Source organism: Oncorhynchus clarkii, chromosome 12, assembly GCF_045791955.1.
Source record: "Oncorhynchus clarkii lewisi isolate Uvic-CL-2024 chromosome 12, UVic_Ocla_1.0, whole genome shotgun sequence".
NCBI classification, from domain to species: domain Eukaryota; kingdom Metazoa; phylum Chordata; class Actinopteri; order Salmoniformes; family Salmonidae; genus Oncorhynchus; species Oncorhynchus clarkii.
The window spans coordinates 54976065-55120243 of record NC_092158.1 but is presented as its reverse complement, the minus strand read 5'-3'; the positions used below and the strand labels follow the sequence as shown (position 1 = coordinate 55120243).

Sequence of the window (144179 nt, the reverse complement as noted above, 5' to 3'; positions counted from 1 at the left end):
AGTACCACCACAGACCATGGCAACTAATCTCCAAAGAAACACACTTCCTGTAGCTCCCCCTGTTCCTCGCTGGCCTTTGATTGTGATAAAGGCAGGCAGAAGGATACGTCTGACCCCTCCCCAGCTATGTTGGGGACCAGAAGTCCACACAAGGATAGTAAAACAACGACAATTCGTAAAGTGGGGACATTTTGCCGGAAAAGGCTATTTTAGGCTTAGGGATTAGGTTTAGGGCTACAATTAGGGTTAGAGTTAGGGTTTTGGGTTAAGGTTATGGGTTTGGGGTTAGGGGAAATATGTTTTTTATTCTTTGGTCCCCACAAGGATAGTAAAACAAAGGTGTGGGTGTGTGTGGGTGTGTGCATTTGTTTGTTCGTGGAAATAACAAATGGTTCAAGAATAAGGTTAAAGAGAGTGGACTTACCCCTTCTTCTCTTTTCCTTTGTCCCTGTAAAATCTCTGTCTCTTTCAGGCTAAAACTCTCATGCTATATCACATTCATCTTTCACATGACTGATTCATTAATACAGTTCCTCTACAGAGGTTTCCCATGGTCAATTATAGAGGATTTATGTGAAAAGCTAATCTAGCCAGCAATGATGAGGTAACACTGTGTCACACAGAGAGGAGCTGGAGAAACCCACGGTGATGGTCTAAATGACATAAAAACAGTAGAGGATCAGGATGTGGTTTGTATATCAGCTTCTACATGGGAACTAACAATGTTCCAGTACAGGATATCCTCAATATGGCAGATCTAATGATCTATGAACAAGACAGAAACAGGGAGAGAATATTATGAAGAGGGTAGCTCGCTCGCTTGCTCACTCTCTCTCTCTCTCTCTCCCTCTCTCTCTCTCTCTCTCTCTCTCTCTCTCTCTCTCTCTCTCTCTCTCTCTCTCTCTCTCTCTCTCAGCAGGTGTAATCTTGGGCCGCTTGGCTGGGATCTGAGATCTGCAGCTCTGTGCCTCTATTTATGGCTCTCACATGCATCCTGTCTGATAACTGTGCCAAACCGGGCTGGGATAGGATGGGGTGGGTTAGATGAGATGGGGCGCGGTTGACCTGGGCTGGTCCTGGACTGGTCTTGGACTTTGAAAGGGTCGGATGGGGTGGGGTTGGTTGGGGTGGGCGCTAGCCCCCTGCACCACACCCTATGCACATCAAAGTCTCCACAGCACAATCCATTTAGCCTATAGCAGACCTTCCCTGTCCCTGTGCTACTTTATGTGTAAATACGCTTTGACAGGGTCTTCCTGGCTGGCACTTTCCTGTAGAAGGTTTTGCTTTCTGAACTAGCTCCCGTGCATTCTGCTTTTGTTTGTTCAGATAGCAATTTATGGATGTTTGATCATTAAGTTTAAGACCAAAGTGAATCCCGGTGAGGTAGCACCATTTGTTCCCACATTTTTAACAGACATGCCACTATGCAAATCTTATGCCATTAGTAATCCTAACATGTAATACATGTTGCTTTAAAAAAACATACAGCGCTCTGCCTATGATACAATTAACAGACACTCACCTCTATTCCTCAACCCCAATATCTATATACCTCAGCCCACTTACCCACACACCTAAACCCAATTACCCACACACCCCAGCCCTGTTACTCCCATGTCCTAACCCTACACCCACATGTCAATACCCTAAAACGGATACAATACCGATACACCCATATCCTAGCCCTAAATGCCCTATTTGTTACTCATAGACACCAGTTATTTTGCCAATACATGTTACTTTTCATTTGAATTGCCTGTCTCAGCCCTGTTACCCACTTTCCTTTGTCCTGTATTCCAAGTAACCAACAGTAACCTATATCCAGCTATTTGCTGCACATCCAAACCCTGTTATTTACATATCTTAGTCATCAAATCAGATGTATTTATAAAGCCCTTTTTACATCAGCAGATGTCACAAAGTGCTTGTTCAGAAACCCTGCCTAAAACCCCAAAGAGCAAGCAATGCAGATGGAGAAGCACGGTGTCTAGGAAAAACTCCCTAGAAAGGCATGAACCTAGAGAGGAACCAGGATCTGACGGGTGACCAGTCCTCTTCTGGCTGTGCTGATAGAGATTATAAGAGTACATGGCCATTAAGGCTAGATTGTTCTTCAAGATGTTCAAACAATCATAGATGACCAGCAGGGTCAAATACTAATCACAGTGGTTGTAGAGGGTGCAACAAGTCAGTACCTCAGGAGTAAATGTCAGTTGGCTTTTCATAGCCGAGTATTCAGAGGTCGAGACAGCAGGTGCGGTAGAGAGGGGGAGGGGGGGAAGAGAGTGAGAGCGAGAGAGAGAGAGCGGGTTGAAAACTGCAGGTCTGTGACAAGGTAGCACGTCCGGTGAACAGGTCAGAGTTGTCAGAGTTGATTTGAATGGGTAATAGACGTTCATCCAGACCCATTACCTGTATGAGCCTTGTGTATCCCTAAACCCCATTACTCATACTGTTTAAACCAGGTAAATCCATGGGCACACTCATATAGAAGAGGTTTACCCCAGTGCCGTAGCTTCCAGGTCGAGCTGCAACATTCATACAAACCAGGTCTACACTTGTACTTTAGCCCCAATATTCTTACAGACCAGGTGTCCACCTGCACGTCAAACTCAATATGGATTCAAACAAAGCAGGTCTACTGCTACAGGTCTGTCCGCACCAATTGTCATAAAAATAGGAGTACTCCTGCATTTCAGCCCCAAGATTCATACAAATCAGGTCGACACCTGTACTTCAGCTCCAAGTCACTTACCTACGAAGTCTGCACCTGTGCTTGAACCCAATTAGTCAACAAAGCCAGGTCTTAATGTGTCAAAGCCTGAATACTCATAAACTGTATACCAGGTCTATCCCTGCACCTCAGCTCTGTATACCAGGTCTACTCCTTTGACTGAGTCCCAAAACTAATATAAACCAGATCTACCCGAGTGACTATTCAGCAACTCACATAAACCAGTTATACCATTGTGTAAGAGACACTAAACAAACTTTTTGACCTTCAATATTTGTTAAGTTATTACACTAATTCATGGCCAATTCTCCCCTTGAAATAACAAAATTACATTTTACAATACCTCTGTTTTAAAGATATTTAAAGGCTAATGGATAATGGTAAAATCATCTGAAAGATCGTCTTGAATCCTTGAATCCAATATCCATATCCCGACTAAACTTCAATCTACTGAAAAAATGTATAATCTGCTATGATTAAATATACTGTATACAATAAATTAGACTCACTGCATTTTCCCATCGGTCACAAATGTGACCGTTAAGATATTTTCGTATACAACAGGCATCATGGATTCAATGTATTGAAAATGAAGGCACATATATAAACTAGACCCTTTAAACATTATATTTACAAAGAAAATATTTCAACATTTCAACAATTTGTTTTTTAAGTTGTTGAATACAGACTTCTGGTGTCAAATCGTCTGTAAAAGTACACCTTGGAGATTTATGCTTGTGGTCTTGACCATTTTGAGAAATCATATGAAACTTGCCTGAATCATACTAGACACCTTAACAATGCAGAATATGGGACTTATTTGTTAATTATGTACAACTTTAACTTCTGTAGAGGCTGTAAAGTACAAACATTTTTCTTCTTCACTGTTGTGACCGCTGGGATGAAACGGGTTATTAATGGACTCTTTTAACTACTTTCATCAAAGGTAGCATGGGTAGATTGACTGGAAACCTTCAACATGGCAGCTAGCAGCTGGAGGGTTGGGTGGAACTGAACTGCCACATAGTTTCATGTCTCCGCTCAACCATGTGCTCTACGATGGAATGTGAAAAGCAAGTATCAGCACTATCTGCTCTAGAAAAAAAAGGCCCAAACAAAACAGTAGGCATCTCTACCCCTCAGGCTGTTCCTGGCTGGCCAATGACCTCCCGCCCCGCTAGGTTGTTAATCTCTTGCCAGCCTTGAGAGTGAAAGGATTAATCAGCTGAATTACTGGAAGTTATCGGTCTCAATCAATTAGGTCTTACAGGGAGAGCCGTGTGACCTCCTCCCAATGCAGCTCTGACCAATCCCAACAGCAGTAGGGAGGGAGGGGATTCCTATCAGTCACACAGCACAGAACCTGCTCCCCTGCCTTACAGGGTAGAGGCAGTCAGGCGAACACATAGGCTATGCCCTCAGACTCTGTCAAACAGATACAACCCACACACTCCTACTCCTACTAACACAAACAGTGCTGTGTACATACTGTAACTGGCTGCACAAACAGACTGATTGACGGGGGGGATGTACAAACACACAGGCTCCTATGACCTACACACACACACAGACTGATTGACGGGGGGGATGTACAAACACACAGGCTCCTATGACCTACACACACACACAGACTGATTGACGGGGGGGATGTACAAACACACAGGCTCCTATGACCTACACACACACACAGACTGATTGACGGGGGGGGATGTACAAACACACAGGCTCCTATGACCTACACACACACACAGACTGATTGACGGGGGGGGGAATGTACAAACACACAGGCTCCTATGACCTACACACACACACAGACTGATTGACGGGGGGGGGGATGTACAAACACACAGGCTCCTATGACCTACACACACACACAGACTGATTGACGGGGGGGGGGATGTACAAACACACAGGCTCCTATGACCTACACACACAAACAGACTGAAAGCAAGACACGTGCCCAAGAACAATGTGCAAAAAAACAGTGCGGAACTCAAGAATATCCTCTGAAAATGCATATGTTCAATGCATGGGGACTGTATATTTTCAGTACATTCAGATTCTCCCTAACAGTATTGCAGACAGTGCTATAAAATGATAGCTACGGACTTTCACCACAGATCAGAGAAGTTGGTTAAAAACACATTGACAGAGCTCATGTGGAGGTCTCTGTTTATGGCAGGGGAGAGAGGGGGTGGGGGTGGGGGTGGGGGGGGGGGTAGATAAGGGTGTGCCCTCCCTTCTCATTCCACAGAAGTGTGTGAGGCCTTTATCAATCTGCCCTATCAGCTCCACTGTTGTCATGCAGGAAAGATACTCCGCTGAGTTGAATGTCTAGCCTCTTCAACCTTTGAAACATGCTGGCTCGCCCTTACCTCCCTCTCTGATCAAGGTGCGTGATTAATGGATCTAGCCGGGGGGAAATCTGAAGAATGTTCAGCAATTTCACGGAAGTTTGACTAGCAAAAATGCATCTATTACTATCAAGACCAACGATTGGTCACATTTCTAGTGTTTCCTACCCCACTGTACTGTACATGACCAGGTCACATGTGTTGTTGTTCTGTTTGGCCAAGTGCTTAGCATGGGTTGGTTATGTAAACGCTGGAACAGAACCGAGTAAGAGGTGCATTTGTTAACTGGTGAGAATGAAGGAAAACAGCCCTGCAGATTAGATTAACAGTGGACTATGACTGACACTCACACAGCAGAGCTATAGCCCCCCCCCCCCCCCCCCCCCCCCCAAGCCTTGTGTTGTTCCTCACATGACTATCTCTCCTCTGCACACTGCACTAGCCCTCTGTCCTTGTGTTGTATCTCTGCCCTGCACTCTGTTTGGGCAGTCAGCATGGTGACGTACTGTATGTGCAGGGCTGGGTGTCTCTGGGTGGCTAATTAGGCCACAAATGATCTATTTAGTCCGCCCAAAACTAAAAAGTGAGAGATTCTGAGTCGGCTTGTGAACAAAGCTGCCATACAGTGCCTGCTGAAGGGCCGTCCCCTTGCTGTGTTTGACATGCGGATGTGACAGAGGCTGTGACGTTCCTTATCACATTTAATGGACTTTTTCCAGGCTCTTTAGATGGCACGTCCTCTAATTGTGTATGAGCATGACTAACTTGTGTATGTATGTAAATCATAATGGAATTTCTTTGCTTGTATACTGTTAGAGTGGACGCGTTTATGACTAAGATTGCCTTATGGTATATGATCTACAGTATTGTTGTTTAACTGGCTGAACTAATGATTTTGATAATGAGTTTGACTTACTCTCATAGACATACACTCATGAAGACTGATATTGACATACTGTACACTCATATATACATACTGTAGACTCATATATACATACTGTACACTCATATATACATACTGTATACTCATATAGACATACTGTACACTCATATAGACATACTGTATACTCATATAGACATACTGTACACTCAGATATACATACTGTACACTCATATATACATACTGTACACTCATGTATACATACTGTATACTCATATATACATACTGTATACTCATATAGACATATTGAACACTCATATATACATACTGTACACTCATATAGATTTATAAAGACTCAAAGACGAGACGAAGTGTGACAATGATGCAGTCTAGTTATTCAGGCGCTCCAGATCCCTCCAAAGTCATGTGTCTGGTGAGAGGTTAGGCATGGCTGTGTGTCACATTGTCACCTGACCCAAACTCTTCTGTATTGCTGAATGAATTACAGAACAAGATTTGTGCAGAGGTGTCCAAATTTCTCTCAACTGGCTACCACGTGTGTTTCTGTTAGCAAAAAGCTAGTATGTTTGTGTGGGTGAGTGTAAAGTACAGCATAATCCGCTTGTGACTATGTGCCTGTAATCAGCTGTGTGTGTGTGTGTGTATTTCATTGCGCATGTGTATTTGTGTGTGTGTCTGTTATTGCGCATGTGTTTACAGTATGTGTGTGTGTGTTTGTTTGTGTGTGTGGGTGTCAGTGAGCGCTCTGAGTGTTGGGGGAAGGGTAGCTAGCTAGCTAACTAAGTGAGTGAAAATTCGGAACAGTGCTAGCTATTATGCATTTGCATGTGTATATAGATACAGTCCACACAGTAGGGGGTGGATAACATAGAATTACACGAGAAGTAAACCGATAACCGTGCTTCTACACCTGCATTGCTTGCTGTTTGGGGTTTTAGGCTGGGTTTCTGTACAGCACTTTGAGATATCAGCTGATGTACGAAGGGCTATATAAATAAATTTGATTTGATTTGATTTGATCTTTTATAAGCCATGGAGGGATGAGAGACTGGGGCAGCTGGGTGGTACGTGTTTCTCTTACACAATCCCCAAATTTCCATTGAGTGAAGAGTGCCGTAATCAGCGCATGGAGTTCCTCCTGGGGGTCACCAGCCCCCAGAGAACAGTGTTTCTCCATCTGCAGTAACGTAACCTTTTGTACACATGCCTACATAATCATAGAACTGCGGTGTATTCACCAATAGAACTAGGATAACTATGTGGTCAATTTGCCATGTAACGAGATAATGGTTGACAATGCACCCAACAGACAGGGCCAAATAAATAGTTAGGTTTCCATCCAGTTGGTGACAGATTTTCACGCGAATATTCTCAAATCTGTACCCCAGAGTTCTGAACCCTTCAAAACGGACTTGTTGAGGATAACATGCTGTGCGTGATGACATAGTGTACATAAATAACACTGACGTTTCCATGTACCGAATAAAAAGCAGAAGTTCAATGGGTTGGGATAAATAGCAAACTTTCTCAATCTGGTTTTGGTGCGTGCTGTCTAAACAACAGTTCGCTGATCAAGTGGACAGGGTAGGTTATACGATGAGATATGGCACCCTCAATATTTATTGGAAATTTGCGTCAAACTCATCAACGTCCATCACTTAACCACCATGAAGGCCATCATAAATTATTATTTCATCGGCCTATAAACTCTCGAAGCTTTCCAAGGTCGTAATGGTAGTACAATTTAGCATGTCATTGAGTTTCCACCGCAATTGTGGCATAATTAATTTGTTTCCATCACACTTGTCGGGATTTTTTTTATTTTTATACGGTATGACTTTACTCGCATTAAAACTGTGGATGGAAACATAGTTAATGTCATGGAAACATCTGTATTGTAGAGCTGGTGAAACATAGAGAGACATAACTGTAGATTAAGTGACATAATCCAGCAGGAAGGAATCCCACAACACTGTGGATTTCCGTGAGCACCGGCTTGTCACACTGCAGGCTTCTGAGAGAGAGAGACTCACATGGCCGAAAGTAAGTCACATGGGCTCACCATGTGCAGCTGCTCTGTGTCGGGTGGACTGGGTCGGCTGCACTGGAGCTCAGCCTCTGGGCTCCACACAACAATCCCCTGTTTGTGTGTGTCTCTCTCTCTCTCTCTCTCTCTCTCTCTCTCTCTGTGTCTGAGTGAGAGCCTTTGTGCTTGTGTCGTTTGAATGTGTGCATGTCTGTGTGTGTCTGTGTGAATGTGTCGTTGTGTCTGTACTTGTGTCTGTCTGTGTCTCTCTGTGCATCTGTTTATGTTCCTGTGCACCCACCAGGACCTGAGAGACTGTAGGGAGACAGAGAGAGCAATAAAGAGACAGCGGGAAAGAGAGAGGCGATAGGATGGTGGATGTAGACAAGGTTCAGCATCAGTGACCGTCTAATTCCTGAGCACTGCATGCTGGCTCTCCCCGCTGCTCTAGAGTGTCTGGGTACCTAATGGAGTCTGAAGAAAACAAACCACTGGAGCACCATAAACAACAGCTGTTCCTACGGCCACCTCTGTGAAGGTATGCCACACAGACCGACACACTGCTGTCCCCATAGTTCTGTGAGGTATGCCACACAGACAGACTGCTGTCCCCATAGTTCTGTGAGGTATCTATTTATTTTACCAGGCAAGTCAGTTAAGAACAAATTCTTATTTTCAATGACGGCCTAGGAACAGTGGGTTAACTGCCTGTTCAGGGGCAGAATGACAGATTTGTACCTTGTCAGCTCGGGGGTTTGAACTTGCAACCTTCCGGTTACTAGTCCAATGCTCTAACCACTAGGCCACCCTGCCGCATGCCACACAGACAGACACACTGCTGACCACATAGTTCTGTGTGGACCGCCACACAGACAGACACACTGCTGTCCCAATAGTTCTGTGAGGTATGCCACACAGACAGACACACTGCTGTCCCCATACTTCTGTGAGGTACGCCACACAGACAGACAAACTGCTGTCCCAATAGTTCTGTGAGGTATGCCACACAGACAGACACACTGCTGTCCCCATACTTCTGTGAGGTACGCCACACAGACAGACAAACTGCTGTCCCAATAGTTCTGTGAGGTATGCCACACAGACAGACACACTGCTGTCCCCATAGTTCTGTGAGGTATGCCACACAGACAGACACACTACTGTCCCCATAGTTCTGTGAAGGTACGCAGCACAGGCGGACACACCGCTGTCCCAATAGTTCTGTGAAGGTACGCCACACGGATAGAGTGGCATGAAGGCAGACCACCCCAGCAAAGCCACCCCTATATCCCATAGCTAAACATGACACACTTACCTTCTAAACAGACAACTACCCTACAGAGGTGGAGGAGGAGGAGGGGGGGGGGGCGGGGGGGGGGTGTTAGATGAGGAGGATGAGGGGTCAGTTGGGCGGCAGTAGGATTAGCTAGGTACGGCATTCGATGACAAGGAGCAGGTCATGGCTTAACCTTGAGATCCTTGTTGTCTCCGCGATAACGGTAACTGGAGACCAGCCAGGTCTCCTCTCTCTCTCTCCAGTCAAACAGGGCTGAGGTCACTCAGCGCCGTTGTATGGCCAGTTCTGAGTAAAGTAAAGGGAGAAATGTGTTCAAAACAAAACATTGCTGTCCTAGATTTTAACAGGGTTAAGTCGGTATTGTTCTTTAGAATCCAAACATCCTATTATTCATTGTGATCATGGCAGCTACAGATGTAGGATCTTAATTTGGATCTTAATTTGATCATTCTTTTGTTGCTGAGAATTTTTCTGCACGGCAGGAAATGCAAACGTGTAGTGTATTTGATGTTTAAAAAGGCTTCTAAAGTTTAATTTCCACTTGAAAATGTCAGACTTGATTTGCCCTAACGTAAAATGTATCAACCCCTACAAAAATATTCCATTAATTATAATCCACATAATTCACATTTCCTGTTGCTGCAGGATTATTTAACTGCTGTAGCAAACCTGCTCAAATTAAGATCCTATATCTGTAGCTACTATTGTGGGGAGTAAACAGACACTGGCCTGGAAATGGAGAGGGGGCTCATCAAAATCAAGCCAGCTTCAAACAGGAGCCTGGGGTGGAGGGATGTGGGTATGGAAAAGTGGGGCATGATGATGCGGGGGAAATGGAGGGGTTGGATGAGTTCCGATATGGGGCATACAAGGGTTGATGTGGGCATTTGATTTGGGTAGGGTAGTGAAAGTAGTGAGAGTGAGATGGAGGGGGGGGGGGGGGGGGGGGGGTCCACTGAGGAATGTGGTAGTGTGTAGGGGGACATGGAGGCCGGGAAGGGGGCACAGAGGGATGGTGTGTGGGGGGAAAATGGAGGGGTTGGCATTGAAATGGGATAGGTCATGTGTTGCAAGAGGTGCGAGGGCCCTGGCGATAACGCAGGGCAGGCTGGGCAGTGGATGGTGGAGGTGCTGGAGCACCCATTCCTGGGGCTGTGCTGCCTCTCCAGCCTCTGTATGGAGCTCATTGTTCCTAATCCGGTCATGAGAGAAGCCAGATCACATGCAACAGCTACACACCCACAGATACCAACCAACGCAGATCAACCGTCGCACAGATCCACAGGGTTGTTGGTTGTCACGCGCACACACACACACACACACACACCACACACACACACACACACACACACACACACACACACACACACACACACACACACACACACACACACACACACACACACACACAGCAACACCTTCCTAATATTGAGTTACCCCCCACCCCGTTTGCTCTCAGAACAGCCTCAATTCGTCAGGGTATGGACTCTCCGAGGTGTCAAGCGTCCCACAGGGATGCTGGCCCATGTTGACCCCAATGCTTCCCACAGTTGTGTCAAGTTGGCTGGATGTCCTTTGAGTAGTGGACCCTTTTTGATACACACGGGAAACGGTTGAGCGTGAAAAACCCAGCAGCTAAGCAGCTCTTCAAATCAAATCAAATTTGTCACCTGCGCCGAACAGGGGAATACAGTGAAATGCTTACTTACAAGCCCTTAACCAACAATGCAGTTTTAAGGAAATATCCCCCCAAAATGATGAGTTAAGAATAACAAATAATAAGAGAGCAGCAATAAATAACAATAGCGGGGTTATATACTGGGGGTACCGGTACAGAGTCAATGTGCGGGGCACCGATGGCGAGGTAATTCAGGTAATATGTACATGTAGGTAGAGTTATTAAAGTGACTATGCATAGATAATAACAGAGAGTGGCAGCCGCGTAGAAGGGGGGGAGGGGGGTTAATTCAAATAGTCTGGGTAGCCATTTGATTAGATGTTCAGGAGTTTTATGACTTGGGGTAGAAGCTGTTTAGAAGCCTCTTGGACCTAGCCTTGGCGCTCTGGTACTGCTTCCCTTGCGGTAGCAAAGAGCAGTCTCGGTAGCCATTTGATTAGATGTTCAGGAGTCTTATGGCTTGGGGGTAGAAGCTGTTTAGAAGCCTTTTGGACCTAGACTTGGCGCTCCGGTACCGCTTCCCGTGCAGTAGCAAAGAGAACAGTCTATGACTAGGGTGGCTGGAGTCTTTGACAATTTTTAGGCCCTTCCTCTGACACCGCCTGGTATAGAGGTCCTGGATGGCAGGAAGCTTGGCCCTGGTGATGTACTGGGCTGTACGCACTACCCTCTGTAGTGCCTTGCAGTCGGAGGCCGAGCAGTTGCCATACCAGGCAGTGATGCAACCCGTCACGATGCTCTTGATGGTGCGACTGTAAAACCTTTTGAGAATCTGAGGACCCATGCCAAATCTTTTCAGTCTCCTGAGGGGGAATAGGTTTGTCGTGCCCTCTTCGTCACAGTCTTGGTGTGCTTGGACCATGTTAGTTTGTTGGTGATGTGGACGCCAAGGAACTTGAAGCTCTCAACCTGTTCCACAACAGCCCCGTCGATGAGAATGGGGCCATGCTCGGTCCTCCTTTTCCTGTTGTCCACAATCATCTCCTTTGTTTTGATCAAGTTGAGGGAGAGATTGTTGTCCTTGCACCACACGGTCAGGTCTCTGACCTCCTCCCTATAGGCTGTCTCATCGTTGTTGATGATCAGAATCCAGTTGCAGAGGGAGGTGTTTAGTCCCAGGGTCCTTAGCTTAGTGATGAGCTTTGAGAGCACCATGGTTTTGAACACTGAGCTGTAGTTAATGAATAGCATTCTTACATAGGTGTTCCTTTTGTCCAGGTGTGAAAGGGCAGTGTGGAGTGCAATAGAGATTGCATCATCTGCGGATCTGTTGGGGCGGTATGCAAATTGGAGTGGGTCTAGGGTTTCTGGGATAATGGTGTTGATGGGAGCCATGACCAACCAGCCTTTCAAAGCATTTAATGGATACAGATGTGAGTGCTACGGGTCGGCAGTCATTAGTTAGGCAGGTTACCTTAGGTTTCTTGGGCACAGGGACTATGGTGGTCTGCTTGAAACATGTTGGTATTACAGACTCAGATAGGGAGAGGTTGAAAATGTCAGTGAAAACACTTGCCAGTTGGTCAGCGCATGCTCGGAGTACACGTCCTGGTAATCCGTCTGGCCCTGCGGCCTTGTGAACGTTGGTTGACCTGTTTAAAGGAACAGCTGATGCTCTCATGCATGTTTCATTGTTACTTGCCTCAAAGCGAGCATAGAAGTAATAGTTGGCTCTTGTCACTGGGCAGCTCTTGACTGTGCTTCCCTTTGTAGTCTGTAATAGTTTGCAAGAAAAATACAGGTGAAAACAATCTAGGTAGTTAGTGTGGTCTACAGCTTATCATGAGATACTCTACCTCAGGCGAGCAAAACCTTGCAACTTCCTTAGATATCGTGCACCAGCTGTTGTTTACAAATATGCATAGGCCCCCACCCCGTGTCTTACCAGAGGCTGCTGTTCTATCCTGTCGATAGAGTTTATAACCCGCCAGCTGTATGTTATTAATGTCGTAGTTCAGCCATGACTCGGTGAAACGTAAGACATTACAGTTTTTAATGTCCCATTGGTAGGATATACGTGCTTTCCGTTCGTCCCATTTATTTTCTAGCGATTGAACATTAGCTAGCAGTACGGATGGCAAAGGCAGATTAGCCACTTGTCGTCTGATCCTCACAAGGCACCTCAATCTCTTTCTGCGAAATCTCAGTTTCTTTCTCGAGCGAATGACGGGGATGAGGGCCTGTTTGGGAGCTTGGAGTATATCCTTCCCATATGAATCATTAAAGAAAAATTATTTGTCCATTTCATGGTGAGTATTCGATGTCCAGAAGCTCTTTCCGGTCATAAGAGTCGATAGCAGCAACACTGTACACAAAATAAGTTAAACACTGCGAAAAAACGAACAAAACAGCAAGGTTGGTTAAGAGTCAATTAAATTGTAGCCATCACCTCCAGCGCCAGTTTTTTCTTAACACACTTAAATCAGTGTGCCTGGCACCTGCACTCTTAGAAAAGAGGGTTCCAAAAGGGTTCTTCGGCTGTTCTCATAGGAAAACCTCTTTTGAGTTTCATGTAGAACTCTCTGTGTAAAGGGTTCTACCTGGAGCTGAAAGGGTTCTATCTGGAACCAAACAGGGTTCTTCAAAGGGTTTTCCTATGGGGACAGCCAAATAACTCTTTTAGGTTCTGGATAGCACCTTTTTTTCTAAGAGTGTACCACCATATCCTGTTCAAAGGCACTAAAATATTTTGTCTGCCCACTCACCCTCCATGTCTCAATTGTCTCAAAGCTTAAACATCCTTATTTTTAACCTGTTTTTATTCTCTTTTCACCTGGATTCACCTGGTCAGTCTGTCATTAGGTGTTCCTAATGTTTTGTATACTCGGTGTATACTGTAATCACACACACTGACCAATGCGTGTGAATAAAATAGAAAGTATTCCTACTTTCCTATCTAATCTTTTTTATATCCCAGTTTTTAACCTAGATTCTCTACTTGAGTACTCTTACCTTGTAAATGACTATAAAGACTCTCTCCACTCCTCCCCCACCGCCAGATGTGACCTATCACAAGCTCCATCTGTCTAACGCATCTCAGAGCACCAGCAGTGCCATTTCTATGACAGGGTCCAGGATACCTCTGACACACACACACACACACACACACACACACACACACACACACACACACACACACACACACACACACACACACACACACACACACACACACACACACACACACACACACACACACACTCACTCACTCACAAACAGACCCACAGACCCACTTAAACACACTGTCACGCCAAATGGATGCTGTAGGCTCTAAAGGAACTAGAGTGCTTGGCAACCATTTTAGACTATCCACTGCATGAGATGCATAGGATTTATATCGTATGCTTTTTCTCCATCTCGATCGTGTCTGTGTTGCAGTCTGTTGGGTGATTTTGGGGAGCTGTTTTTGAGCCTAAATGTCGATCATTCATTGTAATACTAAAGAATAAGTAATCATTCATCTGATTAAACCACCCATATATTCTGGCATGTTGTAGAGACTAATGTTTGGTGCCTTCATGTAGATAACCCACTCACCTCGCCTTGCCAGCTGTGTTCCCAATCCTTTCCACAGCACAAGATGGTGTCCCTCACTCCCACTAGCGCATGGAGATGCCTGTCTTCCCTCTGTATGAATGTGCTCTCCATTGCTTCTACCCCACAGCCTTCACGTGTAGGCTGCAATGCAATCATCGCTGTTGCCATGGAGAGGGAGTACAGGCACCATTGGCGGTGGCGGTGGCTTTTGGGTATACATGGACACACGCTTGCATGACCTCGTGAGGAATAGCTTGGCGAAGGAGCAGCACACTGCCTGAGTATGATTCTGCAATGAGTCACCATGAGAAGCCGTGCACAGAACACTGCACTGCCACGTTGCTCCATCACGTTGTCATGGTAATTAGTGTTTTCTTCGTCACCCACAGAGCCATAATGCATTGTTTATGTGGCACGGCAAGGGACAGCAAGAGAGGGCTCTGGGTATAGGGACGGACAGTTTTGAGCGCTTCAGTGGCATCAGTGATTTCTCTATCCGTAAATCAGCTTTACAGAGCGAACTGTACTGTAGCCTATATGCACTCAGCTAAATCTGCTGCATGTCAGGCAGCACACCACACCATAGAACCCTGCTGCATTCAACCTTCACTTTAAGTCTGACCTTGTGCTGATGCATTGACTGAGAGAGAAAAGAAGGGAAAAAAGCTTTTTGACTGTCAGCTGAATCCAGCCCTGGGAAAAAGCCAGACTTCTTCCTGTATGGGTAATTCAGTTCTGGGCTTGATACACTACACCGGCAGGCCACGGCACCTGAAACAAAATGGCCCCGTTGTTGAGAGTGACTGTGCAGTTTCTTCTCAACAGTGTGGTCTATGAGGCGTTGCCCTGAAACCGGGCCCGTGAGGTTAACAGTGGTCAGGGTGTGAGACAGGAGCCCCACTCCATGCCAGGACAGAGGGCTGGTCTGTGCTGGGCTAAGCAGCTCTGTCCAGCCTGGTCTCATACACTAAACGTAACATCCGGGACACTCAAATTAGTATAATATGTTATGTTTGGTATAGTTACATAAGACAGAAGGTTACTTCAGGCAATAACGAAATTAGGGTGCTTGGTCGAGGTTAATGGGTGGGCGGGCGTATAACGTGAACGTCTAGAAACCCAAAGGTTGTGTGTTTGAATCTCATCACGGACAACTTTAGCATTTTAGCTCATTTGCAACTACTTACAAATTATTTTCTACTTTGCAACTACTTAGCATGTTAGCTAACCCTTGTACCCTAACTCCTAACCCTAACCTTAACCCCTAGCGTAGCTAATGTTATCCACCTAGCTCAGGTTAACATTAGCCACCTAACGTTTGCCACAACAAATTGGAATTCGTAACATACACTGTAATACTTTTTGCAAAATTGCAATTCATTACGTATCGTACGAATTGTAATTCATAACATATCACTCAAAATGAATGATGGACAAATTAATACATACCACACGAAATGTAACATATCATATCAATTACCTTTATTATGTTATGTCTAACCCGGAGTCCAGGTTGCTCGGTCGGGGGCTGGAGGAGCAGACTAGAACCGGTTTTCAGGGCAGAGCTGGAGGGTAAACATCCCCAGCTCAAGTAGCCCTTAGCCTCCTCTCTACTTCTAGAAAGAGTAGAGTAACAGACTAAAGGAAAGAGAGAGAACCTGAGCACGGCACTCTATGACACACAAAATATATTTCCTCATTTGCGGACAATAAATGACACCTGAGCGTGAGATGGGAACCTGGACCTGAATGTAACAAAGTTAATCGTTAAGAGGCTGAGGCTAGGTAACACCGTCACCACCGATAAATCCATGATAATTGAGAATTTCAATAAGCATTTCTCTACGGCTGGCCATGCTATCCTCCTGGCTACCCCAACCCCGGCCAACAGCTCCGCACCCCCGCAGCTACTTGCCCAAGCCTCCCCAGCTTCTCCGTCTTCATAGACCTGGCCAAGGCTTTCGACTCTTTCAGTCACCGTATTCTTATCGGCAGACTCAATAGCCTTGGTTTCTCAAATGACTGCCTCGCCTGGTTCACCAACTACTTCTCAGACAGAGTTCAGTGTGTCCCTGATCCACCTTTACACAGACGATACCATTCTGTATACATCTGGCCCTTCCTTGGATACTGTGTTAACAAACCTCCAAACGAGCTTCACTGCCATACAACACTCCACTCCTTGGCCTCCGACTGCTCTCAAACGCTATTAAAACTAAATGCATGCTTTTCAACCGTTTGCTGCCTGCACCCACCCGCCCATCTAGCTTCACTACTCTGGACGGTTCCGACTTAGAATAAGTGGACAACTACAAATACCTAGGTGTCTGGCTAGACTGTAAAGTCTCCTTCCAGAGTCATATTAAGCATCTCCAATCCAAAATTAAATCTAGAATCGGCTTCCTATTTCGCAACAAAGCCTTCCTTAACTCACGCCACCAAACAAAGCCTTGTAAAACTGACTATCCTACCGATCCTCGACTTCAGCGATGTCATCTACAAAATAGCCTCCAACACTCTACTCTGCACACTGGATGCAGTCTATCACAGTGCCATCCGTTTTGTCACCAAAGCCCCATACACCACCCACCACTGCGACCTGTATGCTCTAGTCGGCTGGCCCTCGCTACATATTCTTCGCCAGACCCACTTGCTCCAGGTCATCTATAAGACTTTGCTAGGTAAAGCCCCGCCTTATCTCAGCTCACTGGTCTCGATAACAACACCCAACCGTAACACGCGCTCCAGCAGGTATATCTCACTGGTCATCCTCAAAGCCAATACTTCCTTTGGCCACCTTTCCTTCCAGTTCTCTGCTGCCAATGACTGGAACGAATTGCAAAAATCGCTGAAACTGGAGACTTATATTTCCCTCACTAACTTTAAACATCAGCTATCTGAGCAGCTAACTGATCGCTGCAGCTGTACATAGCCCATCTGTAAATAGCCAATCCAATCTACCTACCTCATCCCCATATTGTTTTTATTTACTTTTCTGCTCTTTTCCACACCAGTATTTCTACTCTCACATCATCATCTGCACATCTATCACTCCAGTGTTAATTTGCTAAATTGTAATTACATCGCTATTATGGCCTATTTTTTGCTTACCTCCATTTGCACACACTGTATATAGACTTTCTTTTTTTCTATTGTGTTATTGACTGTACGTTTGTTTATTCCATGTGTAACTCTGTGTTGTTGTTTTTGTCGCACTGCTTTGTTTTATCTTGGCCAGGTCACAGTTGTAAATGAGAACTTGTTCTCAACTAGCTTACCTGGTTAAATAAAGGTGAAAAAAAAAAAATGAAAGATGGGAGTGCATTGGGTCTTGTGTTATCACCAGGGCTATGACACGTTCCTGTTGGGTGGCTATCTGGGGCTGCTTGCTGTTAATGATTCAGGTAGAGGGGGTATCCCACCCCCACTGAGACGAGGGGTGCAGCGGCGACCGAAGTGGAGCAGAACGACGGGGTCACCGCATCTTGGGGTGCCATGGCACTAAAAGATCAATGGCATTCAGGCAAGGGAGAAGGCTGTCTTTATAATGATGATTCCTGGCGCCAATTACAGCATCTGAATTAGACTCCTTATCTGTAGCAGCTATATGGGGCGGCAGGTGGCCTAGTGGTTAGAGCGTTGGGCCAGTAACCGAAAGGTTGCTAGATTGAATTCCCCAGCTGACAGAGTAAAAATCTATTGTTCTGCCCCTGAACAAGGCAGTTAACCCACTGTTCCTAGGCCGTCATTGTAAATTAGAATTTGTTCTTAACTGACTTACCCAGTTAAATTTAAAAAGTATATAAATAAATATCTAGTCTGGTAAATCTTAAAGAGTAAACTGAAAAAAAAGAGCAAGCAGCTAACAGAGGAGTTTTCTTGTCTCTCTACTCCTCCTCCTCAATGCCAGTGCTGCTGAGCCAAAGAGCAGACTAGCTTTGTGATTTAATTGCACACTAGAGCAACCTCAGAGAATCCTGTAGGGTGCACTTGCCAAAACAGTTTGTGTTCTTTCTTTTTCTGCATTTGGAGAGAAAAAAACGTAGCTGCTCTAGAAGCGGTAGTGGTGCTTGTTCAAGGCTGAGTAGGACTGCTATACACCAGCCCTTTTCACCCTGCTCTGGTCTGACCTTTGTGCTCTTAAACCCTTTGGCATACCTACCCCCGGGGAGGGGGGGGGGGGGGGGGGGGGCAAGTTACTAATGTGGAAGAGTAACTCCTCTCACAAGGGGTGGGATGAACTAACTGGAAATCCTTGACAGAGAAACCGTTGGGCCTTCAAACACCAACTTGAGCTGCAACTGTATCGTAAGGGGCTTGGGAGTGTGTGTTTGTGCAGGGCCCGTTCAGCCAGGCAGGCAGCGATGTGATGTTATTTTTTTTAACCTTTAGTTAACTAGATAAGACAGTCAAATAACTAGGCAAGACATACAACAAAATCTTATTTACAATGAGAGCCTACCGGGGAACAATGAGTTAACTGCCATGTTCAGGGGCAGAACAACAGATTTTTACCTTGTCAGCTCGGGGATTCAATCCAGCAACCTTTCAGTTACTGACCAAAAGCTCTAACCACTAGGCTACCTGCCACTCCAATGTGATGTCCTGGCTGTTCATTATCCCCACTGGCAGAGTGCCTCCTGCCTCCTCGCTTCTGTGGGCAGCTGAACAAATGACCTTCCAGCAGGAATTCTCTCCCCCACTGGGTAGGCAGGTAAACAGTCAGAAGGTGCTCTGACCTGGCCTCTCCTAAGGAAGGGTGAGCTGGCTTAAACCCTGATCAATGGTAATGTTTTGGCTTGTAATAGAACCGGACAGAGATTAAAGTGGACTTTGTATTGAGAGATGTTGCAGCACTCCTATTGGATGTGAAGGAAGAAGATAACTTAAAGGATAATGGGGCAATGGTTGACTTGGCAACCAGCACAGAGAGTTGTCGTTTACATAAAAAGACATACATAAAAGTTGCGCCTGGGAGATGACTTACTAGTGCCATCTAGACTAGCATGCCTCTGGTATACAGCGTCTATGTCTGCCTCTGTGTAGTATATTAGCTGATATCCCCTATCAAGTCAAGATTAATTGGTCACGTGCACATACAATACAGCTTTGTCTCAGGGTGTGCTGCTGCGCTGGCCTTGCTATGGGGAATGGGCCGTGGCCTTGCACAAGATGGCCCGGAGGAGCGCCTGGTCTGACAGTGATGTGTGCTGTCGTCCACACCTTTCAATGCTCACACACTGCAAGATGCAACACACTCGGGCTCAGCCGTTGCCATGAGCACAAGGACAGAGGACCCCTTCTCAATGCCTGGCTGAATCAAAATCAGGTAACAGAAAAATAAATACTATGCTTAACCAGGATTCCTTAGAACATGTCTTACCTTTTCCATAAAATTATGTTTTCTTAGATTTGCTCTTAATTGTTTAAGCGATAAAATACAGTACCATAACAGATATTTATGGGAAAAAAGCTAAATAATACACAACAAAGATTGGTCCATGCCAGAGACTGTCATCATTCAATGGACAAACGCTAATGTTTGTGTTGTTGCAATGTTTGTGGGACGGTTGTTCGATAATGGCTGTGAGTTACTGTGAAGGTTAGAGCCTGAAAGTGCTATACATTGCATAGCAATTGTTTATGTGTCAATAAAGATTTATAGACAGCGAATGACAGAAATCAATCTAATCAGCTCCCATGTTGGCCTGTAGCAGAATGGCCTGCCAGTGACCCAGCCAGACCTGGTGAGTGGAAGCTGAAAGAACATGTTTCCCAAAAAAACTGTGCCACATCCCTTCACCCCCTCCCCCAATCAGCTCTCCTATCCCCAAAAAAGGAGGAGCTCAATGAATGCAGATGAAAGAGAAGTTCAATGGAGGGTAGTATTGATCATAGCTAGCTACACAGGTTTAAACTGAATTCATAAAGGTTTAGAATGGTCTCAGAGTATTGATGACCGGTAAACGTGTGCGTGTATAAGTCTATGGCTTCAAAGGTTAGAGGCACACATAAACAGATGCATCAAACTCATCCAAAATAGAGCAAATATATAAACCAAGACCTCAAAGCCTTTTCTCTCACACAAGTACCTATTCGCTCCATTCCATTCCTTTCCTCCAACACCATCATGTTGCTCCGTGGCGTCTCTAAGAGGACAGACAGTATGGGAGTCGACACATGCAGGGATGTCCTGTACGTAGTGTTTCTGTGAAGGTAACTGGTAATGGGAGACTAGCAGGGCGTGTTGTCCCAGGCAGGCAGCACAGGGCTGGGTCTGTCATGCTAGCCTTGGAGGGGGGTGGAGTGGTGGTGTAAATGTTTTGTGCGATTGCAGATTGCTGGTCTGATATGTTGCATCATGCCATCTGTCCCCTGCCTAGGCCTGCGTTCTGAACGGAGAGATGGAGAAAAAGAGAAAGAGAAGCAGAAAGATGTAGTCATCGGCGTTCCCTTTCCCTGCCCATGAAACCGTAATATCAAGAGGTTATTAGAGGGCGTCATAAGTGATGATCAAAGGATATGCTAAATGGTTTCCTCATGGATTTTGTATGATATTGATCCTGCATGGTGGTGCAGTGTATAGGTGGGGCCGGGGACAGCTCTTTTTCATGTACAGTGCACACTGCAGGGCCTCTCCTTTGGTTCCCTCGTTGTTACCTAGGCAGCAGTCCCGTTGTGCTCGGAGGCTGGGAGCATCCAAGGCAGGGCTGGGAGGAGAGTCAGAGAGAGATTTAAACTGATTAATAATCTATGTGTTATACTTCAATCAATGGGACCAACTATCAATTCGCCAGGTTGTGAACTCTGCAAACTGAGGTCAATAAACATAACAGTGCCTCGGGGGCCCTGAGGGGAAATCAATCTCTTTACTAAAGCCCAGCCTCGCTCTGGTCCTGATTAAAAGGTCAACAGTCCTCTTCACATCATAAAAACACTGTGGTGCTAATCATAATGTTCCCAGGAAACAGAAAATAAAACTGAACTGTGACTCGAGGATCCATGCCCTTCCATTTGTATTAACTCTGTCTTCAATTATTTATTCTGTAAGCACCGGCACCCACTTTGGAATATTGGATTGAACCATACATTAAAGCTACAGTAAACGTATGATCATGTATGACCTGGAAGGCTGAAACCCAACCTGGACTAGGTACAGATACAGTTTACCTCATGCATAGCCAAGCCAGTTGCCCAGACCCAAGTAGGCTACTGTATACTGAAAGCAGTGAAGAAAAGAATGGGGCTATGCCAAGCCTCAGGGAATCCATCTTAGTTCTCTTTTGTCTGGTGCTAAAACACAGGAAGTTTATGGGGACACCAAGAAACGAACATCTGGAGCAGTAATTCAGACAGAAGAATATGAGCTCTGGAAAGAGAGCGAGAGAGGGAGTCAAAAACATAAGTATCTTCCCTCCTCAGGCTTTCAAGATTTTATGATGATGATGTTCTCAAGCACTCCTGGGACAAGTAGATAACAGTTTAGTGACTGGCGCAACTCTTTTTCACTCTCCTTCAAATGTAAAACACTGTTTAGATTCTGTTGAAAAAGAGTCAGGTTCTTTCTCATGGGAAGCCACTGTATCACGAGTGGCTGACACATAGACATTACATTGTCCATGGGCTGACAGGGCATCAACTGATGAGGTTCATGTTGAAACTCCATCCGTCAGCTGAGTAGAAGTAGAACCATAAACTGTAGGCTATGTCCCCTCAAATACAGCATGGCGGAGGACTTTACATTATTGATGAGGCCCCACTATGCATCTCTGCCGGGGTGAAGGATGGCTCAGGTCGGTCTTACTCAGCACTTCTGCTTCCAAAGCTCCATTATTTAGGACGCGTCAGCATTACGTGAGAGAGAAGAGAGAGATACATGTAGGTGGAGAGAGGGGAGTGAGGTGAGAGAGAGGGGTGAGAGGAAAGAGAGGTCGTTCTAGGTGGATTGGTAGTGTGAGTGAGATGATGCCAAGGTAGCCATTTTGATCATTCTCCCTCGCTGTAAGCTATGTCACTAGCTCTGGCCACTGTCAGATGTTCCCTGTCAACAGGCCAAGCTCATCAACAGTGGAGAGCTGCCCCAAAAGGAAAGTGGACCCAGTGCTGGTAGAGGGAGGATCTCAATTGTTACACACACACACACAGCTGGTCCATTGTAATTTATTCCTTACAGTGCCCAAAGGACTAATGAAATCAGTAAGACCTTTCTGACATCCACCATCCAACATTCCTCCCTCAAACACTGATATATTCCACTGGCCAGACCTCTTTGGCTTAATTAGTATTTCATCCCTGGGGAAAAATGCACTAGGACAAATACACAGAGAACAATATGAAAAACCCCTGGCCTGCTGTACTGGAACATAGTCCATGACTATATTCCATTCCTTTCAAACAAACTACGGCGATAAGGAATGGATTAAGTGTCAAATATAAGGAGGCAGTCTAGAAATATAGTGGAACATGCTAGTGTAAATTTAGGTTGGGCGTCTGGCCCTTACATAGCAGTGGTGTTTAAGCACATGTTGCTGAAAAAAACACCATGTTTATAGTATATACACAACACGTCAAACATAAATGATGCCTTTGTTGATCCTCCTGCCTTGCCCTCATGAGGACAGACGACTGCTGTGAACACAAGGCCAGGTACCCAGTAGCTTTCCCAGATTGTTTTGTTTGGTGTATGTACACGGCTTGAATATTTTATGTGGCGCAATACAATGGCATTACGCAACATAATGTGGCTTTGTTACAGTCTATTCTCAGCCCTCTAGGAGAAATCGCACCATAATTATGCCTTAGGTAGGGGTGATTAATTTTTTAATGGAATCAATGTTTTATTCATAGCCTCCGCGGCACTATTGCAATATATATACATGGGAAAAAACAGACACAAAACATGGCTGGATCTGCGATTGGTTTACATGCTACGGTGGACAAACAAATGCACATCCTGATAGGAAATACAGTAGGTTACATAGTTTAAAAGCTATTATCATCCGCCAAGCTGCTCTCTCTTTTAAATATGGATGGTATTTCCCTGGGTTGCATGGGAAGGAAGATGAGTTTGGGGGGGAGGGGGGGTCTCTCTCTGAACAAGGCCAGTAAGACCAGTTCTTCTATTCATCTGTATTCTATTTGCCTACACTTCAACAGCTTCCCCCCACTGTGCGAGAAAAATATGTACAGTATATCAAATGGTCCCTTCCTCTGGCTCTTCCCACTATTGTCAAGGTGAATGATAAAATATCCCGAGGACCGTGTTTGCTGAATTGGAGAGAAAATGGGAAAATAACGGGTATAGGACAGAGAGCTATGGAGGTGTCTACTGTCTACATCAGAGTTTCCCAAACTCGGTCCTCAGGACCGCAAGGGGTGCCTGTTTTGATTTTTGCCCTAGCACTACACAGCTGATTCAAATAATCAACTAATCATCAAGCTTTGATAGACCAAAACGTGCACCCCTTGGAGTCCCGAGGACCAAGTTTGGGAAACACTGGTCTACATTAACTGACACTATGTAATTACTACTGTGTAAGCATTAGGCTGCTATCTGTCTCGGAACTGGAAAAACTATGGGCCATAAATAAGCATTTACTCAGTGTAAAAAAAGCTGCTCTGCCACAGTTCTGAGAACAGCAGCACCCAGGGAAACAGAGTGGTTCCCTTTTACTCCTTTACAGAAATCCTGAAATGTTGGCTGAAGTGAACGAACCCCATTTAAAGGGACATGACAAATGTAATGTCATGGCAGAATGATTTGATCTTGAGCTGTTAAAAGAGATGTTCCCGAAGATTGAAAACAACCTCAGTATTTTTAACGACCTCCCGTTTTGGACTCGACGTATAAATGTATGGCTCGTACATGAAAAAATGAACGATCTGCAGTCTTTTTCCCAGTGGAAAAAGGCCACCCTTACATTCTAACCTGCCGTCAAGACACACCGTGCTTGTTCCTGTCATGTAGTGAACGCGCACTCTGAAGCAAGTTTTCAAGTGGCTGCATGGCTTACCATTAGCTGTTTTGATAGCAGCAGAAATGAATTGAATAAATTGATCAAATCCATGCATCATCAGTTACAAAAAACATCAGAAATTAGAAGTTTGATCTATTAGACCTCAGTATTATTTTGATGCTAATTGGCTTATTGTAACATTTGTGCTTTTAGAAAACCTCAACATTGTGCTATTTATTTTGTGTACGTGTGGTATGTTGTTGTTGGGGACAGTATTATTGAAAATATAAAATAATTGAAAGAACGACCTTGTGGTAGTTTCATTTCCCTGTCAATGCATTTCTCTGCAAACCAGAAAATGCCTGGTATGGCGTCACTGCCTGGTACAGCAATTTCTCGGCCTCCGACCGCAAGGCACTACAGAGGGTAGTGCGTACGGCCCAGCACATCACTGGGGTTAAGCTGCCTGCCATCCAGGACCTCTACACCAGGCGGTGTCAGAGGAAGGTCCTAAAAATAGTCAAAGACCCCAGCCACCCCAGTCATAGACTGTACTCTCTACTACCGCATGGCAAGCGATACCGGAGTGCCAAGTCTAGGACAAAAAGGCTTCTCGACAGTTTTTACCCCCAAGCCATAAGACTCCTGAACAGGTAATCAAATGGCTACCTGGACTATTTGCATTGTGTGCCCCCCCCAACCTCTCTTTTACACTGCTGCTACTCTCTGTTTATCATACATGAATAGTCACTTTAACTATACATTCATGTACATACTACCTCAATTAGCCCGACCAACCACTGCTCCCGCACATTGGCTAACTGGGCTATCTGCATTGTGTCCCGCCATCCACCACCCGCCAACCCCTCTTTTACACTACTGCTACTCTCTGTTTATCATATATGCACAGTCACTTTAACCATATCTACATGTACATACTACCTCAATCAGCCCGACTAACCGGTGCCTGTGTATAGCCTCACTACTGTATCAAGCCTCGCTACTGTTATTTTTCACTGTCTTTTTACTGTTGTTTTTATTTCTTTACTTACCTATTGTTCACCTAATTCCTTTTAGACATTTCACAGTTGGTTAGAGCTTGTAAGTTTGATTTCAGACACTATCAGCCTACCTATATTTTGTGTCAACCATCCATCAAAATTAACTAATTCCATGTAATCCACCTTTTGTGTTTCTAAACTTTCACACACAAATTCCACGTTATGGGGTAATCCAATGTGGGCACCACCGCAGCTGTTGATTGTTCGGCTGTCAACCGAACTTGATGTACAATGTTGATTGGCAGGTGGAAGGATGTGCAAAGAGGTTACAAGATTAAAGTGGGATCAGATCAGCAAAGTATTGTCCAATGAGGTTGCGGGGTGAGCCCAACATACACACCCCACATAGGTTGTCTTTTTGGGGGGCACATGCTATGGAAGATAAAGAACAACGACGTTGTACACAATTTTTAGGGACCCGTTTTGGTTCGTGAGCGTTACATTCAAAACTACTGGCTGCAATTATACAAAGCCTTTATAACATATCTTTAAATGGCGCCTAACGCTGCATTATAACGCGGAGTATTGGAATCCATTGCAAACAAATGCCTCATTGTATTTGAATTCCGTTGGCTTGTCAAACACAACAATGGCAGCACAGGCAGATAATAACACACACATTTGAATTAAATTCAGTCAAAGCTGTTATCAACAGGTGAAGGGACATGTCTCACTGAGTGAAGTATGAGGTTAAATAGAAATGAGACGGAACATTCTAAAATGGGCTCTCATGCTCTAGTAGCCATGGTCACCACCAGCATGCGGTTAAATCACTCGGTAGAACCCCCAGTACACCACAATCACACTTAAAAAAATAAAATGGGACATTTATTTTTTATTTGTTTCATGAAAAGGAAAATTTGAGAATTTCAGTTAGTTGTGACCCGAGCAGCCCAGGAAAATCATCAGGCAGGAAGAGCTTGATTAGTGGGTGAGAGAATAGAAGACTAGGTAGCAGCTTGGTTTAATTAGATCTCTGTCTGTGACACAGCTGTTCAGAGCGGAGGCTCTCTCTCGGTGCTCCCTGACCCATCATTTCACAGCCCACTGGTAATGAGATTGATCCTGCATGCCCAAAAATGGAGAGAAGAGAGCAAGCAGGTGCCACCACCACTGCCACAGACAGCAGGCCTTTCCCTCGCTGTCACAATCTGCCCCATCACCACCAACTTGCCTTTCAAAACCACAGAGATAGGAAGAATTTCAGGAAGTTGAAGAAGATATTTGCATCCCAAGCTTCCATGCCTATGGCCTGCAGTTAAAGGGCTGCATGCTCATTTAAGGCACATCACATGATCCTGGTTGTCTGTGAGTGTTTGATGGTCTAACATCAGAAGAGCATGCTCTCTTTTCCATGTTGAATATTGCCCTCAGAAAAGCCTCAATTCGTCGGGGCAATGCCTTTTCTGGGTCAAGATCACTTTCCCAGTCAAAATTCAAGCCGAGATCTACCGCTCAGATGTTTTTTTTACACATCTTAAATTTAACAGTTCTGCAGGAATGAGGTTTGTGCTGTAGGCCTAATACATTATCACAACACATTTGCTATATGCCTGGCCTGCCAATATCGTTCTTCTCAGACCATATCTTATATTTAAAAACTTGAGCTTTGATAACATAATAGATCAGTTGGTGTAGCACTTGCAAGGCACAGCTCAGGATACATTGAAATAATTTGATAACAATTAGCTTTTTTGCTGGTCATGGTGCTTTCAAGATTCAATCTGGAGTGCCAGAGTGCACTCGTAAATTCAGAGCGTTTCGCTCTGGAAGCGTTCAGAGCTACTTCCAGACACATATGAGAGAACACCTCACTCTGACAATTTTACTCGCCCTAGCAGAGCTGGTTAGGCTGTTTTCATGTTATCCAGAGCGTTGGTGACTAACTGTACTACTGGCAACAATTTAATTACTCTTTTTTTTCCGACGTTTACTGACACCGGCCATATTCAAAGGGTGTTGAGAGTTCATAAATTCCTCAGTTATTCTGCGTTCTGGCACACAGACGACAGTGCTCTAAAATCGGAGTAGATCGCCGAATTGAATTTACGAATGCACCCCTAGAAAGATGCCAGAGTTTCCGACTTGGAATTCCGAGTTGGATGACCGGTCAAAAAGATTTTTCCCAGGCAGATCTTATTTTTTCCCAGAGTTCCCAGTTGTTTTGAACACGACATTCGTCTCAGAGGGAGGGAGAGAGCAGCAGAGGGTCAGCCTCTCATGGTCCCTGCTCTCTCCTTCCTTTCTTCTGCTGAGACTGACCAGAGACCTGATGGCGAAACTCTAGTCACACAGCATCATGCACAAATTAATTTTGTTCCTATGACCAGAGAAAGTGAAATATTCTTTGATATTCATTCACTCATTCATTCCAACTGCAACGCGTGTGGACATAGAGAGACACGCTTTTTATCTTTTGTAATAGTGAAGAATAAAACAGTGTTGACAGTGTTGGATAAAAACCTAAACAACCTAAACATAAACTAACTGATAACAGCAGCTCTTTGCTGTATTCTTTGACAGTCCCACTCTGGTCATGGTTTAAAAACGATGAAATCTCAAGTAGGCTAGTATCAAACTTTGCTGTGGCAGGGGTCGTAGAAGCTGTAGGCACGGTGTTTTAAGCTGTCTGATTGGCACAGTAGGCACACTCAATTTGGCCACAGATCTCCCGGTCCGCCAGGTAGGCAGAGTTTGTCTTTTCAGACAAAGTAAATGGTCCCAAAATAGGAACACTTTGCCTACCCAGTGTACAGGGCTTTATCATTGGCTTTTCTACAGAAAAGTTTGATGATCTATTAGGGATGCCTTGAAGATTGACCGGCTGATGACCACTGGACAACAAGGTGTCGAAGCATTCCACAGGGATGCTGGCCCATGTTGACTCCAATGCTTCCCCACAGTTATGTCAAGATGTCTGGATGTCCTTTGGGTGGTGGATCATTCTTGATACACACGGGAAACTGTTGAGCGTGAAAAACCCAGCAGCGTTGCAGTTCTTGACACTCAAACCGGTGCGCCTGGCACCTACTACCATACCCCGTTCAAAAGCACTTAAATATTTTGTCTTGCCCGTTCACCCTCTGAGTGGCACACATACACAATCCATGTCTCAAGGCTTCTTTAACCTGTCTCCTCCCATTCATCTACACTGATTGAAGTGGATTTAACTGTTGACATCAATAAGGGATCATCACTTTCACCTGGTCAGTGTCATGGAAAGAGCAGGTGTTCCTAATGTTTTGTACCCTGTGTATATGCATCTACGAGTAAGGTAGGACTGTCACTATATAATCATAACTACAGCCTGGTCAATGCTTTAATTCTGCTCAGGATCCATATCATTCACCTTTTTCAATCTTTCTGTAGGAGGCTCATGACATGGTTGCATAAGATACCGTGCATGGAATGCAATTTCAGCTGGATCTCATCTCTCACGATTCAACCCTACAAGGTGGAGACTTGGCGTGAAGAGAATATGCATATCACGTTTAAAGACCTTAAAAGGCGGACACATCTTTCGCATGTGCGCCTTATTTGGAAAAAATGGGTGAGGCTACTTTTTGTATGACCAATTACACGACGCTGTCTCACGAGGTGTGGGTGGTGTCACGAATTGACGCGAGGCTCTCAGCCATCCGCGGGAGGGCTTTAAGGAGGGGGCAGAGCTCTAACCGGAAGTGTCTTGCGGATGAGAACCTTGTCATTTGGCCACGGTCGGTTCTGAGGAGAGGTAGAGCTACGGCGAAGAAACGCAGAACAAGTCAGTTGACTAGAGGAACATTTGAAATAATTTTAACAATGAAACCGACCGAATAAGCCACTACACTTAACTAGTATTGAATGAGTTGTATATATTTAATTCAATGACGTAATTATTTTTTTATACAGTCAAGGTTAGCGCTCTCAAGAGAGGGTTGTGTCATTGATCAGGCAGGACACGTCAGGAGAGAGAGAGAAAAGCTGTTTAGCCATAGCTACTGTATGAGCGAAAGGCATAGAAGGACCATATCGCTTGAGTCATAAACTTTCTTTTCGTTATTTCATCAGACACATCGAGGTTGCAGGTTAACTACAGGACGGATCGAGTCATCGCTTGGATCAAAGGTAGCGACCAAAAGGTGAAAAGGGGATTTTATGATCGATGTTTGCAGCGTCGCTTTAGCCAGATTATTCAGAAGTTAGCTAGCTAGCATCTACGACTATCGACTTGATAATAACCGTTTCATATTTTGCCTAAAACAACCAGAAACAATATAAATAAAGAGATTGCTAACGCGTTAGCTAGCTACGTCATAAGTTTTATGTAATTAATAAAGGGTCGAGTCCAAATAGCACCCACACAGGGAATAGGCTTTGACAGCTGTCACGCAAGGTCGCTTGTCTGTCATGTTTTCGTTCTAAATTTACCTAGCTAGATACATTTTCCAAATACTCTTGAATAATACTATTGCAACTAGAAAGCTAATTGAGCCTGTTATCGACAAAAGTGCTAGCTATTATTAAGTTAGTTGGCCTTATAAATGTTGGCTCAACTGTCGACTGGAAGAAATAGCAGGCTAACGTTTACTAGCTAGGTAGGCTAAGCTATCCGAGTTGCTAGCAAATTGGCTAGCTGCTAGCGCGTAGCATATGCTGACTGTGGCAACGTCATGAGCCTTTAGTTAAATATGTTGCTAGCTAGCTAAACAGCTAGCATGCAAACAAAATAGTTAACTACAGGGAACTGATGTGGCAGAGAAACATGTATCGTTAGTAAGGTTGTTATATTGACAGCTATTCTCGACAGACGTTAGCTGAGTATAGCTAGCTAACTGCTTTTCGACAAGCAATAAGGGATCATCTCATTAGCAGCAGAAAATGAGAAAGCTAGAGTGCTATCAATGTCCTGTCTGATTTCTCTATCAGCCTGATTCTCATTTACAAACATTGAAATAATAACGGGTGTATTTTGTTTTTTTCCCCCCTCTCTTTAGGAGCTGAAGATCAAGGGATAGCAGATATTGTGTGTGGGAAAACAAATGGGGGATTACGGGTTTGGAGTCTTAGTGCAAAATAACACTGGCAACAAGTCTGCTTTCCCAGTTAGAATTCATCCACATCTGCAACCTCCACACCATCATCAGAATGCGTCTCAAAGCCCTGGTGCTTTTATAAACAGTACCACAGCTGGCAATGGCAGTAACAATGGGTCACCTTGGCTGTTTTCAGCCACAGCTGCCCACAGCAGCATGCAAGATGAAATTCTTGGGTCAGAAAAGCCCAAAGCCCAGCAACAGGAAATGCAAGAAACGCAAGAAAAACAGCTACTATCCCCTGGCCACCCGGAGTCTGGAATCGTATCTGAGTTAGAGAAGGCGAGGTCAGAGGAGAACAAGGTGGAGGGCGGCCTCTCTGAGGGTAGCAATGGAAAAGAGAAGCTGCGCCTCGAGTCCCCAGTACTGACAGGCTTCGACTACCAAGAGACATCAGGTCTTGGGACTCCGTGCCAGTCCAGTACCTCCTCGTCCCTGACTGGCTTCAACAACTGGTCAGCTGCTATTTCCCAGACCCCCTCCACCATCATCAATGAGGATGTCAGCTTTTTTAACCCAGCTGCCTCTGCTAACAACGGGCCCCTCCTGTTCCAGAATTTCTCCCACCACGTCAGCCCAGGCTTCGGGGGAAACTTCTCTCCCCAGATTGGACCCATCTCCCAGCACCATCCCCCACACCCCCACTTTCAGCATCCCCACAACCAGCACCAACAGCACCGAAGGTCCCCGGCCAGCCCCCACCCTCCTCCCTTCCCCCATAGGAATGCTGCTTTTAGCCAGTTGCCGCATTTGTCCAATAACCTGAATAAGCCCCCGTCACCTTGGGGTAGCTACCAAAGCCCTTCTCCCTCCCCCTCCTCCACCTCCTGGAGCCCCGGTGGGGGCTATGGTGGCTGGGGAGGCTCCCAGGGGCGTGAGTACCGTCGAGGCCTCAACGGAGGCATGACTCCCCTGAACTCAATCTCCCCGCTGAAGAAGACCTTCCCCAACAACCACGTGCCGTCGCAGAAGTACTCCCGCACCAGCCCTGGCTTCAACCCCAAGTCCTGGATGGACGAGAGTGTGAGCAGGAGTGAGAACATCTTCCCCTTCCAGGTCAGTGAATAATTCCCACCGCTTTTATACCTCTTAATTCTGTAATCATACTTAGAGCCACTCAGCGAGATGTAATTGTATTTTATGTACCCAAAGGCCCTACTCTCCGTTATATGATGAATTTGTCACGATATTAATGTTAGTCCTATGCTTTTTTTTGCCAGAGGCCCCTTATGACTAACATAGCTTTGCCACTGCAGTGATGGGTGCCACGTATATGAGAGAGAGAAGCTATGATATATATTTTTCTTCATCCATAGAACACGCAGTAGAGAAATGGATGGAGCATCAATTACCCATCTTCCTGTGAAACAGTGATTTTAAGATTACAGGGTTAATAATAACCCAAGACTACCGGTCTACGCCGTCTTTATAATGCAGTCTCATTTTTAATGCAATTTGATAGCGCACAATTAAGATGACTTAGACAACAGTGTTATGTGCAGAGAACACTGATAGGATTGATGGAAAGGGCATGGAGGTTATTTTATTGCTCAAGCACAGGGGTGTCTGTGGGGTGAAGGTGGTTGCGGGGGTTGGGCTGATAAATATGTGCTGGAAGGCCTGATTGAAGGCTTTGAGGACCCCCCCCCCCCCCCCAGAAGTGCTTCATCAGCCATGATGCCATACCGACCATGTTACATATTGCTAATAGCCTAGCTACTATGTTACTATATCACACAGCAGTGCTGTGCCCTTGTTGGTTTAGAATCACCGTGTTGCTCAGGCTAGCTCGATTATGACACTCTGCCTTCTAAATGCATTGGGGGTAGAGGGTTAGATTGGGGGTTTTAGCTTCCTGACGCAGGCTGTAAATACTTCAATTTGTCTTTTCAAGAGGATGGATATTCTCACACGTTAGGTTGGCCTGATCGGCAGTTCAGAATGCAGAGCGTTGAATAGAGACTGTCAGAATGAAGTTGTGGTCTTAAAATCCATTGGAAATGAAGTATATTCAACGGTTGAGTAGAGAAAGGACAGGCTACTTTTGTGTGACTGGACTGAGGGATCTGTTTTGAATCTAAATGCAGTATAGTAGGCTAAGGTTAGCTATTTGGAAGTGCTGTTGATTTATTCCATTTCTACTGTGCAATCATGTTTAGTCACACTAGGCTAACTCTCATGGTTGTGTTCTATTTTGAGTGTTTCCCCTAGGATTTTTTTCAGCAGTGGTGGCAAGGTTGGTGGGGGTGAATGCATTGCTACTAGCGTTAGCGCAATGACATGCTAGCTGTTCCCATAGACTTCCAATTATTGAGCCAACGACTATCCAATTAAAAGCGCATCTCGGTCACCGCCACTAAATTAATTTAGGGGAAACACAGATTTTTGTAGTAAGGACATTACTACATAATAACTAGGTTTCCTGTTTGTCTCTGTCCCTGACCAAGCAATGTTTTCAGCTTAAAGTGCACAGCGATGGTGAACACAAGTCCATTTCCATGGATCACATGCCTTTCTCTTGTGACTGCCAGGCATTTCCAAATGGCTCCACATAGTTTCCATTTTATCACAGAGGCAACATGTGGGTGATTGCGGTGTCCTTTTGCAGATATTTTGTCCCCTGTTTGTTCACTCCCTATTCATTTTTAACCACTTGCCTGTTTTAAAATAATAGATTGAAGCAGCATATAGGCTGTCACCAATTTCCCTTTTTAGCGTAACCTACAGCCATCAAGCTTACACCACATTTAGGCTACATTGCTCAAGTAATATTGTGTAAAAATACCTTGGTACCGTACTGTAGCAGCACATTTTCATAGAAACCCTTGGTTATGTTAATCAACACTGGATGTCTATTCAGTAATTGTTTAGGTGTATGCCTTAGGGACTTAACTAGTTACATTGATACAAGTGATGTGATGCCCATCTCTTAGTCAAAGCTTAATGGCGCTGTAGGTTTCCATATGCCTCCTGTGTCTCCACCTAGAATATATCATGTTTGGTGTAGAGGCTTCTCTGGTGGGGTAGGAGAGCACGGGTTCCATGCAAGCTGACACAGGTGAGGCGTTCATGATTAGGCTAACTAGCATCTTATTGAGAAAATAAGAGAAGGGAGATGCTGCTCCCACTCGGGAGAACAAAAACGGGCAACAAAAGGTTTGTCAAGAGACAATGGTGCTAAAAACAAAAGGCCCCTCCTATTTATTTAGATGTGACGTGCATCCTGTGATGGCCTTGGGCTGTGCTGCTGATCACAGATCAGTTCTGTACTGGGAGACCTAGACTACTGTAGGAAGGCTGTTTGTTTTGCTGGCTAGGCCACTGTACTCTGTTTGTTTCTGTATTAGAGTAGCTTTTGTTATTGGGTGCAGGTGCCCATGACAAATAGTCAGTCGTCTGTTGCCTAGGTCCAGTGTCATCTTTCAGGGATTAGTGACTGTGCCTCCCAGAGAGGGATGTCATGATAATATTATACAACGTGGACGAACACATACACACCAGTATCATCTCATGATATTATTTCAAAGATTGTACATAGGAGACAGTTTGTGTGAAGGGCCCTGGTCCCTACTATACTGCCTTTGGGTGTGGTACTAGAGCTGTGTTATTAGGCCTCTCTGCACTGAGGCAAAGCAGGTTTTTCACTTTCTAAAACCCAAACTTCCTCTTAGCCCTGTGTAAGCTGCTCTACAGCCTTCCGTGACTGGGAGGAACAGGGCCTGCTGCCCGGTAACATGCCTTTTGGATTTGGGGCTGGGCAGGCACCCAAAGGGCCACATTAGCAATCTACGTGGGAAGTTGTTAGTAGAGGTAGGTTATGGTATTCTGGTTAGCTAGTTTAAATGAAGGACATACATTTGCTTGAATGTATAACCGCTCCAAATCAGAATTGAGGTTATCATATACTTATATTTTTTATATTTTTTGAACCATGCATTATATATTGATGCCCTAATATAATTATGGGGACATTGGGCTGTGCACAAGGACCTTATTGGATGGGGATTGCATTGTCCTTGTATACAAGACTGAACATTTTGAATCTTGAATGAATTTAATATTTTCTCATTTTAAAGAGATTCATAAATCCTGATTGAATAGGTATGACTGAAATACCCGTAAGTCATTAGTTTATAGTAGACTTGCTGCTTTGTGTTTTTACAATCTATAAGGCATTACGAACATTCAAATTAGTCTGCTGTCCATTGGGTCACAATGTGGCAGGATGTCTTGTTGTTCACATCACTGTTGTATCAGTTAAGTGTACTAATGGGAATATGTTTTTGATCGTGTGGACTGGACTGTGTGACTGACTGCTGTTCTGAGGTCAGTTCCAGATTGAATCTTTTGTTCTACTGCTGTAGTAACCAGCCTCATTCATTAATTGTCATTCAACACCTTGTTTATGGCCAGAACACTTCCAGCTATTAACATTTTGAGGACATCAGACAATTATGGAATGATCCTATGGTGTTAAATTCTGCAAATATCCCTGGAATAATGAAATAACCATCAGTGAGTAGCGCATAATTGTGTTGTGTACTATTCGCCCTTCTCCTACCCTTGAATGTCGTTTTGAAACAGGAAGCATCTTGTGTGTTGTAATGAGAGATAAAAGAAATGAGAGCGATAGAGAAAATAAATGTCAGAAGTGTCACAGGCATTTAACACCCCTTCTCTGATTAGGCTCTGTTGCTGTTCATTAATTACTTTATCACCAAAGTAGATCTGGGTCCCCCGTGGGACCAGTCTGCACCCCCTGCCTCCCTAACCAGGCTCTGAGGCTGGATTAATGGGCTTGAGGGTGCTTTAATGTGCAAGGCTTTGAAATACTCTGACCAGCAACACAAAAATCAACAGTGTCAAAGCTGGGCCCCTTATACCTACCTACCTCCCTCCCCCTGTTCCATTCCCTTTTTCATTAGTATAGCTGTGACATTGTAGATTAATGTTGTAGCAGAAACACCCTTAGCATGCCATACTTAATCATTCCGCTCAGGGTGTATCATCAAGGCCTATTTTAGCAGTGTTCTTCACGTTGGATAGTTTGGCCCTAGCTTCAAGCTCCCAGACACAGGCTCTCTGCCTGGAGAGAGATATTATAATACAAATGGGTTACACTGGTTTGGTCTCCTTCACAGTTTCCTTTGTTACACCGGTTTGGTCTCTCCCTCACTGTTTCCCTCGATTCTTTTGTTTCTGTAAGGTGCAACTTTTTTTCCTCATAGTTGGGGTCTGGGGAATTCTTTGATTACTTTCCTGTATATGTGCAACTCGCATATTATGTGGACTGAAGGCGTCGTCATGCTTCAGTTTGGCTGGCGGCTAGCCGAAGTTCGTTAGGCGAACTGAAAGTGTGTGCTGGCATACTCCCTTAAGACCTTTTGGAAAAAATGGCAATAGTACTGTTTGGTTATTTTGAGACGCCGTTGCCAGTACACACTACCTCAAAATAGTCTGAATTAATCTAATCTGTCATTCATTGAAAGTTTTCTTAGAATGCAAAACGACTCGTTTTCTAAGATGTTTGCTGCAGTATTTCTCAAATAAAAAATGTGCATGAATACGAGTCGTCTCTCGTTGAATCATAACAAAGACTTTGGTCAACTGTAGGGATTGTTCAATAATCACAGACGAAGGGGTGTGGACTTCGGCTCCCGAACTTCTGCTGGCTTCGGGGAGAACATTTTGTTTGCCCAAACGGCAGAAAGAACCAACAAAAATGTCAATGTCTCCATTATATATTAAAACTCTTCTGAAACTGTTTCGGCTGGGAAGCGTGCGGACGCCTGAAGCCTGCCTTTTTATTTTATACATTTTTTTTCTTTCTCCAAAGGTTATTGTTGAGCTTGTTAAGGAAGTGCCTTATCTGACCCGCGCACCTTTCTATCTGTGTACCTTGGAGATTAACCAAACTTCTGAGGCTGTGAGATAGACACTGAGGGCCAGGCAGGTTCAGCTGGCCCATGCCATGTGTGCTCTTAAGGGCTGTTCGCCTAAGTACGTAGCCTGGGCCCTCTAAGCTTCCAGGGATGAGTGTTGCTGCCTGTTCATCAGATGGGAGGAGGTGCGTGAGAAAGGAGGGCAGAACAAATAGTTAATCACTACGGTTGCCAATCCATTCAGATGCTTAGCAACAACAACAGCAGCCATGTTTGTGCGTCGTCGTGGCGGAAGGGTTTTACAGGATCTTTCACAATGTCACACCTTTATGGCATCTCGTTACTTAGTACTGTACTAGAACCTAGATTTTTGTGGAGAATTTCATTTGTAATGAGTATTTTTGTATTAATCTCTGGTAAACCACGGTCTACTGGAGCACCAGCCTGCTGGTAGTAGTTTGGTTGTCCCTGTCAAGGCCATGGTTGTTAATGTTATCACTTTAAATGGTGGCCATGGAGCATTAAACGTCTGCTTCAATTCCCACCACCTAGCATGATGTGTGTTTTTTACCTGAAGGTGATAGGCTGTCGCGTACGTTTTATTTAAAGCATGGATTATTTCATTAAACAGTATTGAAATTCCTAAAATGGAGCCTGTGTAGAAATCCTGGTATATGATTCCATAACATGTGAGACGTGACCATGTCCCGAAAACCACATGAGCCTTCATACTAGTGCTTCTCCTGTCATATGACAGCCAGATCTTGTCTAGCCTGGGTTGAAGGATACTGTGAATCATTTCCAGCTCTTGCGCAACAAGCCTCACATTATCATCAGGTAGGACTTGTCTTGTGTTATTCCTGGCTGGCCTCTGGAATGCCATTCAGTAGAGGGGTTTAACCTGCTTGCTGCTCAAGTAATTCTTAGAAATGAGTCGCGACTACCATTGTCATGGGAAGTGTTGAGTGTCCATTAAACCTTCCAAGTCAAGGACAGCGAGTGAATGGCTGCCTTGTTTTAGTAGTAGGCCTCCATATTGTTTTTGTATACAAGTTGAACTGCTGGCTTAAGAGCGTGTTTGGTTTAGGTTATGAGCGCTCTATCGCACTGCCACGTCGTGCCCGACTGACTAGAAGAATTGAACATTTCCAGTTTGGTCGCGGTGTCAGCCCTTTTTCATGGTCGTGTTTAAAGTTCATCTCAATCATTGCTTGCCTGAGCTTCCTCTGCGTGCACAGTGAGCGTGTTTTTGAGCCGACGACCTGCATTCTGTACTGAATAATACTTGCAATGAAAATGTGTAGATACAGATTTACTTCTGTAAGAGGGAGCTATAAAATAATTATAACTCTGCAGCAAAAAATAAGCGGTCACGATTGCATTTACTTTATTCATAGTATTCTGTATTCCATGCATGAAGTGTGTGTGTGTGTGATGAAAGCATAATGGAAATTTCATGGCGTCGGACTCCGAATATAGGCCAACAAATGTAACATTTAACCAGCGGCGGCTCCATCCCTCTAAAGCAGAACTCTCATCTATCTTTTACACAGGAGCGCACCAGATCCTTTGATGGCTTCAACATGCACTCCCTGGAGAACTCTCTCATTGACATCATGAGGGCTGAGCAAGATACCCTGAAAGGTAAGATGACAATCGCACAACACCAGGATCGCATGTCCGGTCACAAAATTGCTGTTAACGGCCGTATCTTACAACCTTTGTCCTCCCAAATCTGCTGCAAGGTCATCGAGGACAGCCATGTCAAACAACTGATTTTGAGTTTTCCTTTCAGTGGCCCTAGAGTAGACTAGGAAGTAAGGTGTGGAGGCTTATGTAGGCTATTCTACTGAGATTTCAAATGGACTTGTGCAGTAGGGGTGTAATGGTACACATTCGTGTACTGGGACCTCGGTCCGGTAAGTACATAATAATTATGTAAATAAATAAAACCCCTAGGCCTATAAGCTATGCCGGGTTGTATGCCATTGCCACTTGAGTAAATCTGAGCTGAAAAAAACCCAAAACATTGTAGGCTATTCCATTAAAGCTACACCTGACCAGATTCACATAGAAATTTGAGTTATAGATCTTTCATTCCTGTTGAAAGCAAGTCGAAGAAGTGTGCTATTTCTGTGCTTCCTTTTCTGAACTTTTTTTTTGGGTCATTTGGTTTTGTACACCAGTTTCAAACAGCTGAATATACATTATTTTGGGTTATGGAAAATATATTTCACAGTGGTTTAGATGGTACAATGATTCTCTATGATTCTCTGCTTGTTTTATCACAAAATGAAATTAGGCAACCTATTAAAATTTGAGCAACCAGGAAATGGTGGTGCGATTTCTGCGTCTTTTTTTATTGCTTTCGCAATATTAGGCTTTATTCATTGAGTGAGAGCCACTGCAATTTGCTAGGTTATTTTTTTATCAAATGTGCTGTTGAAAATGTTTTACTGGAATGAAAGTAGCCTAAGCTACCACCAGAGACACGACTCTCATCTGGCTACAGCCCAACTTCCTCCCGTGTGACGCAGCTGTCTTAAGGCACTGCATCTCAGTGCTAGAGGCGTCACTACAGACCCTGGTTCGATTCCAGCCTGTATCACAACCGGCCGTGATTGGGAGTCCCATAGGGCGGCACACAATTGTCCCACTGTTGTCAGGGTTTGGCCGGGGTAGTTTGTCATTGTAAATAAGAATTTGTTCTTAACCGACTTGCCTAGTTAGATTAAAAAAATAATAAACCAAATCGGGGTTTATATTTTATTTTAATTGTCCAGGTTCACCATGAGTAATAGATTTGGTAGTTTTACTTGAAACAATTAGTATGGTCATTTTTAGATATACAGTGTAAAGTTGATACTTTCTTAACGGGGACAGCAGTCACTTTTGCTATAGGAAGAGGAGCTCACTCCGAGAAGCTCTCATCGCATCTGACAACTTCCAAACGGTCCCCAAATTAATAAAAATGAGCTGATAGTGGGGGTGGTTGTTTCTCTCATGGCTCAGCTCAGGTGCCTACTTACCCATACACATTCACACACCACACACAGAACCAGGTCAGAGAGGCTCATAAGCTCATAGGCTCGTAAGCTCCATCAGCAGCAGATGCTAATTTACAATGGAAAAAAACAAATGTGTTTGCATCGATTCCTTCCTCTAATTAAACCGTTATGTTGCAATGCCACGGTCCCCACTAGACCTCTCAACTTTGCATTGTATAAGGTACGAAAGTCCCATTTCAGGTGTGAAGTCAAATGGAACAGACATGCAGAGATAATCACTGACGAGACTAGGTTTTCCTTCCCAACTCTTCCTTCTTCCTTCATAGTTGCCTGTAGTTCCCCATTTTTGAGGTCGTTGCAGATGGATTTTGAGCAGCTCCCCAACTTAGGTCCATTAGAGCTGTGCGGCTGCACACGTACAATGCCGTGGCGCAGCAGACTGGTGTTAGCAGCAGCTACACTGACCCATAAATGCCAGCACCTCTGATGGAGTGGACCTGCACAGGTGCCTCTTTCCCTGGCCCAGCCATGGAGCACTTGTGCTGGGTGTGCTGACAGGCCCTCTCCGTGATGCAAGGCTTCCTCAGGATTAGTCAGGCTGATCCAGGATGTGGAGGGTGGGGATGTTGTGACGTGGAGGAAAGGGACTCCACCACTAATAAAACTGTCTGGATTTTTGAATCGTTTTATAATGATGTAAAGGGAGGCGTTTAGAGGTCGTGTTTGAGGTTAGGTGCTGGTTGTGTGGGAGGTATTTTCATAGCTGCAGCTAGTGAAGGGTTTGTTGATTTCGCAGAGTAAAAAATAAAAATAAAAAAATATTTTATGGGGCATGTAAATTAAACGCTTGCGATGGTCTCTATAGTCTGTCCGTCTGGTTTGTGACGCAAGCATTGCAAACCGGAACGTTCCTGTTGTCAGTCAGTGAGGACGATCTACTTTACACCTAGGCTACTCTTTGTTATGTTTGGGAAAGGACAGACTGGGTCACGGTTGGTTAGAGGGAGTAGCTTAGGCATGGGTTTCTAATGTTTATCTCTTCTGTAGCGTGTATTCATTTTTACACCTCTGTATTGAGCTGTTAAACCACACAGTGAAAGTCAACAACTTTGTGTCACACACAACAGCTCATGACTTCAGGCTCTCTGCCTCTGATGTTCTCCAATCTAGTTTGTGCCTTTGCTGATTATTGGAATGACGCTCCCAGTGCTGCGTGCCAGCTACAGAAGGCAGAGAAAAACATCATTATGATGCATCATTTGCCTTGTGAGCGAGCAGCAACAGCAGTTCCTTGCCACTGTCTCCAGGGCAATGTGTTTCTTCATTAGAAAGATCCACACAGATGCAGGCCCTACTCCGGCTGTGTCCTGACCTTACTGGGTCGCTTTGGGTGAGCTCCAAGGGTACCAAAGCAGCGCCCCGGCCCGCCTATCCCTAATTGAAAAGAATGATCTGACCGTCAAACGTGGACCTCTGTAGAACAGATTAAAAGGAAAGAGGGGGAAAAATGGACTGTAGAAGTGGCTTTGAATCGATTCCAGCATTGTCCTCTGCGACTAAAAAGAGCACTCTGTTCTCTGAGAAGTTACAAAATGGTGTATTGGCTCTGTGTCACCATTGACTGCTGAGCCTGTCCACCAGCCTGTTCTCTCTCTTTGATTGAATAGGTGGAGGGAGGTTAGGGGCTTAGAGAATTTGTGTGACAGAACGGATTTCACCAATCACTGCACTCTCATCTGGTCCACACAGGAGCCATGTATATAGAGAGTTGGTCAAACAAACAAAGCGAAATATTGTTCCAATTCTAAACATTAAATATTCCCATGTAATGCATATGGGGCGTTGACATGGCTGCCATAGAATGTTGAGTGTCATGTAAATGCATCAACGCTGAAACCTCAATGGCCCAACTCTCTCTAAATACATGGCTCCGGTCCACACCAGTCACAATGGGTTTACTATTACGAGGGGGTGGAGCTCCTCGTTCCCCTACCGCTCCTCATTCTAGTATCTTTTCTAACACGTCTCCCCCAGAACTGAATCTATTTTTTTTGCTCTGGATGTCAGATTCATTGAATAGTGATAGGATTGGAAACCTACGGTAGACTAATTTACCAAATCTACTGCAATCTTGGATCTTTTTGGTAATTAACAGATCATTTATTGTAATTTTTACTAGAATAACTTAAAAAAAAGGTATTCATAAGCCTCCCGATTGGTGCAACGGTCTAAGGCACTGCATCGCAGTGCTTGAGGCGTCACAACAGATCCGGGTTCTATCCCGGGCTGTGCCGCAGCCACCCGGCCTGACCTGGAGAACCATAAGGCGGCGCACAATTTGGTCCGGGAGAGGGTTTGGTCGGTCGAGATGTCCTATCCCGCTCTAGCGATTCCTGCGGTATGCCGGGCGCATGCATGCTGACACGGTTGCCAGTTGGACAGTGTTTTCCCCCGACACATTGGTGCGGCTGGCTTCCGGGTTAAGTGAGCAGTGTGTCAAGAAGCGGTGCGGTTTGGCAGGATCTCGACCTTCGCCTCTCCCGAGTCCTTAACGGGAGTTGCAGCGATCGGACAAGACTGTAACTACCAATTGATATCACGAAATTGGGGCAAAAAAGGGGTAGTACAACAACAAAAATGTCATAGTATTCATTTTTTTTATATTCTACCACATTGTCCATGAGTTTCTAGTAGATAGATCATATGGTTCAAGAGAGAATAGCCTAATCAATTAAATGGCATCTAATCAACAATGGCATTTTTTTCTATTAACTCTGCAACTCTTCCAGCTATTGACTCTTTTTCACAACTGCCACAAGTTTGGCGCCAACACATTTACAATAAAGACATATTGACTTAGTCAAATAATAAGGGTGTTATTAAACATTAGTGATAAAGGACATTTCATGCGGAGTCCCTCATATTTAACAGCAGTGGAATTCACTAAGTTGATGGTTTATATTTAGGATAATGTTTTACAGCTTTGTCATTCTAATTTCTGCTTTTAAATCATGTTCTGAGACTCGGAGAGACTCCGGTGGATCTCTGGGCTCTCAGTTGCACGTCGGCTTATGCATATCAAAATACAGTTGAGGAAGCTGTATGTTATATTTTTGAAATTAACATGTCATCATCCCTAGGCAATGGGTTTCATTCTCAAGTAAGAACACAAATGGGGACCTTAGTTCTTTCATTGCATAGGCAAGATATTATTTTATATATTTTACATGTGATAAGGCCAGAGGCTATGCTATTTGCATTCAGCCAGACCTCTAATTTGCCTAGCTATGCAATGAAAGAACTAAGCTCCCCATTTGTGTTCTTACTTGAGAATAAAACCCTATTGCCTGAAGATAGTGACATGTTCATTTAAAAAAATATAACATACAGCTTTCATTTTGCATTTTGATATGCATAAGCCGACGTGCAACTGAGAGCCCAGTGATCCACCATGGAGTCTCTCCCTGAGTCTCATAGTGTTAGCCTATATTGCTTGGTCATATAGTGATCAAACTGTACAGATGGTGGTCCTGCATAGATACCATTCAGAGAGTACTAGTCTTAGAGGCGTTCACACCAGCTGGTAGTTACTCTGTGGAATGCACACGCGTGTATCAGAGAGTGTAAAACCACCCTCCACTGACTTCCTGAAGAGCTGCTCGCCATCTGACCCATGGAAGAGAGTGGTTCCTCATGACACAAGGGCATCCTCTGGCTCTGTCTGCCATGTACTGCTGGGCACTGAGGAGGCAATACAGCACTAATCACGTGTAGGATTTGACTGCAAAGGAGAAGGGCATGTGTTGTGACTGAAATAATTAGCATTTCAATGAAACTGTTGATGTTCTATGCATCCCTTTGTTCACCTGTCTTGTTTTTACATGCAGCAAGGAATTATGGGAGGAGACGAGGTAAATTAATTATTTTGGGTTATTCAAGTGGATTATGTTTGTTTGGTTTTACCTTCAAAACTGGCATAGAAAGAGCCTGTCTTTTGCATCCATGTCCAGTGTTTATGAAGGGGGGCAGTATGTGTTTGCATGTAGATGTTGTGCGTCATTGTTGGTCTGTGGTGTTGTGGTTGTCAGCATTACATTTGTTTGTGTACAGAGCGAGACACACAGATACACACACGTCAAGCAGTGACCACTAGCCGGCCCCTGCCCAGTAGCGTGCCCTGTACTTTAGTCACTGTCACTAGACGGCTACCACCGAGTTACTCTACCATGCACCTTAGAGGCTGCTGCCCTATGGAACACTGGTCATTTAAATACTGTTTACATACTGTTTTACCCACTTCATATGTGTATTCTAGTCAAGGCCTATCCTATTTAACTGTTGCTTCACGTGCACATGTATTCAGGTATACTACATATTCTATCCATATAGTGTCCATATTGTCTATACAGTACCAGTCAAGTTTGGACAAACCTACTCATTCAAGGGTTTTTATTTGTATTTTTTTACATTGTCAAATAATAGTGGAGACATCCAAACTATGAAATAACACCTATGGAATCTTGTAGTAACCAAAAAAAAGTGTTCAAAGTAGCCACCCGTTGCCTTGACAGCTTGCACACTCTTGGCATTCTCTCAACCAGCTTCACCTGGAATGCTTTTCCAACAGTCTTGAATGATTTCCCACATATGTTGAGCATTTGTTGGCTGCTTTTCCTTCACTCTGCGTTCCAACTCATTCCAAAACATTTCAATTGGGTTAAGATCGGGTGATTGTGGAGTCCAGGTCATCTGATGCAGCACTCCATCACTTTCCTTGGTCAAATAGCCCTTACGCAACCTGGAGGTGTGTTGGGTCATTGTCCTGTTGAAAAACAGATTATAGTCCCACTAAGCGCAAAGCTGACGGGATGGAGTATCGCTGCAGAATGCTGTGGTAGCCATGCTGGTTAAGTGTGCCTTGAATTCTAAATAAAACACTGACAGTGTCACCAGCAAAGCACCCCCATGCCGTCACACCACCACCTCCATGCTTCACGGTGGGAACCACACATGCGGAGATCATCCATTCACCTACTCTGCGTCTCACAAAGACACGGTTGGAACCAAAAATCTCAAATTTGGACTCATTAGACCAAAGGACCGATTTCCACTGGTCTATTGTCCATTGCTCGTGTTTCTTGGCCCAAGCAAGTCTCTTCTTCTTATTGGTATCCTTTAGTAGTGGGTTCTTTGCAGTAATTTGACCATGAAGGCCTGATTCATGCAGTCTCCTCTGAACAGTTGATGTTGAGATGTGTCTGTAACTTGAACTCTGAAGTGTTTATTTAGCTGTATTTCTGAGGCTGGTAACTCTAATGAACATGTCCTCTGCAGAAGAGGTAACTCTGGATCTTCCTTTCCTGTGGCGGTCCTCATGAGAGCCAGTTTTATCATAGCGCTTGCTGGTTCTTTTGCAACTGCACTTGAATAAACTTTAAAAGTTCTTGAAATGTTCAGCATTGACTGACCATGTCTTAAAGTAATGATGGACTGTTTCTCTTTGCTTATTTGAGCTGTTCTTGCCATATGTACTTTTACCCTATTTGGTAAAAGTCCATCTTCTGTATACCACCCCTACCTTGTCACAACACAACTGATTGGCTCAAATGCATTAAGAAGGAATTTAACTTTTAACAAGGCACAACTGTTAATTGACATGCATTCCAGGTGACTACCTCACGAAGCCAGTTGAGAGAGTGCCAAGAATGTGCATTTCTGGTTACTGCATGACCCCATATGTTATTTCATAGTTTTGATGTCTTCACTATTCTACAATGTAGAAAGTAGTTCAAATAAAGAAACCCTTGAATGAGTAGGTGTATCCGAACTTTGTGTATTTTTTTATATTACATTATTTTACGTTGTTTTGTGTGAATTGTTAGATACTACTTCACTGTCAGCGCTAGGAACACAAGCATTTCGCTACACCCGCAATAACATCTGCTAAATATGTGTATGTGACCAATAAAATTTGATTTAGATTTTGACACAATACACACAGTGTACAGACTCGGGGCTAACTCTCTCACGTAAAGCTGCTCAGCTCTGGTTTCCGTCACTTGGTTAGGAATAAGGCTGGGGTGGCTCCAGGACACCCGGCCGGAACAATATTTTAGGCATGCCCGGCCCCTGCTGCTGCCATGGGCTTGGCTGCAGGCACTCATGTGGGTGTGTGGACTGTGTGTTTTGAGCTGAAATGGGGAGGGGTGGCTGGTGTAGTTCTGTGCTGGGGACGGATGTGGAGAGCGGGAGATTGATTAGTATCCCTGCCTCAGTCCCTGTTAACGCAGATCAGCAGGGCCTTACTGTAGCATTGTTTCTGGCACTCAATGATTCATGTCAGATGAGCTACTGTAAAATGGGCACGTTGTTGTAGCTAAAATTGCTAGACCATACCTAACCATCCAATGATACCCCCTCCACTCAACTCCGGTTGATGATACACCTAGGAAATAAACCCAATGAGTATTGATCTTTTTGTTGTTGTATCAGTTGTGTTTAGTCATGCTATCCTCTGTTATTGGCTGACTGCGTTGTCTGATCCTCTCCTCAGTCCATTCTTCCCTGTTCCCCATGGAGGATGGTTTCCCTGACGACGAGCGTGGCGAGCAGAGCCTGCCTGGCCTAGGCTCACCCCACTGCTTCCCCCACCCGAACGGGGAGCGAGTGGAGCGCTACTCACGCAAGGTCTTCGTTGGCGGTCTCCCCCCTGATATTGATGAAGGTAACCTTTTTACATTTTATTTTAAATGTTATAATTTCAAAAAAATATACTAACGGCTTCACTTGAATACTGCTGACGACGGTTACATAGGTGGAGGCAATGAACTGTGAACACAAGGATGATACTGGACACCTGGTTGATGGGGTGGAGGTCTAGAATGTGCATATCTTCATGGGCTGTAGTCTAGGGTTACACGATGGAGGTTGAGGATGTCTCCCTTTGACCAATTTCTGCTGTAAGAGCAGCGCTGCGTAGTGAAAGCCTCTATTCATTTTTCTCACTGCATAACACAACATCTTGTGTTATTTTGTTCAGTTTCTGCCCGGTTCTTATTGCTTCCTGAGGGTTTTGGCTCTTAAGTAGGCATAGTTGTAGTACATTCTCTGTATTATTTTTTTTTTAATAAGGAGTGGAGGACATCTCGTGTCAGATTGGTGTTGCTGGCAGGGGACTAGAGAACAGCTGAGGCCCTGCTTGTTTTCTTGATGCTACCATCTGCTCTGCTTTATTCTCCTTGTTTACCGTTACAATCTACACCCAACCTAATGGGGACTCACATATATCCCTGTAGTCTACACCACTAAGAACAGGCATCTGATATTACACACATGCACCATATCACAGTATAACCACTGTGAAGCAATAGTTGAATGTTTTTCTTTTTCGCCTTTTAGATGAGATAACGGCTAGTTTCCGTCGCTTTGGACACCTCTTTGTGGACTGGCCTCACAAGGCAGAGAGCAAATCTTACTTTCCCCCGAAAGGTGAGTCTCGTTTTAAGTCAACCTACTGCTACTGCCCTTATCGTCAGCCACATACAGCATTGCCATCAAAATGTACTATCAGAATTTACTATTGAGGCCTAAATAGTCTGAAATATTAAAACAAACTCGTGAGCAGAGCGGTCTTACCATTGACAGTCATTTCCAGCTGCAGACAGAGAATGAAACGGTAGAGGTAAATCCTCTAGTAATCTCTGTGACATTGTTCCGTGTAGGTGGTTTGAGTGACCGTGTCCTCTGTTTGCTCTGTAGGTTATGCCTTCCTGCTGTTCCAGGATGAGAGCTCTGTGCAGGCCCTGATTGAGGCCTGTATTGAAGAGGACGGCAAGCTCTACCTGTGTGTGTCCAGCCCCACCATCAAAGACAAGCCGGTGAGCGGATTGCCCCATCACCCATCTGCTATTATCTTCTCTCCCCTTCTCTCATGCTATTGTGAAAGCTATCAAGATGCAGCGCCACAGCAGCGTTTTACTGCCTCATTTATTATTTAGTGAGCCCATTCGATTAGTGGCTGACCAAGTGAATAACCAAGCAGCAACCCTTCTTTGTGAAATTGGCGTAACATGGTGGACATGACAAACGTTAAGACGTAACATGTTGTGATACATACGTCTCCCTGTGTATGTGTGCAACAGGTCCAGATCCGCCCCTGGAACCTGAACGACAGTGACTTTGTGATGGACGGCTCCCAGCCTCTGGACCCCAGGAAGACCATATTTGTGGGTGGGGTGCCACGCCCTCTCCGTGCAGGTAACCTATTGACCCTAGTCCACACTCCCATTGGCACTTTAGTCTTGGGCTGTGTCCTAAATGGCACCATATAGTGCACTACTTTTGACTTAGGGGGCCCATAGGGAATTTGGGATGCAGCCCTAGCTCCTCTATGGTATATTAAAAACTGGTTAGATGAGCGTTGCATTTCATCACATCAGCATGTGTGTAATGGGGGGACGTTTGTACAGCTATTTGGAATATTATGGCCAAGTTCGGAATGTCACATTAAATCTGAGGCTAGATCCTGGAACTGTGCTGCATTTGAACCCTTTCGTAACCTGTGTTTCCCTCCTTTCACAGTGGAGCTAGCAATGATCATGGACAGGCTGTATGGAGGGGTGTGCTACGCCGGTATCGACACAGACCCCGAGCTCAAGTACCCCAAGGGAGCAGGGCGGGTCGCCTTCTCTAATCAGCAGAGCTACATTGCTGCTATCAGCGCTCGTTTTGTCCAACTGCAGCATGGAGAAATCGATAAACGGGTTGGTGAAGACTTCTTTTTTTTTTTCTTTTTCTCTTCTCTCTCAGGAAAATGCAGCATTACACACAAATATGCGGAAGGACAGAAATGTTGTACAAAACAGATAATAGGCTCGTCTCCTGTCTTTTAAAAGGACAAGTTGTTCTTTATTGTTCTGGTTTTAAAAGATTAAAGCAAAATATTTGTTGGCATTTTGACTGGGGCGTACGAGGACAGAAAACAAATGCCTTGTACCTTTTAACCAGCTGCCACCTGCAGAAGAATTTGGCTATTTCACTCGGTCACGCTGGAATAATAGTTCACACATTAGTATGTGCCAAGCCAACATGTCTCTATTTTTGTAGTGACTTGAGAATTTTTGTAGATAAAAAAAGTTTTTGTAAAAAGGATGACGTGCGTAATTGTCAGTACAATTATGTGTTGTGTGTTAAATCTTTGAAGATGCACTGTATAGCAATATACAAACATATGTGGACACCCTTCAAATGAGTGGATTGGGCTATTTCAGCCACAGCCATTGCTGACAGGTGTATTAAATCGAACACATAGCAATGCGGTCTCCGTAGACAAACATTGTCAGTAGAATGGCCTTACTGAAGACCTCAGTGACTTTCAACTTTGGACTCTGGAGCAGTGGAAATGCGTTCTCTGGAGTGATGAATCACGCTTCACCATCTGGCAGTCCCAACGGACAAATCTGGATTTGGCGGATGCCAGGAGAACGCTACCTGCTTGTATCCATTGTGCCAACTGTAATGTTTGGGGGAGGAGGAATAATTGTCTGGGGCTAGGCCCCTTAGTTCCAGTGAAGGGAATCTTAACGCTTCTGCATACAATTACATTCTAGTCGATTCTGTGCTTCCTACTTTGTGGCAACCGTTTGGGGATGTCCATACAGAAATGGGTTGTTGATGAGTTGGAACCCCGACTGAGAGCCAGGCCTAATCGCCCAACATCAGTGCCTGACCTCACTAATGAGTGATGTAGTGTACATTAATGTAAATGAATCCTAACTTTATTCTCTAGTGGGTGTCTGACAGTTCTCTCCTCTCTCTATCTCTCTCTACAGGTGGAAGTGAAGCCATACGTCCTGGACGACCAGCTGTGTGATGAGTGTCAGGGAACCCGGTGTGGGGGCAAGTTTGCCCCCTTCTTCTGCGCCAATGTCACCTGTCTTCAGTATTACTGTGAATACTGCTGGGCGGCCATTCACTCACGCGCCGGCCGGGAGTTCCACAAGCCACTGGTAAAGGAAGGAGGGGACCGGCCTAGGCACATCTCCTTCCGCTGGAACTGACTGACACACAGAGTAAGAGGCAGAGGCAGAGGGGGGAGTCGGAGTCGCAAATCATTGTACAAATAAATGCACTTTTCAGTTGCTGGTTACTTTTTAGCTCTAATTTGGAAAAAAAATGTTTAATTTTAAATTCATATTTATTTTAAAGATGAGAAACTGGAATTATATCCCGATATGTCAAGGAAGGAAAAGAAAATGTTTAAATCCCATTATTTTCTTTTACTTCAGTTGATTTTATATTTTATTAGTGCATATAGACATTTAAAAAAAAAAAAAGGGCTTTCAATTGTCACTCTGCTATCCAATTTGGCGTGTCATTGACCATGAATTTTAAAGCAGTATGTTCAGTTGTAGTTCAGAGCAAATGTGAATATAAAAGGTGTCGCTAAAGAAGAGTGCACTTATTTATTTACTTTAGAGTGCAGATGATTCAGTATAAAATCCCAGTAGTTTAACCAAAGCTTAATCTCAATTGGTTTGAAAAAGAAACGACTACAGATCAAATGTTTGAAATAATGTTTAAGACCATGCTAATATTTGATGTTACTTGACAAGATCGATTTCACAACAGGCGTTTGAGTTTGATCTCCATTTTGACATGCAAAAACTAATACCTCAAGCTTAGCTGCTAATGTGCCGAATAAGTTAAAGAAAAGAAGCTGGTCTCCACCTTTCCCTTAGGACCACAATCAAAGGGAAACGGCACACTTTTCTAGACACTGCTTTGTCACTTCCTTATTTTTGTAATCCAACCAGGGTTGTAGTAAGAATGAACAGAGCATCTTATTGAGGAATGTATGGCGTTGGAGGTCCCAGAGGCCCTGAGTGCTGGCCGGTGTCGGGATAATAAGTGAACCCCCCTCTCTGTGTCTGTGGTCTTGCTAGCTCGGAGAGGAGGAGGGGCTAGGGTCTAGTTCTCATTGGGGCTGCATGTGAGCAGAAAGCCCTGTTTTTTTCTTTTCGTTTTTTTTTTTCATTTATTATTATTAATGCAGATGTGCAAATCTCCCAAGCCTTTATCCACAATCCTATTTTGTTTTTACCCCCCTTAAAAAGAAAAGAGAAATTAATTAGAAAAGTTGGGGGTTGTCATCAACACACATTTACCCCTAGAGGCATTGATATAGCTAGAACAGCAGACCTCTTTTCCTGTGCCAGCCGAGCTAACTCAGCCAGTGTTTTAAGCATAAATGAAGATACTCCATGTAATGTGCTCTACTATGTGCGTCCCACATGCAGTTTCTTTCACTCAAGACTGCAATAAAGAGTTTATACCTAGACTCTTTAGGGAAGCAAAGACGGCTGTGCAGTAGTGAGTAATACTAGCTCATTTCTTCTTTTTTTCTTTTTTTAAGAGTTTTCATTCTCGTTTTTATATCATTTCTACCCTTTCCTTAAGAAGACCAGATGGACACCAGTAAACCAAAGATTGGCCTTGAATAGATAACAGTGCAGTCAAAATCCAGGAAAACATTAGTGAAAACAACTGGATTTATTGAGCTTACAAGCACCCAGGCCTTTTCACCAGTCAATCCGCTCATTTCCAAAGGTCAAAATGGAGAAGCTTCTTGCTAGGCAGTTGTGTAACTTGGATAGATCTGCAAAAGGTTTGGAAATGTAACACAAAAAGCTAAACAAAGACTCACAGTTGGTCTGGTTAATATAGTCATACAGTATCTGAATCTACTAGCGTTAAATATGTCAGGGAGTAAGTGCTAAAATATAACTTAATACACTAGTGAAATACGTATCCTTGTGTTGGCTTGATGGTGTGATAATGCACCAGTTCTGCACCATGAATTTAGCTTGGGTGTGGTGGGTGAACATTTTAGAAGTAAAAACCCTTTTTGAAGAATTTGCTGTTAATGAGAAAAAAGATTATTTTATACATGGCCTGCTGATTTTTGGTACAGTGTTTTCTAGCTAAATTATTTTGTCATGCACATATAAACATTTATTATGCACTACTTTTCTAAACATTTTTTTCAACAGTCATTTTAGGCACATTTTTTCACAAATGGGAAAAGTCCTTTTTGCAATACCTCAATTTTTCACATTGTGAAAGGTAGCTTTTGTACTTTTGTTACTGAGAGATCTGCATATATGGAAATTTTAATTTAAAGAAAAAAGTTGAGTGATTTCAATATATTATTTTCAATTATGCTTTTTATTATACATTTCAGTGCTGAGGAATCTTTACAACTAAGTGCACACTTATGTTGATGCGACTTCAAAACTGCAGAGGGATGATGAAAGTGTATTGCTTAAGGTATTAGATCTCATACACTAAATGTTTCACAAAAATCTGATCTTAACAGCATGGTGAGAAAACGTTGTCATTTAAAATGAATGTTTAAAAAAATGGCTACCCTAGTTGGAAAATGGTAACTTCTATTGTTTTTGGTTTCCTCTCTCCATAGCTGGAATGTAACAATTATAAGGAGAATGCAAATGATGGTTCATAATTAGGCTGAATCTCGTATCACAAGAATGGATGTTTGGTGTTTAGATATTTTAACATTGGAAAATGTATATTCTTGAACTTGCCAACTAGCTCCTATTATAATCCTTAGCATGCATGATTAAAAAAAAAGAAGTACATGAATTAGCTATTGAAATTAATTGTTGTAGTGCACCAGATGTTTCACAACTTTTAATTTATTAAGGACACCCCCACACCTCACTCCCCTCCCATGTGTTCATCTCTTTGCCTTCCCCATACTCAGACCTCTGCAGGATGCACAGAAAAATATACAAGAAAATAAGAAGAAAAAAAAAACTCTAAAATATATTTTAGCAGTGCAAGACTTGAGCATCTTTTAGGACACTGTTGAAAAGACTTGATAACTCATCTCCACTGTCTGTTGAGGCAAATCAACCTAGTTGGAGGAAGGGGAACATTAAGACTTGAATGTGGTAAATGTTGCAAGTTAACTTCGAGTTGTTATGTGCAATACTTTTTTTGAACTTTTTTCCAGAATAAGACTTTGCAATGTAATTCTTTAATGCCGTTTTTAATTGCAGACATTTAAAGAAGATGTTAATATGTTTTTCACAGTCATTTTCTACTGTTATTGTAATCCTTTTCATGCTGGTGTTTGTAAAAAAGAAAAGAAAAAGAAATCAAACTATTTGTACTAATATAAATAATTGAAGTTATTTTTTAAAACATTTAAAGGTTTTGTGCTCATTTGCTTAATTTGTTTATTTCAAGCTACTGTGATTGGTTGCATTGTAATTATTAGGTCAATAATGTATTTAGCTGTTTATTGGTATATTTTTAATTGGAATGTATAATTTTTTATAATTTTGATCAGATTTTTGTTATATTTTTGAGGTGAAGCTTTTAATATGTTAGTGTCTAGTTTTTACTAATTGCTATATTGTGCTCCACAATATATGGTTCACATTTTCTGAAGGAAATAAATATTTAAATATTGGTCTGTTATGATGTTACTTAATGGCAAAATGTCAATAGTTTTTAACTGTGTATGGGAAGGTTGTATTTATTAATGTGTTTTTTTTTACTTAAGATATCACCATAATTTTTATTGTCATTTCACTTTATAAGTTACTATTTTTGTATTTTCCTTTCAAATTAAGTTATGTAATACAAAATGTCCATATTTCTAGGAGTTGGTCTGTAAAAGTGCTAGTGAAATGAAAAAGAGATCTAATGTTATTTAATTGTTTGCAGCCAACTATTTATAACAGTATGCATAACTTTTAAATATTTGTAATGTGAAATGTTGAATGAATAAAACTTAACTGTGACAATAAGGCCCATTGTGTTTTTCTTTGTGTGGACAGTTAAGTGTATTGCGTTTTCTGTAGGTGTTCATTGGTTGCTGCTTTCATAAAGCTAGGCAGCAGCCATTGCTGGGCCCTGGCTGATAAAACCTCAGAATGAATTCAGATATCTTTACTGCATACAAGAAAATAAGGTCGCAACGAGTTATGAACGCTATGCTGTGTGTGAGCGAGAGAGGATGTTAAAATGGCGACCACCAGCAGCTTTTGCAAATGTCAGTATCAGATTAACCATTCATATTTTATGAGCAGTTATTTTGCAACCATTATTTCCTTTTCCAGGCTAAGAAGTCAGTGTGTTTGTATGCCAGTCGTTACTGGATCCTTTCAAAGAATGTCACTATAATGCTACTCGTTCCATGGAGGGCCGGGTGTCTGCAGGTTTTTGTTCCTCCCTTGTACTCGATTGATGAATTCAGGTCATTGATTAGTAAGGAACTCCCCTTACCTGGTTGTATAGGTCATAATTGAGAGGAAAAATTTAAAACTAGCAGACATGAGGCCCTCCATGGAATGAGTTTGACGCCCCTGCTTTATACAAACCGGTGCTGATGAAACCAGTCATTCAAAATAGATGTACCATCACACATGCCAGGGTATTGATAATCCTGCAGAAATGTCCTGGGATAAAGAATGTCAGTCTACAAACATACTGTAAGTGATCATATTCATCAGACTCAGCAGCTCCACCTGCCTGCTGACTGGTACATTACCAATATAAAGCACCACTCAGAATTCACTCTAATGTACTGCAGTCTTCTGTGTCAAACCTGAAAGAAAACCATTAGCTCACTAACTTTGGGACCTTATGTACCGTAGGTAGCAGCACTCACATTGCCTGAGTAAGTGTAAAGCCATACCATTTTCCTTCAATGTAGGCAAAACCATGAATTACTTTGCTATCATCAAAATAGGTAATGCAAGAGAAAAATTGTAGGTCCCTGGGGCTGTGCGGTGCATTTGGGAAAACCTTTCCTCATGAGGTAGCATCAAAAACAGTAGTTGGGCTCCAGTCAATATGGACCCCAACCCTGTACTCGGATGGCATTGCATGGATATACCGCTGCAGGAAGTGTACATATACTGAACAAAAATATAAACACAACATGTAAAGTGTTGGTCACATGTTTCATGAGCTGAAATAAAAGATCCCAGAAATGTTCCATATGCACAATAAGCTTATTTCTCTCAAATTTTGGGCACACATTTGTTTATGTCCCTGCCAGCGAGCATTTCTCATTTGCCAAGATAATCCATCCACCTGACATGTGTGGCATATTAAGAAGCTGATTAAACAGCATGATCATTAACCAGGTGCACCTTGTGCTAGGAACAATAAAAGGCCAATCTGAAATGTGCAGTTTTGTCACACAACACAATGCCACAGATGTCTCAAGTTTTGAGGGAATGTGAAATTGGCATGCTGACTGCAGGACTGTCCACCAGAGCTGTTGCCAGAGAATTGAATGTAATTTCTCTACCATAAGCCGCCTCCAACGTCAATTTAGAGAATTTGTCAGTACGTCCAACCGGCCTCACAACCACAGACCACGTGTAACCATGCCAGCCCAGGTCCTCCACATCTGGCTTCTTCACTTGCGGGATAGTCTTAGACCAGCCACCTGGACAGCTGACAAAACTGAGAACTATTTATGTCTGTAATAAAGCCCTTTTGTGAGGAGAAGCAAATTTTGATTGGCTGGGCCTGGCTCCCAAGTGGGTGGGCCTATGCCCTCCCAGGCCCACCCAAGGTTGCACCCCTGCCCAGTCGTGAAATCCATAGATTAGGGCCTAATCTTTTTTTTTTCAATTGACTGATTTCCTTATATTAACTGTAACTCAGTCAAATCTTTGAAATTGTTGCATGTTGCATTTATATTTTTGTTCAGTATAGAATAATAGTGACAAAAAACTTGGATGAAAGATCCAGATGACATCACGCCTGTCTCTCTGACAGTGGAGACAAAGGTTCTGCTGAGCCAATCCATTCTGCGACCGGGTGCCTGCCTCTCTCTCTTTCTCTCTCTGCCTCTGTAGCAGCCAGCAACCAGGTCACAGAGACATGGACCCCTCATTAAGCACATCTAGGCCGTGGTGTCTGGTAAGACTCATAGCAAGGAAAAGCCTCTGCCCTGGACATATCGTCCCTTAGGTAGTACATTTATAAGAATGAGTACTCTAGGACAAGAATTTGAAATCTCCTTAGATTATTGTTATTGATCACTGTTTTGGTCCTATGTGCCCTGGTCAAAAGTAGTGCACTGAACCCTTGAAACAAAGAATGTAACGTTGTGACTTCTGTTTCATGAAGGAGGGAAACGAGGTACATCATACTATGGGGAGTCGCACTCTCGCGACTTCGGTTGAAGGATCCTAAATCACGCCTGACAAAGCCAATGTGCCTCGATGGAAGAACCGCCTTCCACAGGTGATAAGCGTGAGGCTTGGATTCATTCCTTCAATTGAATAATGCTCTTCACCAAGCCCAGGAACGGGCGGTGCGGGGCCAAACAGGTGTTGTATCTCCTTTCCCTCCTTCAGGGAACAGTAGTTATAGTCAGAACATTACGTTTCCTTTTAAGTCAGTCAACTTCGGTAAAGCGTACTATGGGGAAATATAATCAGGCCCCAATGGCCCATGGCAGACAACCCAGACCTGACACCACCAGATGTGACAGTCTGGGTATTGAGCACACCTAAGTGACTGCCTAAGTGACTTTCACCTGTCCTTACCGTAAGCAAAAGTGTGTGGTGATGCCCGACTCACCGCAGCACAAATATCTCCTATAGTCAACCCTTTAAACAACACCCAAGATGCCGGTGAAGTGGGCGCTTACTCGTCTAGGTAACCCCTGCTCCTTGCTGCTATATGCCATGGGAAATATGCCACAATCATATCAAATCAAATCATATCAAAATCAAATCAAATTGTATTTGTCACATGCACCGAATACAACAGGTATTTCACCTTACAGTGAAATGCTTACATACAAGCCCTTAACCAACAATGCAGTTTTAAGAAAATACCTAAAAAAAAGTAACAAATAAAGTAACAAATAATTAAAGAGCAGCAATAAAATAACAATAGCGAGGCTATATACAGGGGGTACAGGTACAGAGTCAATGTGCGGGGGCACCGGTTAGTCGAGGTAATTGAGGTAATATGTACATGTAGGTAGAGTTATTAAAGTGACTATGCATAGATAATAGAGAGTAGCAGCAGCATAAAAGAGTGGAGTGGGGCAATGCAAATAGTCTGGGTAGCCATTTGATTGGAATTTCAGGAGTTTTATGGCTTGGAGTACAAGCTGTTTAGAAGCCTCTTGGACCTATACTTGGTGCTCCGGTACCACTTGCGGTAGCAGAGAGAACAGTCTATGACTAGGGTGGCTGGAGTCTTTGACAATTTTTAGGGCCTTCCTCTGACACTGCCTGGTATAGAGGTCCTGGATGGCAGGAAGCTTGGCCCCTGTGGTGTACTGGGCCGTACGCACTACCCCCTGTAGTGCCTTGCGGTCAGAGGCCGAGCAGTTGCCATACCAGGTAGTGATGGCCGACAGAGATGGCCACCTCGCTTCGCGTTCCTAGGAAACTATGCAGTTTTTTGTTTTTCTACGTGTTATTTCTTACATTGGTACCCCAGGTCATCTTAGGTTTCATTACATACAGTCGAGAAGAACTACTGAATATAAGAGCAGCGTCAACTTACCATCAGTACGACCAAGAATATGACTTTCCCGGAGCGGATCCTGTGTTCTGCCTTCCACCCAGGACAACGGAATGGATCCCAGCCTGCGACCCAAAACAGCGACGCCGTAAAAGGGGCAGACGAAGCGGTCTTCTGGTCAGGCTCCGGAGACGGGCACATCGCACACCACTCCCTAGCATACTACTCGCCAATGTCCAGTCTCTTGACAACAAGGTTGATGAAATCCGAGCAAGGGTAGCATTCCAGAGGGACATCAGGGACTGTAACGTTCTTTGCTTCACGGAAACATGGCTCACTCGAGAGACGCTATCGGAGTCGGTGCAGCCAGCTGGTTTCTCCACGCATTTCGCCGACAGAAACAAACATCTTTCTGGTAAGAAGAGCGGCGGGGGCGTATGCTTTATGGTTAACGAGACGTGGTGTGGTCACAACAACATACAGGAACTCAAGTCCTTCTGTTCACCTGATTTAGAATTCCTCACAATCAAATGTCGACCGCATTATCTACCAAGGGGATTCTCTTCGATTATAATCACAGCCGTATATATATTCCCCAAGCAGACACATCGATGGCTCTGAACGAACTTTATTTGACTCTTTGCAAACTGGAATCCATATATCCTGAGGCTGCATTCATTGTAGCTGGGGATTTTAACAAGGCTAATTTGAAAACAAGACAGCATATCGATTGCGCAACCAGGGCTGGTAAAACCTTGGATCATTGCTATTCTAACTTCCGCGATGCATATAAGGCCCTGCCCCGCCCTCCTTTCGGAAAAGCTGACCACGACTCCATTTTGTTGCTCCCTGCCTACCGACAGAAGCTAAAACAAGAAGCTCCCACGCTGAGGTCTGTTCAACGCTGGTCTGACCAATCTGATTCCACGCTCCAAGACTGCTTCCATCACGTGGACTGGGATATGTTTTGTATTGCGACAGACAACAACATTGACGAATACGCTGATTCGGTGAGCGAGTTCATTAGAACGTGCGTTGAAGATGTCGTTCCCATAGCAACGATTAAAACATTCCCAAACCAGAAACCGTGGATTGATGGCAGCATTCGCGTGAAACTGAAAGCGCGAACCACTGCTTTTAATCAGGGCAAGGTGACCGGAAACATGACCGAATACAAACAGTGTAGCTATTCCCTCCGCAAGGCAATCAAACAAGCTAAGCGTCAATATAGAGACAAAGTAGAATCGCAATTCAACGGCTCAGACACAAGAGGTATGTGGCAGTCAATCACGGATTACAGTCAATCACGGACTGCAGTCAATCACGGATTACAAAAAGAAAACCAGCCCAGTCACGGACCAGGATGCCTTGCTCCCAGGCAGACTAAATAACTTTTTGTCCGCTTTGAGGACAATACAGTGCCACTGACAAGGCCCGCAACCAAAACATGAGGACTCTCCTTCACTGCAGCCGAGGTGAGTAAAACATTTAAACGTGTTAACCCTTGCAAGGCTGCAGGCCCAGACGGCATCCCCAGCCGCGCCCTCAGAGCATGCGCAGACCAGCTGGCTGGTGTGTTTACGGACATATTCAATCGATCCCTATCCCAGTGTGCTGTTCCCACATGCTTCAAGAGGGCCACCATTGCTCCTGTTCCCAAGAAAGCTAAGGTAACTGAGCTAAACGACTTCCGTCACCATGAAGTGCTTTGAGAGACTAGTCAAGGACCATATCACCTCCACCCTACCTGACACCCTAGACCCACTCCAATTTGTTTACCGCCCAAATAGGTCCACAGACGATGCAATCTCAACCACACTGCACACTGCCCTAACCTATCTGGACAAGAGGAATACCTATGTGAGAATGCTGTTCATCGACTACAGCTCAGCATTTAACACCATAGTACCTTCCAAACTCGTCATCAAGCTCGAGACCCTGGGTCTCGACCCCGCCCTGTGCAACGGGGTACTGGACTTCCTGACGGGCCGCCCCCAGGTGGTGAGGGTAGGTAACAACATCTCCACCCCGCTGATCCTCAACACTGGGGCCCCACAAGGGTGCGTTCTGAGCCCTCTCCTGTACTCCCTGTTCACCCACGACTGCGTGGCCACGCACGTCTCCAACTCAATCATCAAGTTTGCGGACGACACAACAGTGGTAGGCTTGATGACCAACAACGACGAGACGGCCTACAGGGAGAAGGTGAGGGCCCTCGGAGTGTGGTGTCAGGAAAATAACCTCACACTCAACGTCAACAAAACTAAGGAGATGATTGTGGACTTCAGGAAACAGCAGAGGGAACACCCCCCTATCCACATCGATGGAACAGTAGTGGAGAGGGTAGCAAGTTTTAAGTTCCTCAGCGTACACATCACAGACAAACTGAATTGGTCCACCCACACAGACAGGAGGCTGAAGAAATTCGGCTTGTCACCAAAAGCACTCACAAACTTCTACAGATGCACAATCGAGAGCATCCTGTCGGGCTGTATCACCGCCTGGTACGGCAACTGCTCCGCCCACAACCGTAAGGCTCTCCAGAGGGTAGTGAGGTCTGCACAACGCATCACCGGGGGCAAACTACCTGCCCTCCAGGACACCTACACCACCCGATGTCACAGGAAGGCCATAAAGATCATCAAGGACAACAACCACCCGAGCCACTGCCTGTTCACCCCGCTATCATCCGAGGTCAGTACAGGTGCATCAAAGCTGGGACCGAGAGACTGAAAAACAGCTTCTATCTCAAGGCCATCAGACTGTTAAACAGCCACCACTAACATTGAGTGGCTGCTGCCAACACACTGACTCAACTCCAGCCACTTTAATAATGGGAATTGATGGGAATTGATGTAAAATATATCACTAGCCACTTTAAACAATGCTACTTAGTATAATGTTTACATACCCTACATTATTTATCTCATATGTATACGTATATACTGTACTCTATATCATCTACTGCATCTTTATGTAATACATGTATCACTAGCCACTTTAAACTATGCCACTTTGTTTACATACTCATCTCATATGTATATACTGTACGCGATACCATCTACTGCATCTTGCCTATGCCGCTCTGCACCATCACTCATTCATGTATCTTTATGTACATATTCTTTATCCCTTTACACTTGTGTGTATAAGGTAGTAGTTTTGGAATTGTTAGCTAGATTTACTCGTTGGTTATTACTGCATTGTCGGAACTAGAAGCACAAGCATTTCGCTACACTCGCATTAACATCTGCTAACCATGTGTATGTGACAAATACAATTTGATTTGATGCAACCCGTCAGTGAGAGAGACAATGCTTAGAGAACACCATGCACTGCCCGAAGTGAGAGTAAATGTGCTCTGCTCCACAGCAACAGGAAGCCAAGGTGAGGAGGAGGAGGAACCGAGTTCCCTCTGCCTGTTGATGTATGCCACCATTGTCATGTTGTCGGATCTGACCTGCACATCATGGCCCGGCAAACGCGGGACTAGGCGCCTAAATGTATGACACTGTCCATACTGCCCAAATTGAGTAACCATCGCACAGCGTGCCCCATCATTGGGGTGACGCATCTGTCATGACCACCTTGCGAGATATCACCTGGCCCATAGGAGCCCCTTGTGACAGCAGCCGGGGATCCCTCCACTGGACCAGTACCCAAAGGAATGTCGGGGACACCGGAATCGACCAGTTTAGGTGGCAAGATGCATCCAAGCTCATTGCTAGTACCCACTGCTGGAATGGCCGCGTCAATAATAGTCCCAGGGGAATGACCACTATCATAGAAGCTACTATCCCCAGTAGGAGCAGTAACTGGCAAAAACGTACTGTGAGCCCCAACCGAAAATGGGCCAAGCAGAGCTGGAACCCGAACATCTTCCCGTGACTGTTGCTATCAGCCAATCGTCCAGATAGTCCTATACCCTCAGCCCCTGGCTCCTTGTGGGTGCCAGAGCTACCTCCACCACCTTTGAAAAGATGGAGACGAGAAGCTCGTAGGCTTGTCTCTTTATGGAATCTCAGGAACTTTCTTTGACTTAGGTACATGGGCACATGAAAGTTTGCATCCTTTAGGTCAATGGTGGTGAACCAACGCATGGACTGGAACAGCCACTGATTTGTGAGCATCTTGAATTAGTAAACTCTGATGTTTGTTCAGGGCATGTATGTCTAGAATGGGGCGTAACCCCCTGTCCCTTTTCGGTTCCAGGAAATTCCTCCCTTAATACTGGTGCTGAGGCCAGGAGAACAGTCAACGTCTTGACGCCGCAGAAAAATAGGGTACGTACAACAATTTGTACCCCATTGTTATGGTTTGCATTACCCAGGGCAACACTGTGCATGCGAGCAGGCAATGAGTCTCCCGTAAAGGGCCATCTGAGGGGGCATGACGTCTGTCGTGGACTGGCAGAAATAGGTTATTTTTGTATCTTTAAAAAAAAATCTCCACCACTCTTGATAACCTTGTGTCTGAATGTGTAGGAGGGACATGCTTTACTGAACTCACTGAAACTCCTGGAGCCGTCCAGAGACACCAAGTTATCATCCTAACCTGGGCTTTGTATGTAACCAACTGTCTCACTATCTCCCTGTCGGGATGCTAATTCCATCTGTTCCGACCACAGCCCCAAGTCTCTCTCCTCTTCCGGCACCTCAGTCCAAGCCGAGGTACCTGCATTTGGGAAAGGAAAGTCGCCATCGGTAACTCCAAGCTTCCTCAAGAATGCTACATGTCTTTCCAGGGAGTTTGTCCGCACGTACGTGGCAATGGTTCGAGCGAGGGCCACCTGAGCGTGTTCTAAGCCAAGACAAACTACACAAATCGTGAGTATCTTTCATAGAAATACTATAACCGCATGACTGGGGTCATGATCTCCACCACAAACCCGGCATAGCCACACGTTTCGGTTGCTTTCTTAGCCTTCTTACTCATTGTGCTAGCAAATTGTTTGTGATTAGGAAACTAATGAGAACAAGTACAAACTTCAGCACAAAACGTCCAGCAGGTGAGCAGGCTATAACACAATGCAACAGTTTAAACAGTCTCATTTTCCAATTGTTTGTTTTAGTAGCGTGAATCGTTCCCGTTCACACCGAGATGAAGAGAGGAATGATTGAAGGAATTAAACCTAGCCTCATGCTTATCACCTGTGGACGGCAGGTTCCCAGCGTGGCATGGATTTTATTGGCCCTGTCAGGCTTGATTGTTGAACCTTCAAGCGAAGTCGCGAGAGTGCTACTCCCCATAGTATGTTGTGACGAAGTTGGCTGACTGAAAGGGAACCATGCATGTGCGTTTAAAGGGAACCATGCATGTGCGTTTAAAGGGAACCATGCATGTGCGTTTAGAAAAATTAAGACATTGTCAAAAAAAATAATGGGGGGGGGGGGGATTTGTACACCACATCAAGTGTCATTATTAAAAGAAATCTCTCTTTCAATTCTACTTCTTTTCAATTGTACTTTACTTATATTTTCCATACTTTTTTATATTCATGAAGTCTATTTAATTATTTTCAAAAGGCACATATGTGGTTCTTGGATGCATCCACTATTTTTATCACTGAGTGTACAAAACATTGAGAACACCTGCTCTTTCCATGACATAAACTGACTAGATTAATCCAGATGAAAGCTATAATTCCTTATTGATGTCACTTGAAAAATCCACTTCAATCAGAGTAGATGAAGGGGAGGATACAGGTTAAATAAGGATTTTTAAGCCTTGAGACAATTGAGACATGGATTGTGTATGTGTGCCATTCAGAGGGTGAACGGGCAAGTCAAAAGATTTATATAAGTGCCTTTGAACGGGGTATGGTAGTAGGAGCCAGGTGCACCGGTTTGTGTCAAGAACTGCAACGCTGCTGGGTTTTTCACGCTCAACAGTTTCCTGAATGTATCACGAATGGTCCACCACCCAAAGAACATCCAGCCAACTTCACACAACTGTGGGAAGTATTGGAGTCAACATGGGCCAGCATTCTGTGGAATGCTTTGGACACCTTGAAGAGTCCATGCCCTGACGAATTGAGGCTATTCTGAGGGCAGAAGTTTGTTTCTCTAGGTAAGGGACAAATGGAGCTTGGGTTAGGGTTATGTTTGAAGTTAGCATTAAGGCTGTAATAATAACTGCAAACCCGAACCCTTAAAGGGTATTGCAATGGCCCTACAGCTGTAATGCTAAGCACAAACCACAAACCTAATAGGGTCTCCCCCCCCCCCCCCCCCCCCCAGCTCCCAATTCCACATGCTTTACTTGTTCATACAGTAGATTGATGGGATGGGTGCATGTTTTCATGTATATTTGTGCCCTCTTGTGGTGTTTAGTGGAACAGATTTTGGAATTGATGGCCAGATTAAACAGGTGGACAACACAGCCCTTTAATATAACGTACATACAGACAGTTAAAACATAGGCTAACACTTTCAATGCACTAGATTTATATTTGATGATGGACAGATCATTGCCTTTCTCATCTGATTATCTTTTACATTAATTGTGGCATAGGGGCTGGATATACAAAACAGATGGCTTGGGACGGGGACCTTTCTTGACATTAAATCACTTTTGATGTCTCAAAACATCTGTCAAATTTGGACTTTGAAGTGCAATAATGCCCCTTTTTACGGTCTTGCACTTTAGTCCTTCTTTACCAAGCCTATATAGCCTCCAGTAGATAGACTATTATGCAGAGGGAGAGATACAGACACGGCACAGTTCTAACGTTGTCTCTAGGTGGCGATAAAGACTAAAAAACACAACTAAATGGGGTTTGTGGTCTTTTTCAAGTCAGGCATAACAAATGTGCGATTTCATTCAAAAATCCCCCTAGCGGCGCCAGATGCAAGCATAAAGTGAGGAGGCAGTGTTTGGAATTGGGTTCTGGGTTGCCTACGGAGCCCTCTAGTCTCTGCAGCGATCGGGCTGTCTAGTTCCCTGCATCAGCATCGCTGAGCTTTGATTGCAACTCCGCCCGGTCTGCCTGCATGCATCTGCTCCTTGCATCCTGTCTTTGATATAACAAAACAGCAGACGAAGAAACGAAAAGGACTTATACAAGTGCGTCCATCGTAAGTAGATGTTTTAGTTTGAGCTCTTTTGTTTTTGGACGAAAAGAATGGCGAAGTAGTCTAGGCTAGGCTACTGCAGGTGCATCCCTATGCAGTTACCCTATGAACGGATATAAGATTTATTTTGACGCCTGCTCTATGGCGCTGGAAAATGGGATTTTCCATCTTTTTTTTTTTTCCACCACCAATATTTAATTTATCCAATATTTAGAAAATTAAAACGAGCGTTTTATTAGACTGTAAAAAAAGTATAATTATAAAGTTAAAGTTCAAATCCGATGTATGTAATTTAATGTTCAAAGAAAAAACATTGATTTGCGTGCTCAGTAGATGTTTTATTGTATGATAAATTAGACATGTACAATTAACTAACAGTGTCTGTCATATTTACAGCATCTACTATTTTTCTATTGGTAAAGATGGTTAAACTGGGGAGCAATCTACAAGACAAAGGCGCTAAACCGGTCAGTGTGGAGGATGGCTTCCAAAACGTGCCGCTCATCACCCCTCTGGATGTCGGTAATCTCCAGTATGGAGCCCCAGACAAGGTAAAATGGACTGTCTGTCTGCTGAGATTTCCTCTGATTCACACACACTCCTTGATTTATGGCCAAAGCCATTACATAATAAAACAGCAAACCCATCTCTTTGTCATCTCAATTGCCCTGTTGCCTCCTTTGTTTAAAGCACAGATTAAAGAAGCCCTTGTTGTTTATAACTGGGATGCACGTCATCCATTCTAGGAAACCAGCAAACATGTCATCCCTAATTTACTTTGACAAGGGGTTTTATTTTTGAACCAGACTGCGTCTTATTACACAGGATGATTCATGAATTGACTAAAGCCATATAACAGTTTCGATTATTACATTTCCAGTGCTGCCTCACTGAACTGAATATGTTAATATGATTGATATGAGTGATGATATTTCTAATTGTTTAATAATGCACATAATTTAATCTTACTTTGAAGTGATTTTCAATCAAAACAGCTCCATATGATCAAAGTAGTTTAGAATATATATTTTTTCCATAGGAGTGAAGGACAGATCCTTTGTTGTGTTATCACAAGGCCTACAGTACCTACTGAAGTCATTTCATGCATGTTTGACTTCAGGAGTGAATGCTGATATGCTGAAATGATGCTCCTCTGTGATTTATTTGTCAGCTCCCAGCCTATCATAAGGCTTGTGTTTGGCTTATTTGATCAGCAGCACAGAAGAGCCCATGGCCCCATGCAGGCTGAACCCGTCACTCTGTAGTAAACATTAGGGGAAGAGCCCTGGCACCTTTGCAGAGTGGTGTTTCAGCCCTCGTCTTGGATTCTGCTGTCTTAACCATGCCGGCCCGAGGAGGAATTGGAGCACCATTCAGGATTTTCAATGGGTTGATAAATGCCTCTAAATGTTAAAAAAAAGAAAAAAAGATTTACCATGCAGAGGGTCAGCTAAGTACATATTTTGTGGTTGTTTGGAGATGGAGTTGTTGAAGTGGACTAGGTGCCATGCCAGTAGATTTCCCCAAGGTGGTTGGAGAAAGGAAAAATGTAAAGACTCATACAGCCTTGGAAAATACCAAAGATTTCGTTTTTTATGCGGAATTATTGACATTTGAAACAGTAGAGTTAAGGCTCATTTCATGACGTGTTTACAGTGGTCCTGTGTTTGCTGAACAGGGCAAATTACATGGCTCAAGAAACACAAGGAAATCAGATGGTTTGAATAGGCTACTTGGTTTGTCGTCTTTGAATATATGAAGAGTAGAACTCACTAGCTCCTTTTCAACCTGGTTCTAACATGCAACCTTTGTCCTGATCTTGTCCACATTCTGATTGTGCCCACATTTTTAGACAAGTGTAGACAATCAAAAGATACATTGTGATCTGATTGTGATCAGATCTTCCTGCCCACCTCCGGAGGTAGTCAGGCAGGCATTGTGTCTGGATATCTTACAAGTGTAGATGGATCTGGACAGTAAAAACATTTTAATCATCGTTATTCCACCCTCTAAAATCATTGACTTATGGCATCAATATGTGTCAAAATAAATATTACGAAAGAATGTCAAATAACTTGCATATAGGGAGGGATGCGGACACAGTGGAGCAGACAAGAAAATGTGGCCACAATCATAATGTGAACAAGATCAGGACACATTAGAACCGGGTCTAAATGAGGCTACAGTCTCCAGATTCCACTCAAAGAACGGTCATTCTTGTATCCAGTTCATCCCTGTCAGAGATTGAGAGGTGGTCCATGCAGGCTCTCAGAGCTCTGGGGGCAGTGGTGTGAGTAGAGTGGGCACAGGGCGGTTTCGTTGGGCTATACAGATAAGCCATAGCAGTGGGAACAGTTCACATTCTGCTTTACGCAGATTCTATTTTCACCCTCATGTAAAACGCCTCCCAAGCCTGAGGTGATGCTACAGTACCATGTTTCTCAGAGTTTCTTGGCTGTATGAAAATAATGTCCCTGTATTACCTTTAAAACATTTCTCAGATGGATGTATAAAAAAAAGATGTTTGAAATAGACGAAAAGGAAAGTCAACCATTACTCCCCCTCCGAATAATATACACATTGTACCTTCAAAAAGAACACTGTGGGTTTAAGTCCATTCTGTCATCCTGTGTGGGAGGAGTTGTCAGTGAGCTACAGATGTTTTTATCGTTCTAACCACTGCTGGCTGTGGGACCAGGGCTACACAGGGCTACTGGGCAGCAGTGAGACAAACGTGCCTGATAAACACAATCCTCAGTAGGCCAGTGCTGAGGGAATGGGGAGGAATTAGCCTTGATCCCATCTGGACGGCCGGGGATGCGCCTACAGGGGCACCAATATCTTGATTGGATGGACAGTGATTTCAGGGAAACTAGCAGAGCTTGACTAGAAATGGTTGACCTGCGGAGTGTAGTGGAGAGTGGTACATGCAGCACTTTGAATAAATCATTTTCTTAAGAATTGAGGCTCCAGGCTGGGCCTTATTATTGCACTTCTTTCAAGAACAAGCTGCCGTTTGCCAAAGTGAACTGGATGACTTATCACTTGGCCCAGAGATCTGAGAGCCTGTTGGATGAGGGATGCCATGTTGTTACTCTGTACAGTATAAATTAGTCAATATATAACTGCAGTGCTTTTTAGTAAAGTGAACACATCAAAACATCAAAAAGAATATAGCATATGTAAAGAGCATATTTGGGTGCTTTGTATCATGGTATTCTTCCTTTGGAGTTTCCGTTTCACCTCATTACTCCTGGTAGCAGTGATGCAGTGATTCATGTGCATTATTCAGACAGGAAGTCATGGGATACGTCCCAAATGGCAGCCTAGTCCTTATTTGGTGCACTACTTTTGACCAAGCCCTATCCCTAAAAGTATTGCACCATTGAGAGCATCTTGACTGGCTGCATCACCTCTTGGTATGGCAACTGCTTGGCATCTGACTGCAAGGCGCTACAGAGGGTAGTGCATACGGCCCAGTACATCACTAGGGCCGGCTCCCTGCCTTCCAGAACCTCTATACCAGGCGGTATCAGGGGATGACCCAGCCACCCAAGTCATAGACTGTTCTCTCTGCTACTGCATAGCAAGTGCACCAAGTCTGGAACCAACAGGACCCTGAACAGCTTCTACCCCCAAGCCATAAGACTGCTAAATAGTTTGTTACATAGTCCGGGCAGCTATTGGTTAACTATCTGCATTGACTTTTTTTGCACTAACTTTTTTGACACGTCACATACGCATCTGCTACTGTTTATTATCTATCCCGTCACTTAGTCACTTTATCCCTACCTACAGTGTCTTCGGGAAGTAATCAGACCCCTTGACGTTTTCCACATTTTGTTAGGTTACAGCCTTATTCTAAAATTGATTAAGTAGTTTTTCCCCCCTCATCAATCTACACACAATACCCCATTATGGCAAAGCAAAAATAGTTTTTTAAGACATTTTTGCTAATGTATTAAAAATAAAAAATAAACAGAAAATAAATGTACTTAAGTATTCAGACCCTTTATTCAGTTCTTTGTTGAAGCACTTTTGGCATCGATTACAGCCTCGAGTCTTCTTGGGTATGACGCCACTGTCCAAGCTTGGAACACCTGCATTTCTAATGTGTCCTGAACTTGTCCACATTATGATTGTGGCCACATTTTCAGACATGCGTCTTCTCTACAGAATCTCTCAAGCTCTGTCAGGTTGGATGGGGAACATTGCTGCAAAGTTACTTTCAGGTCTCTCCAGAGATGTTCGATCGGGTTCAAGTCCGGGCTCTGGCTGGGCCACTCAAGGACATTCAGAGACTTGTCCCGAGGCCACTCCTGTGTTGTCTTGGCTGTGTGCTTAGGGTCGTTGTCCTGTTGGAAAGTGAACCTTCACCCCAGTCTGATGTCCTGAGCGCTCTGAAGCAGGTTTTCATCAAGGATCTCTCTGTGCTTCGCTCTGTTAGTCTTTGCCTCGATCCTGACTAATCTACCAGTCCCTCCCTCTGAAAAACATCCACACAGCATGATGCTGCCATCACCATGCTTCACCGTAGGGATGGTGCCAGGTTTCCCCCAAACGTGAAGCTTGGCATTCAGGCCAAAGAGTTCAATCATGGTTTCTCATGGTCTGAGAGTCTTTAGGTGCCTTTTGGCAAACTCCAAGCGGGCTGTCATGTGCCTTTTACTGAGGAGTGGCTTCTGTCTGGCCACTCTACCATAAAGGCCTGCTTGGTGGAGTGCTGCAGAGATGGTTGTCCTTCTGGAAGGTTATCCCATCTCCACAGAGGAACTCTGAATTTCTGTCAGAGTGATCTCCCCCGATTGCTCAGTTTGTCTGGGCAGCCAGCTCTAGGAAGAGTCTTGGTGGTTCCAAACTTCTTCCATTTAAGAATGATAAAGCCACTGTGTTCTTGGGAACCTTCAATGCTGCAGACATTTTTTGATACCCTTCCCCAGATCTGTGCCTCAACACAATCTTGTCTCGGAGCTCTACGGACAATTCCTTCGACCTCATGGCTTGGTTTTTGTTCTGACATGCACTGTCAACCCTGGGACCGTATATAGACAGGTGTGTGCCTTTCCACATGATGTCCAATAATTTGTTGTAGAAACATCTCAAGGATGATCAATGGAAACAGGAGGCACCTGAGCTCAATTTGGAGTCTCATAGCAAAGAGTCTGAATACTTATGTAAATAAGCAATTTTTTAATTAGTAAAACAATGGGGGGAAAAAAGGTCTGAACCTGTTTTTTGCTTTGTCATTATGGGCTGGTGTGTGTAGATTGTAGATTTAGAATAAGGCATCACCAGTGGTGATTTTAAAATGTAAATATTGGTGGCGCAAATTTTAGTAAAAGTGGGATGAATGCCAGCAAAGCTACTACACAACACAACACTAAACAATGCATTAATTGCAATATAACGGTGACAAACGGTGCCCACAAACTGTTAGGGCCTACATAAAACCGTCCCAACAGCAGTCCAAACCTCTTACCACTGCTACATCTGGCTATCAGCGGAGCTTTGTCTGGCAGCAAAACAGTTAATTCAGCCTCATATACTGCCTTTAAAAAAAAACATAGCTGATATGGCTGACTTGCTTTAGCAAATATGGTTTCTAATGACAATTGAGATGTACAAACTATGGCATAAGGGGACAACAAGCAGATAAGAGGCAATCTGTAATTTCAATTAAGACATTAATGAGCGAGCTAGGACGGACGTAGTCAATATAACTATTTGTTTAGCACTTTTGAAATGTACAGCGACAGAATTCAGAACATGGGCCGTTCTTACAGTGTTCTCCCGGTACACCAAATGTACACCAAGTCAGAACCGTAGGATAACTAAAGGGGGTGTATAAGCAGACAATGAAAGCTCTTAAAATCTTTGATGATTACATTTCTCTAAAACAGGTTATAGGCTACATGTACCACCAAGTCAGAATAGTAGGCGAAATTAAGAGGGGTAAATTGACTAAATTATTAGGGTGAGGCACATGGGCTACTAACATCTTACTACACAACATACTTAGTTTTACTTTCATAGCTAAAGTATACATATCCCCCTGGCATATTACATCATTTATGCAGCAGCATACAATACATTTTTGGACACCTTGTTGTGCTGTGCTCACTTGAACAGGAAGGTGGTGCAGCGGTCCTTCGTGGGCAAATTTTGTCATCAAAGTCTGGCATTCTCTGGATTTATGGTGCTTTCAAAACAACTGGGAACAAGGTTGAATAATGATGTCATTGATCTTTATGTCGTAGCTCTAGAAAGTTGAGTTGGGTGACCGTTCAAAACATATTTTCTGGGTCGGAGCTTGTTTATTTCCGACTTTCCAGTTGTCTTGAACTCACTGAAGTGAAGTTTTCGCAGTTCCTAGTTAAAAGTTGTTTTGAGCGCGACACAAATCATGCTTCATTGACAGCATGGCCAATGTTGAACGTTTATCATTTTAAACTTGAAAAAGAGCCCCTTAATACCAAATTTGGGACCATCACTCATTGTTGAATTTATGTCCAATGGCTGTTCAGCACCGATACGTTTTATCTATAATTTCTCTTTATTATTTATCTTCATATGACAAGGATAAAAAATGATTTTCTAGTAGATTGTCGACTTGATTCATGATGATGACTGCTAGCTAAGGTTTTGAAATTATGATGTTGACATGATCAGCCCAATCAAAGCTACTGTACATATAACGTGATTTGACGTCATTTTATCTGTGGCCAATGACCCTGAGCCTTCTTGGATTGGCTCTTCTAATGTAACTCTATGGCAGCACCCAAGAGGCTCGAATTTTCGATGTCTCCCCTTAGACTTGGCGTTGACGTAGTATCCCTATGAGTGACAGAACACTGAGTCAATCACGGCGCAACGCTCCGTATTTTCTGCTGGTTTGCCCCACCACCACAGAAAGCACTGATCTAGTCTGAAACACCTGCATTTTGGAGCTGCCTTACTCAAGAAAACAAAAAAGAGACCATGCTTGAATGTGACTTTATTAACTCAATGATACAGTTGAAGTCGGAAGTTTACATCCACTTAGGTTGGAGTCATTAAAACTAGTTATTCAACCACTCCACAAATGTATTGTTAACAAATTATAGTTTTAGCAAGTTGGTTAGGACATCTACTTTGTGCATGACACAAGTACTTTTTCCAACAATTGTTTACAGACAGATTATTTCACTTATAATTCATGGTATCACAATTCCAGTGGGTCAGAAGTTTACATACGCTAAGTTGACTGCGCCTTTAAACAGCTTGGAAAATTCCAGAAAATGATGTCATGGCTTTAGAAGCTTCTGATAGGCTAATTGACATAATTTGAGTCAATTGGAGGTGTATTTGTGGATCTTTTTTAAGGCCTACCTTCAAACTCAGTGCCTCTTTGCTTGACATCATGGGAAAATCAAAAGAAATCAGCCAAGACCTCAGAAAAAAAATTGTAGACCTCCACAAGTATGAACCAGACAATTTCCAATTTCTAAACACCATGGGACCTTACAGCCGTCATACCGCTCAGGAAGGAGTTGCGTTCTGTCTCCTAGAGATGAACGTACTTTAGTGCGAAAAGTGAAAATCAATCGCAGAACAACAGCAAATGACATTGTGAAGATGCTGGAGGAAACAGGCACAAAAGTATCAATATCCACAGTAAAACGAGTCCTACATCGACATAAGCTGAAAGTCCGCTCAGCACATGGGGCACATGCTCCAAAACCGCCATAAAAAAACAGACTACGGCAGCTGCACATGGGGACAAAGATTGTACTTTTTGGAGAAATGTCCTCTGGTCTGATGAAACAAAAATAGAACTCTTTGGCCATAATGACCATCGTTATGTTTGGAGGAAAAACGGGGAGGCTTGCAAGCTGAAGAACACCATCCCAACCGTGAAGCACAGGGGTGGCATCATGTTGTGGCAGTGCTTTGTTGCAGGAGGGACTGGTGCACTTCACAAAATAGATGGCACCATAGATAAAGGAAAATTATGTGGATATATTGAAGCAACATCTCAAGACATCAGTCAGGAAGTTAAAGCTTGGTCGAAAATGGGTCTTCCAAATGGACAATGACCCCAAGCATACTTCCAAAGTTGTGGCAAAATTGGCTTAAGGACAACAAAGTCAAAGTATTGGAGTGGCCATCACAAAGCCCTGACCTCAATCCTATAGAAAATGTGTGGGCAGAACTGGAAAAGCGTGTGTGAGCAAGGAGGCCTGAAAGAAATGAAATAAATAAAAGCTGAAATAAATCATTCTCTCTGCTATTATTCTGACATTTCACATTCTTAAAATAAAGTGGTGATCCTAACTGATCTAAGACAGGGAATTTTTACCAGGATTACATGTCAGGAATTGTGAACAAACTGAGTTTAAATGAGGTGTATGTAAACTTCTGACTTCAACTGTATATACTTATTTTACATTGTTTGCAAACTGATATGGGACACACATTAATGCCAAAATAAGGCTCCCCCAAAAAAATATTTATACACTACTGGTCAAAAGTTTTAGGACACCTACTCATACAAGGGTTTTTCTTTATTTTTACTATTTTATACATTGTACAATAGCATCAGCATCAACTTCCGGTAGACAGGCAAAGTGCTAGTACGCTCAACTGAAAGGGATACCGTTCGTTTACAGTATGCTAAAATGAACTAATAGTATATAGAAGGTAGTATATATTCATTATGTATGTAGTATACAATTTGTTAGTATGGGTATTCGAACACAGCTCTTGTCTTTTTATGGGGCCCACGTCATAAGAACTATAGTCAAAAGTTTGTTGTTTTATTGTGTGTAGCAATGTCACATAACATTTTATTTAATTGAGACAATAAAGCCTTTTCATTGTTAAAATAGGTCTATGATTTTTTTTCTCTTAAAAAAATGAATACTCTTGCAAGTATTCAAATTCTAACGTCCGTTTGGATATTTGAATAACCGTGCCCATCCTTTATTATTAGCCATTTTGATCCATGTAAATCATAATGCAAATACAGTCCCTTTTGGATTATATGACTCAGGAGAAGCTCCTAGTACTTCCATTGACTAGAATTACCTACCTGGGAAACTGCAGGTCCTCACCCAAGGGTAGCCTAACCATTGCTTTTATCTATGAATGAGAAATGAAATGACAGTGGTAATGATAACAGGGTCTCTCAAATAATAAAGGGGAGCATGGAGAGAAAAATGGGTGCAGACAGCCTGGTAATTCGGGGGGAAAATTAAATGTCAAAGTGATCGGGAGGGAGTCGGAGAGGCTGTAATTGCAGTAGCCGAGTCTCCTCTTGGAGACTTCAGGATAATATAATGCCATTCATTCCAGATTGTGAGTTGGAGAGTGGAGGTACCAGGGGTTTGTGGAAGGCGTAATTATTTTGGAAATATATTCCTTGATCCATCATTACTGGAAGTGCTAGCGTCACTCAGTTCCTGTGCTTTTGTCAAGTTAGAGAGGTTCAGGTGAATAGTGTCTAATAGCTGAGAGAAACAGTACAGTGGCCTGTAGAAGTGATAAGGAACCAGCAGTACAAACCGCTGAATTCATCAGTCATTTACCGCATAGGTACTTTCTGCCGACACCTTAGGTGTAACATTCATACAAGCAGCCAAATGAGGCTCACACTTGCACATTTGTATCTCTCTCTCTCCCCCTCTGTATTTTGACTGCAATTCTGAGCCAATTTCAGTGAAGAATAGCAGAGTGACATTACTAGGACAGACCCCTGCTTACCCAGCTCTCTGTTCTTCTACATCATGTTAAAAGAGAGTTGATTGGTTCTGATTGGCGGGCATCATACGGGACAGTGCCTAAAATAGCCACCCCCTGACAGTTGCTTGGCAGAGGTTTTTGTTTTCCTCTCTGCCTTTGCCCTTTTGTATATATAACACAGTGATGACGTAACAGTAGGTCTTTGTGGTATGATGGCTTATGGCTGTGTCTAACCGAAGTCCAGCCAACCCATTAGTGATAATGTGCTGTGTCACTGTAACCGACTGACTGTGTATTGTTTTCCTCTCCCTGCAGGTGGTGGTGAAGACACGGACTGAGTACCAAACGGACCAGAAGAAAACCAAGCTGAAGGTGCCCAAGGTGGAGGAGTTCACCATCAGCTTCACTGATGGAGTATCAGAGAGAATCAAGGTACTAGGAAAGTGTATTTCTTCATTCACTGAGACATACCAACTATTCCCTCAGTGCTAAGATGTGCTAAACAGGAGCTATAGGAGGATGGGCTCACTGTAATGTCTGGAATGGAATTCATGGAACGGCATCCAACACATCAACCATATGGAAACCACATGTTTGACTCAGTTCCATGAATTCCATTCCAGCCATTACAATGAGCCCATCCTCCTATAGCTCCTCCCACCAGCCCCCCCTGGCTGCGGCTGGCGTTTTCAGTATTATAATTCTGGTCCTAAGCACATAACCATCGTTCCTGATGAGGAGTTATCTTTGGGAAAGCATCAACTTCATTGGATCCGGATGGTAGTTTAATTTCTTAGGTGCTCTATGGGAAACAAAATGGTAATTTGGTTGTCATGGTAGCCAGAAGTCATGCATAAACTCATGAGAGTCTCTAATACTTGAGCTAGCAAGCTTGTACTGAATGCCTGTATGAATATTACAGTGTGCGATCCACAGTACCTGAGTAAATTCTGTCTGTATCATCTGAATTTATCACATTATTTACATACAAATTAGATTTCCAGGATGATATTCAAACCAAGATGCACTACTATCTTACCCAGAGCAGCTCTGTCTCGAACAGTGAGTGGAGACCCAGAGCATAGAGTGAAATGGATTGACCTCATCCATAATTAACACACCCTCTGCTTGATGAATGTCAATAGCAGTGGTCATTGTCCCCTTCACACCTCAAATCAAAGAGCTGCAATTCCTTATACAGTCGATGAGAGTGAGGCTATAACCATTTGGTACTGTTACATTTTGATGGAAGAGAGAGTTCTGCAGAGTGTTTGACTATAATTAATGTGAGATGGAGAAAGGAGAGCAGAGAGAGGGGAAGTTTGGCTTTGCCGTTAAGGTCATTTGAGGAGCCAGCAGAGAAGAAAGAGAATTAGATATTCAACACAAACAGAGGCTGTGAAGCTTGTCTGAGTGGGGTTGTGACTGACTGAGAGGCGGATATCTTCTGCCTTGCTCCCTCCGTGGCAGAGTGGAGAGGCTTGATCGACCATGCCTGGCCTTCCCTCCCACACCGGCAGATGAGACGGAGACATATGACCCGGAAACAAGGAGGGCCCTCCCTTGCAGACTGCAAGGCGCAGTGAGCTATCAACTTCTGTTGGGTGGAAGGGAATTCAAATGAGACTTTTTTTACTCAGCCTGATTTGTGTGCTGTAGGGACTTTTGGGGTGGGCTGCCTGCCTTGCGTGACTGATGAACCTGGCCCAGCGCTGACTGAGGAGAGAGAGACGGATCTGTGTCGAAAGCTCGCACATCCCCTCTCCAAAGCTGTGCAGATTGTGTTGATGGATGAAGTTCTCCGTGCGATTGCTCCCTGATGAGCGCAGCCAAATTCCCCCTAGTTACTTTATCCGGGAAACAAGGGAGGAACGTTCTCCCTCATTAAACACACAAAACAAAAGAAGACGGAGGTCTCTTGGTATCTGATGCAGCAAAGCGGAACATATTAACATATCATGTCGAAATAAAAGGGGGAATTAGAAGGACTCAATTAAAGTGGGGAGGCGGATTGAGGGATGGATGGATGAGTGGGTGGATGGATAGGTGGACGGGGTTTAAGCAGGCTGCTGGGGCTCGGAGTGCAGGTTATTGCTCCTGCTTTTCTTTCCAGGCAGGGAGGCAGGATGTTTGACACACACAACCTGCCAAGTAGAGCACACAGCAGCAGCCACGTCCAGAGTCCTGCCCACACCACACAACCAGAGAGACTCATCCAAAGCAATTATCCTATAATTATCTTCTGAGGAAATCTAAATCTGAAGATAAAAAGGCCTGTCGCAAGTAATGCTCCACTCCACCGAAGTGTTTGTGTTCTAACAGGTTGGAGGTCACGGATGTTCTACAAACAGCATATGACCTACACAGTCGTTTCAGTTGGATGAGTAATGCTGCCATACAGAATGTTCCGTGTGTGATTATTTTGTCATTTTTTGTTAGGCACGCACACATGCGTGCACACAGGAAAATTGGTTCATCTGCAACACTAGCTAGGCTCTCCCCATGTGCACATGAGGAGAAAGAAAATGACGTGAAAGTGCAGAGATCTGAGCTGAGATGCCTCTCTCTCTGTCAAGGGACTCGTCCTCTAGAGAAGCCGGCAGGCTGCAGAATGAGAATGAAGGACAGCGCTGGCTGGGTGTCTCGGCTTGCAGAGAAATCTCCACATATTCAACAATACTGCTAGTTTAGACCCCGATGCTGTTTTGTCTGCCATTTTATCAGTGGACACCGAGAGAGATGGAGTAGAGAGTCGGGATACAATGCGAAGCAGCGCAATTTATAAAAACTGTTTGTGCAGGTGTGGGTGTTCTCTTTATTAAGAGACAACGTACACTCACCGGTCAGTTTATTAGGTACACTCATCTAGTACCGGGTCGTACACTCCTTTGCCTCCAGAACAGCCTGAATTCTTTGGCATGTGTTCTACAAGGGGTTGGAAACGTTCGTTGCTCAATTGGTATCAAGGGACCTAATGTGTGCCAGGAAAACATTCCCCACACCATTACGCCACCAGCCTGTACCGTTGACACCAGGCAGGATGGGTCCATGGACTCATGCTGCTAATGCCAAATCCTGACTCTGCCATCAGCATGACGCAACAGGAACCGGGATACGTCGGACCAGGCAAGGTTTTTCCACTCCTCAATTGCCCTAGTGTTGGTGATCGCATGTCCACTGGAGCTGCTTCTTCTTGTTTTTAGTTGATAGGAGTGCAACCCGGTGTGGTCGTCTGCTGCAATATCCCATCCATGAAAAGGATTGGCGAGTTGTGCGTTCCCGAGATGCCGTTCTGCACACCACTGTTGTACTGCTCTGTTATTTGTCTGTTTGTGGCCCGCCTGTTAGCTTGCATAATTCTTGCCATTCTCCTTCGACCTTTCTCATGAACAAGCTGTTTCCGCCCACAGGACTGCTGCTGACTGGATGTTTCTTGTTTGTCGCACCATTCTTGGTAAACCCTAGACACTGTCGTGTGTGAAAAACCCTGAGTTACTGGATCCGGCACGCCTGACACTGACGATCATACCACGCTCAAAGTCGCTTAGGTCACTTGTTTTGCTCATTCTAACGTTCAATCGAACAGTAACTGAATGCCTTGATGTTTGTCTGCCTGCTTTATATAGCAAGTCACGGCCACCGTAACTCAACGTGGTGGTGGACCTAATTAACTGACCAGTGAGTGTATGTTTTGTATTGTGAGGCGTCACATGGATTTACATGGATTCTCTGTGGAACTCTAAATATGTTACAAAGAAACGTATCATTTCCATGTAGAGAGGCTGTTACGTACGCCTCTAGGAGGGGGGAACGCAACACCCTGCTACAACTCAACTCCCTGGGGAGTGAAAAAAGGTATGTGATTGTAGGTGCGGGTAAGGATGACAGAGAATATTACAGTTTACAGGGAATGTATTCTTCCTTCACACGGTAAGGTGGGGAAAAGGGGCTGGATGGAACCAAAGCAAAGGAAGTAAAAAATAAAGTTCCTCTCCTACCTACCCACTGGTTACCTATTCTTAGCACCACCTGGCGCACTAACCAAAATACAGGGGGTGGTCCGCCCAGGTCTTACCTAGTGTGCATAGACATAGTAAATACTACGGGTATATGTATGCTAGCAGTCCTCTTGCCTAAACACTCCCAAGGTGCCTTCCCCTTCCCCGGGAATAAATTCAACAAAATAATTCACCAAACTTAGTGAACAATTTGAATAAACCAAAAACACTAGGTACTATGGTATACCTCTACAGGAGCGGCTACAAAACACAGGACATACAAAGAAGCTCTCTCTTGAAACAAAGGAACACTCGCTTTTCAAGCTGCAGAAGGAGTCGGTAATTGCAGACAGCTGTATCCCCTGACGAGAAGGTGGGGTCAGAGCTCCAATTAGTGATGTGCCGACCAATCAGCTGCTTTGGAATCCAGGAAGCCATTTCCTGAAATACGCACATACATATACACAAACTCACAACAACACAGACACTGGGGAACGTAACAGAGGCTATTCTCCCTGTATTCAGACAGCCCTTCAGACTGACAATAAGTAATGCACTAGCTCACAGCGTCCCCAACGTGCATATTTGACTAACATGCTTTCCTCAGCTCTGCCACACAACTGAGGCATGTCAATGGCCAGTATGAATCAGCCTTTGATACAGTCAGTCCTCCAGTCAGTAGCTATGTTATGGCCTCTGGCCAGCAGCAACCACCAGTCCTCTACAATTTTGTCAGTCTGTCACTTGCGCCGTAGGAGTGCTGCAGACCAACTAGTAAATACAAACACTCACCCTCTGACCCACTCACCCTGGAGCCATGGAAACACTGCCAGGTCCTAGTGGTAGCCAATTAGAGACACCTTCATGGTGAATGCTGGCCATTGATTGGATCAACATGGCATTGCATGGGGAGGTTAAACTTTTAATGGTTATGGCATGAGTAGATAGGAGGCATTGTTTGATAGCTAAGATTGAGCATGTGGAGAAAGTGTTACAATGAATTGCTTTCCCCATTATTGCCACTCACACATATACAAACAGGCTACAGATGGGAAATACGATATGCTAATTTATAACTCCTATTCACTGTTCCATTGGACCAAAAATAACAACAAAAGACGGCTAGTAGTGTGTGCGCCAAAGGGGCAATTTCTTTTTGTGATTTGTCATTTCAAAAAGGACAGCGTATTTGAGGTGCCATGGGGGACAAGGGCTTTTGTGTGAACAATGCCTGAGATGATTTATAGAGCCAGATGGCTTTTTCTCTGTTCTAACGCTGATTAATCCCACCTCTCAGCTGCCTCCAATACCTCACAATCATTACATCTGAATATAGAGCTAATATTAAATCCAATGAACTTTGTCCCTAATGATTACACATTCTGTATAAAGTTTCAGGACGAGTTCAATTTTCCGTCAACTCTACCAGGTTTACATTCTGTCATCTGTTTTTCACTCCCTGCAGAAGTGATTGGAACATTTGATCTACCATGATGTGGGAATAGAACGGTGCTCACATTGAGGAGGTAGCATATCTTCTTTGTGATCCAAGCAGTCCATGTCAGGGATGCTGTGGTTTGTTTCTGGTTAGTGTGACTGACACTTTCCATAAGCACTGTGCATGTTGTGAGACCATGATGAAAACAGTGGGACTCTCATTGACTGCTGTGCTCTGTCAGAGCTCTCTCCTCCATCAGACTACGGCATTTGGGGCCCCGGGGCACCTACCTTCAGGGGGCCTCCATTCCTGGCCTGGAAAGGTGAGCTTGGGGATCAATTAGTGGCTCCAGATACAGAACAGGTTTTGTTTTTCTCTCTCTCTCGCCTCCCCAATTCTCTCTGTGTGTTATTACAGTATGACACTCGCTGGGCTCTATCTCTCTAGATGTATATCTGTTCGTCTTTCTCCTCTACTCTCTATCTCTTCTCTTTCTCTCTGTACTGTACATCATTACATTTCGGCCAACTGGCCTGAGGATCCCTTGGCACCGTGGCGGTGGAGCCACTGCCCAGGAGCACCGGCCTTGTTGTTGTGCCGCCGATGATGCTCTCAGACAGTGACTCAGTGGAGTAGGCATTAGGTACATATAACTAAGCACTTGGTAGCACACAGCCAGGCAGGCAGGGTCCACATAGGGCCATGTGGAACTCTCTTCATCTCCTCATCAAGCTGCTCCTCCTCTCCCTACATCTAGCACATACGAGGTGTGTGTGTGTGTGTGAGACGCTGGAGACTGAGTGACCCGAAGATATTAATGTCTAAGGGATGTTAAAAGAGGAGGTTTGAGGACTGTTTAGTTGTTCTTTACCAAGACTATGGGGTGTTGTCGGGTAGATTTCCCGAGCCCCGAACACATCAGCATATATCTCCTCTTTCTCCTCAGCAACGCTCTGACATGCTTGCTTGTTAGCAAATCAAATTTGTTTTGTTTGCATATCCTCTGAACCTCGTTAGTGGTGTGTTTACTCAGAACAGGTAGATGGCCAGGATTCCACTCATTTAATCGCAAAAAAAAAAAAAATCGCTTTGAATGAGTGCCATGCTGCCAGGAAGAAGATGAGGCTCAGCTCCGGTCTCTGAGGTTTACTCCATGTCCTCTTCTCTGTGCATGCGTATATTCATAGAACGCCACTGCAGTATGTCTTCCGAGTGTTATCCCTAATAAAAATCAAGATCGTGTCCCTAAATTCATAATCTTGAGCCAGGGACTGTCCTTATTAGACATGGCAGTGTGTTCTTTCACACCCTTGAAGTTCTATCTCCTGAGAGACCTGTCCTAATTGGGAAACATTAACATAATGAGACATGAACTCATACTGAACATGACACTGCTTCCTTTCTCTAATGGATAAGTGGCATTCTATTGGCATTTGTGTGTCAGTGTAATTGTGTGTTGATCATTATACACATACAGTCAGGTCCATAATTATTGGCACCCTTGATAAAGATGACCAAAAAAGACTGTATAAAATAAATAACACAAAATACTGAGCTATATTGTATGCTCGGAAAATTGGGAAATTATATTATTTTATACTCTTAGAATAGAGAACGAGATTTAGTTTAACAAGTAATACAAAAAAAAGATTAGGGACAATGTTATTGTCACCCGTTTTCAATACTCTAGCATCCTCCCCTAGCGAGGATAACGAGCCTTTTTCTAAGAATGTTTTATGACATTGGAGAACAGGACCTGTAGATGCAAGTTATGAGGTACTTTTCTGCATATTCTTCTCTTTTTCAATACCAAACCCACCACTGGTGTGCGTGGCCAAATAGCTCTATTTTCATCTGATCATAGCACTGCCTTTGGATTGGAAGCGGTGCTGTGGTCAGATGACATGAAATTAGAGCTCTTTGGCCACGCACACCAGTGGTGGGTTTGGTATTGAAAAACAGAAGCGCATGCAGAAAAGTAACTCATACCTACGGTAAAATATTATGGTGGACCTTTAATTTTATGGGGCTATTTTGCTTTCCACTCGTCCTGGGGCCCTTGTTAAGGTCAATGGCATCATGAACTTTACCAAGTACTCAAGTATTTTAGCCCAAAACCTGGTTGCCTCTGCCAGGAGGCTGACACTTGGCCGCAAGTGGATCTTCCAGCAAGACAATAACCGCAAGCACTAATCCAATCTACAAAATTATAATTTTGCAATGACCATCTCAGTCTCCGGAGTTGAACCCCATAGAAAACCTCTGGTTTGAATTGAAGAGGGCAGTCCATAAGAGCAGATGAAGTATATCGAGGATCTGGAAAGATTCTGTATGGAGCAATGGTCTAAAGATCCCTCCCAATGTGTTCTCCAACTCATAAAACAATTTAGAAAAGGCTCAGGGGTGCTACAGTATTTAGATTTGTTTACTTGTTAAACAACATCTCTTTCTCTGAGCAATTGTATTAGTAGAAAAAAAATAATTTCCAAATTTCTTGGAGCATACATTATAGCTCAGTATTTGTATATTTTTTTGTATACAGCCTTTTTTTGCTCATCTTTATCAAGGGCGCCAATAATTATGGACCTGACTGTCGGTATCATAATTGTCATACAGATTGTACTGTACAGAAATGTGATTTTGTTGCATTGAAGATGTACGCGTTGCTGTGTAGAGCTGACCCGAGAGAGGCAGATGACATCTCAACAAGAGAGAATATGTTTGTACTTTGTGGTTGTTCTAGACATGGTTACCTCCACAGGATAATCAACCCGCATGGGGACACCCATTCTCCCCTGGCACGTCTCCTGTGCGACACTCCTCCTCTTCCCTTCCTCAGCTACTACAGTACCATGCCCTAGTGGGCATTCCCCTGCAGGTTGCCATGTTGCTCACTCCTCTGAAACCATTTCATAAGAGCATTGGCAGGAAATCTAAGATGATTACATCCAAGAAAAGTAAAGAAAAAAAAAAGACAGTTGTAGTTCCCTCAGTCTTACAAAGCTCCCTCCATTTTACGAAGTCTTAGACTCGGAGATGCAGTTATCTGGTCATTGTCGTGAAAATGGCAGACGAAGATGATTTTCTTCGCGTTATTTATCTTACAATAGAAGAAAATGGTTTATTTTCTGTGCCTGGCTCTGTGTTGAGCATCGGCTTCAGCATAATAAGAATATGACGCACAGACAACGGGCCTTTATTCCTCAATCAGGGACCTATTGATTTACTTAGGACTTATCTTCCCATTGTTCTGTCAGCACCAACCTGGTGCTAGAGGAAGAAGAACAGATTCTCTCTAGCTTTCTCTCTGCCTCTCACTATCTCCCCCCTGGAGCGACTGTAAGAGTTTTCGCTCTAACATATGGCTGGAAAAGTGGTCTTGCTGTGAGGGTGGCGTTCTAACAGCATACGGGATGGAGACTGGAATTACAAGTCTGGGTGAGCGTTAGGAAGGAAAGGGTAGATAAAACTGACACTTGTATAGCAAAGCCATATGTCTGATGGTGACAGAAATGGTGCTGAAGAAACATAGCAGCCATATGCTGACATTTCCCCCTGCATTCGGAACCTACAATAAATCAAGATTTGAACAGCAACCTATTACACAAAAAGCCACAGATGATTCAGTGAACTGCTGAACAACATGTGGGGGAGAGGAGATTAGGGGTGATAGACAGAAGGGAGTGAGAAAATGAAAACAAGCAGTTGTTGTGGGCGGTTAACAGAGTCATTGAGATGTCCAGCCATCCACAGTATGGACATCTGCAGTGGGGCTCAGCTCAGGGAGAGCGACACATTCATGTCTGACTCTTTAATCTGTTTGGATTGTCTTTTGTTTCCTCAACGTGGCCAGCTGAAGAACACACCCTCTCTGTACTGTACCACTCTGACTGTATTGTTACTGTAGCACCGTAACACATCCACCCTGCTGCACTCCAGGGATGTTTAGCCAGTGAATATATCCCACTGCTGCCGGGGGATTTAGAGCCTCCGTCTATATGGATTATACTGACGTCAGATTATGACGCCGACAACAACAACAGCAGTAGAAACATCAACCTTGAGCCTCAGCAGCAGGGCAGATTAATAAACTAACATCCAGGCGAAGAAACAGTGCTGGCATAGGAGAGGCGAGCAGATGGTCTAACGTCTCGCCTATGTCTGTCTGCACTAACTAGACTAGAGCTGCAATGTTCGGGGCAAATTTGACCTCATTTGATGACGTCCCTCCCTGACCTCATTGAAGAGTTAAGTGCTAAGGGAATGTTCATGTAGGCCCACAATTGGCACAAGGACAAATACACTTTGGCATTGCCACTAGCCGGAAAAAGCTTTCAAAAATGAAACCGTGTGTATTTAATCAAAATACAGATCAAAACAAACGGTGTCATGGCGGTACAGATACCAGACCCCTGACTATCCCAGTGAAATAATACCAGCACTTCAAATGGGCCAATTTGATGGCACAGGGTCATCTGTCACTGCACACCAATGTAATCCCCATTACAGTCCAAGCAAGTCCAGGCAAAATAGAGGTCATCCTATTCTCAACTAACCCAGTGTCATTGTGGAGTACACATCTGCCAATAACCACACGAAAAAATACTACAGTTTACTGAAGAATACTACAGTACTTCCTACAGAATTCTGTAGAATAATTAAGTGATAATGCCTGAGAAGCCGGTGTTTGGAGGATATATTGGCACAGGTGTTGTTAGGCCCGAGACGAAGTCAACCTTTTTATACAACAGGTTACCAACATATTCAAATAATGATTGACATATTTTCATATTTCATATTCATTTATTCATACTTTTTCATCCTTCCACAAGATATAGTCCTGACACAAATCTAGGGTTGCTACCCAACCTGGCTGGTTGTTCGTTATACCGGTTCGGTTGCCAGAGAAGCGACCCAGTCGCTCAGTATTGTTCTGTATCTAGGGATGCGACCCAGTCTTTCGTTCTAAATGTTCCATTGCCATACTGGCTGGCAACGTTTTTATCCCTTGCTTTCTAGCTAGCCAACTACGGCTAATTTACAGTCACATCAAACATTGTAGCCAGATTACCAGCAAAGTAGCTGCATTTGCGTTTGTTTAAGCTGCTTTCTAGTGACATTTATTTGGATACATCCATAACAATGAGCTAATGATGTGTGATTTCGCCTGGCGCAGAAAATGTGCTCATTCGTCAAGACACTGTTGTTCAGAGGAGCTAGCCAACAACACAGCTAACACAATCACTTTAAACTGAAGCTGGAAAGACTGCAAACTAGCTGCACTTTGTTTCGTTTACATGTTTTCTATTGATAGTTCTTTGTATATATTCATGAAAATGATGCTGATTCATAATTTCGACTGGCTGAGAAAAGCTGCTTGCTTATCGGTCTCATACCGACTCCTGACTCCTGACACATTCATTACTATGGGACAGCTGGTGATCGAATTTAAATATTGAAACAATGTTGCAAATTTCGGAGAGACATACAGCAAGGTTTATACAAATCTCCACTGTTGAAAACTAAATGTTAGTCTAAAAGAAATGTGAGATAATGTAAAGATGATTTTTTTTATAGTTCATAAATTGCCTGGCTGGGCTGATGAGACAGTGGATTGCGCAGTCAGATGGAACAGAGTAAATAAGCATTTCAACGTCATAGATTTAGCCCGTGGTAATTTCTGGAATAAAAACTGACTGGAATACGGTTTTAACCCATCAGCATTCAGGATTAGACCCTCCCCTTGTATAGTATACTACACACTGTAGTATCCCTTGATCATGTGTAGTACTTACTATAGAATGTTGTAGTGTACTCTAGAACAGTGATTCTCAACTGGGGGGTCAGTGATTTGAAGGGGTCGCAAGACTTGTGCAAGAATATATATATATAAAAAATTTATTTTATTTTGAACGGTAATCGCCGCACCTCAACATTTATTTTGAAAGGATACCGCCGCACCACTTATTGTTGCTGACTTTACAGAACGTTACTGCTACACACAGGCGTGCGTGCGCTGTACGGCTTATTGTTGCCGACTTTGCACGTGCAGAACGTCCAGAGTGATGAAATGGCTAGCTACGTTCGGACTCAGAGGGTTTTCGCGCTGCACATACTCACTGACCAAAACAATAACGTCCTCGCCCCACACATACCCACTTCAAGCGGAGATTGCTATGTTTCTTTCGGAAAACATGTCACCTCGGGCTGAACATTTTGATTGAAAGGAGTAGTTCACGAAGGTTGCCTACCTGGCGGATTTTTTTAATAATCTGAATTCGCTCAATGTGTCAAAGCAAGGGACGGGGGCACAATCAATTTGAACAGAGGGACAACGTGGATGCCTTCAAGATGAAGCTTACCGTTTGGGCAAATCATATTTCTAACGGGAGGATTGACATGTTTCCCCAATGCTGATTCCGAGATTGAGAATCTGATCAACAAAGCGCACAGCGGCACACTGAAAACAACTGTTAAATAGCATCTTGTCAAGCTGAAGGGAAAGTTTTGTGAATACTTCCCGGATGAGAACAGGAGACGACTGTATACAGGACCCCTTACGAATGGAGATGGGAATCGTCACGTTGCCAAGCAAGACGATCAGCTGGTGGAGCTGTCATTTGAACGTGGACTGAGCATGCGCTTCCCGGAAATGACACTGCAATCAGAATCATGTTACCGTTTAGCACTACCTATCTCTGAAAGTGGCTTCTCTGCTATGGCCGTGCTGAAAACAAAAAGCAGAAACAAACTGGACAGCCAGCATGACCTCCGAGTTGCCCTGTCAACCATCACCCCAGACATCAATAAACTTATCAAACTGAAGAAACACCCCCAGGATTCCCACTGATAGGCCACACACACACGCAATAACAAAACAGATAAATTAGTTATTGTTCACTATGTTAATTATTATTGTTAATTAATTCTGACATTCATATTACATTTTATTGAACTAGTTAAAAATATACACCTCTTCAAGGTTGTGAAGCTATTCATATGGTAATTATGATGACCAAATCCTAATGATTGTTTTTTTTCTTCGATTTTAAACACTGGTATGTGTTACTGTTCATTAACATTATTGGACTGGTTTCGATGTCATGTTCTGAATCTGATCATTAATTACACCCACTCCTGAACTGGTCGCCTAATTAAATGGCTTATTCTCCTGAATTGATAATAAATGTTTTCTCTGTTAATATGGCTGTGTAATGACTTTCTTTAATACCCTAATAGTAGCCCATTGACATGCGGACAACACCACTCGATTCGCAAAACAAATTTAAACATGCACCTTACTCAATTATTGCACCCACACTGCGACTGCGTTGCCAAGGGCTAAAATTGAAGTCGGTTCTATTTGTGATGCTGATCGCGGTGCAAATTCTGCCTCTCCCATCTCCTAATTGGTTTATAGAAGTTATACCCATGTGGGTGATTGGAAGATGAACTGAGTTTGGTCGGTTGTCGTGGTAACTGAGATGACAATCGCCATATAAAGTTCAAAGAAGAAACAGCCCGGAAGGAGGAGAAATGACTAGAAACGATTCGGTTGACCGTTTTATAGGTGGATTAATTGTCGGCGTAGAAGACCTTGTGCATTTCAGGTAAAATAACAACTCAATGTTTATATCCTAGGACTAATTAGCTATCAACAGCAAGCTAGCTAAATAAGACAAATTAACTAGGAACTGCAAGCTAGCTAGCTAAAATGCCATAAATGTTTAATGCTTTTCGACCTGTCCCCAAATTAATATAATTGGTTCAGAGTTTGTTTTGAAATTTAACCTGCGTGTCTTGAACGCGTTTTGTGTGGGGGGACAAAATAAATTTTCACACGATGGCGCACGCACACCGCTGCTTTGGGTACGTTGTGAGACAGAGTCTGCGGTCCAGAAGATGGCGCCGAAGAGCATGGCAGACGTTTTACATTCTCCCAACCAATTGTGCTGTTTTGTTAGTTTTTTTGCGTTTTGTGTAACTTATTAAAACTTATTGTGTACATAAAGTTGCTGCTACCGTCTTTTGTGACCGAAAATAACTTCTGGACATCATAACAGTGATTACTCACCGCGGACTGGAAGAAACTTTTTCCTTTAATGAGTCCGTCGAGAAGGATATCCTGCTTTCACTGGAACAGGCCCAGATTCCCACCTTTTGCATGAAGAAAAAAACTAACATCTAATGTTATACCGAGATGTGGCTGAACGAAGATACGGACAATATATAGCTAGCAAGATTTTCCATGCACTGGCAGAACAGAGACGCTACCTCTGGTAAGACGAGGGGTGGGGGGGTGGGGGGTTATTTGTCAACAGCTGGTGCTCAATGTCTAATATTAAAGAAGTCTCGAGGTATTGCTTGCCTGAGGTAGAGTACCTTATGATAAACTGTAGACCACACTATCTACCAAGAGAGTTCTCATTTATATAGTTCCTAGCTGTCAATTTACCACCACAGAATGAATCTGCCACTAAGACCTCTCTCAATCAACTCTATTTAAATATAAATATATATTTCACCTTTATTTAACCAGGTAGGATAGTTGAGAACAAGTTCTCATTTACAACTGCGACCCGGCCAAGATAAAGCAAAGCAGTTTGACACATACAACAACACAGAGTTACACATGGAATAAACAAACATACAGTCAATAATACAGTAGGAAAAAAAAGTATATAGACAGTGTGTGCAAATGAGGTAAGATAAGGGAGGTAAAGGCAATAAATAGGGCATGGTGGCGAAGTAATTACAATATAGCAATTAAACACTGGAATGGTAGATGTGCAGAAGATGAATGTGCAAGTAGAGATACTGGGGTGCAATGGAGCAAGATAAATAAATACAGTATGGGGATGAGGTAGTTGGATGGGCTATTTATAGATGGGCTATGTACAGGTGCAGTGATCTGTGAGTTGCTCTGACAGCTGGTGCTTAAAGCTAGTGAGGGAGATATGAGTCTCCACCTTCAGTGATTATTAAAGTTTGTTCCAATCATTGAGAACTGGAAGGAAAGGCGGTCAAAGGAGGAATTGGCTTTTGGGGTGACCAGTGAGATACAGTGCCTTGCGAAAGTATTCGGCCCCCTTGAACTTTGCGACCTTTTGCCACATTTCAGGCTTCAAACATAAAGATATAAAACTGTATTTTTTTGTGAAGAATCAACAACAAGTGGGACACAATCATGAAGTGGAACGACATTTATTGGATATTTCAAACTTTTTTAACAAATCAAAAACTGAAAAATTGGGCGTGCAAAATTATTCAGCCCCCTTAAGTTAATACTTTGTAGCGCCACCTTTTGCTGCGATTACAGCTGTAAGTCGCTTGGGGTATCAGTTTTGCACATCGAGAGACTGAAATTTTTTCCCATTCCTCCTTGCAAAACAGCTCGAGCTCAGTGAGGTTGGATGGAGAGCATTTGTGAACAGCAGTTTTCAGTTCTTTCCCCAGATTCTCAATTGGATTCAGGTCTGGACTTTGACTTGGCCATTCTAACACCTGGATATGTTTATTTTTGAACCATTCCATTGTAGATTTTGCTTTATGTTTTGGATCATTGTCTTGTTGGAAGACAAATCTCCGTCCCAGTCTCAGGTCTTTTGCAGACTCCATCAGGTTTTCTTCCAGAATGGTCCTGTATTTGGCTCCATCCATCTTCCCATCAATTTTAACCATCTTCTCTGTCCCTGCTGAAGAAAAGCAGGCCCAAACCATGATGCTGCCACCACCATGTTTGACAGTGGGGATGGTGTGTTCAGCTGTGTTGCTTTTACGCCAAACATAACGTTTTGCATTGTTGCCAAAAAGTTCAATTTTGGTTTCATCTGACCAGAGCACCTTCTTCCACATGTTTGGTGTGTCTCCCAGGTGGCTTGTGGCAAACTTTAAACGACACTTTTTATGGATATCTTTAAGAAATGGCTTTCTTCTTGCCACTCTTCCATAAAGGCCAGATTTGTGCAATATACGACTGATTGTTGTCCTATGGACAGAGTCTCCCACCTCAGCTGTAGATCTCTGCAGTTCATCCAGAGTGATCATGGGCCTCTTGGCTGCATCTCTGTTCAGTCTTCTCCTTGTATGAGCTGAAAGTTTAGAGGGACGGCCAGGTCTTGGTAGATTTGCAGTGGTCTGATACTCCTTCCATTTCAATATTATCGCTTGCACAGTGCTCCTTGGGATGTTTAAAGCTTGGGAAATCTTTTTGTCTTCTCTGCGCTTTTAACGGACCTCTGAGACTATCACAGTGCAGGTGCATTTATACGGAGACTTGATTACACACAGGTGGATTGTATTTATCATCATTAGTCATTTAGGTCAACATTGGATCATTTAGAGATCCTCACTGAACTTCTGGAGAGAGTTTGCTGCACTGAAAGTAAAGGGGCTGAATAATTTTGCACGCCCAATTTTTCAGTTTTTGATTTGTTAAAAAAGTTTGAAATATCCAATAAATGTCGTTCCACTTCATGATTGTGTCCCACTTGTTGTTGATTCTTCACAAAAAAATACAGTTTTATATCTTTATGTTTGAAGCCTGAAATGTGGCAAAAGGTCGCAAAGTTCAAGGGGGCCGAATACTTTCGCAAGGCACTGTATACCTGCTGGAGCGAGTGCTACGGGTGGGTGCTGCTATGGTGACCAGTGAGCTGAGATAAGGCGGGGCTTTACCTAGCAAAGACTTGTAGATGACCTGGAGCCAGTGGATTTGGAGACGAGTATGAAGCAAGGGCCAGCCAACGAGAGCGTAGAGGTGACATCGGTGGGTAGTATATGGGGCTTTGGTGACAAAACGGATGGCACTGTGATAGACTGCATCCAATTTGTTGAGTGTTGGAGGCTATTTTGTAAATGATATCGCCGAAGTCGAGGATCGGTAGGATGGTCAGTTATACGAGGGTATGTTTGGCAGCATGAGTGAAAGATGCTTTGTTGCGAAATAGGAAGCTGATTCTAGATTTAATTGTGGATTAGAGATGCTTAATGTGAGTCTGGAAGGAGAGTTTATAGTCTAGCCAGACACCTAGGTATCTGTAGTTGTCCACATATTCTAAGTCAGAACCGTCCAGAGTAGTGATGCAGTTGGTAGGTGCGGGCAGCAATCGGTTGAAGAGCATGCATTTAGTTTTACTTGCATTTAAGAGCAGTTGGAGGCCACAGAAGGAGAGTTGTGTGGCATTGAAGCTTGTCTGGAGGTTAGTTAGCCTGTTTGGGATAGGGGGCAGCATTTTCACGTTTGGATGAAAAGCGTGCCCAGTAAACTGCCTGCTACTCTGTCTCAGATGCTATATATGCATATTATTTGTAGTATTTGATAGAAAACACTCTGAAGTTTCTAAAACTTTTTGAATGATGTCTGTGAGTATAACAGAACTCATATGGCAGGCGAAAACCTGAGACAAATCCAACCAGGAAGCGGGAAATCTCTGGTTTGTAGTTTCATTTAAGTGATTGCCTATCCAATATGATGTGTCTATGGGGCCAGATTGCACTTCCCAAGGCTTCCAGCAGATGTCAACAATCTTTGGAAGTTTGAGGCTTCTATTGTGGAAGGGGCTCGAATAACAGCTGTTTCAACAAGTGGACTAGGCTGTGGCCAATCAGTTGTTTACTGCGCGGTCACGCGGGCGTGCCGTTCCTTCTTTTTCCTCTGTAATGAATACGCTATTGTCGGGTTGGAATATTATTGAAGATTTATTATAAAAAGACCCTAAGGATTGATTGTAAACATTGTTTGACATGTTTCTACAAACTGTAATGCAACTCTTTTGACTTTTTGTCTGGATTTTGCCCTCGCACATTGTGCCTTTGGAATAGTGAACTAAACGAGCGAACAAAACTGAGGTATTTGGACATAAATATGGACGTAATCGAACAAAACAAACATTTCTTGTGGGAGTCCTGGGAGTGCATTCCGACGAAGATCAGCAAACGTAAGTGAAGATTTATAATGCTATTTATGACTTTTGTTGACTCCACAACTTGGCAGGTAACTGTATGGCTTGCTTTTGTGGCTGAACGCTGTTCTCAGATTATTGAATATTGTGCTTTTGCCGTAAAGCTTTTTTGAAATCTGACACAGCGGTTGCATTAAGAACAAGTTTATGCATGTGAAACATGTATCTTTCATCAAAGTTTATGATGAGTTTTTATGTTATTTGATGTGGCTCTCTGCAATTTCTCCAGATGTTTTGGAGGCATTTCTGAACATGGCACCAATGTAAACTGAGGTTTTTGGATATAAATATGAACTTGATCGAACAAAACATACATTTATTGTGTAACATTGAGTCCTGGGAGTGTCATCTGATGAAGATCGTCAAAGGTTAGTGATTCATTTTATCTATATTTCTGCTTTTTTGACACCTCTGGTTGGAAAATGGCTGAATGCTTTCTGTGACTAGTTGCTGACCTAACATAATGATATGTTTTGCTTTCGCCGAAAAGCCTTTTTGAAATCGGACACTGTGGTTGGATTAAGGAAAAGTGTATCTTTAAAATGGAGTAAAATATGACTATGGTTGAGGAATTTTAATTATGAGATTTCTGTTGTTTTGAATTTGGCACCCTGCACTTTCACTGGCTTTTGGCGAGGTGGGACGCTAGCGTCCCAAACTATCCCAGAGAGGTTAACAGGTCAACATTCACAAGGCCGCAGGGCCAGACAGATTACCAGGGCGTGTACTCCGAGCATGCGCTGACCAACTGGCAAGTGTCTTCACTGACATTTTCAACCTCTCCCTGTCTGAGTCTGTAATACCAACATGTTTCAAGCAGACCACCATAGTCCCTGTGCCCAAGAACATTAAGGTAACCTGCCTAACTAATGACTACCAACCCGTAGCACTCACGTCTGTAGCCATGAAATGCTTTGGAAGGCTGGTCAGAGCTCACATCTACACCATTATCCCAGACCCACTCTAATTTGCATACCGTCCCACAGATCCACAGATGATCCTATCTCTATTACACTCCACACTGCCCTTTCACACCTGGACAAAAGGAACACTTATGCTGTTCATTGACTACAGCTCAGCGTTCAACACCATAGTGCCCTCAAAGTTCATCACTAACCTAAGGACCCTGGTACTAAACACTTCCCTCTGCAACTGGCTCCTGGACTTCCTGAAGGGCCGCCCCCAGGTGGTAAGAATAGGCAACAACATGTCTGCCACTCTGACCCTTAACACTGGGGCCCTTCAGGGGTGTGTACTTAGTCCCCTCCTGTACTCCCTGTTCACCCACAACTGCGTGGCCAAGCACGACTCCAACACCATCATTAAGTTTGCTGACGACACAACAGTGGTAGGCCTGATCACCGACAATGATGAGACGGCCTATAGGGAGGAGGTCAGAGAACTGTCAGTGTAGTGCAAGGACAACATCCTCTCCCTTAATGTGAGCAAAGCTAAGGAGCTGATCGTGGACTACATCGACGGGGCTGTAGTGGAGCAGGTCGAGAGTTTCAAGTTCCTTGCTGTCCACATCACCACCGAACTATCATGTCCAAACATATCAAGCCAGTCGTGAAGAGGGCACGACAAAACCTTTTCCCCCTCAGGAGACTGAAAAGATTTGGCAATGGTCCCCAGATCCTCAAAAGGTTCTACAGCTGCACCATCGAGAGCATCCTGTCCGGTTGCATCACCGCCTGGTATGGCAACTGCTCGGCATCTGACCGCAAGGCACTACAATGGGTAGTGCGAAAGGCCCAGTACATCACTGGGGCCAAGCTTCCTGCCATCCAGGACCTATATAATAGGCGGTGTCAGAGGAAAGCCCAGAAAATTGTCGGAGACTCTAGTCACCCAAGTTCTAGACTGTTTTGTCTGCTACCGCACGGCAAGCGGTACCGGAGCACCATGTCTAGGACCAAGAGGCTTCTCAACAGTTTCTACCCCCAAGCCATAAGACTGCTGAACAATTAATAAAATTGCCACCAGACAATTTACATTGACCCCCCCATCCCTTTGGTACACTACTGCTACTCGCTATTTATTATCTACGCATAGTCACGTCACCCTCACCTACATGTACAAATTATCTCAACTAACCTGTACCCCCGCACTCTGACTCGGTACCGGTGCCCCCTGTATATAACCTCATTATTGTTATTCTTATTGTGTTACTTTTTTATTTTAGTCTACTTGGTAAATATTTTCTTAACTCTTCTTGAACTGCACTGTTGGTTAAGGGCTTGTAAGTAAGCATTTCACGGTAAAGTCTACACTTGTATTATAGTATTTATACTATAGTATTTTTCTATGTGGGTGGTGTTGTATTACTGTAGGACATTTGATGTGGTGAAAATTGGCCAACGTATCCTCACCTAGAGGAGGAATATATTAGATTGTGTGATTCAGACTTCCCTGTTCAATAGTAGGGTTCCATTCCCTCAATATACTGTAGTGTTCTGACTAGGACACAGTGACAAAGCCAACCATTGTATTGGCGATACCTGACGAGGGAGACAAACTAAATAGAAATGGATTCTAGCTGTGAGATGAGTCTTATACAGGCTTAACAAATGCTGGCCACTGGTAATGGAAATATTATGATATACAATACCAGTCAAAAGTTTGGACACACCTACTCATTCAAGTTTTTTTTTTTTTATTTCACTATTTTCTGCATTGTAGAATAATAGTGAACACATATGGAATCATGTAGTAACCAAAAAAGTTGTATGAAATATATATATATATATATATATATATATATATATATATATATATATATATTTATTTATTTCATATTTAGGATTCTTCAAAGTAGCCACCGTTTGCCTTGATGACAGCTTTGCACACTCTTGGCATTCTCTCAACCAGCTTCACCTGGAATGCTTTTCCAACAGTCTAGAAGGAGTTCCCACATATGCTGAGCACTTGTTGGCTGCTTTTCCTTCAGTCTGTGGTCCAACTCATCTCAAACCATTTAAATTGGGTTGAGATCGGGTGATTGTGGCGGCCAGGTCATCTGATGCAGCACTCCATCACTTTCCTTCTTGGTCAAATAGCCCTAACACCGCTTGGAGGTGTGTTGGGTCATTGTCCTGTTGAAAAACAAATGATAGTCCCACTAAGCGCAACCAGATGGGATGGCGTATCGCTGCAGATGGCCGTGGTAGCCATGCTTGTTAAGTGTGCCTTGAATTCTAAATAAATCAGACACTGTCACCAGCAAAGCACTCCCCCACCATCACACCTCCATGCTTCATGGTGGGAACCACACATGCAGAGATCATCCGTTCACCTACTCTGTGTCTCATAAAGATGGCGGTTGGAACCAAAAATCTCAAATTTGGACTCATCAGACTAAAGGACCGATTTCCACCAGTCTAATGTCCATTGCTCGTGTTTCTTAGCCCAAGCAAGTCTCTTCTTATTGGTGTCCTTTAGTAGTGGTTTCTTTGCAGCAATTCGACCATGAAGGCCTGATTCATGCAGTCTCCTCTGAACAGTTGATGTTGATATGTGTCTGTAACTTGAATTCTGTGAAGCGTTTATTTAGGCTGTATTTCTGAGGCTGGTAATTCTAATGAACGTGTCCTCTGCAGAAGAGGTAACTCTGGATCTTCCTTTCCTGTGGCGGTCCTCATGAGAGCCAGTTTCATCATGATGGTTTTTGCGACTGCACATGAAGAAACTTTCAAAGTTCTTGACATTTTCCGGATTGACTGACATTCATGTCTTAAAGTAATGATAGACTGTTGTTTCTCTTTGCTTATTTGAGCTGTTCTTGCCATAATATGGACTTGGTTTTTTTTACCAAATAGGGCTATCTTCTGTATACTCAAACGCATTAAGAAGGAAAGACATTCCACAAATGAACTTTTAACAAAGCCCTCATGTTAATTGACATGCATTCCAGGTGACTACCTCATTAAGCTGGATGAGAGAATGCCAAGATTGTGTAAAGCTGTCATCAAGGCAAAGGATGGCTACTTTGAAGAATCTATAATCTAAAATATATTTAGATTTGTTTAACACATTTTTTGGTTACTACATGATTCCGTATATGTTATTTCATAGTTTTGATGTCTTCACTATTTTTCTGCAATGTAAAAAATAAAGAAAAACCCTTGAATGAGTAGGTGTGTCCAAACTTTTGACTGGTACTGTAGATATGGACATATAGATAGATAAAGAAAATCCAATATCTACGCATGTCAAATTAGTGTTATGGCATTAAACCAAATCCTGTGAGGTTTAGGGTTCATTGAGTTTATGAATAATGTAAAAAGTTCATCATTAATATTAATAGACCACATGCTTCTGTCAATATTATCAATACTCTACAAATCTAGGTTAAAAGCTATCAATTGAATGCTTAAACACTCCCGTACTGGAATAATGTGTTTATACGTCATATGGATAACTGCCGTTAAAGCCCTAATACCCTTTAAGCAGCCATTTCACATGTTCAGGGTGTGTGGTAAGCAAATGTAATTTAATGAACATTCTGACAGAACCAAACATGTGTCCTCACATTAACACCTAAGTCAATAGTCATTTAGCCTCTGTGCTCCCCTTTTTACAAATCACTCTGATCTCTGCTGATCAGCACGCTAGCTACATGTAAATCCCCTAGCCTAGCATCCTGCCGAGGTGGCGTGATCGGCGATATGGAGGGAGGCCATTGGAAACGGGGAAATGGTTTTATGGTGCATTATGATTAATTTTGGAAGTGAGGATGAAAATAGCCATTCGGTCACTTGATTTGACACTGTACTAAACCAGAGTCTAACTGTACTACCACCACATATTATGGTAGAGCTTTGTCGTGTGTACACGTTCTTTCACTCCTCTCTAAAGTAATCAGATTGCAAAACCATTCTAACATCTCTCAGCTATCATTTGACACACATTTGCATAATGTTAATTAACCAATCATAGATTCAGGAGGAACAAGGGAGAAAATCGGTCTTGTTATATGTTAATCTCCCACTATAAAATCATCTTGTCTACCAGGGAAATACACATTTGAAGCACCAAATTTCTACATCAAGTAGTTATATAGATGTACTTATTTGGATCACTCTATTGACAGTAATGTATTCTGACATATTGGATTGTCTTTTTTAGGAATGTGGTTATGGAGCTATTTTTTTTCCAGCTTCTGTCTGCTTCAACTGCATTTTGTGACCAATTTGGCTGCTGGGTTGTGAAAAATGTAATTAGTGAAGGTGTTTATTGAATCTGTTCGTCTACACTGGGCTTAATATAGCAGGCAATGAACACGTTCTACCTCTACTCAGATGGCATTTCTGGAGACAAATGATGATTAGTTATATCCTGCAAATTGACTTGTTTTCTCTCACCTTGTCACCAGACAAATGATGGTAGTAGTTGTTTGAGTGCTCTTTTGAACATATACCGATATTATAGTGTCAAACTCCATCGAATCTATTAAATAACAGAAACTTGCTTTAGGATGTTTTAGATCTCCGCGTTGACAGGAAACCTGACTTCGCTGGCAGCTATTAAATTGAATGGTGTGTATCTCTCATTCGCAGGTCACTATCCTCATAGTCCTGGCCTTGGCCTTCCTGGCCTGCATAGTGTTCCTGGTGGTGTACAAGGCGTTTACCTACGACCACAGCTGCCCAGACGGATTCATATACAAGGTGAGTGGGCCCAAATGGCACCCTATTCCCTATATTGTGTATTCCTTTTGACTAGAGCCATATATACCCTGGTCAAAAGTAGTGCACTGCATAGAGAATAGGGTGCTATTTGGGACAGAGCGTTACAACTACACTGGTTATTTGTCTGTACAGTCACCTTTAGAGGTTTTTGCTGTGGACTACAGGCATGTTAGCTGAAGTAGATCTAATTTAGACACAGCTACTGCACTCTCCAGAGGAGAAAAAAAAAACTCTTCACCAGAAAAAGCCCTTAGTGCTGTGCAACAGTGTGTAAATGAGGAGAGTATGATATTGAACCCTCCCCACTCTCTCCCTCTCTCCCCCTCTGCAGCATAAGCGGTGCATCCCTGCCTCTCTGGAGGCCTACTACACTGCTCAGGATGCCAACTCCCGAGGGCGCTTCTATACGGTGATCAGCCACTACAGCATGGCCAAGCAGACCACCTCTCGCTCCGTCTCTCCCTGGCTCCCTGCTGGCGCTGCCCCGCACGACGCCAAGCCGCCCAACACAGACGGGCACTGAGTCTGCCTGCCCAACCCTCCCACCAACCCCACCTCGTCTGCCCGTCTCCATTCCAAGCTTTTAACAGGGAGTGTCTGTCTCCCCAGTGTCTTGCTCGGCTCAGAGTACTCTCACACCCGCCTTCCTGCCCGTATCTGAATCTCCCTTCTCTCCCGGCTGTCTCTGTTCTCATCCCTCTATGTATTTATTATTTATCATCACTATTTTTTAAAACTTGTTATTGCTGTTTTGTATTTGATATCAAACAACTGTTTGTACAAAGGCACGAGTCAATGTTGAAATCCACTCAGAGTCAGTTTTTCTGAGCTGCTACTAACAAGAGTCAAACTTCATTTTTCAGATGTGTGCGCCTGTTATCTGCTAGGCCTCCTGTAGTGTCATGACTGTGTGTAGTGGAAGGCATGTAATGATAAACACTAGGAACATGTTTCTGATTCAAGTCCAGGCTTATCTATGTCACTCTGTGCATAATCATACTGGAATACATTCTTATAAAAAAGGTTTTCCCAAGTGAGTATCGATTTGTACATCTATGGAAGTTGAACATGAACACCAGTATACAATAGATTTCCTGAATTATCTGAGCAAAGCTAGCTAAATATTCTCTATCATGACGGTTTGATAACTGAACACTTTTCAAGGTACTGTACTGTATGTCATAGTTCCGTCATTGAGGCAAGCTGTATAAAGCCCAATGCATTCATGCTAGTTTCTGTGTGTGCATTGTTGTAGCTAGGTTTCATGACGTTTTTAAAAATAATTCAATGGGAGAAAAAAAAATGGCCTTATTGCCAGTTATGTTTTGCTTTAGAAAACAGTCCAGATACTGTACACAACATGAATATGTGGACCTAGCTAGGGATAAATACCCAAGACGTGGAGATTATGGGGAACAGTGTGCTAATCACTGTCTTTGCTAAAACTCATGGTTCTGCAATGTTTAGATACATTTTTAGATAAGCTTCTCTGCGTAGTTTTGTTCCGTTACCATTTTTTTTTTATGTTGTCAAAAAACGCTTTTTGAATTATTGTGATTTTGGTAGATAATATGTAGCAAAGCCTGGAGTAGTTTCTCAGTGTGCATCCCATAGGTTTGAGATGAAAAATAAAGCAAGCTGTGACCTGTACAAAAAGTATTTGTCCTGTTGTTTTCAATGTTCCGGACTTCAAATCTCTTCATTATCCTGGTCCACATCTGTACAGTAGTGGTTGGATTCAATCTGTAGCGCCGAAGATCAGCGTTGTAGTGTGATTCAATTGAAGTCAATGTTTCACTTTTTTCCCCCTCATCAATCTACACACAATACCTCATAATGACAGCAAAAACATTTATTTTTTATACATTTTTGCAAATGTATAAAAAACTGAAATATCACATTTACAGCGATTCGGAAAGTATTCAGACCCCTTCACTTTTTCCACATTTTGTTACGTAACAGCCTTATTCTAAAGTTGACTTTTTAAGAATTCTTCCCTCATCAATCTACACACAATACCCCATAATGAAAAAGCAAAAACAGGTTTTTAGAAATGTTTGCAAATAAAAAAACTGAAATATCACATTTGAACAAGTATTCAGACCCTTTGCTATGAGAGCTAAAGTGCATCCTGTTTCCATTGATCATCCTTGAGATGTTTCTACAACTTGATTGGAGTTCACCTGTGGTAAATTCAATTGATTGGACATGATTTGGAAAAGGCACATACCTGTCAATATAAGGTCCCACATTTGACAATGCATGTCAGAGCAAAAACCAAGCCATGAGGTCGAAGGAATAGTCCATAGAACTCAGAGACAGGATTGTGGCGAGCCATAGGGTACCAAAAAAGGTCCCCAAGAACACAGTGGCCTCCATCATTTTGAAATGGAAGAAGTTTGGAACCACCAAGACTCTTCCTAGAACTGGCCTCCCGGCCAAACTGAGAAATTGGGGGAGAAGGGCCTTGGTCAGGGAGGTGACCAAGAACCCTATGGTCACTGAGCTTTTTTAATCATAGCCCAAAAGTGGTTTATTAAATTCTTCCAACTTTTCATGACTTTGTCAATCAACTTGCTCTTAATAAATCAGAATAATTGTGTTGTGTTTCTGTATCGATATGGACTTCAGTTCTTTAATCCATGGTAATGTTGGAAGATTAGTGTACATGTACAATTATAACAGGGAGAATAGGGTGTCAATTGCCTGCACTAACCATGGAACTGTGTGATGACACAGCCCAGTATGGCACCATGTGTCGTGTTTAAACTGTTACGGCTTGGTCTGCGCTCCACTCCATAACAATTTAATTAGCCTACATGTCTTTTTTTATATTATCAACTATTGCTAATGATCCTCGGCAACAACCACATGGTCGTGGCGGTGTTAAAGAGGAAGCAAATTAAGCTAAACGAAACAATGGAATTAAATGGAATGATCATGTATGCTATACCAACTGAAAGTAACTAACAGTAAATTGGCATTTGAATCGGTGTTGTTATTAGGCCCACTGACAGTCGATACTGACAGTGGTTAATATTTAACAAGTTAGAAATAGGATACAGAGAATGTCGGGTAGCCTATAATTAAGACATTAAGAGAGTGCCCATCCCAAGGCCGTTGATATGTTAATATGCTTCAGTTTGCTGCCATATGTCTGGTTTCACATCTGTCTCCAGGGATTATAAGGTTAAATATATCTAAAGCAAATGTCATTTATATTTACAATTCCCTCATCCAAATGGATTATTCATTTGCGTAGCTCGTATCAATAGCTTTCATCAAGTTGTAAATTACAGTGCATGGAGAATGGTGTTATTTATATCTGAAAAAATGTAGTAGATGCTTTTTCCACATGGAACCGATAGGTTCTCTAGACCAGGGTTTCCCAAACTCGGTCCTGGGGCCCCACCCTGGGTCCACATTTTGGTGTTTGCCCTAGCACCACACAGCTGGTTCAAATAACCAACTCGTCATCAAGCTTTGATTATTTGAATCAGCTGTGTAGTGCTAGGGCATAAACCAAAATGTCGACCCAGGGTGGGGCCCCAGGACCGAGTTTAGGAAACTCTGCGCTAGACCTTCTTCATAGTTTCCTCCCGCGTAAAGGCGGTGGTATTAAGTCAAGGTCAGAATACAACCTATTTGTAGACACACCTCCACCACACTTTCATTTAATTGCTTAAGTTCAAGGTCAGAATAGGCATAGAGAGAAAAGTGTAGAAAAAGGGAATTACGTTCCATTTATGTGCTCTTAACTCGGGCCAAAATTGGGCCCTAAGTGCAACTTGTTAAGATATTTTGTTTGCTATACCAAAAAAATGTAAGTGACTTTGAGGATTTGGCCATGCTTGCTGAATCATTCTGCCATAGGTACTACCAATCCCATTGTGTCACTAGCGGCGACTGTGGGGTAAGTAAATAAAGAAAACTAAGCCATATGTTTGGTCATTGTTTCTCAGGATCAATGGATGAAACACTTTTTGTCAATAAAATTACTTATATTTCAAATTTTGGTGTACCGCACCTTTAAATTGCAGTCATTTTTACCACATAAATATGGCAGAGTTCATATTTACTTCAAAATTCTAAAAACTAAATAATAATACAATGAAATTATGGTAAATCAGCTTTTTAGTACTAATGTGGACTGCACAGTCGTGGCCAAAAGTTTTGAGAAATATTAATTTTCACAAAGTCTGTTGCCTCAGTTTGTATGATGGCAATTTGCATATACTCCAGAATGTTATGAAGAGTGATCAGATGAATTGCAATTAATTGCAAAGTCCCTCTTTGCCATACAAATGAACTGAATCCCCAAAAAACATTTCCACTGCATTTCAGCCCTGCCACAAAAGGACCAGCTGACATCATGTCAGTGATTCTCTCGTTAACACAGGTGTGAGTGTTGACGAGGACAAGGCTGAAGATCACTCTGTCATGCTGATTTAGTTCGAATAACAGACTGGAAAATTCAAAAGGAGGGTGGTGCTTGGAATCATTGTAGTTCCTCTGTCAATCATGGTTACCTGCAAGGAAACACATGCCGTCATCATTGCTTTGCACAAAAAGGGCTTTACTAGCAAGGATATTGCTGCCAGTAAGATTGCACCTAAATCAACCGTTTATCGGATCATCAAGAACTTCAAGTAGAGCGGTTCAATTGTGAAGAAGGCTTCAGGGCGCCCATGAAAGTCCAGCAAGCGCCAGGACTGTCTCCTAAAGTTGATTCAGCTGCGGGATAGGGGCACCAACAGTACAGAGCTTGCTCAGGAATGGCAGCAGGCAGGTGTGAGTGCATCTGCACGTACAGTGAGGCAAAGACTTTTAGAGGATGGCCTGGTGTCAGGAAGGGCAGCAAAGAAGCCACTTCTCTCATCAGGGACAGACTTATATTTTGCAAAAGATACAGGGATTGGACTGCTGAGGACTGGGGTAAAGTCATTTTCTCTGATGAATCCCCTTTCCGATTGTTTGGGGCATCCGGAAAAAAGCTTGTCTGGACAAGACAAGGTGAGCGCTACCATCAGTCCTGTGTCATGCCAACAGTAAAGCATGTGGCATCTGTCAGGATGTGGCCCTGAAGTTAATTGACAGCATGCCAGGGCAGATTGCAGAGGTCTTGAAAAAGAAGGGTCAACACTGCAAATATTGACTCTTTGCATCAACTTCATGTAATTGTCAATAAAAGCCTTTGACACTTATGAAATGCTTGTAATTATACTTCAGTACTCCATAGTAACACCTGACAAAAATATCTAAAGACACTGAAGCAGCAAACTTTGTGGAAATTAATATTTGTGTCATTCTCAAAACTTTTGGCCACAAGTGTACTTTGGAGAAAAAAAGCTGCACATTATGTACATTAAGGGAAAAGTGTATATTTTCATTTGACAGACAATGCAAATGAACTGTAATTGTGCTAAAATAATATTATGTACACGTCTAATTATATTTTGATAGGAATTAAGTTGATATTTTGCAATGATTATTGCTTTTTCCAATAGTTTCTTCTTGGGTCAGTTTGTAACCCATGCACAGAATGTCACGACTTCCACCGAAGTTGGCTCCCCTGCCTGTTCGGGCGGTGCTCGGCAGTCGTCGTCACCGGCCTACTAGCCGCCACCGATCCCTTTTTCGTTGTCTGTTTGTTTTGTCTTATTAGTTGCACCTGTCTATTTGTGTGCTTGACTGGTTTCCTTATTTATAGTACGTTTACCCGCCCTTGTTTCGTGCGGGATTACTCATATGTTACGTGTGCATGTTTTTTTGGTGTTCGTGCTCTGGACCTGGTACCCTGTTGTGTTGTGTTGGTCCACATTTTCCGCGCCCTGTTTTGGTGGGCATTATTTTCTGTGCGATATTAAAACTGCACGTCTTCCTGTGGAACTATATGCTCTCTGCGCCTGATTCTTCCTTCACGCACCAAGTTACCCGTGACAGAATCCTGCACCTGGAATGGAATCAGCAGGAGCAGCTGCACCTCCTCTCCTCAGCACCTCCTCTCCTCTCCTCTCTCTCATGGATTTGATGATGGAGAGGATGGACCGATGGGAGAGGAGTGGCCTTCCCACCTCATCTCCAGCACCCCCTCCACCAGCACCTCCTACCCCTGCTACAGCATCTGGCTCCGGGGCTCTGCGTCTGGCGCTCCCTAGGGAGTATGATGGGACGGCGCCTGGGTGTCAGGGGTTCCTCCTCCAACTAGAACTATACCTGGCAACCGTCCGTCCTACACCCTCCGGGGAGGAGAGTAGGGGCGAACGTCCTATCTGACGGGATGAGCCCTGGAGTGGGCGAACGCAGTGTGGAATGGCCCAGACTCTGCGAGGGATCATTACCCTGAGTTCACCCGACGATTCCGAGCAGTGTTCGATCACCCACCAGAGGGTCGTGCGGCTGTTCCACCTGCGACGGGAGACGAGGAGCGCGCAGGACTTTGCCCTGGAGTTCAGGACCTTGGCCGCAGGAGCGGGGTGGAACGACAGGGCGTTGATAGGCCACTACCGCTGTAGCCTCAGGGAGGACATCCGCAGGGAGCTAATGTGTCGGGACACCACCCTCAGTTTGGATGAACTTATAGACATGTCCATTCGTCTTGACAACCTGCTGGCTGCCCGCGGGCGTCCGGAAAAGGCCCTGTTGTTTCCACCCCCCAGCCCTCCAGCTCCTATCCCCATGGAGTTAGGGGGGGCTGCATCGAGGGGGAACCGGAGAAGGAGTCTCCGTTGTGGTTGCACCAGTTGTGGTCGGCGAGGACACACGGCCGACCGGTGCTGGAGGAGCTCGGGAAGGCAGGCGGTGCACTACTTGGTCACCCCAGGTGAGTCAGCACAAGACTCACCCAGAGCTTACTGTTGGTCATATCTTTGTGTTAACCTCTTTTCCTGGGTTTTCTCCCTCTCTACAGCATAAGGCGCTAGTTGATTCAGGCGCAGCTGGGAACTTCATGGATCGTGGGCTCGCGTTAAGGCTAGGGATTCCCCTGGTGTCGATAGACCTACCTTTCCCTGTGCACTCCTTAGATAGCCGACCATTAGGGTCAGGAGTGGTCAGGGAGGCCACGGTGCCACTGGACATGGTAACGCAGGGGGGTCATAAGGAGCGGATTAGTCTGTTCCTTATCGATTCACCTGCGTTTCCAGTGGTGTTGGGAATTCCCTGCCTAGCTCAGCACAACCCGGTGATTTCCTGGCGACAGGGGGCTCTTTGAGGGTGGTCAGAGGAGTGTTCAGGCAGGTGTACAGGAGTTGCCATGGTGCAATTACGGTGGAGAGTCCTGACCAGGTTTCCACCGTGCGCATTCCCTCTGAATACGTCGATTTGGCTATCGCCTTCAGTAAAAAGAAGGCGACCCAATTACCACCCCATCGTCGAGGGGACTGCGCGATAGACCTCCTTGAGAATGCTGCACTTCCTAGGAGTCACGTGTACCCATTGTCCCGGGAGGAGACAGTAGCTATGGAGATATGTTGCTGAATCGCTGGGACAGGGGTACATTCGGCCCTTCGCATCACCCGTCTCCTCGAGCTTCTTTTTTGTGAAGAAGAACGAGGGAGGTCTGCATTGATTATCGAGGTCTAAATTCTATCACAGTGGGGTTTAGTTACCCACTACCTCTCATCGCTACGGCGGTGGAATCATTTCACGGGGCGCGCTTCTTCACAAAACTGGACCTGAGGAGTGGGTATAATCTGGTGCGTATCCGGGGAGGAGATGAGTGGAAAACCACATTTAGTACTACATCTGGCCATTATGAGTACCGCGTCATGCCATATGGGTTGAAGAATGCTCCAGCCGTCTTCCAATCCTTCGTAGACGAGATTCTCCGAGACCTGCTCGGGCAGGGAGTGGTAGTGTACATCGATGACATCTTGATCTATTCTGCCACACGCGCGGCGCACATGTCTCTGGTGCGTAAGGTACTTGGGTGACTGCTGGAGCATGAACCTGTATTGCAAGGCCGAGAAATGTGTGTTCTTCAAACAGGCCGTTTCCTTCCTGGGTTATCGTATTTCCACCTCTGGGGTAGTGATGGAGTGTGACCGCGTTACAGCCGTGTGTAATTGGCCGACTCCAACCATGGTGAAAGAGGTGCAGCGGTTTTTAGGGTTTGCCAATTACTACCGGAGGTTTATCCAGGGTTTTGGTCAGGCCTCTGCGCCTGATTCTTCCCTCACGCACCAAGTTACCCATGACACAGAATGTAAAATATGTTGGTAGTATGAGGGTTAAAGTGCATACAGAGCTAGTCGAACATGTGCATCACAGGGTCATATAAGCACATTCTACCTGGGAATACCTGAAACAGTTCAGACCAAAACGGAACAGATATCCAGAGATATACCATCAGTGGTGTAAAGTAGGTAAGTAAAAATACTTTAAAGTACTACTTAAGTCGTTTTTGGGGGTATCTGTACTTTACTTTACTATTTATATTTTTGACAACTTTTACTTTTACTCCACTACTTTCCCAAAGAAAATAATGTACTTCCTACTCCACACATTTTCCCTGACACCCAAAAGTACTTACATTTTAAATGCTTAGCAGGACAGGAAAATTGTCTAATTCACGCATTTAAAGAGAAAATCCCTGGTTATCCCTACAGCATCTGCATCTGATCTGTCAGACTCACTAAACACAAATGCTTTCTTTGTAAATTATGAGTGTTGGAATGTGCCCCTGGCTATCCGTAAATTAAAAAAACGTTGTGCCGTCTGGTTTGCTTAATATAAGGAATTTGAAATTATTTATACTTTTACTTTTACTTTTGACACTTAACTATATTTTTGCAGTTACATTTATTTTGATACTTAAGTATATTTAAAACCAAATACTTTTGAACTTTTACTCAAGAAGGACTTTACTGGTTGACTTTCACTTTTACTTGAGTCATTTTCTATTAAGGTACCTTTACTTTGACTCAAGTATGACAATTGGGTACTTTTTCCACCACTGTATACCATGCATATCACAGGGCTGTACTATAGGTACAGATATACAGTACAGTAATACCTTACCTGTTCTTTGTTACTGCTGCCTCACAGGGAGGCAGTGTGTTTTGTCTCTGCAGAGAGTCAGTGAATGACAGGGTTATTATATCTACTGTTCTAATTAGCACTTCTTCTCTGAGCTCTCTGCTCCCCATATGCTCACAACGGGAAACCTCAGACACATCTTGAATGTCAAGATTCAGATTTCAGATCAAAACGCAACCAGGAGCTGGGAAAACACATGCAATTAGATATTCATAGGGCAGAGGCAACGTGAAACAGGAGAGATTTGTTGCACAAACATTGAACAATATCAGTAAACAGGATGATTGAATAACTCCAGGGACAATACAAGCAAGATACAGCACATTCCATGCCTTCAGAAAGTATTCACACCCCTGGACTTTATCCACATTTTGTTGTGTTACAGCCTGAATTTAAAATGGATTCAATTGAGTTTTTTTTGTCACTGGCCTACACACAATACCCCATAATGTCGAAAATGTTTACAAATTATTAAAAAATGAAAAGCTGAAATGTCTTGAGTAAATACATACTCAACCCTTTTGTTATGGCAAGCCTAAATAATTTCAGGAGAAAAACATTTGCTTAACAAGTCACATTAAGTTGCATGGACTCACTGTGTGCAATAATAGTGTTTAACATGATTTTTGAATGAATACTTCCTCTCTCTACCCCACAGATATAATTATATGCAAGGTCTCTCAGTCTCTCAGTGGATTTCAAACACAGATTCAACCACAAAGAACAGGGAGGTTTTCTAATGCCTCGCAAAGAAGGGATCCTATTGGTAGATGGGTAAAAAATAAAACAAGCAGACATTGAATATCCCTTTGAGCATGGTGAAATTATGACACTTTGAATGGTACATCAATGCACCAAGTCACTATAAAGATACAGGCGTCCTTCATAACTTGTTGACGGAGAGGAAGGAAACCGCTCAGGGATTTCACCGCCAATAGTGGCTTTAAAACAGTTACAGAGTTGAATGGCTGTGATAGGAGAAAACAGGACGGATAAACAACATTGTAGTTACTCCACAATACTAACCTAAGATTGACAAGAAGGAAGCCTGTACAAAATAAAAAATATTCCAAAACATGCATCCTGTTTGCAACAAGGCACTAAAGTAATACTGCAAAAAATGTGGCAAAGCAATTCACTTCATGTCTTGATTACAAAGTGTTATAATTGAGGCAAATCCAATACAAGACATTACTGAGTACCACTCTCCATATTTTCAAGCATAGCGTTGGCTGCATCATGTTATAGATATGCTTGTATTCGATAAGGACTGGGTTTTTTTTCAGGATACAAAATACATGGAATGGAGCAAAGCACAGGCAAACTCCTCAAGTAAAACCTGGTTCAGTCTGCTTTCCACCAAACACTGGGAGACGAATTCACCTTTCAGCAGGACAATAACCCAAAACACAGTTGGAGTTGCTGGGTGTTCCTGAGTGTCCAAGTGACAGTTTCTTGAAAATCGATGGCAAGACTTGAAAATGGTTATCTAGCAATGATCAACAACCAATTTGGCAGATCTTTAAGAATTTCAAAAGGAATAATGGCCAAATATTGTACAATCGAGGCGTGCAAAACTCTTAGAGACTTACCCAGAACAACACAGCTGTAATAATTGCTAAAGGTGATTCTAACATGTATTGACTCAGGGGTGTGAATTCTTATGTGAATTGTTGTATTTAATTTGTTAATGTTACACCCATATACACACATTACCCCATAATGACGAAGAAAAAACATGTTTTCAGCAATTTTCGTTAATTTATTAAGAGAGGGTTGATTGTTAATATTGAACCAATATTTACCTCAATCAAAGATTGATTCCTAAATGGGGATTTTCATAATTGAAAATAGCCTCAATTGTTAGGCTGTCCAGGTTGATCAAACCCAATAAAACCTGCACTAGTCAAGTCCCTGTTAGAGACGTGCCTTTTGTCTTTGTGGACAGTCTTTACTATCTGTGAAGAGAGCAGGACAGGAGATAATAGAGGGCTATGCAGCCTTAGCACTGACTGACACCCTCGTGAATTACTGTTGACACGTGGAAATGAACAGCTATTTATTTTCTCACCGAAACAGCCATGTTTAAAACACCAATTTTAATACTGACGCTTTGATTGGTTGTTTTCAATGCTAGCCGATAGTACCCCCACCTTCCTCTCCGTCCTTCTCTCTTTTATTTGCTTTATCTTTAATTGAACATACTTCATTTTCAAAGACACTCTTTCCTCTTTTCTTTAGGATTTCTTGGTGAGTTTTTAGAGCGCATAGAGCACCATTTCCAGATTTCAATATTTCAGGCTGAATATGAAAAGTGGGTGGCGTAATCTCAACAAGGTGTATTGTCAGGCTGCTTGTTTGACAGAGTGGCTCCAGACTGAGATGCCAATGATTCAGGTACATTGGATGCTGCTCGATGCTGCTTGCTAGAGGAGTGTTGTGTAGGACTTACCCACTGTACGCCATCTGTGGGGTTGTGTCCCAAATGCACCCTATTCCCTGTGGTGCACTACTTTTGACCAGTGGGAGCTGGTCAAAAGTAGTGCACTACACAGGGAATAGGGTGCCATTTGAGATGCAAACTGTGTGTCTACACCTTCATCTCCTCCACCTGCTGTCGTGCTGTCAGAGAAAGGCTGCAGCTCAGCTGGACACCCAGGCAGGGGGACACAAGCACCAGGGGAGACATTAAGTAAACAAGGTCAAAACAGAACACATACACATAACACGCACACACTCACACACACAAAAACACAGACATGCACACACACACGCACAAACACACACACACAGACATGCACCCCCCCCCCCCCCCCAGACACAGCTAATGTTTTATTAAGTTTTGACACTTTTAACAGTCCTGACCTCTGTGAGGCAGTTAAAGTTGAAGCCTCATTTGTTGAGCTGACAAATGTGTGTAAAGGTCAACAGGGATCTGTTCACCACAGAGGAATCTATTCTGTTCTATTTAAGGACTGATTTGTGACAAATAAATTCATTCCATCCCCTGAAAAATAGAAAACAGGGAACAGGTCTCTGAAACTGTAAGAATTGGATTACCCATAGCCCTGCTGCCTGACTCTTGTTTTAGTCTTTTATTTTATTTTATTATTACTATTTTCAAGTTTCAAATTTTGTCACATGCACAGGCTACAACAGGTGTAAAACAGTACAGTGAAATTCTTACCTTGAAAGCTCTTTCGAAACAATTCAGTAATAACAATAATACATGGTAGATAATAATAGAAAATATAATTTAAAACAACACACAAGAAGTACGAGACAGGTTGAAGAAACAGGAGAGTGCAGGTCAATGCCAGTACCTTATTCAATTTGAAAAGCTCAGTGGCGGCCGCTGACCGGCTGAATACCTGGGACGTGAGGTGGCTGGAGTGGTTGGAGTCAACAAAACATCATAACAGAAATATGATGCCAAGTTATCGAACTACCGGTAGTTTCTATGAAAAGATATATCAAGTGATCTGTGCATTTGAACAACAGCATAAAAACACCTATCTCACTTTTGCATTTCAAAAACCGAATGACAACTCCTGCACATGCTGCCACTGTTTTGAACAGATTACTATTTAAGAACAAGCATCCAGCTCAAGAAAGAACGAGTGCACCAGGGAGAATGCAACAAGCATGCACATGCAATAAGTGAAAACACATGATCTAACTGGGGATAGCTAGCTAACATAATGTCACAAAGCATGATGCTCTAGTCAGTAAACGTTCATTCTGAAATAACTTCAAATGTATGACATTAGATATTAGCTTAGAAAGAGTTGAAATTGGCATGGGAGCTAACTAGCTAGCAAGTTAACAGCTAGCTATAGCTAACTAGCTGTTTATCAAAGGTAGAGAGCTAACTGATTAATTTGACCAAAACATTTAACCAAGAATGTCTCAATGTTTCTCAGGATTACTGTAGCTGGAAAATTCATTTGGTCATGCTTTGGGATACACTGTATGCCGTTTTAGTCCACACAACATGTTGCCCTTTCACCTACAATAGAACCTTGCAAACAACATCGGTGGGAAACAATCCAATTGGCCATGCTTTTTGCCCTACCAGATCCACAATAAAAAGGTTCTAGCCAGTATATCCCTCTGTCCTTTGACTCTTGTTGGATGTAGTCAGCTGGTTTATCAGGCACAGTTTTCCATGACTGTTATGAATATTTATTTACAAGTTAATTACTTTGCTTTTGGCGTTAGCTCAATCTGTACCTGACAGAGCACATATTGTCCCACGTGAGGAAGTAAGTATTTACCATATTTTATGAGCATTTAAAACAATCCATGATTTATATAATATATATAGAGATATTTTAAATACATACAATACCAGACAAAAGTCTGGACACACCTGCTCATTCACGGGTTTTTTTTTATTTTATTTTTTACTATTTTATACATTGCAGAATAATAGGAAGACATCAAAACTATGAAATAACACATATGGAATCATGTAGTAACCAAAAAGGTATTGAACAAATAAAAAATTTTAAATATATTTTATTTTTGAGATTGAGATTCTTCCAAGTAGTCACCCTTTGCCTTGATGACAGCTTTGCACACTCTTGTCATTCTCTCAACCAGCTTCATGAGGTAGTCACATGGAATGCATTTCATTTAAAGTTCATTTGTGGAATTTCTTTCCTTCTTTCCAATCAGTTGTATTGCAGTTGCAAAAATCATCAAGCGCTATGATGAAACTGGCTCTCATGAAGACCGCCACAGGAATGGAAGACCCAGAGTTACCTCTGCTGCAGAGGATAAGTTCATTAGAAATTGCAGCCCAAATAAATGCTTCACAGAGTTCAAGTAACAGACACGTTTCAACGTCAACTGTTCAGAGGAGACTGCTTGAAATCATGCCTTCATGGTTGAATTGCTGCAAAGAAACCACTACTAAAGGACACCAATAAGAGGAAGATACAGTGCCTTGCGAAAGTATTCGGCCCCCTTGAACTTTGCGACCTTTTGCCACATTTCAGGCTTCAAACATAAAGATATAAAACTGTATTTTTTTGTGAAGAATCAACAACAAGTGGGACACAATCATGAAGTGGAACGACATTTATTGGATATTTCAAACTTTTTTAACAAATCAAAAACTGAAAAATTGGGCGTGCAAAATTATTCAGCCCCTTTACTTTCAGTGCAGAAAACTCTCTCCAGAAGTTCAGTGAGGATCTCTAAATGATCCAATGTTGACCTAAATGACTAATGATGATAAATACAATCCACCTGTGTGTAATCAAGTCTCCGTATAAATGCACCTGCACTGTGATAGTCTCAGAGGTCCGTTAAAAGCGCAGAGAAGACAAAAAGATTTCCCAAGCTTTAAACATCCCAAGGAGCACTGTGCAAGCGATAATATTGAAATGGAAGGAGTATCAGACCACTGCAAATCTACCAAGACCTGGCCGTCCCTCTAAACTTTCAGCTCATACAAGGAGAAGACTGATCAGAGATGCAGCCAAGAGGCCCATGATCACTCTGGATGAACTGCAGAGATCTACAGCTGAGGTGGGAGACTCTATCCATAGGACAACAATCAGTCGTATATTGCACAAATCTGGCCTTTATGGAAGAGTGGCAAGAAGAAAGCCATTTCTTAAAGATACCCATAAAAAGTGCCGTTTAAAGTTTGCCACAAGCCACCTGGGAGACACACCAAACATGTGGAAGAAGGTGCTCTGGTCAGATGAAACCAAAATTGAACTTTTTGGCAACAATGCAAAACGTTATGTTTGGCGTAAAAGCAACACAGCTCACAGCACCCCCACTGTCAAACATGGTGGTGGCTGCATCATGGTTTGGGCCTGCTTTTCTTCAGCAGGGACAGGGAAGATGGTTAAAATTGATGGGAAGATGGATGGAGCCAAATACAGGACCATTCTGGAAGAAAACCTGATGGAGTCTGCAAAAGACCTGAGACTGGGACGGAGATTTGTCTTCCAACAAGACAATGATCCAAAACATAAAGCAAAATCTACAATGGAATGGTTCAAAAATAAACATATCCAGGTGTTAGAATGGCCAAGTCAAAGTCCAGACCTGAATCCAATCGAGAATCTGTGGAAAGAACTGAAAACTGCTGTTCACAAATGCTCTCCAGCCAACCTCACTGAGCTCGAGCTGTTTTGCAAGGAGGAATGGGAAAAAATGTCAGTCTCTCGATGTGCAAAACTGATAGAGACATACCCCAAGCGACTTACAGCTGTAATCGCAGCAAAAGGTGGCGCTACAAAGTATTCACTTAAGGGGGCTGAATAATTTTGCACGCCCAATTTTTCAGTTTTTGATTTGTTAAAAAAGTTTGAAATATCCAATAAATGTCGTTCCACTTCATGATTGTGTCCCACTTGTTGATTCTTCACAAAAAAAAATAGAAAAAAATACAGTTTTATATCTTTATGTTTGAAGCCTGAAATGTGGCAAAAGGTCGCAAAGTTCAAGGGGGCCGAATACTTTCGCAAGGCACTGTACTTGCTTGGGCCAAGAAACACAAGTAATGGACATTAGACTGGTGGAATCTGTCCTTTGGTCCAAATTTGAGATTTTTTGTTCCAACCGCCATGTCTTTGTGAGATGCATAATAGGTGAACGGATGATCTCTGCATGTGTGGTTCCCACTGTGAATCATGGAGGAGGAGGTGTGATGGTGTGGGCGTGATTTGCTGGTGACAATGTTGGTGATTTATTTAGAATTCAATGAACACTTAAACAGCATGGCTAACACAGCATTCTGCAGCGATACGCCATCCCATCTGGTTTGCACTTATTGGGAATGTAATTATAATAATATAATTTTTCTACAAGACAATGACCCAACACACCTCCAGGCTGTGTAAAGGCTATTTGACCAAGAAGGAGAGTGATGGAGTTCTGCATCAGATGACCTGGCCTCCACAATCACCTGACCTCAACCCAATTGAGATGGTTTGAGATGAGTTGGAACGCAGAGTGAAGAAAAAGCAGCCAACAAGTGCTCAGTATATGTGGGAACTCCTTCAAGACTGTTGGAAAAGCATTCCAGGTGAAGCTGGTTGAGAGGATACCAAGAGTGTGCAAAGCTGTCAAAGGGTGGCTACTTTGAAGAATCTAAAATAAATGTTTATAAAAAAAAGTGTTTGGTTACATGTAGTAACCAAACACTTTTTTGGTTACTACATGATTTCATATGTGTTATTTCTTAGTTTTGATGTCTTCACTATTATTCTACAATGTAGAAAATAGTAAAAATATTGAATGAGTAGGTGTGTCCAAACTTTTGACTGGTACTGTAGGTGTTAATTCAGGGCTTTTGATTGGGGAAGCAGTGAACCTTCACTGTTGGAACAATGTCAGTGATGCATTTCCTCATTAAGCTGGTGACGAAGGTGGTTGCTCGTTGATGCTATTGCCAGTCAAATTCCAGTCAGGGCTAGCAAAACTGTCCTGGAGAATGTCACAGGTACTTCCTGTTTGAGCTTCTGTTCACCCCTAGTGGCGAAGGAGATGTGTTGATAGTAGTTGGGTATCACGTGCCTTAGTGATGCGAAACTAAAATCACCGGCAACAAGAAAATGTTTTTTTGTACCTTTATTTAACTAGGCAAGTCAGTTAAGAACAAATTCCCTCCTCTAGCACTGAGATGCAGTGCCTTAGAATGCTGCGCCACTTGGGAGCCCTTAAAAAGCAGCCTCCAGATGCATGGTTTCCTGCTTGTTTATAGCCTCATCCAGTTTGTTAAATCCCAGCTTGTTGTTGGTGTCCTGAGGTGGAATATATACAGCAGTTTTGATAACAGATGAAAAATCTCTTGGTAGGGTAGAAGGGTCCGCATTTGACCGTCAGATATTCCAAGGTGGGTGAACAATAGGTTGAGACTTCTACTGCACTACAGTCTGCACACCATTTGTTGTTGATGAAGAGACATATTCCTGCCCCTCTGGATTTCCCTGAATCCAATATCCTTCGAGTTGGATAGCCATGGGGGGTATCTTTTCCAAAAGCCTGTTTCAGAAAAACAGGGAACATTGCAGTTAAGAGAGTCCCATTGATAGCAAATCCGTGATCAGAGGTCCCCCATTTTATGATAAAGTGACTAACAGTTGCCCATAGAATGGAGGGAAGTGGGGCCAGTAATTCCCTTCGCCTTTGTCTCACCGGGATGCCCGCTAAAAATTCTTCCTCACGTCGGCCTCAAGATCAATATCATCCAGTCCTCTGGGACAGCGGGTGCTTTCATGCATGGCTTGATGTTATTTTTGTCGAATAGTGCATTAAATGCATTGAGTTCGTCTGATAGAGAGGCATTGTAGGAAAGATCTTGGCTAGGTCTTCCCTTGTAATCTGTAATAGACTGTTGCCCGTTTATCTTATTCTCAAGTGACTAATAGAGTGTCCCATAGAATGGAGGGAAGTGGGGCTAGTTTTCCCTTCGCCTTAGTCTCACCAGGATGCCCGCTCTCCTGAAAATGACTGAAGATGTCTGCCTTACTCATGTCATCCTCGAGAGCAAGATCACCCAGTTCTCTGGGGTGGCGGGGGCTCTCGGGCATGGCTCGGTGCTCCTGCCTCTTTTATGCTCCTGCCTCTTTTTCGCTGGCATTTCCTTTTGGGTAGCCCAACGATTGGGTCGGAGGTGCACAAAGAGCCCAGGGCAGATGAGTAGAAGTCGAAGTTGAAGCTGGAATTGAGGTTAGTAACTGCCGAACTGATGTTCAAAGGTTCTTGCCGATCGTAAGAAATGATAGCGGATACATTCTGTGCCAATGAAGTAAAGATAAACGGCAAAAGTACAGTATGCCGCCATCTTTTATACCATTTAATGGTGTTAGAGTAGGATATCGAACAAGAGAATGATAGTCTGTTTGTCATTGTGGACACAGAGTTTTCTGACCTGTGAGTCCTCCTTCAGTCTTCTGGTCTCTCTTAATGGAGACTTGGCTGGGTCCCCTGAGGAATCCTAAGGGTTGTGTGTAATTTAGGCTTGGCCTAGTTTATTTTGAGACATTTAAAGCAGGCTTTGTACAGTTCTTCACTGGTGTGCTTTGGGGACCCACCTTCAGTTTGGTACATGCAATATTCAAAGCATGGAGAATCATTTAATTATTTAGAAAATGTGTCTGGCGAGGACATGTAAATCCCTGTCTCGACGGCTGAAACATACTGTACCAAGTGCAGAGCCTGAGTGCAACAGAAACCTGTAATGGTGATTCCATCCATTCCCTCTAGTGTCTGCCTGCCGGCCTGCCTGCTTGTGTCTGCCTGCCAACACTTTTTGCTTCTGTCAGAAACTAAATCTAAATCGCACACCTCGGTTCTAAATCACACACCTCATTATATAGGACCTATCTTGTAATGTGTTGTTAATTGGAAGCGAGTTTTATGCAAACTTTGGTTTTCAACAGAATTTAAAGGAGCAAATGTTTCAGTTAGCTATTTTCAGGTTGGTATCTAAGGCTTATGTAATTACCAGTAATAGTCTATATTCATAGTGGTAATTCATAATTTGATCATACTGAATTAATGGCTCATTCCCCAGCTAGATTCCATTTAGCGTATGCGCACATTCAGTTAAAACAACTTCAATGTATCTCATTGCAAACAGATAGAGTAGACTAAGTGCTAACAGTTAAACTGGGTCATGGGATAATCCCCTGGTCATGTCAATCATATTAAATAACTCCAAGTATGCTGACACACTGACTGCAGCCACTGATGACACATACTGCAAAATACACTAAGTGTTGCCTTCTGAATAATGAGTATCCAACACAGGATAAATCATATACAATGCTATGCTAAGCCAATAAAACTTTGCAGTGGATTAAGAAACTGCATTCTGATTAATTGTATTCTTATGACAGGACAGGCAGGCCGTCACAGGATAGCCATAGAATTGATGGGTAATTCCAATGGTAACAGAGTGATGCTGAGACTCAGAGTTTTTACTTTAAAATGTACTGTATCTAAAACAAAACTTATTGAAAAGTTAAACTATACAACCCTATGCACAAGGACAACTTTTAACAATTTACAAAACACAATTTACATGAAGAAGAACAGTGCATATGCAAAGTTTGGAAACATAATGATGGTTTGTGCTGTTGGTGCCATAATTCTGTTACCAAACTTTGCATCTGCACTGGGCTCGTGTGGTGGAGGAGATCTTCGTGGACTATACTCCGCCTTGTCTCAGGGTAGTAAGTTGGTGGTCTGTTGATATCCCTCTGGTGGTGTGGGGTCTGTGCTTTGGCATAATGGGTAGGGTTATATCCTGCCTGATTTTCCTTGTCCGGGGGTATCGTTGGACAGGGCCAGTGTCCCTCGACCCCACGTGTCTCAGTTCCCAGTATCTATGCTGCAATAGTCTATGTGCCGGGGGGCTAGGGCCAATCTGTCCTATGTGGTGTAATTCTCCTGTCTTAGCTGGTGTGCTGTGTGATCTTAAGTATGCTCCCTCTAATTCTCTCTCTCTCTCTGAGGACCTGAGCCCATGGACCATGCCTTAGGCATACCTGTCCTGACGACTCCTGTCTGTCCCCGTCTCCAGTCCACCTGGTGGTGCTGCTGATCCAGTTTCTGTTGTTCTGCCTGCGGCTATTGAACTGGACCTGCTACCTTATTCCCAGACCTGCTGTTTCGACCCCCCCCCCTCTCTCTCTCTCACACACACACACACACACACACACACACACACACACACACACCTGCTGTCTCGACCTCTGAATGCTCAACTATGAAAAGCCAACTGACATTTAATCCTGAGGTGCTGACTTGTTGCACTCTCTATAACCACTGTGATTGTTATTAGACCCTGCTGGTCATCCATGATTGTTTGAACATCTTGAAGAACAATCTAGCCTTAATGGCCATGTACTCTTATAATCTCTATCAGCACAGCCAGAAGAGGAATGGCCTCCCCTCAGAGCCTGGTTCCTCTCTAGGTTTCTTCATAGGTTCCTGCCTTTCTAGGGAGCTTTTCCTAGCCACTGTGCCTCTCCATCTGCATTGCTTGCTCTTTGGGGTTTTAGGCTGGGTTTCTGTATAAGCACTTTGTGACATCTGCTGATGTAAAAAGGGCTTTATAAATAAATGTGACTGAAATTTGATTGATTCTTCAAGTAAATGTGTTTTTGTAAAATTTTCTGTGGAAATTGTTAAATGTCATCCTTTTGTCAAACATTTTGAAGTGAAACATCAGAGTCTGAGCATTTCTCTGCTACCATGGAATTGCCCTTATATCACCAAGTAACAGAGAGACTAAGCAAACAGTGAAAGTCAAGCTAGTCGTAAGATTTCTGTCCCTTATCAGGGAATCTTCTTTCCAATTCCCCACACTAATGAAGCTTTAATTGGGCCCTCATTCACTGGCCTATCAGCCAGATCATGCCACTGCCTGGCTATTAAACCTCATCTGGAGAGGCAACATTAACCAGGCGAATAGCTTTGTCTGGCTGAACCAATAAGAAACAGAGGCTGTTCCACTATCTTCACAGGCCTGGCCCCTCCCGGATGAACGGTAGCCATCATTTATTATTATTATTTTAAAATGTAACCTTTATTTAACTAGGCAATTTAACTATCTCACCAAAGCAGGGGATATTGTACATTCTTAGTAGATGTTCTTATCCAGAGTGACTTACAGGAGCAATTAGGGTTAAGTGCCTTGCTCAAGGGCACATTGACAGATTGTTCACCTCATCAGCTCAGGAATCTGAACCAGCAACCTTTCTATTACTGGCCCAACACTTTTAGTAACTCCTAGGCTATCTGCCAGATGGCAATAATATAACTTTCTGGGAAGATTAAATAGGGAAAAAGGCTACAGGTTTATTTGAATAGCAAGAAAACCCCTGAAAGAGAAGAAGTCCTCTGACAGCAAGTTCAACGTACTGTCTCATCTACTGACTGGTTCCTTTGAGCCTCTAGCCTAAAGGGGAGAAAAACACAACTAAAGAGTATAGGAAGTGGACGAATCTCCCAAAGGACACTGTTATATGTTCTTGAGCAAAATATCCTGCATTACTTGAATATCCATGTAAATGCATCATTTTTATGCTGCATAAGGTAAAGTAAAAAGCTGAACTGCATATGTAAACAGGATCTATGTTTGAGAGGTTGGTGCAATTCTACAGTATTGGCACTTTCTGTATGATCCAACATGTCAGATGAGTGACTGACTGGGCTGCTTTGCTCATGGATTGAGATAGTCAAGGACAGGTGACTCTCTCCCTGCTCACCATCAATGGTCCATCTGTTTCCCACACACTGCATGACTAGACTGCTTCATCAGCCACAGGACATATACTGACAGCCACAAATATGTAGGCTAGATAGAGATAGGTAGATAGGACACAGAAACACTCACACGCAGACACATAGACACGCGCACGCACACACACACACACACACACACACACACACACACACACACAGTGGGGACTGGGTTGTCTGGCGTTTCATCTTGAAGCTGCGATGACTGACAGTGCGTGAGGTGGACTGGTGCATCCAAGGGGAAAGTGGTCAGCAGATAATGTGCAGACACTGTTAACACGACACCAAATGCCCAGTCTCCTCCGAATGGGACCGTGGGACTAGACCACTGTAGCAGGAAGAAATCAATACCATAAGAATTTTAAACTCATACAATGCAGAGATGCTAGTTGTGGGTCCCAAGTAGGGTTGCAAAGCTACCGGTAATTTACCAAAGTTACCGGAATCTTCTGTAATTTTGGTAATTAACAGGTAATCTATGGCACTGTATGGTAACTTTGGTAATTTATACTTGAATAAATTGCTTACTTGAATTAAATAATATAAAGTATACATCTTTTGTATATACAGTACGTGACCATATTGTCAATGTGCTTTAGTGGATATGCCATATGGTTCAAGAGAAAATAGCAGAATTAATGAAAAAAAAGGATCTAGTCAACAATGGCATTATTTTCAATTAACTCTGCAACTCTTCCAGCTATTGACTTTTTTCACAACAGCCACCAACAAAGACATATTGACATAGTAAAATAAATGAGTGAGTGCCGGTCTCACCAGGACACCAGCCCATCTATGCCTGCAGTTTTGGTAGCCCATGAAACAAAGGAATAGGGTCCGGTATGAACAAGGGAACAGCTGAGTCAGAGTTGGATTTGAAGTCAAGAGGTTAGTAACTGTCAATCTGATTTCAAAAAGTGGCGGTCATATGTGATAAAAGTATGAACTTTCTGTACAAAAAAATGGAATTAAAACAATTTTATTTCATTGGTCATATACACATATTTAGCAGATGTTATTGCGGGTGTAGCAAAATGCTTGTGTTCCTAGCTTCAACAGCACAGAAGAATCTAACAATACAAACAAAACTAAAAGTAAAATAATGAAATTGAGAAATAAGTATTTAGTCAGCCACCAATTGTGCAAGTTCTCCCACTTAAAAAGATGAGAGAGGCCTGTAATTTTCATTATAGGTACACTTCAACTATGACAGACAAAATGAGAAAAAAAATCCAGAAAATAACATTGTAGGATTTTTAATGATTTTATTTGCAAATTACCTCCATCCCAGTCTCAAATCTCTGGAAGACTGAAACAGGTTTCCCTCAAGAATTTCCCTGTACTTAGCACCATCCATCATTCCTTAAATTCTGACCAGTTTCCCAGTCCCTGCCGATGAAAAACATCCCCACAGCATGTGGGCCCATTCCGATTCCGATCCCCAGTGGATCTGGGCCGATTCTGACTGAGACTCGGCCGACGTCATGTGGCCAGAGTCTGGGCTGCCTTAGGCAGTATTACTTATGGCTAGAATGCGGGGATTGAGCTCGGGCCGATTCCAGTGTGAGTTATCTGGCCCAAATATATTACTTGGGGCTCGGGCCGATTGGGGCTACTCTCTGCCAGATAATTACACGGGCTGCTTTATATAATTACCATTTCATTATTTATTTATTTCCCCATATTTTCTCATTGTTTCTGTGATCACAAAATACAATTAACATTTTAAATAAATTCTTTAAGAGTGCTGTTTAAGTAGTATTTTAGTATTTTGATACTTTGTGCAAGGCAATTGATAAGCATTAAAAACTTTGTGGATGGAGCCTCCCGAGTGGCTCTGCGGTCTAAGACACTACATTGCAGTGTGAACTACGTTGCTACAGATGCTTGCTTGATACCTGTGCCGGCTGCGACCGGGAGACCAATGAGGCAACGCACAATTTATCCATTGTCATCCGAGTTAGGGGAGGGTTCGGCCGGCTGGGATGTCCTTGTCCCATCTCGCTGTAGCGACTACTGTGGCGGGCCAGGCCATGCACGCTGACACAGTCACTAGGTGTATGGTGTTTCCTCCGACACAATTTTTTTGGGGATGGATGGGTATAATTTGTATGCATCAAATATCATGCCCTTCTGGGGGGATTCTGGTAAGATGCCGGCAAAGTCGACTGAATTCCAGGTAGACGGAAACGACCTGATGTACTTGGGCTGATTCTTGGCAGTCATTCATTTTGATTCCAGGCTGAGTCCGACACCTGATTCAATCAGTTCCGGCCACCTGGAAGAGGGCCGCTTCTCATTGCTAGCTGGTTAATGATGACAGAAGTGAGTGCTACAGGGCAATGGTCATTTAGTTCAGTTATCTTTGCATTCTTGGGTACAGGACAAATGGTGGACATCTTGAAGCAAGTGGAGACAGCAAACGGGATAGGGAGAGTATGTCCGTAAACACTCCAGCCAGCTGTTCTGCCCATGCTCTGAGGATAGGGCTAGGAATGCTGTCTAGACCAGCAGCCCTGCGAGGGTTAACACGCTTAAATGTCTTACTCACGTCGGCCACAGTGGCACTGTGTTATCCTCAAAGCAGGCGAAGATGTTGTTTAGCTTGTCCGGGTGCAAGACGTCGGTGTCCGCGATGTAGCAGGTTTTCCCTTTGTACTGATGTTTGCCTGTTTGATTGCCTTCTGGAGGGAATAACTACACTGTTTAATTTTTTTAAAATTTGGATTATTTATTTTTTGATGGGTAGATCAGCTTTACAGTGCAGTTAGATTGTAGATTCCATCAATGTAATTGTCTGCATCATTTCCAACCCCCCATACAGTTGAAGTGAAGTTTACTTACACTTAGGTTGGAGTCATTAACACACGTTTTTCAACCACTCCACAAATTTCTTGTTAACAAACTATAGTTTTGGCAAGTCGGTTAGGACATCTAATTTGTGCATGACACAAGTCATTTTTCCAACAATTGTTTACAGACAGATAATTTTTGATTTATAATTCACTGTATCACAATTCCAGTGGGTCAGAGGTTTACATACACTAAGTTGACAGAAAATTAGGTCATGTCTTTAGAAGCTTCTGATAGGCTAATGGACATCATTTAAGTCAATTGGAGGTGTACCTGTGGATGGATTTCAAGGCCTACCTTCAAATTCAGTGCCTCTTTGGATGACATCATGAGAAAATGAAAAGAAATCAGCCAATATCTCAGAAAAAAAATTGTAGACCTCCAATTTTGGTTCATCCTTGGGAGCATATTCCAAACGCCTGAAGGTACCACGTTCTTCTGTACAAACAATAGTATGCAAGTATAAACACCATGGGACCACGCAGCCTTCATACAGCTCAGAAAGGAGACATGTTCTGTCTCCTAGAGATGAACGTACTTGGGTGCAAAAAGTGAAAATCAATCCCAGAACAACAGCAAAGGACCTTGTGAAGATGCTGAAGGAAACATGTACAAAAGTATCTACAGTATATCCATAGTAAAACGAGTCCTATATCGACATAACCTGAAAGGCCGCTAAGCAAGGAAGAAGCCACTGCTCCAAAACCGCCATAAAAATAAACAGACTACAGTTTGCAACTGCACATGGGGACAAAGATCATACTTTTTGGAGAAATGTCCTCTGATCTGATGAAACAAAAATAGGACTGTTTGGCCATAATGAGGAAAAGGGGGGAGCTTGCAAGCCGAAGAACACCATTCCAACCATGAAGCACGGGGGTGGCAGCATCATGTTGTGGGGGTGCTTTGCTGCAGGAGGGACAGGTGCACTTCACAAAATAGATGGCATCATGAGGAAAGAAAATGATGTGGATATATTGAAGCAACATCTCAAGACATCAGTCAGGAAGTTAAAACTTGGTCCCAAGCATACTTCCAAACTTGTGGCAAAATGACTTAATGACAACAAAGTCAAGGTGTTGGAGTGGCCATCACAAAGCCCTGACCTCAATCCTATAGAAAATGTGTGGGCAGAACTGAAAAAGTGTGTGCAAGCAAGGAGGCCTACAAACCTGACTCAGTTACACCATCTCTGTCAGGAGGAATGGGCCAAAATTCACCAAACTTATTGTGGGAAGCTTGTGGAAGGCTACCCGAAACATTTGACCCAAGTTAAACAATTTAAAGGCAACGCTACCAAATACTAATTGAGTGTACGTACATTTCTGACCCACTGCGAATGTGATGAAAGAAATAAAAGCTGAAATAAATCATTTTCTCTACTATTATTCTGACATTTCACATTCTTAAAATAAAGTGGTGATCCAAACTGACCTAAGACAGGGAATGTTTACTAGGATTAAATGTCAGGAATTGTAAAAAAAAACAACACACAATTTAAAAAAAAAATGTATTTGGCTAAAAGGTGTATGTAAACTTCTGACTTCAACTGTATATTTTTTGTAAATATATACAGTACCAGTCAAAAGTTTGGACACACTTACTCATTCAAGGGTTTTTCTTTATTTTTATTATTTTCTATATTGTAGAATAATAGTGAAGACATCAAACCTATGAAACACATATGGAATGATGTAGTAACCAAAAAGGTGTTAAACATATCAAAATATATTTTATATTTGAGATTCTTCAAAGTAACCACCCCTTGCCTTGATGACAGCTTTGGCATTCTCTCTTGGCATTCTCTCAACCAGCTTCACCTGGAATGCTTTTCCAACAGTCTTGAAGGAGTTCCCACATATGCTGAGCTCTTGTTGGCTGCTTTTCCTTCACTCTGCAGTCTGACTCATTCCAGACCATCTCAGTTGGGTTGAGGTCGGGTGATTGTGAAGGCCAGGTCATCTGATGCAGCACTCCATCACTCTCCTTCTTGGTCAAATAGCCCTTACACAGCCCAGGGATGTGTGGGTCACTGTCTTGTTGAAAAACAAATGATAGTCCCACTAAGCCCAAACCAGATAGGATGAGTAGGTGTTCTAAAATTTTTGACCGGTAGTCTATTTGCCATATATTTTTCAACTCTGCTGTGATGTTTCACAAACGTTCTGAACCTTTCTATTCTCATAGTTTCTACAGATTGTAAATTAAAGATAACATTTTTTTTGCCAAAGGTTTTCGCTTGTTATGTTGCCTTACTACAGCTACACTTATGTGACCGTTTGAGAGTAAACTACCGTGGCTGTCGTTTCTCTTATTAGTAATTTGTTTGGAATGACTTCCTTATCTGTGGAAGTCTTGTTATCTCATTCCTGTTTAGCACAGATACTACAGTAACTCCACTGCTGAGGTAAACAAGACCGAAACAAACCGACTACTGTTTCACAAGACGTTGTTAAGTGCACAAGCTACCGAGTAGTCATCGCAGTATAACGCTGTTACAGCATACTGTACCATTAACTGACAAGGACAGCAGCTGCAGGCAGGACAAATTGCAGGGAGGCAGTGATAACAATCTGGATACTGCCAAGGTAATAAGCTGTATACTATACAGCGACGGCCAAGGTAGACAGAATCCCATGCACATAGAATTTCCAGAAATGAAAGTAATAAAGGTGCAGCAATAAAATGACCAAATGTGCCATTTCAGATCATTTACGTTTCAGAGAAAAAAAATCGAAATGATTGCATTGTACAGCAATCATGTTTTTATTTCTAAGGCTGCTGGTTTAAAGACATAGCCTACTATAGTGTTTCATGTTGATGAAAAGCTCTGCTGCAAAAAGGCCATGTTCTATCCTCATTTTTGGCCTTGTACAGCAAAGCCTCTGTGGGCTCCTGTTCATTTTACTTCTCACTGCTCAGGTCAATTATGCCCAAAATGGAGCTTGTAAAAGAGCCAGCTGTCCTGCTCTTTGTCATTATAATTTTGAACCAAGGCCATGTTGAGATTTGCATGGACATTAGGTTGGGGATGAAGCCCTGTGTGCTGTGCTGTCAGTGCCAAGACATCCTGTGGCTCACTGACCAGGCTTCACCTCAGCAGCAGCAGCAGCAGCAGGAGGAGCCATCAGTACTGACGGATGACTGGCAAGAAGGCCTTGGAGAAAAATACTGCACAGTGCCATTACCAGCCTCTGTCAAGGTGTTGTATTAGGGGGCTGAGAATGGCAAGGTGATGTACAGCTCCAGAAAGGGCATCTCAGGAAAACGGCACCATTTGTCAAAACAATAACAGGACACCTACCCAGCAAATAGGTTTCTAACTGTACTTGTTTGTTTTAGAGTGGGATGAGGGGCAAGAAACTGTATGTGAAACACACCACTACTATTCTAGTGTGTTTCATATTCTAAAGGGAAGGGTTGTCGCTTTTGATCTTATAAAAGAGGACAGATTTAGCAGCTTGCATCTGTTATGGATCATTTGATGTTCCAGCTAGCGGGAGGATTGTGCTCTTGGGTCGGCTGAGTATGTTTATACATGAGTCACAGAATGTTCTATAGACTGTAAACTGTGGTAGCTTACAATATAAATGATTAATGCCTCCATTTTTTTTCTATTGTATAACAACACATACAGAGAGTTGCCCATAAAAACAACAATTAAGGCATGACTTTGCCCCTAAGCTCCCCACTACACATAAACTTGTTTGTTTCCTGCATACATTTTCTTATAGCTATTCAAAATCCTCACTGTCATGTTTATCACCACTATAACTGTACAATAGTACAATAGTTCCTGGTGTAGCATTTTTATCACACAGGGCCATAGGGAAAGGCTAGCCGTCAACTGCTTAAACAACCAAGATAAAAATGAATTCTGGAGTCAGCGAGATCAGAAAGCCCAGCGTGTCGGCAATGATGTCTGTTGAGATGAGATCAGGATTACCAAATCTCCTGTCTGACACTTCACACTTCTGTCTGTTGCTGTCCTGCTGGGTCCAGTCATGAATAGAATAGAATAGGACAGGGCAGACACAGACAGACAGACAGACAGACAGACAGACAGGCAGGCAGGCAGGCAGGCAGGCAGGCAGGCAGACAGGCAGACAGGACAGGACAGAAGAGGACGCTTGGTAGGGCCATGTGTTCCTGTAGGGATTTGATGGCATCCACTAGGGGAGTTATTCCCTGGTGAATCCAGGCCCGAGGCCATTCTGCTCTCTGTAGCCTTCTCTCTCTCTCTAGCCCTCTCTCTATCCCTCTCCAGAAGCCATGACCTGCCTTTCAAGGTCAATTTCAACCATATGCTACACAGACCCAGACTGCAACAGACAGACACACTGGGGACATATGTGCCAGACTGCACTGGAAGGTGACGAGATTGCTGAAGACATATGCACTAAGAATGTGATCCCTATAACAATGTTTTTGTAATGTCTATCTTAAAACAGGGTAATCGAGACAATCATGCGAGAGCTAAGGTATACTGTACGGTGCGTTCAGAAAGTATTCACACCCCTTTTTCCATAAAATGTGTTAAATTTAGATGTTTATTTCACTGGCCTGGAATTATGTTTTTGGAAATTCTTACAAATGAATAAAACATGAAACCTGAAATGTCGTGAATCAATAAGTATTCGAACCCTTTGCTATGGCAAGCCTAAATAAGTTCAGGGGTAAAAATGTAATGAACAAGTCAAACAATAAGTTGCATGGACTCCCTCTGTGTGTAATAATAGGGTTTAACATGATTTTTGAATGACTACCTCATCTTTGTACCCCACATCTACAATTATCTATAAGGTCCCTCAGTCCAGCAGTGCATTTCAAACAAAGATTCAAGCACAAAGACCAGGGAGGTTTTCCAATGCCTCACAAAGAAGGGCACCTATTGGTAGATGGGTAAAAAAAAAAAGGTCAAGCAGACATTGCATATCCCTTTGAGCATGGTGAAGTTATTAATTTCACTCACTTGCCAAAGAGGAAGGAAACTGCTCAGGGATTTCACCATGAGGCTAATGGTGACTTTAAAACAGCTACAGCGTTTAATGGCTGTGATAGGAGAAAAACTGATGATGGATCAACAACATTGTAGTTACTCCACGATACTAACCTAATTGACAGAATGAAATTGAAACACGTACAGAATATTCTTTTCCCCAAAACAGGCATCCTGTTTGCAATAAGGTACTTTAGTAAAACTGCAAAGAACGTGGTAAAGAAGTTTTAAAAATCCACCTGTTCGTCAATCAAAGTAACATAATAAAAACATACAAAGCATTATGTTTGGGGAAAATCCAACACACATGGTGGTGGATGCATCATGTTATGTGTATAAATGTTATCGGCAAGGACTAGGGAGTTTTTTTTATGGTAAAAAGAAACAGAACAGAGCTAAGCACAGGTAAAATCAAATCACCGGTCAAACCCGGGCCGACGCTGGTCCAATTGTGCGCCGCCCTATGGGACTCCCAATCATGGCCGGTTGTGATGCAGCCTGGAATCAAACCAGGGTGTCTGTAGTTGTCACGACTTCCATCGAAGTCGGTTCCTCTCCTTGTTCGGGTGGTGTTCGTCGGTCGGCGTCACCGGTCTTCTAGCCATCGTCGATCCACTTTTCATTTTCCATTTGTTTTGTCTTGTTTTCCTGCACACCTGGTTTTCATGTCCCTCATTAATTGTTGTGTATTTAACCCTCTGTTCCCCCCATGTCTTTGTGTGGAATTGTTTGTTGTAAGTGCTTGTGCACATGTTGACTGGTGTGCGACGGGTTATGTACCCATGTGTTGTTATTTTTATGTGGTTGGTTTTGCCATTAAACTGCTCCGGCTATTACCTAGTTCTGCTCTCCTGTGTCTGACTTCCATGCCACCAGTTACGCACCCCTTTACAGTAGTGACGCCTCAAGCACTGAGATGCAGTGCCTTAGACCGCTGTGCCAATCAGGAGCATTTGAACGTAAACATTTACATTTCTTTAATCAAAATGAATTTTTGGGTAGAAATGCATTCTGGAACATGTGAACTTTCATGTGCCTTAATAACAAGTGTGTATGCCATCTGTAATTACACATAAAATTGTTACATTACAAGCCTAGTTGGTTTAGCCATGGAAAAAGTCAAGAACCTTCCCGCTAGCCATGATTGGCTGAGATAATGGATGGGCTGGACATGCTGAGAGACGAGTTCGGATTTGTCTGCAACGTAGCATGCTTCTGTCTATAATATGAGCTGCTCAGTATGTGTCGATAATCCTTGCTACCACTAACAACAAAGATCAGTGGGAAAAAGTTCTGCAGGACTTCTTTCTGGAGGATGATCATGCCATGCTGACTCTCTTTAAGTCTGAAAATGAATGAGACAATGAGGAAATCCCTGACTTAGGTAAAAACATTTTCATTGTACCAGAAATTGTAGCAATCAACAGTGTTTTTGTCATGGAAGAAGTTGACTGAGTTTTGAAATTAATGGAATGCCCAGTGGAAGCAGAGTATGATAGCTAAGGAGATGGAGAAAATTCTGCTGTTTGATTTCAAATGCGGAAGGAGATGAAAAGAGAACACAGAAAGCTGTTGTATAAAACACCTGTCTCCAGGTTTACATCATGGCATCCGTGATAGAGAGGGAGAAGCGTTCATCCATGCACCGGTAAGAGTCTAGCTCTTAGTTAAAGTGTACTGTTAGCTGGCTGGCTCGCTTGCTAACATTATGTGTATGATCTGTGTAGTAATATTATTTGTATCTCAGAAAGCAATTTGTATTGCTAGTTATAGCCTAATTTTAGCTAGCTAGCTAACATTGAACCTAGTTGGTTAGCTTTAGCTGCCTGCAGATCCATACTACAGCATTTCATGCATGGTGACTAGCTATAACAATCCGTTTGTGCTGTATGGGTTGGGATTATGGTTACATGTTTAAGCAAAAGACTCCACTTTGCCAGAGGATTACATGACCCATTCAGTTAGCCAGGTGTGTCTGGGGGTGATTACAGACATCTATTGTATTTCATGAACATCTGTACATGTCTAGATAATAGTGACCCATCCACTTAGCTAGATGTGGCTGGGGGACAGTTATAGCATTTCTTTCACATGACCCATGAATTTAGACAAGTGTGTCTGGGTAACCATCGTCTAATAATTATAAAATATTTAAACAATATTTTGATCTGGACACTTCCTATTTTTTGACATTTATACTATGCAAATATGCAAGTAACCACTGTAGTGTTTACACCTTCTGTATCCTGTGCATGTGAAAAATGTATTTAGATTTGATTTGAAATAGTGTGTGTTTACCATAGACTGCACCAACGTCAGATTAGGATATAGGCCAAGGTGTAGATAAAGTGTGTTTTTACCTGGAGTTTTTCCTTATTGGGGCGGCAGGGTAGAGTGTTGGAAGCAACCGGAACCGGAAGGTTGCAAGTTCAAACCTCTGAGCTGACAAGGTACAAATCTGTCGTTCTGCCCCTGAACAGGCATTTAACCCACTGTTCCTAGGCCGTCATTGAAAATAAGAATTTGTTCTTAACTGACTTGCCTAGTTAAATAATAAATAAATTATTGTGGGCTACTACTTTTAGTCTTGAAGTCTTTGGTTGTTTACTACACTACTTTACCCACTCTGTTTAGCACATGGCCTCACATCTGAATCCTTGAAGAGATGGGTGGGGCTAAGGCGTAAGAGGATGTGAACAATGCTGAATGGGTATAGTACAAAGAAGAGCTCTCCCGTAGGTGTACCAAAACATTCAAGGGCCATTTTCTCAAAGTGGGGTTACAAGTTTATCAACTTACAAAGAATAATTACTTTCCAATTGTTCCTCAACTGTAGTGGAATATATAAACACTTTTTTTTGCTCTGAGTATCTATCTACTTTTATCCAATGTAAAAAAAAAAACACCATTTCAAATTATGCTACATAAGACCGCATTGAGGTGGTCAATCACCTTTCAGCAGGACAATAACTTAAAAAACAAGGCCAAATGTATACTGGTGTTTCTACCAAGACGACATTGAACATTCCTGATTGGCCTAGTTACAGTTTTGACTTAAATCTTCTTGAAAATCTATAGCAAGACTTAAAAACTCTTCAGGTGTACCATATTACATATTGGATCGTTAAAAGACACAATGTTTACACTACCTTGTAGTTTACCAATACAATGCGTGGATGGTGAAGTAGACATCCTTGCTATTCATATACCAAAAAATATATATTAACTTACCACAACCAATTTCAATATAAAGTTTTTAAAAAAAGCTAAGATTCTGCAACCATTGACAGATAAGTACTTGTCTATCGAAAAAAATGCCCTTTCTTACCAGTTCCCTTTTTCCACATTTCGTTACGTTACAGTGTTATTCTAAAATTATTAAATTAAAAGTGTTTCTCTTCAATCTACACACAATACCCCAAAATGAAAAAGTGAAAACAGGTTTTTAGAACTGTTTGCAAATGTTTTAAAAATAAAAAACAGAAACACCTTATTTATTCAGACTTTGCTATGAGACTCGAAATTGAGCTCAGGTGCATCCTGTTTCCATTGAGATTTTTCCGCAACTTGATTGGAGTCCACCTGTGGTAAATTCAATTGATTGGACATGATTTGGAAAGGCACACACATGTCTATATAATGTCCCACGGTTGACAGTGCATGTCAGAGCAAAAACCAAGCCATGAGGTCGAAAGAATTGTCCGTAGAGCTCCGAGACATGATTGTGTGGAGGCACAAGGGGAAAAGGGGAAACCAAAAATTCTGCAGCATTGAAGGTCCCCAAGAACACAGTGGCCTCCATCATTCTTAAATAGAAGACGTTTGGAACCACCACGACTTCCTAGAGCTGGTTGCCCGGCCAAACTGAGCCATCGGGGGAGAAGGGCCTTGGTCAGGGAGGTGACCAAGAACCCGATGGTCACTCTGACAGAGCTCCAGAGTTCCCCAGTGTAGATGGGAGAACCTTTCAGAAGGACAACAATCTCTCCAGAACTCCACCAATCAGGCCTTTATGGTAGAGTGGCCACTCCTCAATAAAAGGCACATGACAGCCCGCTTGGAGTTTGCCAAAAGGCACCCAGAGGACACTCAGACCATGAGAAACAATATTCTCTGGTCTGATGAAACCAAGATTGAACTCTTTGGCTTGAATGCCAAGCGTCACGTCTGGAGGAAACCAGGCACTGTTCATCACCTGGCCAATACCATCCCTACGGTGAAGGATTGTGGTGGCAGCATCTTGCTGTGGTGATGTTTTTCTGCGGGAGGGACTGGGAGACTTGTCAGGATCAAGGGAAAGATGAACAGAGCAAAGTACAGAGAGATCCTTGATGAAAACCTGTTCCAGAGCGCTTCAACAAAGTACAGAGGAAAGGGTCTGAATACTTACACTTACACTACCGTTCAGAAGTTTGGGATCACATAGAATTGTGCGTGTTTTTGAAAGAAAAACACATTTTCGTCCATTAAAATAACATCAAATTGATCAGAAATACAGTGTAGACATTGTTAACTCTTACTTCTACCCCCTCCTTTTTCGAACATTCTGTTAAAAATCGCGCAACTTTTCAGCGTCCTGCTACTCATGCCAGGAATATAGTATATGCATATGATTAGTATGTGTGGATAGAAAACACTCTGAAGTTTCTAAAACTGGTTAAATCACGGCTGTGACTATAACAGATCGTGTGTTTCATTGAAAAACGCAAGAAAAACTGCTCTCTGAAAGCTAAAAATAATTTCCATAAGTCACTTCCATGAAATGTTAAAAGAGGACAAAATTTAATATCGACCTGCATGCAATTCATACAAATTCCACATGATGTCGCCATTGTCGTCATTTTCAATTGAATTATTTGTTGGAAAATCCATCTATCTGGCTTCCGTTTCTTCCAGTCTTCACCCGGATGTTGTTAATGTGGACATTGGCAGCCATTGATTTGCAAACGAGGAGCTATTGAATATACATCGCCCTGTAATCATTTTGATAGATTATAAACGTTTACTAATACCTAAAGTTGGATTACAAAAGGATTTCGAAGTGTTTTGTGAAAGTTTATCGTCGACTTTTTTAATTTTAAAAAATTACGCAGCGTTTAAAAACGATGTTTTTTTCTGAATGACACAGCTTCTATAGAAAGCTATTTTGGGTATATATGGACCGATTTAAACGAAAAAAAGACCCAATTGTGATGTTTATGGGGCATATAGGAGTGCCAAGAAAGAAGCTCGTCAAAGGTAATGAATGTTTTATATTTTATTTCTGCGTTTTGTGCTGCGTCGGATAAGCAGAGTCTTTGTTTACGTCGCATTCAGGCATTTTCAGGTGGTGCATGCTATCAGATAATAGCTTCTCATGCTTTCGCCGAAAAGCATTTTAAAAATCTGACTTGTTGGCTAGGTTCACAACGAGTGTAGCTTTAATTCAATACCCTGCTTGTGAATTTTGATCAAGGTTTGAGTTTTAACGAGTACATTTAGCATTTAGCGTAGCGCATTTGCATTTCCAGGTGTCTACTTGAGACATCTGCGTCTCAAGTATAGTCAAGAAGTTAATGTTGTAAATTACTATTGTAGCTGGAAACGGCTGATTTTTTATGGACTATCTACATAGGCGTACAGAGGCCCATTATCAGCAACCATCACTCCTGTGTTCCAATGGTACGTTGTGTTAGCTTATCCAAGTTTATAATTTTCAAAGGCAAATGGATCATTAGAAAACCCTTTTTCAATTATGTTAGCACAGCTGAAAACTGTTGTTCTGATTAAAAAAGCAATAAAACTGGCCTTCTTTAGACTAGTTGAGTATCTGGAGCATCAGCATTTGTTGGTTCGCTTACAGGCTCAAAACGGCCTGAAACTCGTCAGCCTATTATTGTTCTGAGAAATGAAGGCTATTCCATGCGAGAAATTGCCAAGAAACTGAAGATCTCGTACAACGCTGTGTACTACTCCCTTCACAGAACAGCGCAAACAGAATAGAAAGAGGAGTGGGAGGCCCCGGTGCACAACTGAGCAAGAGGACAAGCACATTAGAGTGTCTAGTTTGAGAAACAGATGCCTCACAAGTCCTCAACTGGCAGCTTCATTAAATAGTACCCTCAAAACACCAGTCTCAACGTCAACAGTGAAGAGGAAAGTCCGGGATGCTGGCCTTCTAGGCAGAGTTGCAAAGAAAAGCCATCTCAGTCTGGCCAATAAAAATAAAAGATTAAGATGGTCTAAAGAACACATACACTGGAAAGAGGAACTCTGCCCAGAAGGCCAGCATCCCGGAGTCGCCTCTTCGCTGTTGACGTTGAGACTGGGGGTTTGCGGGTTCTATTTAATGAAGCTGCCAAGGTCAGTCCGGATTGATTAACCTTCATGTCTTAATGTAATGATGGACTGTCATTTCTCTTTGCTTATTTGAGCTGTTCTTGCCATAATATGGACTTGTTCTTTTACCAAGTAGAGCAATCTTTTGTATACGACCCCTACCTTCTCGCAACACAAATTCTTGGCTCAAACGCATTAAGGAGGAAAGAAATCCAACTAATTAACTTTTAACAAGGCACACCTGTTATTTGGCATGCATTCCAGGTGACTACCTCATAAAGCTGGTTGAGAGAATGCCAAGAGGGTGCAAAGCTATCATCAAGGCAAAGGGTGGCTACTTTGAAGAATCTCAAAATTAAAATATTTTGATTTGTTGAACACATAGTTTTGATGTCTTCACTATTATTCTACAATGTGGAAAATAATACAAATAAAGAAAAACCCCGGAATGAGTAGGTGTGTCCAAACCTTTGACTGGTACCATATGTAAATGAGATATTTCTATATTTAGTTTTTAATAAATGTGCAAACATTTCTAAAAACATGTTTTCACTTGGGGTATTGCGTGTAGATGTGTGAGAAAAAAAATGTATGTCATGAATTTTGAATTCAGGCTGTAACACAACAAAATATGGAATAAGTCAAGGGGTATGAATACTTTCTGAAGGCATTGTACATACTGGTATAAAATATTAAAGCACCACATTTCCTTGATGTCACTAACACCTATAAAGCCCTGCCATTTCACTACCGACTCATCAGTCCCAATACCCCACAATTAGGTTCATCGGATACCCATAAAAGCAACCTTGGTAATATGCTTATTATTTTGTTCACCCTGTAATGTCCATCTTTAAACCAACAAACTTCTGTGACTTAAAAAAAATGCATAGTGGCATGCCATTAACCTAAAGACTAGAGGCAAAACACTAGAAATGCCAAGGATGATTGAAAGATTCCAGGGGAGAAAAGTATTTCTCTATTGAATGCAGCCTCTGTATGGTCTGATTGTGAGGGCTTTTGGAGAACTGAATGGAGAACCGAATGCGCTATAAATCCTTTAATCTGGTTGTTTACTCGCTGACTGAAATTAATTCAGGTTAAGCTTTTGCATTTGAAGATTTCATATGTTTCATTGTCCTTTAAAGATAAATATGGCTGTTGCTAGACAACATTGTTCTGTAGCTAGGTCCTGAAAATTCAAATTCTGCTTTCCATTCTGCAAATTCTCACTATAAATGTTTTGTCTGGTGTACAGCTTCCAGCTAACATTTTAATTGGAAAAATAATATCTAAGCATGGATGTGATGTAAAAGGTGTTTTTATATCAATATTTCTTTGCACGTTACATCAAGACATTCACCTCTATCACCGCCTCTGCAGGAAAATTACTATTGAACTAGTTTGCAGCTTGAGGTACGTCAATATTCAAATGATTGGATCTTTTTGAATGTGGGAACCTTTCCATTTCTCATTCTCATCATACTGAATTGACTGACTAAGTGCTGAAATCACTGCATTCACTGTACAGTATTCCCTTTCCAAGTTATTATAGTTTTGTGTTTTTAGATTTAGTTTTTATTTCTATTAGTTTTAAGATTTATATTTGAAATTCAATTGAGATTCAATTAGCTTTCAGATCTGATTTACAATTTCTTATTTAGTTTAAGTTTATATACACTGCTCAAAAAAATAAAGGGAACACTAAAATAACACATCCTAGATCTGAATGAATGAAATATTCTTTTTAAATACTTTTTTCTTTACATAGTTGAATGTGCTGACAACAAAATCACACAAAAATTATCAATGGAAATCAAATTTATCAACCCATGGAGGTCTGGATTTGGAGTCACACTCAAAATTAAAGTGGAAAACCACACTACAGGCTGATCCAGCTTTGATGTAATGTCCTTAAAACAAGTAAAAATGAGGCTCAGTAGTGTGTGTGGCCTCCACGTGCCTGTATGACCTCCTTACAATGCCTGGGCATGCTCCTGATGAGGTGGCGGATGGTCTCCTGAGGGATCTCCTCCCAGACTTGGACTAAAGCATCTGCCAACTCCTGGACAGTCTGTGGTGCAACGTGGCGTTGGTGAATGGAGCGAGACATGATGTCCCAGATGTGCTCAATTGGATTCAGGTCTGGGGAACGGGCGGGCCAGTCCATAGCATCAATGCCTTCCTCTTGCAGGAACTGCTGACACACTCCAGCCACATGAGGTCTAGCATTGTCTTGCATTAGGAGGAACCCAGGGCCAACCGCACCAGCATATGGTCTCACAAGGGGTCTGAGGATCTCATCTCGGTACCTAATGACAGTCAGGCTACCTCTGGCGAGCACATGAAATTCCACCCCACACCATGACTGACCCACCGCCAAACCGGTCATGCTGGAGGATGTTGCAGGCAGCAGAACGTTCTCCACGGCGTCTCCAGACTCTGTCACGTCTGTCACATGTGCTCAGTGTGAACCTGCTTTCATCTGTGAAGTGCACAGTGCGCCAGTGGCTAATTTGCCAATCTTGGTGTTCTCTGGCAAATGCCAAACGTCCTACACGGTGTTGGGCTGTAAGCACAACCCCCACCTGTGGACGTCGGGCCCTCATACCACCCTCATGGAATCTGTTTCTGACCGTTTGAGCAGACACATGCACATTTGTGGCCTGCTGAAGGTCATTTTGCAGGGCTCTGGCAGTGCTCCTCCTGCTCCTCGTTGCACAAAGGCGGAGGTAGCGGTCCTGCTGCTGGGTTGTTGCCCTCCTACGGCCTCCTCCACGTCTCCTGATGTACTGGCCTGTCTCCTGGTAGCGCCTCCATGCTCTGGACACTACGCTGACAGACACAGCAAACCTTCTTGCCACAGCTCGCATTGATGTGCCATCCTGGATGAGCTGCACTACCTGAGCCACTTGTGTGGGTTGTAGAGTCCGTCTCATGCTACCACTAGAGTGAAAGCATCGCCAGCATTCAAAAGTGACCAAAACATCAGCCAGGAAGCATAGGAACTGAGAAGTGGTCTGTGGTCACCACCTGCAAAACCACTCCTTGATTGGGGGTGGCTTGCTAATTGCCTATAATTACCACCTGTTGTCTATTCCATTTGCACAACAGCATGTGAAATGTATTGTCAATCAGGGTTGCTTCCTAAGTGGACAGTTTGATTTCACAGAAGTGTGATTGACTTGGAGTTATATTGTGTTGTTTAAGTGTTCCCTTTATTTTTTTGAGCAGTGTATATATATATATATATATATATATATATATATATATATATATACAGTGCCTTGCGAAAGTATTCGGCCCCCTTGAACTTTGCGACCTTTCGCCACATTTCAGGCTTCAAACATAAAGATATAAAACTGTATTTTTTTGTGAAGAATCAACAACAAGTGGGACACAATCATGTAGTGGAACGACATTTATTGGATATTTCAAACCTTTTTAACAAATCAAAAACTGAAAAATAGGGCGTGCAAAATTATTCAGCCCCCTTAAGTTAATACTTTGTAGCGCCACCTTTTGCTGCGATTACAGCTGTAAGTCGCTTGGGGTATGTCTCTATCAGTTTTGCACATCGAGAGACTGAAATTTTTTCCCATTCCTCCTTGCAAAACAGCTCGAGCTCAGTGAGGTTGGATGGAGAGCATTTGTGAACAGCAGTTTTCAGTTCTTTCCCCAGATTCTCAATTGGATTCAGGTCTGGACTTTGACTTGGCCATTCTAACACCTGGATATGTTTATTTTTGAACCATTCCATTGTAGATTTTGCTTTATGTTTTGGATCATTGTCTTGTTGGAAGACAAATCTCCGTCCCAGTCTCAGGTCTTTTGCAGACTCCATCAGGTTTTCTTCCAGAATGGTCCTGTATTTGGCTCCATCCATCTTCCCATCAATTTTAACCATCTTCTCTGTCCCTGCTGAAGAAAAGCAGGCCCAAACCATGATGCTGCCACCACCATGTTTGACAGTGGGGATGGTGTGTTCAGGGTGATGAGCTGTGTTGCTTTTACGCCAAACATAACGTTTTGCATTGTTGCCAAAAAGTTCAATTTTGGTTTCATCTGACCAGAGCACCTTCTTCCACATGTTTGGTGTGTCTCCCAGGTGGCTTGTGGCAAACTTTAAACAACACTTTTTATGGATATCTTTAAGAAATGGCTTTCTTCTTGCCACTCTTCCATAAAGGCCAGATTTGTGCAATACACGACTGATTGTTGTCCTATGGACAGAGTCTCCCACAGCTGTAGATCTCTGCAGTTCATCCAGAGTGATCATGGGCCTCTTGGCTGCATCTCTGATCAGTCTTCTCCTTGTATGAGCTGAAAGTTTAGAGGGACGGCCAGGTCTTGGTAGATTTGCAGTGGTCTGATACTCCTTCCATTTCAATATTATCGCTTGCACAGTGCTCCTTGGGATGTTTAAAGCTTGGGAAATCTTTTTGTATCCAAATCCGGCTTTAAACTTCTTCACAACAGTATCTCGGACCTGCCTGGTGTGTTCCTTGTTCTTCATGATGCTCTCTGCGCTTTTGACGGACCTCTGAGACTATCACAGTGCAGGTGCATTTATACGGAGACTTGATTACACACAGGTGGATTGTATTTATCATCATTAGTCATTTAGGTCAACATAGGATCATTCAGAGATCCTCACTGAACTTCTGGAGAGAGTTTGCTGCACTGAAAGTAAAGGGGCTGAATAATTTTGCACGCACAATTTTTCAGTTTTTGATTTGTTAAAAAAGTTTGAAATATTCAATAAATGTCGTTCCACTTCATGATTGTGTCCCACTTGTTGTTGATTCTTCACAAAAAAATACAGTTTTATATCTTTATGTTTGAAGCCTGAAATGTGGCAAAAGGTCGCAAAGTTCAAGGGGGCCGAATACTTTCGCAAGGCACTGTATATATATAGTGGGGCAAAAAAGTATTTAGACTGCCACCAATTGTGCAAGTTCTCCCACTTAAAAAGATGAGAGGCCTGTAATTTTCATCATAGGTACACTTCAACTATGACAGACAAAATGAGAAAATAAATCCAGAAAGGATTTTTGTAGGATTTTTTATTAATTAATTTGCAAATTATGGTGGAAAATAAGTATTTGGTCAATAACAAAAGTTTATCTCAATACTTTGTTATATACCCTTTGTTGGCAATGACAGAGGTCAAACGTTTTCTGTAAGTCTTTACAAGGTTTTCACACACTGTTGCTGGTATTTTGGCCCATTCCTCCATGCAGATCTCCTTTAGAGCAGGGATGGTTTGGGGCTGTTGCCGGGCTTTCAACTCCCTCCTGCCAGATCTTACAACACCTACAGTAGATAGGTATTTTACATATCAGTTAACTACATCATGGTCGCATTCCACTGCTAAGACGTTGCATGCATCAACCAATGGTTTCATGCCACGTCATCGACTGTGCAGTCACTGACACATAAAATACTTATCCAGGCGTTGTAAGACCTGGCATACGTCAGCAGAGGAACACAACTGACATGTAATAGCAATCTGGTGCCGAACTGCACAGTAGATGAAGTGGCACACAACCATTGGTTGATGCACGCAACACCTAAGCAGGGGAACGAGACCAATATCTGTGGTGCTGTCCTTGGCGTTGGAGGGCCTTGAGGGCCCGGAGTGAGGACAGATAAAAACTGAGTGACTTTAGAAGACACTAATTCACTCCTTATGAATAGTGTTGATGATATTAGGCTAGAAGCGATAGGTGGATAGCAGTCGGGACTCCGTGACTCGCAGAGAAGAGGTGTTACTGTGAATAATTGATTTATTATATTGAGTTATATACAGCACATAGAGTGTATACAGAAAGTATTCAGACCCTGTGACTCTTTCCCCATTTTGTAAAGTTACAGCAGCATTATTCTAAAATGGATTAAATCATTTCCCCCCTCATCAATGTACACACAATATCTCAGAATGACAAAGTAAAAACAGGTTTGTAGACATTTTTGCATATTTATTAAACATGAGAAACTGAATTATAACATTTACATAAGTATTCAGACGCTTTATTCAGTACCTTGTTGAAGCACCTTTGGCAGCGATTACAGCCTCATGTCTTCTTGGGTATGACGCTACAAGATTGGCACACCTGTAATTGGGGAGTTTCTCCAATTCTTCTCCACAGATCCTCTCAAGCTCTGTTAGGTTAGATGGGGAGTATCAATGTACAAGCTATTTTCTGGTCTCTCCAGAGATGTTCGATCGGGTTCAAGTCTGGGCTCTGGCTGGGCCACTCAAGGACATTTAGAATCTTGTCTCGAAGCCACTCCTGTGTTGTCTTGGCTGTGTGCTTAGGGTCATTGTTGGAAGGTGAACCTTTGCCCCAGTCTAAGGTCCTGAGCGCTCTGGATCAGGTTTTCATCAAGGATCTCTCTGTGCTTTGCTCCATTCATCTTTCCCTTGATCCTGACTAGTCTCCCAGTCCCTGCTGCTGAAAAACATCCTCACAGCATAATGCTGCCACCACCATGTTTCACCATAGGGATGATGCCAGGTTTCCTCCAGACATGGCACTTGGCATTCACTTGGCCAAAGAGTTCAATCTTGATTTCATCAGACCAGAGAAATCTTGTTTCTCATGGTCTGAGAGTCCTTTGGGTGCCTTTAGGAAAAGTCAAAGCGGGCAGTCATGTGCCTTTTACAGATGAGTGGCCTCCGTCTGGCCACTCTACCATAAAGGCCTGATTGGTAGAGTGCTGCAGAGATGGTTGTCCTTCTGGAAGGTTCTCCCATCTCCACAGAGGAACTCTGGAGCTCTGTCAGAGTAACCATTGGGTTCTTGGTCACCTCCCTGACCAAGGCCCTTCTCCCCTGATTGCTCAGTTTGGCCGGGCGGCCAGCTCTAGGAAGCGTCTTGGTGGTTCCAAACTTCTTCCATTTAAGAATGATGGAGGCTACTGTGTTCTTGAGGACCTTCAATGCAGCAGACATTTTTTGGTACCCTTGCCCAGATCTGTGCCTCGACACAATCATGTCTCGGAGCTCTACGGACAATTCCTTCGACCTCATGGCTTGGTTTTTGCTCTGACAGGAGCAAAGAAACGGAGAGGTACAGTCTATAATCAGTGCAGAGTGGAATATCTCTATTAATTCAGTGTGGACATGTGTGTGCCTTCATGACCAATCAATTGAATTTACCACAGGTGGACTCCAATCAAGTTGTGGAAACATCTCAAGGATGATCAATGGAAACAGGATGCTCCTGATCTCAATTTCGAGTCGCATGGCAAAGGGTCTGAATAGTTATGTAAATAAGGTATTTCAGTTTTTTTATTTTGAATAAATTTGCAAACATTTCTAAAACCCTTTTCACTTCATCATTATGGGGTATTTTGTGTAGATTGATGAGGAACACTTTTAATTTAATCATTTTTAGAATAACGCTGTAACATAACAAAATGTGGAAAAAGGGAACTGGTCTGAATACTTTTCCGAATGCACTGTGTACTTGATGGATAGGTGAATTCCTTTGCAATGGGTTGGAACCTGTTTGGTTTGGTTTTAAATGATGCTGCAACTTATAGCTAAGACTCCCTGTGGAATATGTTGGAGATTGAAGATGCCTGAGGTTGGCCTTGCCATTTCTTACATCTGTGGTCACACTCTAGTTGTGTCTCAAATGGTACCCTATTCCTTAAATAGAGTACTAACACACTATATAGGTGCCATTTGGAATGCACACTCTAACTCTCACTGCAGTGCCAGCTTCTATCTCACCACAGTCCAGTCGATAGCTGTTAAACACAACCTCAGTGTAATGCCGAGCCAATCCCTGTTTATTCAGCTCAATGCAAACACATCATACATTCATGAACAGAGATATAGACTGACTAACGGTAAGGCGTTAGAATTACTGCCAGAGCCGTGGAAAGACTGGAATTGACTGTAACTGTTAGTGTATCTATCTGTGGCCATCATACATTTTTTACTCGGCCGCAGGGCCGTTCAAGGAGACTTTGAATTATTCAAGTGGCAGTTAACTTTTCCCTCTCAAATCGCCTCGACTACCCCTGCTGCTATGGGTGGAGTTGGAGCTGTGAACAAATTAATAGTCAGCAACAACAACATAATAACCAAAATAACCAACAGGAACTTGTACAGCTCAGCATGTTCCTAAATATTTATGACTGTAGTTTTCTCACCAGAATCGTCTCAGAACAAGCAGGTTCTGGCATTTGATTCAACTCCCCAATCTGGTGTGAATGTTTGAAGAGCAGCACAGGGAGTGTCGGTTGATTGAAAAGCCAGTCAACCAAACTCTGGCCAGCTGTGTTTAGGTCGACTGTCCTGCTGTCCCAAGCCAAAGAAACGGAGAGGTACAGTCTATAATCAGTGCAGAGTGAAACATCTCTATTAATTCAGTGTGGACTTTGTGTGTTGTTAAGTGTTCAGAGGCTGCTTATGTCTCATGAAAATGTTGTGTAGAGTGTATGTAGCAGATCATTATTATATGATAGCATTTTACCAGTGTGGAAATTACCACTGATTTTTAAAGCCTGCCAGCAACAGAATCCATGTTGCTACACTAACATCTGACTCGAGACAAACTAACACTTGAAATGTGTCCCATTATGAACTGAAGTACATTGTGGGGAGACAAGCTTTTGTAAGGATCCAGCACAGACACTGTCATTTAGCTACTGGCCTTCACAGAAGCTAGCAGTGCGCATGCCCCGCCCACCTAAGGATCTGTCTTTTCAGCCGTCTAGACTGTGTTTGAGGGTTGCAAAATCCACTTTTCACTTAAATCTCGCTGAATTGATTGCTTTTATTTTACTCCTGTGACTATTTCATACTCTTGCTTGTGCTTGTCGTCTTTAACCTTTAACGTTACGACAGCGGAAACTTTGTAACGACCTGTCAAACACACTCCGGTAATGGCTTAAATGGGCTAAACAGAATACATTGTGTTTCCGTTGAATCTATAAGTACGCTAAAGCTTCGTTGGGGATTTAACGCACCGTCAACACTTACATCACAAGAAGGAGAAGAGAGATAACTGTTCATTTTTTTGTGGAATTGAAAAAAGTAATAATTTAATACAGTTGAAAGGTTTACAAATGTAGATGCACTGAAATGAAAGCAACTTCCAAAAAGGACTGAGTTTGGTAAGCCATGTGGTAGACAGGGCAAGTGTCTGGTGTTGCAGCCCTGTTCCACCCCTTTATGTTAATTTATTCATATATGCAGATATGCCTTGCATATTTTCACACGTGCACTTATCATTTTCTTTATTTTAACACAAAAATATAAAACAATACGGGATACAATAAGAAAATGTATATATGAATGCATTCTAAGAAAAATAAAGTTACCTTTTACAATAAATGTAATACTTGAATTCCCACCCTGAACTCCATTCATTATTTGTCTGTGCAAGATTTTTTTTTAATTATACAATTTTTAAAGGTTTGGAGTATCTCCATCCATTGTCCAACTGTTGCATTTATAATTGTTTTTAAAACCTTTCAACAATTTTGATGACAGTTGCTACAGAAAGACATCCCTGCCGAGGGGAAACAATCAAGGAAACAATCAAGACACATTCAAAGGGGCCAAGCATGAACGATTATCACTCATCGGAATGATGATTCATGATGTGTGATTCATAGTAAATCAAAGATGACTGTGATAGAGGAACATCATACTGGAACATCACTGGATCCTGAGTTATGTTTTTCCCGAAAAAGGTTTTCATCATCAAGCACTGGTAAAGGGGGATCATTGTTAATCGATACAAAGCTACAAGTGGAATGTAAGCATAGTGTATGGATTCTCTAAGGGAGGGACATGATCACACCCAGTGGAGATTTTTACATGTAAATCTTGGTGGGGCAAAACTATTTATTTTTGGGGGGGATGCACTACACAACACTAAATAGTATATTAATTGCACTATAACGGTGACAAACTGTACCCACAAACTGTGGGTGCCTACATAAAGCTGTCCCAACAGCAGAGCCAACAGCAGTCCCAACACCTTACCACAGCTATACCTGGCTATCAGCAGAGACTTGTCTGGCAGCGAAACAGTTCATTCAGCCTCATTTACTGCCTTTAAAAAAACATAGCTGATATGGCTGACTTGCTTCAACAAATGTGGTTTCTACTGACAATTGAGATGTACAAATTATGGCATAAGGGGCCGACAAGCCGATAAGAGGAAATCCGTATTTTCGATTAAGGCATTAATGAGCGAGCTAGGACGGATTCAGTCAATATAACTATTTGTTATGTACAGCGACAGAATTCAGAACATGGGTTGTTCTTTCAAGTCAGAACCGTAGGATAAGTAAAGTGGGCATATAAGCAGACAATGAAAGCTCATACAATATTCAATGATTACATTTCTCTAAAACAGGTTATAGGCGACATGTGCACCACCAAGTCAGAACAGTAGGTGAAATTAAGAGGGGAAAATAGACCAAATTATTAGATTGAGGCACATGGGCCACTAACAGCTTACTACACAACATACACTTAGTATTACTTTCTTAACTACAGTAAACATATCTCCCTGGCATATTATATAATTTATGCAGCAGAATACAGTACATTCTTGGACTCACCTTGTTGTGCTGTGCTCGCTTGAACACGAAGGTGGCGCGGCAGTCCATCGTGGGCAAATATTGTCATCAAACTTTGTCATCAAAGTTTGGCATTCTCTGGATTTATGGTGCTTTCAAGACAACTGGGAACCCTGAAAAAAATCAAGGTTGAATCATGATGACAGTCAGTGATCTTCAGGTCATAACTCTAGAAAGATGCCCAAGTTTCAAACTTACAATTTTGAGTTGGATAACCGTTCAAAACGTATTTTGCCGGTCAAGGAAATTTTTTTTCCCGAGGTCCTAGTTGTCTTGAACTCACTGAAGTCAGATTTCCCAGTTCCGAGTTAAGAGTCTTTTTGAGCAGAAATCATGCTGGATTGACAGCATGGCCAATGTTGAATGTTTATCATTTTAAGCATGTCAAAGAGACCCTTTAAACCAGAATTGGGACCACACACCCACTCCACTGAATATCAGGCTAGTGATTGCTTTGACATACTTGCAGTTAGCCACTGATTCCTTCCAAACCACTCATTGTTGAATTTTCGATTTCCAACTTGTTGTGTAATGTTTTTGTCCAATGACCACTATACATTTTATCTATCATTTTTCTATTTATTATTTATCTTCATATGACAAGTGTTAAAAAGGATTTGCCAGCAGATTGTTGACTTGATTTGTGATGATGACTGCTAGCTAAGATTTTGAAAGTATGATGTTGACATGGACAGTCCAATCAAAGCCACTGTAGATATCATTTTATTTGTGGCCAATGACCTTGAGCCTTCTTGGATGGGCTCTTCTAATTTAATTATATTGCAACACCCAAGGGGCTTGAATTTTCAAGCTCTATCCTTAGATTTGGCAGTGACCCCTTGAGTGACAGAACACTGAGCCAATCACGGAGCAACTAGAGAACATTACCAACCCCTACGCTCCGTATTTTCCGCTGGCTGTTCCACCAGCTAGGCTGAAACATCTGCATTTGAGCTGCCTTACTCAAGAAAGCAAAAAATAGTACATTTTTGTATGAAGGCTTTATTAACTCATTGATTATTATTATTATTTTTTTTTACATTGTCTGCAAACTGATCTGTGACAACTATTTATGCAAAAAAATAACATGCAAAATAGGAAACCCCCCACAAAAATGTGGGGCTCAAAACAAACAAGGGTGTCGACAC

General features: G+C 42.9%; 2 protein-coding genes across 13 annotated transcripts; both read left to right on the top strand.

The window, feature by feature from the left end:
• The first annotated feature begins 29204 nt into the window (after nt 1-29204).
• On the top strand, nt 29205-53344 carry LOC139420820 (cytoplasmic polyadenylation element-binding protein 4-like). 10 transcript variants are annotated; one of them, XR_011635542.1, is made up of 12 exons: nt 29257-29310; nt 29598-29668; nt 30524-31678; nt 38058-38148; nt 46066-46236; nt 46911-47000; nt 47271-47389; nt 47654-47768; nt 48093-48274; nt 49343-49582; nt 51754-51839; nt 52297-52693. XR_011635542.1 is itself a non-coding variant. In XM_071171128.1 (11 exons), the coding sequence occupies exons 3-11, from the start codon at nt 30569-30571 to the stop codon at nt 49568-49570; spliced, it is 2130 nt and encodes a 709-aa protein (XP_071027229.1). In that variant the 5' UTR covers nt 29213-29310; nt 29598-29668; nt 30524-30568; the 3' UTR covers nt 49571-53344. The 10 variants fall into 10 exon arrangements, 7 of the variants coding, with proteins under 7 accessions (XP_071027232.1, XP_071027229.1, XP_071027231.1 ...); XR_011635543.1 differs by having other exon boundaries at nt 29278-29310; nt 29598-29654; nt 52297-52349; XM_071171128.1 differs by adding an exon at nt 43400-43423 and having other exon boundaries at nt 29213-29310; nt 49343-53344.
• A 10608-nt stretch (nt 53345-63952) lies between these two features.
• Nucleotides 63953-98568, top strand: LOC139422081 (neuronal vesicle trafficking-associated protein 2-like). 3 transcript variants are annotated; one of them, XM_071173229.1, is made up of 5 exons: nt 63953-64112; nt 64517-64671; nt 74156-74272; nt 96798-96908; nt 97261-98568. In XM_071173229.1, the coding sequence occupies exons 2-5, from the start codon at nt 64543-64545 to the stop codon at nt 97450-97452; spliced, it is 549 nt and encodes a 182-aa protein (XP_071029330.1). In that variant the 5' UTR covers nt 63953-64112; nt 64517-64542; the 3' UTR covers nt 97453-98568. The 3 variants fall into 3 exon arrangements, with proteins under 3 accessions (XP_071029330.1, XP_071029329.1, XP_071029328.1); XM_071173228.1 differs by having other exon boundaries at nt 63953-64123; nt 64543-64671; XM_071173227.1 differs by having other exon boundaries at nt 63953-64123.
• The last annotated feature ends 45611 nt before the right edge of the window (nt 98569-144179 follow it).

Bases quoted from the DNA above. Each gene is read 5' to 3' on its own strand.
- LOC139420820 (XM_071171128.1), top strand. From the start codon at position 30,569: ATGGGGGATTACGGGTTTGGAGTCTTAGTGCAAAATAACACTGGCAAC. The intron at 31,679-38,057 runs GTCAGTGAATAA...TCTTTTACACAG, and splicing joins AGAACATCTTCCCCTTCCAG to GAGCGCACCAGATCCTTTGA. The intron at 46,237-46,910 runs GTAACCTTTTTA...TTCGCCTTTTAG, and splicing joins CCCCCCTGATATTGATGAAG to ATGAGATAACGGCTAGTTTC.
- LOC139422081 (XM_071173229.1), top strand. From the start codon at position 64,543: ATGGTTAAACTGGGGAGCAATCTACAAGACAAAGGCGCTAAACCGGTC. The intron at 64,672-74,155 runs GTAAAATGGACT...CTCTCCCTGCAG, and splicing joins AGTATGGAGCCCCAGACAAG to GTGGTGGTGAAGACACGGAC. The intron at 96,909-97,260 runs GTGAGTGGGCCC...CCCCCTCTGCAG, and splicing joins CAGACGGATTCATATACAAG to CATAAGCGGTGCATCCCTGC.